The sequence below is a fragment of the Pituophis catenifer genome, unplaced genomic scaffold (genome assembly GCF_029215685.1).
Source record: "Pituophis catenifer annectens isolate HBS135680 unplaced genomic scaffold, rPitCat1.0.hap2 SCAF_2, whole genome shotgun sequence".
Lineage (NCBI taxonomy): Eukaryota > Metazoa > Chordata > Lepidosauria > Squamata > Colubridae > Pituophis > Pituophis catenifer.
The window spans coordinates 174,812,656-174,944,898 of NW_027256882.1; the positions used below are offsets into that span (position 1 = coordinate 174,812,656).

A 132,243-nucleotide genomic window follows, 5' to 3' on the forward strand; every position below is an offset into this window, starting at 1 on the left:
GTTTCTAAAATGAATGTACAAATCTTTCTGGAAGTATCTCAGCTGCAAGTTGTTTTTTTAATCATATTAATTTGGTAGTGATGATATTTGAATTCTTCTTGAACACACGTGCCAGAGCCAAATGAGTAATTTCTTTCCCTTGTTTTCAATATTGTTCCAAGAATATTTTTTCTTGCTCAGTCTTTTACTCTTAATTCTAAAAATATGTAAAGGGCATATTTTTTTAAACTTAAGGCCATCTTCTAGAACAGTGATGGTGAACCTTTTTTCCCTTGGGTGCCAAAAGCGCGTGCGTGCCGATACCTATAATGCAATGCTCCCCTGCAGGCCCCGCCCCCCGTGCATGCACACATGACCTTCCGCACTCCCCCTCCCCCCCGCACATGCACGCACAACCCCCCGCACTCCCGTACACGGCCCGTTTTGGTGCTAGCAGGCCTCCCTGAAGCCTCCTGGAACAAAAAACGGGGTGCGGGGGGTGCCGCAACTCCCCCACCCCCGCACATGCAGTGCAACCCCTCCACCCCCGCACATGTGCATGTGGCAGATGCCCTAAAATCAGCTGGCTGGCAGGAGGCGCATGGGCATAGGCGGTGGAGCTGACCTGGGTAGTCAGCTTGTATGCCCACAGATGGCTCCGCATGCCATCTGTGGCACGCATGCCATAGGTTCGCCATCATGGTTCTAGAATTTGGTACTGTATATCTTTTATTGAAGTAAAAATGATCACACATGCCTTGCCTAGCGGTTTTCCAGCTGTGTCCTGAGGAACCCTAAGAGTTCCATGAAATTAAGGGTTATAAAAGCCACTTTTCTATCACTAGAGCTTTGCCTCTTGATCAGGGTTTCAAAGAGTTTCTTTTTTAAATAAGGAATGTTTCAGAGTCTGAAAAAATTTGAAAAACCCTGGACAATACTACCTGATCTATTTCTTACTGGTTCCCTAATTCTAGTGATATTTGCTGCCATCTAGTGAATACACTTTTTCAAAAATCCCCTTTTCTTAAATGAATTAAAACGAGAGAAAAAAAGAACAAACACCTAAAAATGGAATATGCATATGCACCAAGACAAATTCCTTGTGTGTCCAATCACACTTGGCCAATAAAGAATTCTATTCTATTCTATTCTATTCTATTCTATTCTATTCTATTCTATTCTATTCTATTCTAAATTTTCTATTCTACTCTACTCTATTTCTATTCTACATCCATCTTAAGAGTGTAAATCCGTCAGCCAGATTTTCTTCCAAGAGCCTATACAGAAGATCCAGTTATTCATGGATTTGTATGAGGCATGCATATCAAAGTCACATATTGTATGTTTTTAACGTATCTGTATGCTCTATGTTTGCAAGCATTTTTATTTCAGCTTTCTTTCCCTGAAATGATATCATCCAGCTATTTGTCCTACAACCCTCATCTCAGCCACTGTGGTCATAATTATGTTGGATGTGAATTTTAGCCCCCATATCAAGAAATCAGGGAAAGCAGCTACATTTTATTTGTAGCTTCTAAATATTATAGGGATTAGGCCTGATTCACAGAACATTCAAGTATATTTAACTATGATTTATTTAATAAACCACAATTTGGCTAATCTAAAATGCTAACTAATGATTTGCTGGGTTTACACAATATATGCCAAGAGAAAATAACTGTATCATAATCTTGAACCATGATCTACAAATCAATGGATCAATACCAGATGTTATTACATCAAAGGCAGGTTGAACAATTGGATCATATAGCCTGACTCTTAAACAAAACTTAAAAATACTTTTGGTAACCTCATTACAATAATGTTCTAGGACAGGTGTGATATGCAGTTTCTTCTCTAAAATCTTTACACAGTACATAATAAACATTCTTGTAAAATGTAAATGTAATAATGCAATTGACTCTGGTTCATGTAATTCATACCTTGAACAATTAGTGTTGTTAACTAACTTCTCCATTAGGGTAAAACACTGAACCAAGGTAAGCAAAATGTTCTTTATATACACAAGTGAGATTGAACACATAGCCAATATTATATTGTATTGTGTAAACTAGAACCTAGATCATTTACTAAATGTGACTTACACAAAGTATGTTAGAGTTTGCTGAATATAATTGGTTACAATCATATCTCTCACATGCTATGTTTACAAACCATGAGTTTAATAACTCAAAATCTATTATGGTTCAGATATGTGAACCAGATTTAATATAAGCATGTTTGCACACAAACCTAATTTGAATTAATTTACATCAGGTGTTCTCCCTTTCCAGTTGTTACTATACTACTATTGGAATGCTCCCTTTCCAGTTACTATACTATTGGAATGTTGCAGGTTATAAGTACTTAACATCAATTTGTGTTGGACATCTTTCATGATTTCATTTAACAGTAAAATCTGTTTGGAGGGAAAACACCTGCAAATTGCAATTAATATTTGTCGAAGTTAATGAAAGATAATGCAAAAAGGCTAAGATTACTGTATGGCGCTTGATAAATCTGGTTAAGCAAGTTTTTCTTCCATTTCAAAAAGCTACAAAACTAGATTGGTCAACCAACAGGTTAGAGATGCACTTGTACTACCAGAAATAATAGCTTCCAAGTGCCTACAACTTGCGTTAATTAAAAAAAAAAGGAGCAGTTTCCTCCCATCTGTTACTTCAATAGACCTTACAACGTGTTCGGAATTATAATTGTAGATTATAGAAAAATATTTTATCGGCCACGAAGTTGGGACTAATAAAAAAAAATTGAAAAATACTTTAAAACTGCCCTTCTAAAAAACTTGCAATTCGTGCCTGGTACTTCCAAAGCTATCGTTTAATCTTAAATAACTTGGTAAGTTTTTTATTTAAATGAAATCGAATTCCTGGCGTCTTCCTAAACATGTGGATAAAATGTTTAGCACCAACAGGATGAGTGGACTGACTCTGTTTTCTTCAAAGGTTTATTTATTTATTTTTTTGGCAGACTTTCAGCTCTTCGCACACAGCCTGGAGGGGGGTCGTGGGGTGATTTCTTGATCTCACCAGCAGAACGAACGTTCGAGACAGCTTCGCGCGCTCACGCTGCGGAGGAAAGAACATTCCCCACGCGCTCCGAACCACGCCTGCGCACTACAAAGGAGTGAGCGCGAGGGCGAGAAGACAACCCTCCACCGCTAGAGGGCGTCAGCGGGTAACCCGGTCTGTTTGGAAACAAGTCTTTCTCGTTTCTTCCTTTCTCAAGCTTTCGCGAGAATTCCGCCGAGCGGCCGCGAAGTTATGCGAGAAGAGGGGGAAAAATCCTAATTTTCGAGGGGGTTCCCCGAGACGCCTATACCCGGCCTAGCCCACGTCGCTTTCTTTGAACCTCCCCAAAGCAAAACGCCTGCGAAATCTCGCTACAAGTTAAACGAGCAATACACTTCCGCAAGCCGTCACTAGCTCTCGCGAGATTTAGCCTCGCCGCCCCGCCTCCCCCAACGATTGTCTCAGGCACGCAAGTCTCGGCATTTCGTAGGTGCTCTACGAAGTCTCGCGGGAATTTTCTCTAGATGCTAAATTTCCTTTCTCTCTTGCCCCTTCAGTGGAAGGCTGATGAAACTTTCAGGATTTAGCCAGGTTGAGCCGCGGACAGTTTCTCACATGATATAATTTATCCAAAACTCAAATTTCTGCAATAAGCAGAAATAAAAAGATACCCGGAAAACACCATGACTGAAACTCTCGCATTGTTCCGTTGATTCTCGCGAGAAACTATCTGAATCTTGGTTCTCGCGGTACTCATCACGAGGAAGAGTAACTAATTGGATTGTTCATTCCGAGCGTGGAACTCCGGCGCGTGACTACAATGGCCCTTCCAATATTCTGCCTGTGGAAAAAAGCTCCCCGGAGATGAACGCCATTGCAGGGGCTCGCGCCGTTCTCTTCTGGTTTGTTCTTCTCGCGGGAAGTGGCTGCCTGAGACAACGTCTCGCGAGATTTTCGTTTCCTCATGACTTGCCTCCTTCCCTCCCAGCTCCTCCACTTCTCGTCTGATCTTCCCTCAATTATCGCGTCTCTTCTTCGCTCCCCTACCAGGTGGTGAGTTCTCGCGTGATTTAACTGGGGCTGAGGCTCAGGGACTGCTGTTAAGATGGCGGCGGCGGGAGGCAACGGGGTACGGCATTGACACCCCCTCCATTTCTTTCCCGGAGCAGGTATCTGTGCAAGCCGGACTGGAGGGGCGCGTGGGGCCCGCCAAGACGGGGGACCACTTGAAGCTGTAGCCGAAGGGAAGAGGGAAGCGGGGTGAGAAAAGGGATGTTTGCTGAGGCGGGACAATGGGCCCTGGCTTTCCCCTGGAGATGAAGCGGGGGGGGGGGGTGATTGAAGTCGGGAAGTGGTGGTGGTTTTGCCTTAGGTCATCCTTCGGTTGGGAATTGGTTAGCCATTTGCGAAGTGCTTCGCCTCTGTTCCTTTGGAGGTAGGACTTTCCCCTTCTATCTCACTCGCACATCACCCGCAGAAGGAGGCACGTGAGTCCCGGAGAGGGGTCTTGATAGACTTCGGCCTTTCTCTTCCCCCCCCTCCCCGCCCCACCTCTCCTTTTAGGTATAAACGCGACATACTCGACTAAGGAAGCGAGGCGGCCAACGCGTTAGCCTTTTGAGAACCCAGCCCGCGTACTTCGTTCAGGGTCCCACCTCGACCCAGGCAAATGGGTTAATCATATATTAAATATATATATAGTTGAAGTAATACCATGGATTGAAACCATTGCGCTATTTCGTGTCAGTCTATTGCGGTGGGTTCGTGAAAGATGCGGGTTGGGGGGAGACTGTTGGGAGCTATTCTTACATTAATATACAAAATATATTTGGTATGTATATATAGATATAGATATAACTATGAAGATGAAATATATATATATATATATATATATATATATATATATATATATATATATATATATATATATTTCAACCTTATAGTTTTCTTAAGAGTCTGGTTTCACAGTCCTTAGATGTGTTTCTTGATTCCCTCCCCCCCCCTTGTATTAGCTTTTCTTAAAAGGGTGTAGAATTACGTTCTCTTAGTATTTGGGGGGGGATGTATGTAGTAAAAGGATGCCTTTGTGTATAGGTATACTTTTGTAAGCCTGCTGTGAAATATCTATCTTTGTTCTAAATATGTCTCCAAATTGATTCCAAAGTGATTTTTTACAATCTGATCTTTCCTTCATAATAGATTGTGGTACACTTTGTTTATTCTAAGTAGCAAACTCAAACATTTCTTGGGTAACCCATCATCATAAATTTCTCTGACTTTTTGTAAGGTATGTTAGATAGAGAACTGTGTCTCAAATTGGTTACATATATATGCTTTTCTAACTCTTCAGTTAGAGAAAACCAAAGCTGAACAACTTTTATGCTCTGGTTGTAGCATATTAAAATGAAAAGCAAGGTGGGAAAATGCACCATTAATTTACTGACAGTTTTCTTAGCTAGATATTTTTTGTGTACACAGCTGTTTAATTACTCATTTTTGCTGGGATATTTAAGATAAATTTATTTCTCCAAAGTCTGGCTTTTTAGATTAAAGACAAGAATGGAAAAAGAGTTGATAAACTTAACTTCTTAAAAATGTTACCTTAATATTGTAGAAATAAATATTAATTCTGAAAGCTTGTTTTGGCATTTTTGTTAGGTCTCCATTGTATAAAATCTTGTTGGGTACAAGAAATGATGAAGCAATGTGCTGAGTCTAGCATTTCTTAGTCTGCCCTGTTTGTGTTGGCTAGAAGAATGTTGGATGCTTATTCTGTATTTGATGGTAAACAAAATAATTATATATGAGATGATTGCCATGATTTATGGGCTACTTAGTGAACTCAACAGGACTTGAGAGCCAGTGTTTTGTAGTGGTCAAGGTACTGGATTAGATAGAAGTGGAGAGACCCAGGCTCTACGGCACTCTAACCCATGGAGGTTCACAGTCTCATCTCAGTCTACCTTATAGGATTGTTGTGGGGGGAAATAAGAGGAAGGATTTTAGCTTCTGTACATAAAGGTAAGATGTAAGTGTATTAAATATTTTGATTATATTGTGAAACATTAGAGTTGGCATCTAAAAGGAATTTAATATCTAAGAGGGTAGGTTAAGAAAGACAAATCATTTGTAATATAGTAGCTAGAATGAAAACCTTTTTAGAAAATACATATTCTTTAAACATAATATGCATGAAGCCAGAATTTATATATCTATATTTATTGCAGGCCTTGAATAATCTGACATAAGTGGATTAGACTGACTGAGAAACCAAGAAGTATTACCTTGGTCTGGCTACGGTAAGGCAAAGGTGGCAGAGAAGTGACTTGAATATCAGAACAGGCCAAGTATGGATTGGCTGTGATTCCAGGTTAGTACAGAAATTTCTGTTCGGCAATGCTTATTTTCCTTCAAAACAATGATTCCATGAAATATCCCAAAGTTATTAATTGATTTTCAGGCAATGACTGTTGGTTAAGTGTTTTTGACCCTTACCTGTTTGTGTGCATCTGTCACTGTTTATTTCTTGTGTGTATGTGTGTGGGGAAGGGCAGAGGGGGGAGGGAAAGGGCAGAGGGGGGGAATGGCTTCCTATAGCAAGATGTTTATAACAGATGGACAATTTTCATAATTCCTGACCATTAGGATAGTCTTAGCATCTGAAGTGCTAAGACTATCTGCTGTAAATGATTTTTTCCCCTACATCAGCAAGCTCTGTACAGCGTTAGGGCTTGGATATCTGGGAGACTGTTTGTCTCCAATTGTTTCTTCCTGCCTGGTAAGTTACAACAGAATGGGTACATTCCAGGTCCCCCTCTATTAAGCATTGCCATCTCATGGGACCTAGGAAGTGTGCCTTCTCTGTTATGGCTCCCAGCCTTTGGAACAGCATCCTTCAAGAGATAAGGATGGTGCCCTCTCTCCTGGTGTTTTGGAAAGCTTTTGAAAATCTGGCTTTGGTCCCAGGCCTGAGGTTGATGCTCATTTGTTCAATGGCCCTTCTTTGACTCTCTATTGCATTATTTTAGTCTGGATAGTCTAGTTGATTCAATTCTTTAACTGCTTTTGTTTTCACTAGTTTTCTATGCCATTCAGAGTCCACTAAAGTTGGACAGTCAATACATAATAATTGAGGCTATCATCATATATCAATCTTTACATTTCTAAATTCTGTAGGATACTGGCTAGTATATAAAATTTTTCATTTCTATCTTGGCTATGGTACAAAAACCTTGACTAATACCATTAAGAAATTAGGGTTGTATTTAAATTTCAAATCCTGTATCTCTCATTTAATATTTACAATATTGAGGTGATACTGAATTTTCCCTGCCGCTCCTGTTTGGAAATATTGGGTTATAATTATATTTGATTTTTTTTAAATAAGCTACTTGAAAACAATAGTTGGATTTTTGAAGCTTTGCAGTTGGATTTTCTTGCTCTTTTTATGTAGTTAACCAATCTTATTTCTACTAAACTGATATACATATGCAGAACATTATATCCAACTAATAATGACAATTTGCTTTCCACGCTCCATTTTTCAACAGTTATATGTATTAATCTCCTTATGATACTTAAGACATCTGAGAATCAAGATATTAATAGTTTAAGAAAATAACTGCTTTGTTGAATCAGTTCAGGGCTGATTGTATATTGTGAATAGAGACGAGTCATATGCCAATGGATTGCACCATGTGAAAATCATGTCATTTTTTATATATTTGTTACATTTCCTCACTGATTTTGTTATATATAATAGTTCTTCAGCTGTCTTTCCTGAAATAAACATATTGACTTCATTAAAAGCTATCTTTTGATACTAAATACCATCCTCAAATCATATATTGTAAAATATATTTTGTTACTTTGCAGTAGTAGTCATACTGTATGCTTAAATATTAAAAGTGTTGTGCGTTTCTATATGAATGCTAATAGAGAAGCAAGGATGAAAGTTTAGACAAAGCTACTTTATTTTGTAGTTTATACAGGTGCCCATCTCACATATATGATTGGGCCATGTACAAAGCTAAAAAGATAAAAAATAATGCAAGAAAATCACCAAAACCATAATATTAAAAATAATTCAAATATATAAAAAGAATAAGAACCATTAAAAGCTATTTTAAAAAGTCATGATCTGCGGGAGAGCTCAGTTTCTATAGCAATACAGCCACTATCCATGCTCCATACCCATGTTGCTGGCCAGATGGCAGAGCCATCGTTTTTTGGCCCTTCCAGAAGGCCAGCAAGGTCAAGGGGGCAAACTCTTCTCGGGTGGAATGATCTTCCAAAGGTGGGTGCCACAGGAGAAAAGGTTCTCTTCCTGGGTCCTGTCAGATGACATTTTTGTCATGGACTAGGACCCACAACATACTCCTCTTGCTGGACCAATGTGACAGATTGATGTGATTGGACAGACAGTATCTCAAAATAGTAGTAAATTTCTGACCTCATGATAAAAGTATGATACAAATCAGACTTCTAAGTTCATAACTCAATTTTAGGTACCTTATGAAGTACAATATATATATTCATCAAAGAAGATACAGAATATTACTATTTTACTAAATGGAACATTTTTATAATTTTGTATCTTATCAGCAATCATGGGGCTAAAATTAGAACAAATTATGGCTATTGGATAATGTATCATTTTCAGAAAAAATTGCAAAGCCCCAATTTATCAAACTGAAGAGAGACAATAGTATAAAAACTAATTACTCTAACATAATATGTATGTTTTTTTTTCAGCATTTTATTCTCGTGCATAAAAGTAACAGTATCTATGTCCAGCCTTGAGGTACTCCTCATTTGAAGTGTATGAATAGGAGCTCATAATAAAAACCCTGCTCTTGCTTTGAAAGAACAAATATAATAACCTAAATTTCTGACCTGTAGCTATCAGTTCACTTAGGGCTACACACTGCATCATTTAACTTGCTGGTGTTTGTCAATTTCACCCTAGGATATGTTCAGTGGGTATAATACTATTCAAGAGTGTTTAGAAATGGTTTATTTGATCACCTGTAAGCATTAAAACAAATAAACCTATAGTGATGTCTGGCATTCAGTTTTGTATCTTGAATAATAAATTTATTAAAATGAATAGATATTTCACCACTGCAAAACAGTAACGCCTTCTGTCTCAATTTTACTCCTGTAACTAAAAAGAAAAAAGTTTTCCTTTCTGCTTATCTAACAGATGTGTAATCTGTATAGGCTCCTAATAACTGCTTACAAATCTTGAATATTTTGCCTCATACTTTTCATGCAATGTATTTGTCATATTTCAAGCTAGAAATAGGCTACATGGTGGGATACTTTATCCTGTGTTCCCAAAATAGCATGCTAACTTCCCTGAGTTCCCATCTATATTACAATGGCATTTTCTAAAAATTTCAAAGCTTAATGCTTCTTTCTTGCTTCCTATTACAAAATATTTTAATAATAGAAATAATATCCAGTGCAGGAAGCAGCATTTCTACTGTAAATATAAATATTGGCCTTTCTGTAATTTCAGTGAGGAAATTAATTTGGCTTTTGTATATTTAATGAATCCTGCATTCAAGTAAACTACATAAATGGTTATTTGGCTTGTAAATATCACTGTCAGAGGCAATCCTTACTCTGAGACTTTTAATTTGATGTGTCATAACAGTAGAGTTGCTAAAACCTGATATACTTGTTGACCAGCTTAACACATTTGGTTGTCTGAGTGACTTGCAAACTCACAAACAAATGTTCAGAGTGAGAAGATTAGCTCAGACAACTCTTTGAAGTACCCTTGTAATAAGTTCACCATTTTCCATTGTTTTGATATGATTAAATATAAATCTTCATTTATAGAAAAAAATTCAAAATCATTTGAAGCATGTAATAACATCTAGCCACTCAGAATTAACATTGCTGTTATGCTATCCTGTACAGTCATATTCAAACAGCTTGAGATTGATTTCAAAGATAATTTGTCTTTCTGTTTTGTGTGTTCCTCCAAGCATAGAAGAGTTAGGTATTTGTATTGCAATTGTATTTGCATCAAGAATCTGATGTTTGGTAGTGGTTTGATCTCTTACCTTTCAGGAATTATAATTCCACAGTAATTCTAACCTTTTGAATTAAAAAAAAGAGAGAATTAGAGATTCATCTAATTGGAACAGTGTTATTTAAAAACTCAGTTGTAGATTAATAGAGTAATCATTTTTCAAACACAGTCTGTTCTGAAAGTCCACGTGGTTTCCATAGTTCTCCTAAAAGAACACAGAAACCCCTAGAAGACAGTTTGTCTGTTTATCCATTAGTTAGTTACTCAATGTGTTTTAGGCTGCACTTGTGGGGCAGTACTAATACTCTGAAAACCTAGTTAGTCCTCAGCATAGTTGAATGTACTGCCAAGTCTTTTGCAATGTATTTAGTTTCTATTTAGGGATTCCTTGGAAGGAAGAACAAATCTAAAAAGTAACTACTGAAAATAGACATCTTTGAAATGGCAAGAGCTTTTTAATATTATAATTATATAGAATTTAAAGAATCCACAATTTGAATACACATCAGTTTGTTTGTTTGTTTGTTTGTTTGTTTGTTTGAATGAATGAATGAATAAGCAAGCTGCTTATGTTAAACATTTATACTTCTGGATGCTTCATACGATTGGACTATGTTCATGAAGAATAGTGTAGCACATGGTAAATAAATTTAGCCTCTTAGTGTTCTGCTCTGAAATCTTTATAACTCTTGCTACTATTTGCTTGCTTCTGTAACTGAGCTACTACAGTGAAGATGTTAAAGTGCTGGAAGCATACTTGTCTATCTTGCAGTTGTGACTTGGTGCCTGTCAAACAATATTTATGGGGATTTGATGTGTCATGTTGCAAAAATGAAATTTAAACACCAAATAGTTATAGTGACTAAGCAGGTCACTTCATATGTGCCTGAGAGAAAATCTGACAAGACACACTGGTCTTTTGGGATTTCCAGTGTTGGTGCTGTATCCTTATCTGACTAGCTTTGACCCTTCAAGGATGAATGTGTGCTTTTGTTTTATTTTTCATTTAGATAGATAAATGTTAAAATATAATGAAGAAAAAACTTGGAGTTTATTTCTCTTGAGCTATAAGGAGGCAATGGATGTATTCAATTTAATATGAAAGTTTGTATTTTCTCTATTCTTCCTGGAGTTATCCAATTTTATTCATTGATATAATAATATTTTTGCCTAGTTTTTCATCTTCAGTGGGTTTCCAATACTGGGAGAGAAGCCTCCATTACTAAATAGTAAAGTCTTGAAACCATGCCTGTTTGTAGATGAGGAGATGGAATTTGGTGAGCCCAAGGCAATATGTCTTGGTAAAAAAGTGACAGAATAGAATTTTGTTTAAGTTTGGAGATAAGAGCTTCTATTGAATGTACTCAGTCCTAAACTGCCTGATATGATATAATTAAGAGGGATAGATTGTGTATAGCTCCATTAACTATTTATTTTGAATGCAATTTTTTCTGGGCAGATTAAATTTACAATGTTAATTTTCTTTAAGATGTAATGTTATTTCATGAAGACAACTTTGCCTTTGAGCATGTTTGACAGCAATTATCTTTTAATATGCTGATATATACCAAAAACTATGAGTCTTTGCTTTGTCTGTCGTTATTGAATATTGGGTTGGTAATGTATTTTGCCAAAGCTCACAGTAACTGACATGAAAATTTTATTTGACATGAAAATTTAGTTTCTATTAGTTTTGATGGACACTGGCTTCTCAAAATTATTTAAGTCTTAGTATTTGCTTAAAAGAAAAAGTGTGAGATAAAGCCATTAAATGAACTACTTGACTAAACAAGCACCGTCCAACATAGTGAATTGCATCTCAGAACTACAAGTTACATTACTTCTAATCAATATAACTAATGGATTTGTTTTCTGAGAATTATGGGAATTGTAATCTAGCATATCTAGGATATTGCTAGATTGGGCAAATCAGTCTGAACTTTTACAATTACATTTTATATTTCAAACATGGAATGGAAGCCATCTTTTCCAGCATGATACTTTGGTTATGTTGGAGTTCAAGCATGGTGCCTTGAGACCAAGGTTGCTGTAACTTATCTGGAGAGGACTAATTGAGCTGCTGAAAAGCATTAATTTAATATTTCTAGCTTGTTCCAGAGTAATAAATAGCCTGCAGTTTAGAATGTTAATTGGGACAGCTTGGGAAGAGAAGGGTAATTAGATCAAAGTTCACATTAAATATGTTATGACTATCAGATATCAGGTTAATCTGTCTCAGAATTCCTGTTATCAGCAAAAGAGATTACAAATCAACAGAAACTTTTACTAAGTTATATTGAGGTAGATAATAAAACATGTGTTACAGAAACACTCTTTATCTAACCTGGATGCTTCAAATATGAAAAATATCTATTCGCCTCTTAATATAATTTGAGCAGGTTTGTTAGAAACCCACCTGTGAAAATTTTCTGGTGCAAATATATTCTAAGAATCCCTGCAAAGGGGAATCTTCACTATGCAGTTCTTGTAATTAACCTTTTTCGGTATTGTATTGCTAACTGATGAAATTACTTTATCTTTAAAAATTCAAGGGATTTGAATAAAAGGAAATATCCTCATGCATAACTTAATGTATAAAAGAATGGTACTTGGTACATATAATCACTGTTAGAATTTGGGCACACATTTAAAAAAAAAAAATTGAAATGTAATATATTTATACCCTAAAACATTTACCTATTTGTTAAATATAATCTGAATCCTAAAGCAGAGTTTTATGTTGCTTTTCCCAAACCTTTCCTGCCCTCTAGGAGTAATTCTAGCCATTTATCAAAACTATTGGAAGGTAATGTAGCCTTGTTCAGTCCCAGTAACTTCTTTTTAAAAAAATATTCTTGTTTTCAGGAGTGGGTGGGGCTGAAGAGGACGCCTTTGCTTTATGTAATGGAAGTCATACCTCCCCAAAGACTTATACAAATTCATGAGCACGGGGTAATCAGCATTTGGGATGTCTGACTGAATCACAAGGTCAACTAATATATCCTGCTTAACCTGCAGCTTATGTATATCAATCAGCACTTCTTAAATTTTTCTGAAGAGGTACATATGAAATATATAGTGGTCAGCCTTTTACTTACAGGCTGTGGTGAGGCTCTCAGCCCCCTTTTTTGGCATCTTCTAAACTAGATGAATAGTGGAACAGATTTGAGGAGCGGATCAAATAAAATAGGTGTTTTAATTCCAATAGGCTTTAGTTTTTGTTTTTCTTTAAAAAAAAGATCATCTCCCTCCAAAAAGCAACCTAAAATTGCAAACACACACTCTTAACTGTATATCATTGTAATACTTCAGTGGTCCTTAGCAATTGGAATAAATAAATTTTAGGATATACGACTACTGAAATGTGATACTGTATATATTGCAAATTTGCATTTACATTTAAATGCCTGTAACCTGAATAATGATAATAAAAACTTGCTATCACCACTGCAAATTGGATGTTGCTTATTCTGCCTGAATGAGCAAAGAAGATTGGAATCATGAATGACAAGTCTGCATATACTGCAGACCTGCAGGCTAATCCTGCCTGACCTACCTTTGGTCAGCTTGTTCATCTTTCTAGTATGACAACATGGTGTTTAAAGTCAGGAATTGAGATCTCCTTTGGAAGGTAGGCCAGAACTGTTTAGAAGGATAAGAATTTTAAATCTCCCAGTCAAGAATGAAAAGGACATACTAACTTAGATACTTGCTCCTCTTACCAGAAACGAGCCAGTTTCTTTCCTCAAATATTTATTATGGTGAGAGTTTGAGATTAATTATTTTTGAACTCCTGATACAAGTAACTGTTGGATCAGAATATAATCACTTTCTCTGCTTTTACTCCAGGATGTAATTAATAACTGTATAAGTTCACCTATCGCTGAGCACCACTTTTGCTCATAATAAGTATCCAGTTAATGAACATTGGTGTGGCATAGACGTATGTGCATATGCTGGAAAAAGATAAAAATCTGTGATATTATCTCACTGCCCAATTTTAATACTATGCTTTTGGTTTAATGTTATATACTGGACAGGGCTATTAAGCACTGTGAAGCAGTATATAAGTCTAAGTGCTATTGCTATTAATGTTATATTTTGTGAATGTAAGTTGATCTGAGTATTGAATGGCAAATATATTTAATAAACATTAATTATGCAGAAAGTATGAATTCTGCCGGGAAAGAGAAAGTAGTTAAGATGGCATTCACAATGCCATCACTTTATAACCTTGTCACAAAAATGTACATAATAAGTCTAAGTTAACCAAAATTAGCAGTACTTCCTAATGCATATAACAAACTTGATGCTAACATACTTAGGATTGTCTTATTATAATTCAATCCTTTCATCCTACATACAGATTGTATTCTGTTAAATAAGGATTAATCCCTACTAAATGCACAATGACATAGGAAATGATTTGGTCAAATGGGTCAAAGGACAAAATGCCTCCTTACTAAAGAATCCACCGTGTAATGTTACTGTGTTATAGTCCTTGCAGTAAATGGAATGAAGCAAATATGTAGCCTATTGTTTAGAGCTACATACTATTTTATGTACTACATACTACATTAAGATTTGGATTTGTCTTTTGCATTGAATTATGATGGAGCACATTTCTTTCCAAAGATGATGACATTTATGTTTCACTTTAGCTGGGGTTAGTTGCTGAAGTAGAAGTGGTAGGGTTGAGAAAATGTATAAGATGGGAATATAGAGTTATTTCTTACCATGTGGTATATGATGCAAAGAGAAAGGTAGGTTTCTGAGAATTATTTCACTGTTTGGTGAAGAGAGTGTTCCGCTGCATATTGATAGAATTGATTTCTGAAAGTGAGGACTTTCAGAAATCAGACTTCTTTCTTTCTCAAATGAAGGAAAACTTTAAAAGGTCAAAAGCAGTCAGAAAAATAAACACAGTCCAAGTGCCTAAAATATGAGGTAACTGTTTTCATGAGCTGGAATTGGCTGACAAGGCTTTAAAAGCAGTTATAAGCAGCAGGAGGCAAAGATTAGAAAGAATAAAAGGTGGAGTGTAGTAGAAGTATAAAAAAATCTTGATAATACCTGTTGCATCTTCATGTAACATTGGATATGGTACATATTGTGACTCTATATATATAAAAGCGAAAACCACTCATGCCATAATAACGAAATATCCAGAACCGTAAAGCCTACAAACTTGAAATTTGCCACGTATGTTCCTCTTGGCTTTTAGGTGCTCACTAAGAGAGGATTTTTTGAAATGACCATCAGAGCATTAGAATTTCCTATATTATAATTAACATGCTCTGATGCTAAGGAGTTCTACTCCCCCTCCCCACCTGAAAAGAAATCTGTTCCAAACGCAAAACACAAGCAGATGAGAGAAGTTTCACTTTCACTTTCAGTTTCACTTTCACAGCAGCAACCAGGGGATAGGATAGGGGAGGCTTCTGTGGGGCAAGGCTGAGGGAGAAAAGGGGGATAGGATAGGCTTCTGGGGGCAAGGCTGAGGGAGAGAAGGGGATAGGATAGGATAGGATAGGATAGGATAGGGTTCTGTGGGGCAAGGCTGAGAGGGAGAAGGGGAGAGGAGAGGCCGATCATAACTACTCATTAATTGTCAAGCTGTAAGTGTTGATTTATCAAGCCCCATCACATAGTTTCCTAGCAAAGCACGGGTATCCAGCTATTCTCCAGTATAGCTGTTTCCATTTCAGAGGTATTCCTTCTCAGCTTTGTCCTACATTGAAAGATCATGGTTGAGAAAATCAGAAACGGGAATTAATTGTGTTTATTGTCCCCACAGTTGGGTTAATTAACAGAAGTATGACATCTTAATCAGCAGTAGTGATTTTTCAAGTTGAAGATATGATAGTAAAATGGAAACATCTTTCTCCAAATTGCTGAATTTGGGAAACAGCAGACTATAACGTAAGGCTAGTTAAGATTGAAATCTCTATTTGAGGTTGGGAAAATTATAGGGGTTTGATTGTCTAGAATTTTGAATCCAGAAGATACTGGATTTTTCTTCATTGACATTTTACATTTTTATTGGCATTTTAACAATGATTTGAATTTTGCTTAGATTGTATATTTCCTTTGTATTTATGTTACGAATGAATGAGTTCTTCTCCTTATATTGTTTCAGTTTACAAACAAACTAGGCCTTTTTAATGTGATTTCTATAGTTAGAAATAAAATATGGCTGACCTAAGAACACTCAATGGTAAGAAATGTATGTAGAAGGCAGAAAAAAGTCATGATTGTTGGACATAGTAAATGAAACCGGACTAGAGGATGTATGTGTGTTGACTCCTGGTCATTGCCTGGATTTATTGGATAAACAGCCAAACCTCAGCAAGACATTGAGGACTATTGAGAGACAAGCTCTCTTTGACAGCAGAATTCCTTGCATGGTTCAGGGAAAATACATTTAGAAGGCATTCTCTATTCAAGGGCCACAGTTGTGGAATGGATAGGGTGAGAAATATGGTTTTATTTTGCCCTTTTAATGCAGTGGGGTTTTTGTTTTGTTTTTTTGCTTACTCCTCCTCTGGAGTTCTGTTTCTTTTCTAAATCTGTATATATATATATGCATATGGTAGAAAACAGATTGGGTATTGCAGAGGAAACAAGTATACAAACTTGCAAATGCTAAAAGACACTGAAATAGCAGTTACAGTATAAAGAAGAAAAGTGAAACACGTAGAAAAAATGAGATACACAAAAATTATCACCATAGAAAAATGAGATATATAAAAATTATCACGTCAGTTAATATTTAGTTGGGTAACTTTTAGCATGAATTACGGCCTTACAACGTCTTCCCATGGAGTGAACTAAGTCTTTTCTGCAGCTGTTATAATGTGAAACCAAGATTGAAGGATTGCTTCTATTAACTGAGTTTTATTGCTGGGTCGCTTCTGACTAACAAGTTTCTTTAGTCAGCTCAATAGATTTTCAACTAGGTTAAGGTCTGGGCTATTCCCTGGCCATTCCAGCAGTGGAATATGATTATCTTGAAACTCAAAAAAAAAAAAAAAAAAAAGTGTTATTAGCCATCAAACTTCAAAAATACACTTTTCCCAAAAGGTTTCCACAATTTTGGCCACTACTATAGATTTCCTCTTGTTTGAAAATAAATTATTTCTAGGTTTATTCAGTTGAGTAGATTAGAACATTTTTTAAAGTTTGATAGATTCAGTTACAATATACCAGAAGCAGGCAATCTGAGACCTCTAAGCTCCATCATCACATACCCAATGACATCAAACTTCCAACCCTGATAGTGGAGGGAGGTGGATCAACCTTGAGGTTGCCTGGAAACCCAGGAAGATAAGTAACTCTGCTCTGTTCAGCCTACTATCTTGTTTTCATATGTTTTGACTCTTTTCTTATGTTTCAGGAACATTCTTCCTAATTTCATTTGGTTTGTTATGTATAGGTTACCAAATAATAACAATTGTTAGCAATAATAGTCCCAGCATATTTTTCCCAGTTAGACCTAATATTATGACTCAGAAGGAAAACGCCTGTAGAATCAAACTGAAAATACTGAGCAGTTTGGGCTTAACTTTCATATGTTTAGATTGCTACTTTAATATGTTCAAATATACCCTTTTCCCAGCTTGCTGTGTTTACTTGTTCTTCCTAATTCTGCCTTTTAGCACTATCCCCTTATCAAAAATTTTTTTAAAATAAGTAACATCAGACTTCTGTTTATTTTAAAGTAGAAAATGTTATTGTAGAATGGAAGACTAATTGTCCAGTTCAGATTTTTGGGGGGCAAGATAAGTGCTATGAACCTGGAGCTCAGTGAATCTCCAGAACCTGGTTAGAAACTTGCCTGCAGGTTGTAGCATTGTAGGAAGATATCTGTGTTAATGTATGGTAGCCAAAAATCTGAAGGAGTCTGGTAGCACTTTTTCTCGCTGACAAATGATATTAAAAGGCATAAGTTAAAAGCCTATATTGAAATTTGTTACAATAGTTGCAAAAGATGCTACTAAACTCCGAATTTTAGCACACTAGGATGTGTCTTAGTAAAATAAGGAAAGCTGCAGAGGAAATACTACAATGCTGACTTTGGGAGTCCATGAACCCACTTTAAATTTTAAGTGTTTTTTTTTTTCCTGCGGAGTGTGGTATGTATATACATCATGAATACCATGGGATCTATACTTTGTAACAAAATGTCAATTTTTCAGATTTTCCTTCTTAAATGCCAACTTCAGGAAGGTAAATTAGCCATGTTACAGAAATATATAAGCTAAAAGTTTCAGACATAGCACACATCCATATGAAAAAAGAAAAGGGGAAGAAACACCAGATAAAATATGCATGCACCACGCCCAAATAAGTTAATGAAAATCAAGTTCACACCCCAAGTATCTGGCAAAACATTGAGGCAAGTGCACATCACATCAAAACAAGCTCATAGATCATAAATGTGAGGAGTAATATTAGATACATGCACGTGCAGGTACCCACAAAACTGTCCTTTAAACTCTCAGAGTGTGCATTATCGTATCTCTCCCTAGAATGTTTACTATCGGTTTAACTTTTTATATTCATCCTTCTTGGATTGCTGATTAATCAGCAAAAACAGGGACTAAGCTGCAATCATCTAGTATTTTTTTAAGGAGTGTCTCTAGAACTCAGGCATTCTGGGAAGTAACTATGACATTGAAGCAGGGGTGAAATCTAAAATTTTTTGCTACTGGTTCTGTGGGCGGGGCTTAATTAGTGGGCGGGGCTTGGTAAGGTGACTGGGAGGGCGTGGCTTGTTGGTCAGGTGTGCGTGGCCAAGTCAATGTCACTTCTTTGTCCTTTTTTAACCTACAAAACACAACACAACACACCCACAATATAAAAGCAGCTGTGCTGGATCCAAAATGGCCCCTGCAACAAGCAGGAACCTCACACAGCCACAAAAAGCCCAAAAAACCAACTTTCACACTTTACACACACACAACACAACACAACACAACTGGCTCACCCACAATGTAAAAGCAGCTGTGCTAAACCCAAAATGGGCCCTGCAACAAGCAGGAACCTCACACAGCCACAAAAAGCCCAAAAAACCAACTTTCACACTTTAGGCACACAAAATTCCACATACAGCTTTGTGAGATTTTGTGTGTTTGTATAGTTAGAGTGAAACACTACAGAAACACACTAAATCTCAGAAAGCTGCACTAATAATAATAATAATAATAATAATAATAATAATAATAATAATAATAATAATAATTTTATTTCTATACCGCCCTTCTCCCGAAGGACTCAGGGCGGTGTACAGCCAATTTAAAAACACAAGACAAAACAATGATTAAAAATTAAAATAATTAAATAGATTTGGCCCGGTTTAAAACCCTGAAAATTTAAAATACCCCAATTTAAAATTATTATGTTGATAGCCCGGCCTGGCGGAACAACAGGGTCTTCAATATTATTTTATTTTATTTTATTTTTATTTTTATATAAAAGCAGCTAAATTTAAAGCTTCCTAAACTTTAAATGGCTAGGTCTAAAAAAAGAACAACTAAAAAAAACCCCAATTAACTATTTTTTTAAAGCTCCCAAAGGGGGAAAAAACTTACCCAATAGAACAGGGGTCTCCAACCTTGGCAACTTTAAGACTTGTAGACTTCAACTCTCAGAATTCCTCAGCCAGCTTTGCTTTGCTGGCTGAGGAATTCTGGGAGTTGAAGTCCACAACTCCCTGCCTGCATGATTGCAAGCAGGGAGATTCAGTTGCTTGCTGATGCAATGGATTGCAGGGATTACAGCAAGGCGTTGCGACCAGCAGCTAAGGTAAGCAATTGTCAGAGCCATTTAAAAGGAAAAAAAAATTTTCTTTTACATGGCTCTGGCGATCCAAGCTGAGTTGCCTGATTAGCAGGCAACTCAGCTTGGCTCGTGAGAGCCATTTAAAAGAAAAAAAAGGCTCTGATGATCGCGCGGCTCAGCTGGGCATGGGGGGCGGGGGCAGGGATTTTTGCTACCGGTTCTCCGAACTGCCCGCCGCCATCGCTACCTACTCGCCCGAGCCAGTCTGAACCGGGAGCATTTCACCCCTGCATTGAAGGCTGCCCTTTTAGTTTGTAGCATTTGAGATTTACAGTTTTTAAAAAATCTTGAAATCTAGACACAGAAATTACAATAAATGTGAATCCTTGGCAGTTTGTTTTATCCCTTGAACTCATGCATGAATGCCTCTATGTACCAACGTTTTCCATTCTTGGCAACTTTGGCTCCCAGAATGCACAACATACGGTGGCATTGAAATACATATTTCTGGGTATTGTTAGTTTAGAAAACATTGATCTAATTCTGTAGATTTTTTTAAAAATCATTTTTGTTCTGTTATATGCCTACTGCTTTTAAACCATTTGAAATATTGTCACTGATAGTCAACTCTCTTTGGTTCACCAAGCAGGATCGGAAAGTGGAAAACTAATAAAAATGAAAGTAGACCGAACTAAGCTGAAGAAAACGCCCACCGAGGCTGTAAGTACCATCTTTTTATCATTTTGAGTTCCTCATAGAAATTGCACAGCTTGTAATATGTACATGGCATACTAGAATGAGATTAAAGGGAAAAGTTTGACTAGTAATTTGGTATGACTTTGGGTTATATACTTCTTCATTTATTAAATTTGTTTGCTGCCCATCTCATCAAGGGGTGACTGTATGCAGCTTACAGCTAATCACTTATTTATTACAAATTCCTTAGAAAACAGGTTTTTTTCCACTTGTTTCTGTGTGTTAGAAATAAATTGATTTTAAGATAAGCCTGCTTGACTTTTGACGTATGCTGCATCTATCTTGATGAAGTAATTTCAAGAGCCATGAATCTCTTTGGTCCAAAGTTATAGGAAAAGGTTTCCCCTCTTGATTGAAGTGCTTCCAGGCTGGTTGGTAGTAGGATTCCCTACAGCGTTTGTTGAAGTCACCTAGCTCGGAAGACCTAACTGTGATAGAAAAAAGCTATACCTTCCAGTGTAGCTGTCCAGCCTTGGAACCTCTTCAAGTGACCCAGAGAGACTTGGATTCACAACCTCCTGCAATGGTCCCTGGAATATCATACATGAGTTTTCAACTGAGAGAACCCCTGGTACTTTCCAAGGGGATTTGGGCTAGCCATCTTCCACATGTGTTGTAGGATTCTCCCATAATGCATTGTAGTTATAATGGTGAAAATGTTGAGAGGAGTAAGGAAATCTTAGTTTGCAAAACAGGTTTGAGGAAATGTTTCTTCTGAAGGTTCTTTGAAGCAAAGATTCCTCTGAAATGTCACACGGGTTATCATAGAGAATAATCCAGGTTAAGGATAGGAGCAAGAGTTAAAATGTATGATTTGGTTTGTTTCCCCCATCCGTAAACATGTTCTCAAGTTTTCAGTGTTAAGGCAACATTCACATAATCTGCAATGCTTAATAACCTTCTCAAGCTTTTCCTAGAGAAAGATACTGCTCAGATGCCAACTTTTTTCCCCTTCCTCTATGACCTAAATGCATGCATCCTCCTTGGTGGACTACTAATTTGCAATATTCCTTTCCATTTAAGGGGGCCAAGTATTAGTACTGCATAAGATCAGTTCTTCTCCTGTACATCTTCCTATCAGTCAGCAAAACAATATGAAACAAGCCTGGAATTCTTTCTCATTTCCCGGTTTTGGTTCCCCTTGCCCCCTCCTCATCTATACCAAATGATAATCACAAGGTCACTAATTTACATCATGTTTTTATATGGCCATCCACTTGCCAAGCAGCTCTAATGTTGGATGGCTGACAACATTAAAAAATAATCCTAAAATACTGATAATAAAAACTAAATAATAACAAATTCACCTTGGACATATAAATATACGCTGACAGCTCACAGCAGTATCCAGGCTCAGTGGCTTATGTGAAACTGTTCATTGCATGCCCAAAAGGTGAAGGGAAAAAGGACACTCAAACAATGAAGGAGCAATATTATACAATGAATCTTATCCTGTCTTTAGCCTGCAGACTGCAGAGCCTTGATAGACAAACTCAAGATTTGCAATGATGAACAGCTGTTGCTGGAACTCCAACAGATCAAAACATGGAATATTGGGAAGGTATGTGGTGATGGCAAATATATATATTATGTATGGGAATATTATAGTGTTATTATTTTGAAGATTTAAAAAAATCTTATTTACATGTGTTCATATATATCATAAGTAGTTTGTGACAGGAATTACCCTATTTTTCGGAGTATAAGACACACCGGAGTATAAGACGCACCTACCTTTTTTGGTGAGGAAAAGAAGAAAAAGAAATCTCCCTCTGCCTCTGAGCAATTTTGCCTCATTGCAGCAAACAGCAAGATTTACTATCAGTTTCGTTTTCAGCGTAGCTTGATTAGCACAAGGGGGGGGTAATCTGCTCCAGCAATTTACCTCTTTGCAGCAAGCAGCAGAGCCCTGCACAAAACAGCTGAGAGCAAATCAGCTGAGAGTCGGGAGGCATCCAATCAGCTTGTGTTAATTAGGCTGTGCTGTGCTGAAGCTGAAAGGAGCTGTTTTTTTCTTGCTGTTTGCTTGCAAGGAGGTAACTGCTGCGAGGCAGAGGCCAAAGGGTGGGGGCCAGTGGGTGGGCGGGGCTACATTCAGTGTATAAGACACACCTAAATTTTCACCCCCTTTTAGGGGGAAAAAAGGTGCGTCTTACACTCTGAAAAATATGGTAGGTTGTTTCATCTGTGAGCCAAGAAATAAATGTTACCACCTAATTCTCTATGGGATTTTTGCTATTCTATTCATAAGAAATTCATACAAGTAGTCCTTGATTTATGACTATTCGTTCAGCAATCATTTGAAGTTACAAAGGTACTGAAAAAAGTGACTTACACTTTTGACCATCACAGTGTCCCCAGGGTCATGTGATCAGAGTCTCAGTGTTTGGCAACTGAGATATATTTATGACACCTACAGTGTCCCGAGGTAACATGATTTCCCTTTGCAGTCTTCTCAGGGGCTTCTAATAAGCAAAGGTAATGGGTATAGCAAGATTTGCGTATCATCTACAATAAAAATGTTGTAAAACCAGATGCAACTCACTTAACAATTGCATTGTTTAGCAATGCGATCCCAGTTGGGATCATAATTTTTTGGTTCCCATATCTAGTGTATTTGGCTGAAGTGAATGGAGGATGCTGTGGGTTACTGGTAGTCCTTGCTTGCCAATGATAATTGGAACTGGGAAATCAATTGCTAGGCTACATGGTCATAAGGTGTGACGTCATGTGTCATATGACAACAGTTCCAGCAGTCCAGTTACCATTGTTAAGCAAATCCTTTGCAGCAACCTGCTGTCACAGGATTGCCATTTCCAATGTGCTCCCAGTTTCCCCATTGACTTTGCTTGTTGGAAGCTAGCAGCAAAGGTCACAGATGGCAATCACATTATGCAGGCATGCTATGAAAGCCACAGTTACAAGGATGTGTAAATTCCCCTCATTCAACGCCATCATAACTTCGGTATCTCAAGGAGTCGATGTTAAGGTGAGGTCTACCTGTACTGTGGGTGGGATAACCAACAATTTTTACCCAGAGACCTGTGGTAAGTGCCTGTATTCTATACAGTGTGTATAGTCTGTCTTCTGAATGCTTTTGTCTTCTTTCAGTGTGAACTTTACCACTGGGTGGACCTTCTTGACAGATTTGATGGCATCCTGGCTGATGCTGGACAGACTGTGGAGAACATGTCATGGATGCTAGTGTGTGATCGGCCAGAGAGAGAACAGCTGAAGGCCCTGCTGCTGTCAGTGCTGAACTTCACTGCTCTGCTCATAGAATACAGCTTTTCTCGTCATCTGTACAGCTCTATTGAGGTGACATGCTGCTATTGAAACAGAATAGATTTGAATAAATAGGATAGAGATAAAATTCAAATGTGAAGTCTTTAACAGGTTGTGGCTTTAATAAGGCACTTTTGTTTGGATCAGAATTCTTGATACTGTTTTCTTGAGGAAAAGAAGCTGATTGAAGAGTTTAGAAATTAAATAGTTTGCATTTATATAATTCTTTACCGTAGCCAATGTGTTTCATGTAGTGCTCTGCTAATTTTTCATTCAGAAAGTCTGTATACGGCCAGTATTCAGCCAGTTGTAACTAAATGGGAGTAGTAACTTAAAGTCACATGTTCTCTTCATAATGAAAACAATTTTAATTAGGAATTTCTCTTAATGACAATACTGCAATCATATCACAAACGAAGGACAGGAGACAATGTCACACTTAAATGGGAAAAATAAAGCTTCTGTTATTGATCATAATTTCTCTATATATTGATTATTTTGTCCTGGCTTCATCTAGCACCTAACAACGCTGTTGGCATCCTCTGACATGCAAGTGGTTCTTGCTGTGCTAAACTTACTATATGTGTTTAGCAAACGCTCCAATTACATCACACGTCTGGGCTCTGACAAGAGGATGCCTCTTCTGTCTCGGCTGCAGCATTTGGCAGAGGTAAGAGGCTACAAAAAAAGAACAAGCATGGTCTAGTACCTAATGTTAACTTTTGAAATTTTAATTATGGCTCAGTATATGAAATACCAATAACATTACTATTTTAAGGGTTGGAAGTATCAGTTATTGAGGAAAATCTTTTGAATCAGAAGGAAGGATATTGTAGGGATTTATATCATTTGTGTCATCTGACACATTTTTCCTTTTTGCTGTTATAACTGAAATGTGGATTCTTTCACATTTGGGCAAAGGAGGCAATAAAGAATTAACCCATGACAGACAGATCATAGACCAGAGTAAATACAATCTGCTAGAGTAGGGAATGGCAACCCAATCCAATATTCTGCCAAGAAAAGTAAGACATTCAGTAAGACATTCAGGACTTTGTCAGCATAATATTGGGAAATGATTCCCCTGGTCAGAAGATCTCCTGAATTTAGATTTAGAACTTTTCTTGCAGAGAATGTGTTTATTGAATAAAATGAAAATGTGTAGCTAGGCTATTTGCCTACACAAAAGTTCATAAAGAACTCAACAAGGAATCTGCCGCTTCATCTTCATCTTAAGTTTCACCCCCAAGTATCTAGTGAGCTTCTGGGGAAGATCAGAGGGCAGATATGTATAGCATTGGTGTTTGTGATGTGGCAACAATAAAGCTGAAAAGATGTTTAGCTCTTGTTATGTGCAGGGGTAAAAGAACATTTTGATGTGGAAAGATAGGCACATCATTAATATGCAGAATATCAAGGTCACAAACCAAGGCCACTTAATGTCAGAGACAAAGTGTCAGGATTTGAACATTGATATTCTGTGAACTGAAATGGACTAGATGGGGGCACTTTATGTCAAGAGAGTATCAGATCTGCAGATAAGAAAATCTTACCAGAAATAGAGTAGCCATCATTTCTAACAAAAGTGTGTCAGAATCAATGTTTGAATGCAACTGCCAAAATGACTGCATGATCTCAAGTTAAATCCTACGCAAGCTGGTCAGTATTACAGTTATCCAAGTCTGTATTCCAACCACAGAATCAGAGGAGTTGAATGTTAATAAAATTGGTTTCTATGATCAGAATGAAGCAGGAAGCAGTTCTGCCAAGAACATTATAATGTATTTAGCAGTTATCTTCCACCAACAACTTAACTCTACACAGGATAGATAACACCAAAATAAATTAACAACATGCTCTGCAAGCAATGATACAGCAGGTTTCTTTGGTCAGCAAAACAAAGTCCTGGCACCAATTGCACCTTACAAAATTACAATTTAAAGGAAGTGACTAAAATCAGGACATTGACAGGGTATAACTTGAGCCATATCCGTTATGATTATATGTTAAAGAATAGGTGTAATGGATCAGATTTGATAGAATCAGGAGTTTAAGACTTATTAACATCATTAAAAATCCAAGTCAATAAAAGAATTCCAAATCTCAAAAAGTGAAAAAGAACATGAAATAATGTTTAGCTGATACATTAAAAATAGTTGAAGAAAGAGAGAAAGCAAAAAGCAAGAGGAAAATCAGCTGAACTAAATACTGAATTCCTGAGAGCAAAAAGTGGCAGAAATTTATATCTATATAAGCAATGTAAAGAAAGTGAAGATAACAGTCAAATGTGAAGGATATTTATTTTTATATTTGTTGAAGAAAACTTGCAGGAAATGATATTTTTGTATAGAAATGATCATGGTGAAAGACAAGATAAAGATCCACAGAGGGGTGTGTGTGGGGGGAGATACCAAGGTCGGTGATACATACTGAATTTTGATCACTGAATAAAAATGCCTGACATTTTGGAAACAAGTTAAATCAGTTCTAGAAAATATTGCTAACAAATAGATGAAAAATCTATTGTGTAAAATCTTTCAAAGTGATACAGTTGAATGTCTCTGGACATTCTCAGTCATCAGAACTGAAGAAGCTTCTTGGATGAGAAGCAAAATGTCTTCAAGGAAAAACAAAGTCTGGTTGCCTTTGAAAAAATATCTTCGATACAATTAATTACAATTATGAGCAAATAGGGAAAACATAGTAGTGACAGAAGGACTAGGAACTATCGATTTATATTCTAGTAGCAGAATGGGCAGCTCTAAGAAATGTTCAGATTACTGAACAATTACACTTGTTTCACATGCGAGTTAAGGTAATGGTCAGTACATGGAACAAGTATTATCAAATGCACAAAGTGGATTCAGAAAAGGCAAAAATACCCCAAAATCACATTGCTAAACTTTAATGGATAATGAAGCAGCAAGGAAATTCCAAAAAAGATTATCATTTTTATTACATGAATGGGATATTGCATGGGATTTTTACTTTTGATCCCAACAAATTATGGATAGCTTTTAAAGACTTAACTAAGAACTTATTATATCAGGTCACCTCATTTATGTATGATGATCAGGAAGCAACTGTTAAGAGCAGAATATGGAACAAATAAATGGTTCATAATTGGAAAGTATTCCAAAGTTGTATACTGTCATTCCCCCCCCCCCATATAATTATGTGCATCAATATGATTTGAATGCCATATAATTTATTTTTCTTGGTACTTAATTAACCATGGCTACAATATCAGTGACTTGCATGTGTGTTCCAATGGGGAAATGAAAGTACATAAATTGCCTTTCTAAAGGCAGAGGCCTTGGCTTGATTGACTGAGTTCATGCATCTCTGAAAACAGTAACATGATTTGTCTTGCTTTTATGAATTTTGCCAATTGATGCTTTTTCTGCAAGCATAAATGTGTAAACCCAATCAATTGTATTTTTTAATTTTGCATTTGGGTTCACACACTGAAATTTTTTTTTTTAAATCATAGAGGATGCTGAACTGCCCATAATAAGTGAGGTCATATGAAACACTAAACAAAAAGCAAAATCACATTATAACTTACTATGATGAATGAACCAGTGATTCACCAGACTTCTAGTGCCTCTGAGGGCAAATGAACACAGATACCTTTGATTGTAGTTTGTATACAGAGCTTTTATGTTCCTGTTTCTTTATAGAGAATGTTAAATATTACTGAATAGAAATGTGGTTTGTCTAAAATGGCTTCCCTGAAATTCTGTTGCATGTGAAATTTTTTTTGCATAGTCTCTCTATATTCTCTGACAATTCTGCATTCAGTAGTAATCAATAGTCTTTTGTGTTTGACCATGTGGAAAGGTGTCTTTCCAAATTCTGGTAGTGTCTTGGTTTGGGAGCCAAGATTCATTAGTGTAGGCTTTCTGAGCATTATCCAGAACTTGTCATTTAGTTTTGACAATAAGACAATATAAAGGAAACATGAGGTTTAAATGAAAACGAACAATCATGACTTTCTTTTTATATGTAGCAGTAAATGAGCACACCAAAATACTTTTACTTAACCGTTTAATATATTAGTATATGCATTTGAGTTTTTTTTTTAGAATTTTGAATTAACTCATTTTTAATGATTCCATCCTTTTGTCCCATAGAGTTGGGGTGGCAAGGAGAATGGCTTTGGCCTTGCAGAATGTTGTAGAGATTTGCACATGCTGGTAAGTCTTGCATTTTGATCTTCCCCTTACTATTCTGCCACTACATTTGGTGGCTTGATTCATAGTTGCTGTTTTATGTACATGAGTATTTGCTATTGTGGAAAACAGAGCTGGTCTTTCTAATGGACAGAGTCCATCAGAACATACATACATACATACATACATACATACATACATACATACGAAATAAAAGTGACACAATGGGATTTATAAGGGTTTCCCCTTAAAATAATGTATAATAATAAGGGACTTTGACCCCAATGTTCACATACTGAAAGTTTGTTTGTTGGTATATGTGATATTCTTTTTTTGAGGGTGTGCAGTGCACAATATAGGAAGTTTGGACATTTTGAATATTCTTGAATAGAAATTTTTGGGTGTTCTTCCTGTTCCCTGTAGCTCTTTTAATTCCTTGAATCGGTAGAAATCCCACCTTTGCAATCTTAGGAATTTGGAAATTACTGGAGTTGCTTTTCTAATGAGGAGAATAGTGTTATGTTTTGAAATGGCTGTTCTTTGAGGTGAAGCATGTTGTTTTAGACAAAATCAGTGGGTATATTTGTGGATGAAAATCAGTCATCTGCAATAGCATGTTTAGTGTGTTGTTCCGTAGAGAAGTTATATCTTCTTCCAGGATCAGCAAAAATGGTACAGCTACTGTGGTATCAAAACAGATGATTATTTTAAGTCTCAAAATAGGAAGCAATTCATTTTTAAAGAGCATTCTAGTTTGCTGCTGTAGTAATCACTGAGAATAATAGAAGTGGATGCTCCAAGGAACTGGTTTTTTTTTTCCTGAGGGGCTTATTACCATGACATTAGATGGCATTTTTTGAACTCCTTTTTTAAAACTGGGTTCAAAAATTATTTTAGGGTTTAGGAGATTCAGGGCTCTATAGTCTTGGGCATATTGTTCTTCATATTGTTGGGGACTGCTGAAAGTCATTATTTTTGGTACATCTTTATATATGATGTTTGAGATATTGGCAGGGGTCCCTCTGCATCACCATGTCTTCATACCTAATCTTAACTTCTTACATCTTAATCCTCTTCCTCCTCCCACTTGCACATAAATATAAGGAGAATTAGTGGGTGGTGATATTAACCTGTTGGCAAGTCCATCAGTTCAGTTTCAGGGTGCATTGTCCTTTGAACCAGCAGATTTTGCTTGCCTTCCCCCAGTCCAGAGAGAAATGGATATGATTTTTGGAAAGGGTGTTTGCCATCTGGTGTATTCTGATTCCATACTGTGATCTGTACACAGAAATACCCTCCCAGTGCAACTACACTACACTTTGAATTCTATGCAGAGCCAGGGGCCGAAGTCAAAGTGGACAAAAGGGTGAGTCTCCTACAGACTTGTTCTTGAAAGGTTTTCTGGGAAATGGGTGGGAGCAAGATTCGGCAAACAAATCCACTCACATTAAAAAGGGATATAATCAATCTATAAGAGAAATGGGGAACTTTCTTGCCACTGAGTGAACACTAAGATGGAGGAAGTTAGTTTAGGTATGAGAAGGTATGTTGATTTTTTAGTCTTGAGGATAACAATAATAGTAGGGGTTCAGCGGTGTTGAAACATTGCTTATTTGTCCTCTTATTTGGGAAGAGTTTGCTTTCCTGTGCTGTTTTCATTTTTTAAATGGCCCTGTGAGTATATTTCCATAGTATCGCCAGTTGTGAAAGTATGGATAAAAACTGAACAGCTGATCGTTTTTGATATTATCCCAAATTACTGGAGTACTTCAGTGCAGAAATATGGATCTTTCATTTCCCAGGCAGTCCCTTTGCATACCTGTAAAGAAACTTATCCGTTATTACTCTTTCCTGAAAATTTCCCCCCTAGATATGGATTTATGGGTTAACATCTTTTTCAAAAAGGGCTGGCCAGCATAGTAATCCATATTGAAATATGTCTGAATACCACACAAATGCCAGGTCTGCTTGTTAACCAAAACTTCGCCTCCCGTGGTGATTTCTTAAAAAGTTCAAGACCATAGTTGCTAATTTGCCATGTCTTCCAACAAATTGACTTCCAACATCCTTTTGTTTTCAGACTACCAGCAACACACTACATTATATCCACATAGAACAACTTGATAAGGTAAATTAGCTTTCTGTATTAAAGTAGGTTTTTAAACTGTTTCATTTTTGTATTGATGGCTTCTAAGTTGCTGCTGCTTTTTCAATTCAGATTTCAGAAAGTCCCTCTGAAATTATGGAATCCCTCACCAAAATGTACAGTATCCCAAAGGATAAACAGGTACACTGAATAATTTACCAAGGTGATAATCTGAATTTATTGCAGAATGAGAATGACAATAAGAAGCTAAACGTGCCAGGGAATCTTGAGAACTGGAGAATTCTGAGTCTCCTTGTAACTGGAATTATCTTCGTGTGAAGGGGCACTTTATGAATTGCAAATCTTACATTAATTTTCCATTGCTCATTGCCCATCCTGGCCTCTGTTTTCAACATTGGAGAGAACGAGTAAACTATTCTGCCTGAGATCAAATTGAGGTCTTCGGGACCAAATATATATGTGAAACTATACGAGATCATTGAAGTAATTATATATCCTCAGTCTTGAGGATGACAATGATATTTTGGATTTCTTATTTGTCAAAATATTCTACAAAGAACAGTGAGATCACAGTTAAATAGGTTTTGTTTGTTCAGTACCTGCAATATTGGTTATTGGAGAATATTGGGAAACAGTAAGAGAGAAATCATTCCATCTCAATGCAATTGTAAAGTAAAACCTTGAGTATTCAGAGGAGGGAGTCCCTATTGGACTGAGTTTGTTATTTGCATTTATTTTTGCTGTTTATCACAGCACACAGATATTGTAAATTGGCAGGAATAATGTAAGAGGCACCAGCATATAAATTATTGAAAATAATGTGAGTTTTATCCAAATCTGAACACAATTTGGATAAAATGTACATTTGCCATTGTTTGGGGAGAGGGCAGATATCTGTATGAAAGCAGTTTTGACCATTGCATTCTAAGTCTGGTAAATGGAGGTTTGCTAAATTGAAATTTTACTTTATGTCATTTTGTTTCGTACTTTATTCACATATGTAGGTCAGATGTAGTTCTTGATGGTATGTGATGTATCTGATTATGTGTGGTGCTTATAAAATAATTGCAATTTAATTTTCTTATAGATGCTGCTGTTTACACACATTCGCTTGGCCCACGGCTTTTCCAATCATAAAAAGCGGTTGCAAGCTGTCCAAGCCAGACTGCATGCCATTTCTATATTAGGTGAGGATATTAGCAGGTGGTTTGTTTTTTTTTACTCTGAGTAATGCCAGGAGTGAAGATGCGAGTTTATGCAAAGAGAACTGTAGGTAAATTTAAAATAGTCCTTTTCTGCTTTTATGGAATGGTTCAACTTGAGAAACTTACCGTGTTTTTCGGAGTATAAGACGCACCTACCTTTTTTGTTTTTGTTTTTTTGTTTTTTATAAAAAGTTTTTTTTTTTTTTTTTTAGACAAACACACATACAAACATACAATAATGTATTTTCTTTGAACAGAGTATTTGGCCGGTTCACAAATTTAAACAGTGTTTCAATTTCAATTAAATAGTCATTTCAATTAAATTTACAATTTCTGTATTTCCTTTTTGCCTTATTTATTCCACATCTATTTTTTTTAAATAAACCAATATTACCCTTCATCCTCATCTCTAATCTTAATCAAATTCAATTTTTCCCTTCTATATTATACCCCTTTCCATTGTCATCTATTTTTATATCCATCCTCACATTGGTTAATTATGTAATATTACAATTGTTTAAAACAAATTCAACATTTTAATATAAATCAATTAGTTATATAACTATCTTTTTTATTAATCAATATGAACATGAATATTCCAATTATTTCCATGCAATCCAATTTCTTACAAATCAATTAATTATATTTACCAATAATAATAAAGCAAATAATTTTTCCCATATATTCCTCCAAAGCTCAACTTAACCATTTCTGATTTCAACACAATATACAATTAATAGTATCTCAATTATTACAATTCCCTAGTTAAATAGAGCTTTCCCCTTATGTTACTCATTTTCACATCTTAAACTCTCCCAATAACCCAAATAGTTTTGCCCATATAATCCTCCAAATCACAACTTAATCATTTCTACTTTCATCACAATATATAATTAAAAATATTTCAATCGTTACAATTTCCCTAATTAAATTTAAAAATGTTCTAGCTGTTATCCAAGCTACAACTTAATCCTTTTTTACTTTCACCACCATATACCATTAAAGGTATTTCAATTGTTACAGTTTATACTTATTCATATTTCTAAAAAAAAATAAAAAAAATAAAAACTTATCATTGTCTAAATTTTAAAAATACAAAGACAAATATTCCAGTTATTCATTTCATTTTTACAATCATGATTTCCCATGTATTTCTTACTACAGTTCATATTTCAATTCTAAATATGTATAACATCTTTCTCTTTCATTTCTTTTTCTCTCTTCACATTTTTATTTTTGCCTTTTTCTTTCTCCTTTTTTTCTTTTGTGTTTTAAAATCTTGAACTCTCCTCTTTTGCCCTAAATTTCCCATTGTTTGCACCTACCTTTTTTGGTGAGAAAAAAAAAAAGAAAAGGAAATCTACCTCTGCTTAATTTTACCTCCTTGCAGCAAAGAGCCTGCTTTATTTTCAGTTTCGTTTTCAGCATAGCTTAACACAAGGGAAAAAAAATCTGCTCCACCAATTTACCTCTTTGCAGCAAGAATTAGAGCCCTGCGCAAATCAGCTGAGAGTCTGAGAGTCGGGAGGTCCATCTAATCAACTTGTGCTAATTAGCCTGTGCTGAAGCTGAAAGGAGCTGTTTTTTCTTGCTGTTTGCTTGCAAGGAGGTAATTGCTGCGAGGCACAGGCCAAAGGGTGGGGGCCAGTGGGTGGGCGGAGCTACATTAGGTGTATAAGAGGCACCTAAATTTTCACCATGGTAATTCAGATTCTAGGCTGCTTTTTAGAAACTTACCTTGATATAGCAATTGAAAAACAATCACCACCACCCAAAGAAATACCTCAACATGGCTGGCAAAATTTGAAACAGACATTCTTTGACCCAAATGCACAGACAGATCTGAGGACTTGAATGGGAGAAGTTCCCAAGTACAGGTAGTCCTCGACTTACAGCAGTTTGTTTAGTGACTGTTCAAAGTTACAATAGCACTAATCGTGTTTCACACTTATGACTGTTGCAGCATCCCCAGGGTCATGGGATCAAAATTTGGATGCTTTTAGCAACTCCCTCATAGTTATGACGGTTGCAGTATTGCAGGGTCATATGATCCCCTTTTGCGACTTTATGACAAAGTCAAAGTAGAAGCTAGATTCACTTAACAACTATGTTACTAACTTAACAACTGCAGTAATTCACTTAACAGCTATGGTAGGAAAAGTCGCAAAATGGGGCAAAACTCGGCAACATAAATTTTGAGTTCAATTGTAGTCATAAATCAAGGACTACCTGTAATTCAAACTTTATGAGAGGAAGTATTCCAAAGTGAAGATTGGTTTCAAGATATTGTCAGAAATGTTTAATTAACAGGCAGTTTTCACTTTTCTTGGTATTGAGATCATCTATGTGGCCAGTCTGAGCTACTATTGAGCCATAATTGTAATTGGGGAAAAAAAGGGGGGGGGGAATTTGAAGCACCCGGAGGCTCCAACTGGTCCAGAACGTAGCCGCAGGGGTGATTATGGGCGCAGCTCGTTACGCCCATGTAACACCTCTCCTACGCGAGCTTCACTGGCTCCCGGTGGTCTTCCGGGTGCGATTCAAGGTGTTAGTTATCACCTTTAAAGCGCTCCATGGCTTAGGACCTAGGTACCTACGAGACCGTCTTTTGCCACCAATAGCCTCCCACCGACCAGTTCGTTCTCACAGGGAGGGACTACTCAGGGTACCGTCAGTCAAATTATGTCGACTGGCGACTCCCAGGGGGAGGGCCTTCTCTGTGGGGGCTCCAACCCTTTGGAATGAACTGCCCCCGGAGATACGGAATATCCCTGATCTCCGTGCTTTCCGCCGTGCCCTCAAGACCCTGATGTTCCAACAGGCAGGGTTAAACATACAAACATGCGAATGATTTTTTAAATATTATCTAATTCTGGGTTTTATTTAATTGACCAAACTAAGTAACAATTTTAATTAGCAATTTTATGATGTTTGTGTGTCTATATTTTTCTTGACTGTACACCGCCTTGAGTCCTACGGGAGAAAGGCGGTATAGAAATATAATAAATAAATAAATAAATAAATAAGTGGTTTATCTTGGTCTGATTTTTTTTATAACTCAAAAATTAGCATTTTGACGGTTTTTGTAGACTTTCTAGCTCATTGTAAGTATTTTAGTAGTTTAAGATAGTCTCATGGAGTATTGTATAGTATTCTCACTTGATATAGGTAGTCTGTGACTTACAAACAATTGTTTAGTGACCATTCAAAGTTATATTAGCACTGAAAAAAGTGACTTACAACAGTACTCACGCTTATAAGCATTGCAGTAATCTCACAGTCTTATATTCTTACTGGTATATCTAAGAGGAATAGTAATTTAAGAACTAAAGGCTACTAATCTGTTTCTCAAGAAAGCATGATAAGATGTTATCCCAGCCCAAGATTAGTAGAATAATATAATATGTTTTACTACAACTGGGCTCAGCTTTCTACAATTCTCTATAGTTTATTGCTAGTTCCAAACAGTTATTTAGAGGGTTTGCTAACTCACCTGAACTTGCAAAAAATAATTCCTGCCAATGAAACATCACATGGTGCCTAACATTGCCAGTGGCCTCTTGTGGAGTTGTTAGGAGAACATAGAAGAGAAAATTTGAAGAATAAAGAAATACAAAGCTTCCATGTTTCAAGGTGTATAATTCTTGCTCTTTGTTTTCGTTATACTAGGACACCCATTTTAATGGAGTTTTTAAATGTTGGTTGTTAAGATCTACTTCATATATTTGCTGCATTCCTTCATGGCTAAATCTCTGTGACAAAAATATAAAAAACATCACACTGTTTCATCTTTTTTTCCTTGCATTATCTGATAAGAATCAGCTGATATATAGCACCAAGAATAGAAGTTTCTGTTACTATAAGTAAAAAGTACTCACTCAGTTGAAGTAATAATTGGATTTGCTTTTTCTCTCCATCCTTTAACTACAGAAAATTCTTAACGGCCTACTTCTCTTTCCACAGTATACTCAAATGCTTTGCAGGAATCCGCCAATAGCATACTATACAATGGGTTGATAGAAGAGTTAGTGGATGTGCTGCAAATTACAGATAAACAATTAATGGTAAGTCTATTCAACTGAATTTTGGCAAAGAAAAATTGCTTCTCAATTGGGATTGGACTGGACTGAGCGATTATTGACTTTCTTAGATGTTTCCTGCTTTATATAATTATCCTCAGAAACCAAATACACAGATGATTTAAAGCAAATGAAAAGGGCAAGGCAAATAAAAAAGACAATTAAGGATTCATTTTTAAAATCTTCTGTACCGTGTGAACTAATCCAAAATCCAGTAGCAAGAATATTTATTGCTTAATAGTCCTTCACAGCAATTGCAATTGAACTTAGTAGTTTTGGAAATTAATAGTTGATTGCCTTTTTTTTTTTAATAAGAAAATTGTATTCTGCTTTTCCAGTCTAACCAAATGATTCACTCTTTGGAGGCATTTTTAAATCATGTTTTGAAGTTTGATAAAATGAATACTGGACTATGATTATTCTTTCCTGCATGTTAAAAGAGTTTTAGCTATCTACATATTGATACATCTATCCCTCTCCCTCTCATGCGCCCCCCGCTCCCAGTAGAGAAGATTTGAAATTCATGTTATAAAATACGGTAATCACAATCTATGTACCTGTCTTATATCTCATTATTTCCTTGATAGGATATTAAAGCTGCCTCACTGAGGACATTAACTTCCATTGTGCACTTGGAACGGACTCCAAAACTCAGCAGTATTATTGACTGCACTGGAACAGCTTCCTACCATGGATTTTTACCAGTACTAGTCCGGAACTGTATACAGGCCATGATTGGTTAGTAACTGCATTTTAGAACCAATTAACATATTTTGCTAAATTTTGGAACATGTAATGATATTCCCTCTCCCTTTCTTTAGATCCCTCTATGGAGCCGTATCCCCACCAGTTTGCCACAGCACTCTTCTCATTCTTATATCACTTGGCGAGCTATGATGCAGGAGGGGAAGCTCTTGTCTCGTGTGGCATGATGGAAGCCTTACTGAAGGTAAAATTTTCTGTTTGTGAAGTTGAGTTAGGAAAGTAAATGAAAATTCTACACCACATTTTTTCTGATATGCTGATATAAAAGAATGTGATGTGTGGGTATCAGTGTTCTGTGTGTGTATACATATATCCTTTCTCACTTCTTACAAAACTTGTAAATCTTGAACAGCAATTAGAGGCATTTTTTTCCAGGTTATGTAATTTGGGCCTCTGCAATAGAGCAGTTAGCTTATATCAGATAGTCTCTCACATAAAAAGAGCCCAAGTCTTAAGATCATTTGCTGACTTTATCTGCAACAATTAAGTTTTGGCTATTTTTTAAATAATTAAATATATAGTATTATCAACTAACCAAATAATATACCTTTAACTTTCTATTATCAAAGCTTGTATGATGAAATGCAATATAAACATACAGTTAAAATGAAGATCATAATCATTTGTTTTATTTAAGAGACTTACCGTATTTTCCGGTGTATAAGACGACTTTTTAACACATGAAAATCTTCTCAAAAGTCGGGGGTCGTCTTATATGCTGGGTGTCGTTCTCCTGTAACCAGGCAGACCAGCCCGAAAGGCTCTGACGAGCCAAGCTCTGACCATCCCAGCTGAGTTGCCTGCTAATCAGGCAACTCAGCTGGGATCGCCAGAGCCATGTAAAAGGAAAAAAGTTTTCCCCCTCCAGCTTGCTTACCTTAGCTGTTAGTCGCAACGCTTGCCTTGCTTCGCTTGCCTGCAATCCATTCCATCAGCAAGCCACTCCCTGCCTGCAATCAAGCAGGCAGGGAGTTGTGAACTTCAACTCCCAGAATTCCTCAGCCAGCAAAGCAAAGCTGGCTGAGGAATTCTGGGAGTTGAAGTCTACAAGTCTTAAAGGTGCCAAGGTTGGAGACCTCTGTTCTATTGGGTAAGTTTAAAGCTTTGGGAGCTTTAAAAAAATAGTTAATTGGGTTTTTTTTTAGTTGTTCTTTTTTAGACCTAGCCATTTAAAGTTTAGGAAGCTTTAAATTTAGCTTTCATATAAAAATAAAAATAAAATAAAATAATATTTGTGCAGCTTTCTGAGATTTAGTGTGTTTCTGTAGTGTTTCACTCTAACTACACAAACACACAAAATCTCACAAAGCTGTATGTGGAATTTTGTGTGTGTAAAGTGTGAAAGTTGGGTTTTGGGGCTTTTTGTGGCTGTGTGAGGTTCCTGCTTGTTGCAGGGGCCATTTTGGGTCTAGCAAAGCTGCTTTTACATTGTGGGTGAGCCAGTTGTGTTGTGTTGTGTGTGTGTAAAGTGTGAAAGTTGTTTTTTTTGGGCTTTTTGTGACTGTGTGAGGTTCCTGCTTGTTGCAGGGGCCATTTTGGGTCTAGCACAGCTGCTTTTATATTGTGGATGAGCCAGTTGATGTTTTTTAATTTTTATTTGGTGTGCGTTGGAAGAGGAGTAGTCTTATACAGCGAGTATAGCCCAAACCCTATATTTTAACAGGAAAAGTCAGGGGTCGTCTTATACACTCAGTCGTCTTATACGCCAGAAAATACGGTATACGGCTGCTGTTTCATGTGCCATAATTCTGGGTGGCTCACACAAACAGTGATTAAAAACATAAAAAAAGACAATAAAATCAGCAATCCAAAAACAACTCCCAGTGCTCTAAATAACTGTCCCCAGTACATAAACAATCAAAATCACTGGGCTCCAGCCTCACCCTGGCACACAAGATGGATCTGTGCAACCCCTACTCAACCCCCCCCGCCCCCACCATGGCTGCCACATACTCCTTAAGTAGGAGTTGCAAATCATTCTGCAGTATTGACTGGTTCATGGTCTTCCTAGATAACTGAGCTCAGACAAGGCTCAGGAATTCCCTAACTAGAATCCAACTCTGAGCAAAGTTGAGTGATTTTGTCCAATAGTCCAATATTTCTCGCAGTAGTTCTGCAAGTGTTCCCCTGGCCCCACTTTATCTGTAAGGGGTTTCGTCACTGAAACAGGGCTGCTGATTAGCTGTCTATTGATATAGTAAGACTGGAGAAGTGAAGGTTTTTCACTGCTCAAAACGGCTCTTCTTTGTCTTGTCAGCTTCACTCTTTATCTTTTACCTTTGACATTATAGGCATCTTGTTGTTTTGACTTGTTTGGTGCATGATTATCTTGGGAACTTCTTTGGTGCATAATTATCTTGGGGAAGATGGTATTTCTTCTAGAGCACTGAACATTTATTTATATCAAAAACTGATGTTTAAATTAATCAGTTAGTTAGTTTTAGAGGTATGTCTTCAAAACCTTGTTTTCCCTAGGTGATCAAGTTCTTGGGGGATGAACAGGACCAGATCACTTTTGTGACCAGAGCAGTCCGTGTTGTGGATTTAATCACAAACCTAGACATGGCAGCCTTCCAGTCTCACAGTGGCCTCTCTATCTTCATCTACCGACTAGAGGTAGGATATTTTTTTATTGGAGGTTTGGCCTTTTAATAAGCGTATTTTTCATTTTTTTTAGAGTGGTGAGATAATACTTATTTGTAATGCAGTTGATCTTGAAGTCTGTCATTACAATAAAAAAATTACATATGTTTCTGTTTCGGAGTATAGCAGTTTGTCAACTTTCACATTTTATTGTCTTTTTGTAACTTCTTTTCTAGCATGAAGCAGACCTATGTCGGAGGGAATGTCCTTTTGTAATAAAACCAAAGATCCAGAGACCTGCTGTTTCCACTGTTACACAGGAGGGTGAAGAGATGGAGACAGATGTAGAAGGCAAAAACCTCCTAATGATACTTATTTCTTTTATTAACATATCTAAACTGTGCTAAACAAAGAAAATTTATTGGGCAGCATCCATGAAACAGTTTTATTTATTTTAATTGTAATTCAGTATATTTCTCTTAGTGGTTTCAACTGAATACATTTTGAAATGAAACAAATCCATCTGAATTTTAAGGTAGAAGTTAAACTCCACACCTGTTTTCCATATGGAATTGTTATTTAAATGAGGCAAAAGTGAGAAATCATAACATCCTTGGTGAATAATTATACATTTAATTTATTTTAAAGGAGAATCAGTTTAGTTTTTATCCTGGCTGTCATTTTTTGGAACTGGCTACTGTATTGAAAGGTCATGTGCAGTCCTCAGTCTGAAAAGGTTTTATATAGGTATCTTAGATGGACTGATACCCCAACAGTTGGGGTAGAGCAAGGTATCCTGCCTCCTCAAAACTCCTTTTTTAAATTCAAATTGTCCTTTTAATGGGTGTTGACCAGAATTTGTGTGTGTGTGTGTGTGTGTGTGTGTGTGTGTGTACATAGTTTCTTGATGTCAGATTGTATCATAAGATTTTTTTCAAACTGGTCAATTTTTTATATCTTCAGTTTCTGATGTAGCCATGGAAAGTAGCCCTGGGCCTTCCACCTCTGGAGAGAATCGGCAGGAAGTTGTGGTTGAAACACGAGCTTCAAATGCCACCACTCCAAGTAGCAGCAGTAGCAGCAGCAGCAACAGCAGCAGCAGCAACACAAACACCATAATTTCACCCCGAAGTGGTGTGTAATGATTCTTACAGAAAATTGCTTTGTTTTCAGATTATTTTGCTATTCACTGATTTCATTTGTGGTTGACCTCCCTATTTCAGGAGTCCAGTGCATCCCTCAACGAGCAGCACTTCTGAAGTCTATGTTGAACTTCCTAAAAAAGGCCATCCAAGACCCAGCTTTCTCAGATGGCATACGTCATGGTGAGATTCCCTAATAGTTAGGGCTGTCTTTCCTTTGAGTTTTTTGACAACATGCTCTTCTCTCACTGTTGCATATAAATACTATTAGCTTACCTTAATAAAATCTGGAACAGCAAGTGGAGGCTGTGGCCATGAAGACCTTATTCCATTCCAGTTTTAAGATTGTTGCACCAATTGCCCCATTATCTAGAACAGGCATGTTCATTCATACTTTTGCTCCCTCTTAATCTACTTCTTTAGAGTTGGACATGTTCAGAATTCTGTGCTGTCAGACAGGGCGAGCAGAATCTGTAGGGAACAGACCGTCTCAAAGTTACCCATTCTTAGCCATATAGGGCTTTATAGGTGATGATCAATACCTTGAATTGCACTCAGAAACTTAACCGGTAGCCAATGCAATGCCCACAGCAATAGTGTTTCACAACATAATGAAATAAACTGCTATAGGCCACTCATTGGCAAAACTAAAGTGTCTGGATGGTCTTCAAGTGCAGCCTCACATTTTCTATGGATGCTTCCCTTCAACTTGTCCAACCGTACCGCCAGACAAAGGAAGTTTCCATTCTTATGACCATTGGAAGTTTCTAAAAACACATGGCTGTTCTGGAAGGTTTTTGAGATGACTGCTTTAGAGCTTGTGGTGCCAGGAATGTTTTTTAAAAAACCTATTTTATTGTGTATTGATGTGTTTTTTTAAAATCATTATTGCATTGGCTGTGTCTAGCTTTTGTATACCACTTAGAGTTGTCTTCAGTTATATAAATTTATAAGTAAAACAAAAATTTAGCCATTTCCTGTAGTGGGGGGGAATGTTTCCATCCATTGATTATAGTTTGGCACCACTTTGAGAACATGAATTCTTGAGTTTTATTCTGTAGTATCAATTTTGAAGCTTTTATCATGGAAAACTGTAGAAGTGATCAATTCTTTAATCTAAAGAACTTGCTGAATGATATTCCATATAATTGGAAAGAAAGCTTACTTTTTAATAAGCAAAATATATAATTGGTTCTCAGTTTTAATTGTGGACTAAAACATATTTTGCACTAAGATGTTTTAGGTGATAAAATTGTACTTTTCTGGTGTAGAATTTTGAATGAAGTATATACAATTCTGAGTGTGTATGCTGTATATGATTTCTAAACTGTATGGCTGGCCTGTTATTTTCCTCTTCTTGCAGTGATGGATGGCTCTTTGCCTACCTCTCTGAAACATATTATCAGCAATGCAGAATATTATGGACCCTCACTCTTTTTACTCGGTAGGTATGATTATATTTAATAAAGAATTTGTGTCTTGCATGTTTCATCAGTCTACACTCCTCTTGATTTCTCTCCTTGGGCTGTGCTAAATTAAGACGATGCCTTACAGCCTTACAGCCTGGCTGCCAAGATTCCCTTTCTGCCTAGAAAATCTGAACTGTGAATGACTTGCATCATTCTGTGCTTTTTCTTGACAGCCACTGAGGTGGTAACAGTCTTTGTATTCCAAGAGCCTTCGCTGCTGTCCTCCCTACAGGACAATGGCCTAACAGACGTCATGCTGCATGCTCTCCTTATTAAAGATGTAAGTGTCTTTTGGATTATATCTGGTTTTCTGTAAAATCATTTCAGTTGCTTTCTTTTATATTTGAAATGTTGGGAAATTCTAAGAAATATTAGAGTAACACTTATTTCTGGAACTTCAAAAGAGCTCACTGAATGTGGATAATAGGATTTTATATAATTGGATGGTGCTGTTGTACTAGTATTTAGAAGGTACTCTGGTTTTACATAATATGGATAAGCTCATATTTTCAAATACATCATTTTTTAAAACATATTTCCTTTGTTCCCAAACTGAAGAAGAAAGATGAGAGGGAAAAAACAATCTGGATAATTTCCCATTTTACCTCACTCAGTGTTGAGAAACATCCGGCCAGGCAGAAGAGAGACCTAAGCATAGTCCTTGCACAGCTGCAAGAGATTGCAGAATTGACCTCCATTAAGTTCTATAGAACCTTATCTGTTTGTTCCCAGGTTGAGGCTGGCAGTTTGGGGAAGATTCCTGTATAATAGGCGGAATATAATAAAGTACACTTTCTTATACTTTTTTTGAACCCTACATGTATGGGTTTGGTGTCTGGCATTCAGCCTCTTCGTTCTTACCTTTACTTCCCAATTTCCACCTTTGAATCTGTATTCATACTTAAGTAGGCAGCTAGGTAGCCAGATATAACTTTAGGGGGTCTCATAAAGCTGCTGCTTTTCAAATTCTTGCTGTTTCCTGTTTGCATATAAATGTGTTTCCTTCTCCACAACAGAAGTACTTCCCTTTCATTTTTCTTTTGTCATGCCACTTTTCAGGATACTTTGTAAAGATAGACTGCATTAGAAATGGAATTAGTCTTGTGTATTTATATTAATCATAACCTCAAATATAGAGCTCACTGAAAATGTACTTTGTGTAGCATGACTGTAAGATGATGACCCTTTTGGTCCTGTTTGTGTCTGTTTCTCCTGACAGGTCCCTGCCACTAGGGAAGTTCTGGGTTCTCTCCCCAATGTCTTCAGTGCTCTGTGCCTGAATGCCCGGGGACTTCAATCCTTTGTTCAGTGTCAACCTTTTGAGCGTCTCTTCAAGGTCTTGCTCTCTCCAGACTATCTCCCTGCAATGAGGAGGCGGCGTAGTTCAGATCCACTTGGTAAGTTAAATTGAAGAGTGATTATACTAGGAATTTTGCTTGTTTTTCACTGCCTAGAGAGCTTGATGTTGGATGTTGTGATCTCCAGGTTAATTCTAGATAAAAGAAAGAGGAAGTTTGAGGGTATATCCCACTTCTGCCCTATAGTGTGCTGGAGATGCGTTAAATTACGACCATAATGCTGTAGCTTGAAATGGTATAAATTGGGAATTATAATTCATTACAGTCACAATTTGTCTTACCCTGGCAGTTGGCTGGAATGATTAAATTGAGCAGTGGTTCACCTAATGGAGGGCTAGAGGGCCTTAATGGGTAGGGTCTCACTGGTGAAATCTAGTGGGTTCTTCCCCCCCCCTGCGCTTGGAGTTTTCTTTTAATGTAGAATTTTATACGGAAGTATACTTTTCACATGTTTTCTGGACCAGAATGGCAGAAAACTATTGTAATTGAAGTTGAAGGAAGATTTGGAAATTGGAAAAAAAGGTCTGGGGCCTTGGGGACTTGAGCCTGCCATTTCAAGTGGCTGTATTCACTCAACTCACTAAACCAAAATCAAAGAAATAATATTATTGCCTAGTACAATATATGAGCCCAGCCATGAATCTAGCTGTTAAGCTTTTTAGCTTATATACAGACTGTTTTGTGTTGAAGCACCAGCCATCTTTAGGGAGTTTCATAGAAGGCTGAAGATGCTATTTCTAATGCGCAAAGATAACTGGAATTATATTTATTTTTATAATTTGTAAGGCTGCCCAACTGTATAATGATTCTGGGCTCATATCATAAGATTTATGATGCAGCGAAAAACAAAAATTACCATTCTAATACTAAAAAGAAAGCAACCATTAAAAGCCAACCTTACATACAGAATCACCCAGTCTAACCCAAGGCCTGGAGAAAGAAATGGGTTTTTAGAGTTCTTTTAAAAATATGGTTAAGTTAGACTAGGCATGAAGATACATGATGCCATAGTTGTGAATATGTATTATTGCTGCACTTGTGATAATGAGTCCCCATGAAATTTAGCTAAAATACTTATATTTGGCTTTTCTGTGAATAATCCATAGAATTACAAAAAGACCCAACATTAAAAATATTAAGGGAATAAAAAAAAATTACAACTCAGTCTACTTATTCAAACCTAGGAATTTTTAAATGTTTAGCTGTTCACCTAGAAAAAAGCAAGAAATAGGTTTTCCATTTTTATTTTTCAAAGATGGCAATTTTAATACTTCAGGCAGACCGCCTTCTGCCATCGACAGCCTCCCACCGGCCAATACGCTCCCACAGAGAGGGGCTCCTCAGGGTGCCATCGGCCAAACAATGTCGACTGGCGATGCCCAGGGGGAGAGCCTTCTCTGTGGGGGCACCAGCCCTCTGGAATGAGCTGCCCCTAGATGTGCGTATGATCCCCGACCTGCGCACCTTTCGCTGCGCCCTGAAGACCCTCTTGTTTCAACAAGCCGGGCTGGCCTAATATGAATATGAATTTTAATGGTTGTATGTTAGTTTTTAATTTGTGGGCCAAATTTTTGTATATTTGATTTTAATGGTTTTTAAATTTTGTAAATTTTATGTGTTTTAATATGGCTGTACACCGCCCTGAGTCCTCCGGGAGAAGGGCGGTATAGAAGTCTAATAAAAGTAAAGTAAAGTAAGGCAAGACAGACATTTTTGAATTTCCACACATGTTGCTTTCCTGGGTCCTCACTTCTGTAGCATGCAGGTTGCTACAATTGAAATTTGTGAATAGTTTTCGAGGATAGTTCCAAAAAGAGCATGTTGCAGTAATCCATCTTAGAATACTGTGGTCATATTGGACTGTTGGTAAGCCTCCTGCTTTAGAGCTATTGAGTTATACATTTTGGCTATTCAAACTATTGCCTTTTGATTGGGCTGATTCATGCCAAGTGTAATAATGCCCTCATGTAGTGACTCCAGTTCTTTAAAAATGCTTATATATCTTGCATCCCCCATTCCGACTCCCATGTTTATTCTAGGAGATACTGCTTCCAATCTTGGAAGTGCTGTTGATGAGCTTATGAGACATCAGCCCACACTCAAGACAGATGCTACCACAGCCATAATTAAGGTAAGAAGCCAGGAAAATGTCCCTTGCAATACAGCACTATGTCAATCCAATGAGCTTCTCGGGGTACGCATTTATCTGTTACTTGATTATTTTTTAAAAAATCTAACTTGAAATACAATACTATTATTCTAGTAGAAAGAGTGCCAACATGTTTATATACACATTTTTGCAGTTGCTGGAAGAGATTTGTAATCTGGGCCGAGATCCCAAGTATATTTGCCAAAAGCCCTCAATTCAGAAGGCTGATGGAACAACTACTGCTCCTCCGCCTCGTTCTACTCATGCTGCTGAGGAGGCTTCCAGTGAGGATGAAGAAGAGGAAGAAGTACAAGCCATGCAAAGCTTCAATGCCACACAGCAGAGTGAGGCAGAATCTAGTCAACAGTGAGTAAATGAGGCTAAAAGGAACTGTATGTGATGGCTTGTTTTGCCAAAATGGCCAAATATAGCCTACTCTGCTCTTTCAGGCTACCAACTTGGATGGAAGTTAGGTTTCTCCAACAAGAAATTGGGCAGTAATTTTTGTGTATGACAATTCTGATGAGGTTCCAGAAAATGTCCGAGCAATTTAGCCCAGCAATTTAAGGGGCTTCAGAATTTTTTTCCCCTCCAAGAAAATCCTCATACCAAATGGCAAATGCTTTTGAAATGAGGAATGTCAAAATTATTGGGATATTACAAGGTAGGACGGGAATAAGCTGTTTATACTAAGTCTCATGTTTTTCTCAGGTTATCTATTATTATAGTTGCTGTTTATGGCCAAAAAAGTTTGTGCATAAATTTGGCTGTCCCAGTCCAGTATGCAAAACTATGCGCAAGATCACTCCTGTGTTAGCAGTATGTGCATTTTACTGTGGGTAATCTCTGAATAGGGCATAGAACATTAGAAGTAATACCTATAATTTCATTTAATGCTGCATTCCAAATGAATTAAGGAGCTCCTGAGAGTCACAGTTAAACAAGTGATGAAATATGAGTGTTTGTCTGCTTTTATTGTGTCCACAGATTCCCAACCAGCAGCTTTATTTTAGTCACTCCTGGGTAGGGAAGCACCTATAAGGCTGCAATGAAGATTATTGTAGGCATCTGTTAGATGAACTTGCTCAGATCCTGTGAACTTGACTGAGGAATGGTGTAACTCTGTTACCTGTTATCCGAGCTTGTTAGTTCTGAGGAAGCGGAACAGGGTTTTTAGGGCTATAAGTGTAATATCTGTGTTCTAGATCCATGTTTTTTCTGGTTGGTAAAGGATCCTGGAAGGAGAAATGAGATTGGATCCTTGTGGTGAGTGCATCCCTAAGAGAGAGGATGGTTCCACCAATTCTGAAAGAGGTATTGGTTTAGTTTCTTATCAAGAAATCATTGTTAGATCCAATGGAGCTGGATAGTTTTTGCCCCATCTCTAACCTTTTTAGACAGGGTTATTGAGAAGGTGGTTGCATTGTGTTTTGAAAGGTCACTGTACGAAAAGGATTATCTGAAGCTCTTTCAGTCTGGTCTCAAACTGGAGTATAGTGCTGAGGCTGCACTGTGGTTGTACATTTTGATGACCAGTGATGGTCTTTGGATTGGGGAGCTGTACTGGTTTTCAGATCATGGCACAGGACTAGGCTATTTGTAGGACCACTTATCTGATTATTTCTGTCTATATCACTCAGTCATACAGAGTAAACATGCTCCTAGTTCCCATCTCTGAGACAGTGTCATTTAATAAGATCTCGACAATATGCCTTCTCTGTTGCTATGGTTGCCTTTTGAAATGAGGACACACACACAGTTTGAGTGAGAGCTTGTTATTCAATATAAGATAGGCAGCTTATAAATGTTTTAAATGTTCAGATATGTCTATGATTGTTTATTGGTTTTATTTTGGTTCTATGAACCACGATGGCACAGTGGTTAGAGTGCAGTACTGCAAGATACTTCTGCTGCCTGCTGGCTGCCCGCAATTTGGTAGTTCAAATCTCACCAGGCTCAAGGTTGACTCAGCCTTCCATCCTTCCGAGGTGGGTAAAATGAGGACCCAGATTATTGAGGGCCATATGCTGACTCTGTAAACCGCTTAGAGAGGGCTGTAAAGCACTGTAAGTGCTATTGCTATTGCTATTTTCCTTTTTGGTTTAATTCTGGTTGTTTTTTTAAATTTTATTTGTGTATGCTACCCATACTCATATAAATTACGTGTAGGGTAGCCTTTATGCATTTTTTATTTCTTAAAACAAACACACAAATTAAAACAGCTGCAGTAGATCTCCAAATTTTGTGGCTGCAATATTTCATCCCATTTCCAGAAGAGGGTATATTTTTACTTGGAAAAAAGTCATTATTGGTGAATTTGCTATAAATATCTCTTGCTTTCTCAGTACTATCTATATTAAAAGAGCAAAGATATGCATTTCATCTTTTAGAGACAAAGTAGAATCTGACTTTCTTTTAGAAATCTGGTAGGTGCTTTTGGGCTTCCATGTCTGAACTGATTTTGGAAAGCACAGCTTCTGTATAGAGTTGATACATATTTTCTGACTTATTTTTCTATTTTACTTTAAATTTGGCTACATAGATGCCTTTGCCTGCTCAGGTTTTATAACCCTCAAATGTTTTTGAAATGATAAAAAAGGACAAAAAGCAAATATACTGACAGTGAATTTGTCCTTTATTTCTTTTTCTTCTTTGAGGAGGAAATGTAAAAATCACTTGGGCAAAACAAAGCCTAATGGTGGGATGATAATTTAATTAGATTTCAAAACTGACTAGGTTTTTACTCATCTGTATCACAATCTTTCATATGCATATTAGGAAATAAATTTCTCTTTTTCCAGTGGATCCCTGTTTGCAAATAAATGTGAATTATCCCCTCCTTCTCCATGTATCTGTAGTATATTACAGGTTTTCATAAGAAGATGCATTTCCTCCCCTCTCCAGGAAGAATCTGTAACAATTTTTATTTTAAAATTTTATCTAAAAAAATATACAATGTTTGTAATAAAGGATCACTTGCTGTTATGAGGTGTGAGCAAGGCTAGCACATTGATCAAGTGTTACTGTTAATTGGTTGTATATGGTTCAAGTGCAGTCAGATAGTATTTATGGATTATGTGCCATCAAGTCAGTATTGATTCCACTGGACAACAATTTTTTTCCAAAAATTGTACTTCTTGAAAAATTTCTGGTGATTATAATAGATGTTTTCAAATTCAAGACAAATATTTCAGATTCATTGTATCACTTAGAAATCTTGAGAAATATCAAATTAACTTTCAATGACTATGATGTATTTAATGACATAATATTTCTGACACTGCATGAGTTCAACAGGCCTAAAAGTGTTTTGCTGCTGATTTTCATTTGTACTCAGTGTTTGATATATCTCACTGCAATGTCCAACAATAGTTAACCAGCATTGATGGATTACCTGATACCATTTTTCCATTGTGGCAATGTCCTAGTTTAACGTTTCACCATATTCATCATTTACTGCACCTAGATTTTTGTGAAAGAAGTCCAAGGGTGATTGCAGAAAATGAATCTTCAGTGGCATGTTGTACTTCATGATCTTGTTTGCTGTAAAAAAATTGTGAACCAGCTGAATGTAGTTTGGTTTTCTGTAGTTCCCAAGAAAATTCTGAACAACATCCTTGAATGCTTTCCAGGCTGTTTTCTCTGGCCCCACTAACAGGTCCTTCAACGCTTGTTGATGATATATCTGATCTGTAGACCAACAAAAATTCCTTCCTTAATCTTGGCATCAGTTATTCTTGAAAGTATCTGTCTCAAATAACAAAAAGCTTTCACCTTCCTTATTCATCGCTTTCACAAAATTCTTCATCAGTCTGAGTTTTATGTGAAATAGAGGCAAACATATCTTTGTCGGGCCAACAAGTGGTTCAAGTGCTACATTTTTCTGTCCTCGAAATAAATTCAGAGTGGTCTTTTCTTTTTAATGTAATGCTATTGTCTTGCACAGCTGTCCCTCTGTCCGACTGTCTGTCTGTGGCCAGCCAGCTAGCACCACATTTAGTAATCACCCATTGGTTTACCGAGGAGCTGAGGGAGATGAAGCGCCGGAAAAGACGCCTGGAGAGCGGTTGGAGGGCCAGTCTCGCTGAATCTGACCGAACACTGGTAAGGTCGCATATTAAGACCTACCTAGTGGCGATAAAAGCGGCAAAGTTTAATTACTTTTCCTCTCTTATTGCGTCATCAGAGAATCGTCCAGCCGCCCTGTTTAGGGTGACCCGCTCCCTGCTACATCCGGGAGCGCAGGAGGACCCCCTGGGGCAGGGGGCAGCTGGGCAGGGCTGAGGATTTCGGACAATATCTGTATGACAAAATCGCTCAGATCCGGGGGGAGTTGGACTCTGACTGGGTAGATTCGGGCAGGGTGACGAGGAGTAGTCTTGAGAATGTTATCTGGGAAGAATTTGACTCTGTGACCCCTGATGACGTGGACAGGATTCTGGGGAGACTTAGTGCGGCCACATGTTTACTGGACCCATGTCCCTCCTGGTTAGTACTAGCTTCCCGGGAGGTTACACGAGGCTGGCTCCAGGGAATTATCAACGCTTAGTTGAGTGAGGGTTACTTCCCCACAGCCTTGAAAGAGGCGGTGGTGAGGCCTCTCCTCAAGAAGCCTTCCCTGGATCCGGTATTAGCCAACTATCGTCCTGATTCCAACCTTCGCTTTGTGGCGAAGGTTGTTGAGAGTGTGGTCGCACGACAGTTTCCACAGTACCTGGAGGAAATGTCTTATCTAGATCCGTTCCAGTCGGGTTTCAGGCCCGGGCACAGCACGGAAATGGCATTGGTCGCGTTGGTAGATGATCTCTGGAGGGCTCAGGACAGAGGTTGCTCCTCTATTCTGGCCCTGTTAGACCTCTCAGCGGCTTTTGATACCATCGACCATGGTATCATGTTGCACCGGTTGGAAGAGTTGGGGAGCGGGGGCACCGTGCTATGGTGGTTCTCCTCCTTTCTCTCCGACCGGTCGCAGTTCATGTTGGCAGGGGGGCAGAGGTCGACCTCGAGGCCTCTCATATGTGGAGTGCCTCAGGGGTCGGTTCTCTCACCCCTTCTGTTCAACATTTATGTGAAGCCGCTGGGTGAGATCATCCGTGGCTTTGGGGTGAAGTACCACCAGTACGCTGATGACACCCAGCTGTACATCTCCACCCCTGGCCATCCCAATGATGCCCTTGAAGTAATGTCCCAGTGCCTGGAGGCTGTGCGGATATGGATGGGGAGAAACCGGCTCAAACTCAACCCTTCCAAGACTGAGTGGCTGTGGTTCCCGGCATCCCGATATAGTCAGATGATTCCATCTCTGACTATTGGGGGCGAGTCTTTGGCCCCCTCAGAGAGGGCTTGCAATCTGGGAGTCCTTCTGGATACGGAGCTGTCCTTGGAGGAACATCTGACGGCTGTGGCCAGGGGGACTTTTTGTCAGGTTCGCCTGATACGCCAGTTGCGGCCCTTTCTTGATTGGGATTCCCTGCGCACAGTCACTCATGCCCTCGTCACCTCTCGCCTGGACTACTGCAACACTCTCTACATGGGGCTCCCCTTGAGGGGCACCCGGAGGCTCCAACTGGTCCAGAATGCGGCTGTGCGGGTAGTTATGGGAGCTGCATGGTGCTCCCATACAACACCTCTCCTGCATGAGCTGCACTGGCTCCCAGTGGTCTTCCGGGTGCGCTTCAAGGTGTTGGTTATCACCTTTAAAGCGCTCCATGGCATAGGACCTAGATATCTTCGAGACCGCCTGTTGCTACTGACGACCTCCCATCGACGCGTGCGCTCCCACAGAGAGGGCCTCCTCGGGATGCCATCAGCCAAACAATGTAGGCTGGTGACCCCCAGGGGGAGGGTCTTCTCTGTGGGGGCACCTACCCTCTGGAACCAGCTGCCCCCAGAGATAAGGAGAATCCAAGACCTCGGTGCCTTCCGCCGTGCCCTTAAAACTTTCTTTTTTCAGCAAGCCGGGCTGGCTTAATACTTTTAAATGTTTTTAATTGGTTTGTCATTGTTTTTTAATTACGGGGCCAAATTTATATATATCTTTTTAATAGTATTTTAATTTTTGTAGTTTATGTTTTTATTTGGCTGTACACCGCCCTGAGTCCTCAGGGAGAAGGGCGGTATATAAATTTGATATAAAATAAAATAAATAAAATAAAATCTCCCTCACAGAGGGACTCTAGGCAGTGTACAAGTAAAATATTAACATAAAAATCAAACTTAAAATTTAAAACAGAGGCAAGGGTAATTAAAGTTGACATTAAAAGTTAATTAAAAGATGGGAGGGGGCTTTCAGGATGCTAATCAGACCCAAGGCTGCATGTTCATCTGTGAATGTGAATGGTAGTTAAGTATACCATGACAAGTTTTAATTCAGGCTGGTCTTGGAGAAATAAGTTCACTGAATTATTAATGTTCACAGAATACCTCCTTTCAAATTCTCTTTTAAGCAAAACTAATTACATTAATTTCCAAATAATTTTTGTTTTATTAGTATAATAAGTATCAAGTCTTTTTTACTCTTTAAAGTATTAGCTCTAACCAGAAAAATCAATTTTGGAATGATTAAAGTAGCCTTTTCCCCTAGGCTCATTTGACTGCTCCAGAAGCTATTCCTAGTTGTTTCCATATGCTATTTTGACAGTTTAGAAGAAATGCTCATAGGCATTCCTGTACATTAATATGGACCTCTTTTGAAAGATTTCAGCAGCTCTTTGAATCAGAGGCTGAAGCTTCATAATACTTCTTGTAGAGAAAAAAAACTAGAGTTATTTGAACTGATAGAACTTCAGGGACCTATAACACAGTCAATGTGAAATTTCTGAGGACAAAAAGTTTCCAGAGCCAACAAATGGAGTGGGATGTAATGTCACTTTAAGCATTTTTAGCAGTGTGCGCCTGCTCTCTGGCACCCTGATTTCAGCTTGTGAGAACCTTGCTGAGAGGCTGTCTTGGCTCACTGTTTGTTTGGCAAAGTCTCCCACAGCTCCTGAGCGCCTGCCAGCTGTTTCTTTGTAAACTTCTGAACTCTGAAATTTTCTGTCTATGGGACAATTTAACCCCATCAATTCCTCATTTATAGGAGTTGTGCTGGGTGATGCTGGGGAAAATGCAAAATTGGTATTCAGCATTTGGTATCAGCTAATTCAGGAACATCATGATGCTTTGCAAGGAAAAGAAAGCAGAATAAGGGGGGGGGGGGGGCTTCCCTCCCAGTTTTATTTTTTTTTTAAATATAACTAGTTCATTACCTTAAAGGCAGCCTGGATTCAACACTTTTCTGGCTTCCCCATTAATACAAAAATTAGTTTTGAATTAAGATTCTGCAATCCTTATGTTGCCCTTGTTGAAAGTAGAAGTAAGATCTTTATATTTTTAGGGTCTAGAAACAGTTAAACTTCTTCTAGCTTCAGGGAGGAGGCCATGTTTCTTCTGGCTAAAGTAGCAGGGCCGGATTTCCTTTTGGCTTGTCTGCTGCCATGTGGCAGGTGCCTGGTGGGACTGGAGTCGCCCCAATATCCTCCCCTCACCCACCTCCCCGCCCTGCATTTTGCTTGATCCCTCCTTGCTTACATCAGACATTTTCTTCTTTTCCCGACCAAATTCTGTACGGAGCATGCTCTTTACGTCACTCTCCGATTCTTCCTCTTCTCTCTCTCCTGCCTGGCTCCATTTTGCTGCAGAACTCCATGGCGCCTGGCAGTCGACCGTTCATGGATCTTGCCACATTCCCATTTTTAATCCAGTTCAAGGCCTCCGGCCAAAATGGACAGTATTGCTTCATTCCTCCCCTTGCCATTTCTTTTTTTCTTTTTCCCCTTCAGTCCTGGTTCCTTTTGTCATTTTGTTGCCGCTTTTGGCACAGTACTACCGGAGTCCATATGCAGAGCTGCCCTATGGATATTTTGGGTTAAAAGAGGCTGGATGAGTAATAGTTCCGCCCTTTTTTCACTGTTATCTCTTTGGAAAACCTTAATGGAAGAAGGCTTTGCATAAAATCTAAAATGTGAGTGTAGGAGATTACACGTGTCCATTGTACAAAAAAAAAAAAATGGAAGATTTGCAGTGATCGTAATTTTCCCTCTTTCTAGGGTCGTTGGGACAGAAGAACGGATACCAATTCCTCTCATGGATTACATCCTTAATGTGGTAAGTTCTTGAATAGCAGGTGGACCTTAACATACACTTTTCCAAAGTGTTTATGAAAAAATTTAATATTTTCTGCTTTAACATTGCTATACTTGATAAGATTTTCAAACTATAACAGGGCAGGAGTTCAAAAATTTAATAGCTACCTCAAATACTTGTTAAAATAATACTGCTGTGCTGGTTCTGCTGTTGAGTTGGATGGTATCCTTAAATTACCGTAGTCTCAGATGTTGAAATAGAAGAGGTTTCTATTTTGATTTTGATACTTGTGTTCTGGGAATGTTATAAAATTACCCAAAACCTTATTTTTGGCTTTAATGTTCTTGCTATTTAAAAAGTTGGGTGGATTTGATCTTGACAGTATATATTCTAGAATATGTTAAGGAACTACTGAATTAAGAAGTTGTTATATTTTCCATACCCCTTGATGTAGAATTTCAGCAGTTTCTAGAACTGTAAAAAGCCTAATTCTTTTCTTCCCTCTTTTCCTGTCATTTTTCTTTCTCCCCAGATGAAATTTGTGGAGTCGATCCTCAGCAATAATACTACAGATGACCATTGCCAGGAATTTGTGAATCAGAAGGGTCTGCTGCCCCTTGTGACCATCTTGGGCCTGCCCAACTTGCCCATAGACTTCCCCACTTCAGCAGCCTGCCAAGCTGTGGCTGGAGTCTGCAAATCCATATTGGTAAGGAGGAGAATACAACATTTCCCTTTCCAGAAGGTAATTATCACTGCCATTGAGTTGGAAGTATACTCAGACTTCTGGAAATCCTACTCTTAATTCCCCCATGCACCTGTTACAGGCTCGTGTTGATTGCATCACTGTAGCTGACAGTGCTTGTTAGGTTTGCAAAATTTACCAGAGGATCATGGTTGCTTTTTTTCTAGCAATCTTAGATTCTGAATTGTTCTATCTACCGTGTTTCCCCGAAAATAAGACCCTGTCTTATATTTTTTGGAACCCTGAAATAAGCGCTTGGCCTTATTGCCATGCACTCAAAAGCCCAGTTGGGCTTATTATCAGGGGATGTCTTATTTGGGGGGGAAACGGTAGTATATTACCATAAAATGTCTAGTATAGGAAGAATCCATTAATGGGATGAAGCCATAGAGCTTGTCCAATTAGGATGAATTTAAAGGAGAAAAGCAAAGAGAAAGAAACGAAGTCTCTGAACATGGAGATCTATATTACCAAGAATATGGTATTTTTGATTCACAAAATGGGTGAAATAGTCTCATTTTGTTGGTATGTTATAGTTAATATTCAGGTTTACACCCTTGTACTTGCACATACACACCTGCAAGTCTAGGAGTCTTTTAAATTTTGGTTTGGGAATGAATATATTATCAAGGACAAGAAATCTGTATTCTCCCAGATGTTGCTGAACTGCAACTCTGTATTGTTTAGTATATTGGCTGGCATTTGAAGATTTTGTAGTACAATTGACACCCTCCCCTCAATTTTTAGGGGATAGGGTAGCAATGAGCTGTTACAGTTTTTGCCTGTTCAGTATGAATTTTGGGAACAAAGTAAGGTTCACATAACTGCAAGAATGAATGTAGGAAGTGTGCAAAGTATGAATGAAGTAAGTCATATCCATTTCTCTGATTTGCATAATTTATACCAATTGTAATATTCCTCTTTTGGAATTGTGCAATTTGGAAAATATTAGTCCAGAATTTTAAAACTGACTAATAGTTGGCTTTTCTGATGAAACTCTTTTCATGGGAGGAAACTGCCATTTTTAATCAACACGGCTTTAGCAAGCATAAGGATTGATTCAAGCAACATGACTGCTAAGTGGAGTACAATGGGAATCCATCTGTACATTACTAGTAATGTCATACTTAAGGATCTGCATAATATTTACAAGTGATCCTCGATTTACAACCATTCATTTAGTGACTGTTTTTAAAGTTAACGGCACTGAAAAAAGTGACTTATGACCATGTTTCACACTTAACTGTTGCAGCATCCCATGGTCACATGATCAAAATTAAACGCTTGATATCTGGCATGTATTTATGATGGTTGCAGGGTCCCAGGGTCATGTGTTCATCTTTTGGGCTTTCTGGCAAACAAAGTCAATAGGAAAGCTAGATTCACTTAACAACCATTCACAACAACTGCAGGGATTCACTTAACAACTGTGGTAAGAAATGTCATAAAATGAGGCTAACCTTACTTAACAACTCTCTTGTTTAGGAACAGAAACTTTGGGTCCATTGTGGTTGTAACTATAGAACTACCTGTACAAGCGAACCATCATGGAGCTCTCACTTGTCTATGCCAAAACGTTATTTGCCAGAGCTCAAATTAAGTGTTAGAATCAGGGCTTAATCCTGTAATGTTTGAATAAAAGTATATGCAATTTCTTCTGAAGATGTTTAGAGCTCTCTACTCTCCACAGATCATGTTTGTGTGGAAATGTCCTGACCATAGACCAAATGTGGTTTCTAGGCAGGTTTGAGGTTGATCAAATTCCCCACCACTACTAACTAAGCATTAATACTGTAAAATGGAAAACGGTGTTTACCCAATCATTGAACCAGCAGGTTCACCATTTTTATGCTGGACATAATATTGCCTCTTCAGAAATCCCTTACAATTGAATAAAAATAGGTCAGAAAAATTAACACAATATAGCAATCTATTAAACACCATCATGAATAATCCTCCTTTCACTAAAAAAAAACCCCCACATTTTTAATATTTACCCTAGACTAAATTTCATTTAGCACAGATTTTTCAAATAATGTTGATTAGCAACTGTAGGGCTAGCAGTCTAGGTGTGCTGTGTTAATAGCATCCCAATAAGATGGCAAGGAGTCTACAGTAATAATAATAATAATAATAATAATAATAATAATAATAATAATAATAATAATAATAATAATAATAATAATAATTTTATTTATATACTGCCCATTCTCCCGAAGGACTCAGGGCGGTGTACAGCCAGAATTAAAATACAAATATACAAATATACAATATCTAGTTAAAATTAATTAAAATCATTAAATAGTTTTGGCCGAATTTTAAAACCCAAAATTAAAACCCAATTTAAAATCATTCAATTTGACAGCCCCGCCTGTTGGAACAGTAGGGTCTTGAGGGCACAGCGAAAAACCCGGAGGTCAGAAATGTTACGAATATCCGGGGGCAATTCATTCCAGAGGCCAGGAGCTCCCACAGAGAAGGCTCTCCTCCTGGGTGTCGCCAGCCGACATAACTTGGCTGACGGCACCCTGAGGAGTCCCTCTCTGTGGGAGCGAACTGGTCGGTGGGAGGCTGTTGGTGGCAGAAGGTGGTCCCATAGATATCCTGGTCCTATGCCATGGAGCGCTTTAAAGGTGGTGACCAACACCTTGAATTGCACTCGGAAGACCACTGGGAGCCAGTGCAGCTCGCGCAGGAGAGGTGTTACATGGGCGTAACGAGCTGCGCCCATAACCACCCCGCAGCCGCATTCTGGACCAGTTGGAGCCTCCGAATGCTCTTCAAGGGGAACCCCATGTAGAGAGCATTACAATAGTCCAGACGGGAGGTGACGAGGGCGTGAGTGACCGTGCGCAAGGCGTCCCGGTCCAGAAAGGGACGCAACTGGCGGATCAGGCGAACCTGATAAAAAGCCCCCCTGGCTACGGCCATCATATGCTCTTCTAAAGACAGCCGTGAGTCCAGGAGGACACCCAGATTGCGAGCCCTCTCTGTGGGGAGCAGAGATTCACCCCCAATAGTCAGCAATGCACCAGCTGACTATACCGGGACGCCGGGAGCCATAGCCACTCAGTCTTGGAAGGGTTGAGCTTGAGCCTATTTTTCCCCATCCAGACCCGCACGGCCTCCAGGCAGCGGGACATCACATCAAGGGCATCATTGGGGTGGTTTGGGGTGGAGATGTACAGCTGAGTGTCATCAGCGTACTGGTGGATTCTCACCCCAAAACCACGGATGATCTCACCCAGCGGCTTCACATAAATGTTGAACAGAAGGGGCGAGAGGACTGACCCCTGCGGCACTCCCCAAGCGAGGCGCCTCGAGGTCGACCTCTGCCCCCCTGCCAACACAAACTGCAAGCGGTCAGAGAGGTAGGAGGAGAACCACCGTAACACGGTGCCTCCAATTCCTAACCCCCTCAACCGCTGCAGCATGATACCATGGTCGATGGTATCAAAAGCTGCTGAGAGATCTAATAGGACCAGGACAGAGGAGCAACCCCTGTCCCGAGCCCTCCAGAGATCATCCACCAACGCGACCAATGCCGTTTCTGTGCTGTACCCCTGCCTGAAGCCCGACTGGTACGGGTCCAGATAGACAGCTTACTCCAGGTACTGGGGTAGCTGTCGTGTCACCACACTCTCGACAACCTTTGCCACAAAACGAAGGTTGGAGACCGGACAGTAATTTGCTAATAGAGCCGGGTCCAGGGATGGCTTCTTGAGGAGGGGCCTTACCACCGCCTCTTTCAAGACGGGAAAGGCACCCTCACTCAAAGAAGCATTTATAATCCCCTGGAGCCAGCCTCGTGTAACCTCCCGGGAGGCCAGTACCAACCAGGAGGGACACGGTCCAATAAACATGTGGCAACACTAAGCCTACCCAGAATCCTGTCCACGTCCTCGGGAGCCACGGGGTCAAACTCTTCCCAGATAGAATTCTCCAGACTCACCTCCACCTCCCTCCCGGACTCACCCAGTCGGAGTCCAAGCCTTCCCGAATCTGAGCGACTTTATCATGCAGGAATTGCACAAAATCCTCAGCTCAACCCTGCCCCTGTAGGGGCAGGTTCAGTGTTATCTTATATTATTGGCAAGACTAATCTGTTCCCTCCCTTTGAACTATAGGCAGTAAGGATAGCAAAAACAACCCACTATCTTGTGAGATGATCAGGCTTGACACTGAGATTCTGTGACCAAGCCTTGTAAGCATTCCGTATGAAATGCATGCCTAGCTGAACACCTGTGTCTGTTGGGATCAAGGCAAGGAAAAAAGCTAAAGCGATACAGTTGCTACAGTGAATACAGTTGGATGCATAAATTTAGCTCCCCCCCCACCCGGCCAAAATTATATAGTTCAGTGCATCCCTAGATGAGCAGCTGATGCTACCCTTACATGGTACAAAGTAAAACCCAACATCTTTCTACAAATTAGAATGCATATTTTCTATCCATGGACAATTATTTACAAATTCAGAATAAAAAGAAAGTAAATTACCGCCCAGAGCCCCCTCTGTGAGAGAGATGGGCGATTAATAAGTCCAAACATTTCTTATGCCCAGCTAAGAGTCTATTCTTGTTTTTGGAATATTTTTTTTTTACTCTTCCTATAAAAATAGTCTAGTTCAGAATTATTCACAGTTCCCTTTGCATATCCCATGCGCTTGATATTTTCATATAGCTTTCATCCCGAAGAGATTTTGAAATTCATTCCAAAACTTTCCTTCTATGTAGAGCCAAAAGAGCTTTGCAAGAAAGAGAGGGAAATAAATCCGAAAGCAAGTACATAAATGTGATCAAGAATGCCTGTATAAAACACTATTCAGGCAGTCTTTACTTAGCAACTACAATTGAGTCTGGCAACTCCAGTCTCTAAGCGGAAAATCATGTGACCATGATGGGCTTACAACCACACGTCTCCTTCGGCCGTTAGTGAAACACCACGGTCACTAAAGGAAACGTGACTGTGTCTTAAGATGTTATACGCCAGTTGCGAAGCATACAAATGGTGAGCATGTGATTGCAGAAGACTATTTTTCTGCACGGTTGTAACTTTGAATAGTCACTAAATAAGGTGGTTGGTAAGCAAGGACTACCTGAATTCATAATTATTGCATGTTGTTCTGAAAGGAATAGTGATATAACACCTGGACCTTTTGTCATTCTCCAGTTTGGGTTTATAATGGCTGGTCAGTAATACATCATGTATCCTATTGCTTATCTAAGGTATGTGCTTTCATTTGTGCTAAGCAAAGATGCTGTGAATTTTAATAAGTAAAAAAAGTTGAATTTTTGCTTCCTAGGGCAGTGTAAATGTCCCAGGAATTTTGTGTTCAGCCACCCATAGCTGCTGTATTTTCTTCAGGTTTCTTGGAAAAAAGGCTTATTTGGCTTTTAAATAACAGATTGACACTTGTGGATCAAGAAAACATGCATTACAGTAGCAGTCTATGGATCTGCATGTTCACCTCTATGGTCATAACTTTCCACAAATTTTTGATATGGGCAGTGATATGATTACTGTATTTCACTGGAAAGGATATTTTTAGGAATGCAGTTTGGCTTCAGAGCTTAACTGTCTCTCTCAGCATGTACAACATTTTCTTTTCAGGAAGGCCATATTTTAGTGGGCAATTTTGGAATGATAGTAATTAAATTTGGTAATAGACTCTTAGGGCAGTGAACTGTGGCATTGTTTCCTTTTTCTTCATTCGGTGGTTCATCATCTTGGATCTGAATTTGGCTTTTATATATGATTGTTTATCTTAAGTGGGCTGTTTCTTTACAGATCAATTCATGTACAGGTAGCCTTTGATTTACAACTGTTCATTCAGTTGTTGAACAAACTGAAGAAGCTTCTTAAATGAGAAATGAAACATCTTAAAGAAAAATTGGAAAGTCCAGTTTGCCTTTTTTTAAAAAGCCACCTTTGGGTCAGGGACAACCTGTACAATAACACAATCAGAAGAGATTCAGTATATAATCAATCAAAGATTCTATCCTACCACAGACAGGGTTTATGCATTATGTTGGTTGGAAGACATAATTTATCTTCTTTCCTTGCTGGGGGAGCTACAGAAAATATCAGCACTAGGACAAGAAGACTTGACTATAGTTAACTCGTGCCCTCATCACTACTTGATTAGACTACAGTAACATGCTCTACTTGGGAATGCCTTTAAAGAGTATTTGGAAACTACAGTTGGTCCAGAATGCAGTAATGCACATATTTTGGGGCTCCCTGTCATGAGTGTATAACACTGGTTTCAAGGATCCTGCAGTAGTAGCCAATTAGTTTGTGGGACCAATTTGGATCTGTTTTGGTTGGCCCAAACCTATCAGATCTATTAGGAAGAAGCTGCTAAAATCCCACACTTTGGGGACTGAAGTGAGAATATGCTGTTTTTTGTAGTAGCACTGATACTGACATTCTTCTTGTTGAGATCAGATTAACTCCCTCTTCATAAGATTTTTTTCTTTTTTGAAAACTAATGAAGATCAGTGTTTTCAAAGAGACTTTTCCTAATTCGATGGTGACAGCTTTATTTTTTCCCCCTGGTTTTACTATTCTATTGTGTTTTTATTTTTGTAACTGATACTTTAAACTACTTTTTTCTGTGTAAGCCACCAACATTCTGAAAAATGTCAGATAGATAGATAGATGATAGATAGATAGATAGATAGATAGATAGATAGATAGATAGATAGATAGATAGATAGATGATAGATAGATAGATAGATAGATAGATAGATAGATATTCTAGTTTTCTGGAGTCCCAAATGGGATATTGGGTCATGACACCTGAGAAGTATAGGCTGTTCATCCCTGCTATAGTGGATGAGTTGGGGTGTGGATCCCCATATAGCTGTTGTTTTTGCATGTGGCATAAGTTGGTTCAATGTTGTTGTGAGCCAGATGGCGAGCAAATATGGAGAAGTGTTAATGTGGTTAGCAAGAGAACTTTTTTTTTTTTAAATCACTTATTCTGAATGTCAACTTGTTCAGTCTATGAATACAGTATCTACAAAGGCTAGACAGTATTTTTCTGAGAAAGAGCACTCATGGATGTTTAGTAAACCATAAGTCATGAGCTTAAACTGAACATCATGGAATAGAGTTTGGTACAGTGTGTGGTTTTGAGGCAAAGACTTACATATTATTCAGGTGATTTGATGGATTGCACTATTCTGTTTTCTGTATCCTAGACACTGTCTCATGAGCCAAAAGTGCTGCAAGAAGGGTTGCTTCAACTGGATTCCATCCTCTCTTCCTTGGAGCCTTTGCACCGGCCCATCGAGGAACCTGGTGGTTCAGTCCTGCTGCGGGAATTGGCATGTGCTGGCAATGTAGCTGATGCTACTCTCTCTGCCCAGGCCACACCCTTACTCCATGCCCTGACAGCAGCCCATGCTTACATCATGATGTTTGTGCACACTTGCCGTGTAGGACAAGTAAGAATTGCTTTTTTGCCTTGCTCATTAATTTTTTGGCCTTAATGCTCCTTGATATCACCAATGCCTAATTCAGCTGTTCAGCAACGTACTTTTCTCTTCCATTTACAGAGTGAAATTAGAGCCATCTCAGTAAACCAGTGGGGTTCACAGTTGGGTCTGAGTGTGCTGAGCAAGCTGAGCCAGCTGTACTGTTCACTGGTATGGGAAAGCACTGTGCTGCTGTCGTTATGCACGCCAAACAGGTATGGGCATGTGGTAGATGTGAAACCTACTTTGCTGGTGGTATAAATTTGCTGGGCTGGAAATGGATAGAGAAACACTGCTTATTTATAAGTGGGCATTTGGGTCACAAGACCACTAGAACAAAGCCCATAGGTTTAGTGAATCGATTCAAGTGTGTCAGCGGTTCCCTTGGTAAAAAGTGTCAGAAGTTGGGGTACCGTGCACGCAAGGGTGTGTTGTAGAATGTGGCAAACGAGCAAAGGCAGCACAAACTTTCTCTCCCATATCCATCGCACCATCTTGGAGCCAGTTGGTCAAGGAAGAATTCACCCATAGCTGCAGCCATTTCATGGCTCCTTTTAGCACCTCTAAGAATGATAAGAGGCCAAATAGAAACTGAAGTGGCCTAAAGTAGCTTTTGAGCCTTCAGTGGTTCAGTACTAACTGGGATATTGCCTAGGATCCTTGGTCCCTGTGCCACTGTTCTACTTCGTTCCATTGCTCGTTCTATATATCTAAATATTTTCCTGTTGTGAAAGAAACCAGGGCATCTGCTCAATGTATGCTACTTGTAGCAGTATCTGACCTTTCTATGCTTGCAGTTTACCTTCAGGTTGTGAATTTGGCCAGGCTGACATGCAGAAATTGGTGCCAAAGGAAGAGAAAACTGTACCAAGTGCTACCCAGGGAGCCAAAAAAGCTGGTATGGTTGGAAGATAGATGCTCTTACCTGTTGAGTTGAGATTTGATACAAAATTCAGATTTCCTATCCCATAAAAACTGTATTGGGGAGGGGAGGCTATTTGGCAGAAGAAGCATTTTGCGCTGCATGCCTGATGGCAAAATACAGTAGCCAGCTTTCTTACCAATCTTAGGCTGTTCCCGTACAGCAGTGAAATTATTGTTATATTTTATGCTTTATTGAAGCAACTTCCAACACTAATAAATCAATTTCTTATCAGACAAGAAGTATTGACTTAACAAAAGAGACTACATTTGCACACAACCAATTTTTTTTTTTTTCAAATGGAAAATTATCTGTTGATGGGAAACTATCATTTAGTGAGGTGTTCTGGGGGAGTTTAACAGTTCTTTTGAAATTAACACTCCCACCTTGCTCTATTGGTCTCCTATACAGTTTTGCTTTTCTGCTCTCTCAAACACCACAATTAGCCTGCCTTCATGGTACGGGGTTACCGTTTTCCAGCTTCTAAAGATTTTCTATGCTTGTACTGGCGATTCCATTAGGTTCTATTGAAATCTGAATTAATGAACAGTTTAGGTCCTTCTAAGTGAAATTGTGGGAAATGGGCTGGCAGAAAGAACGTTGAATGGATAATTTATCAGCATTGATTTTTGCAGATGGTGAACCAGAAGCAGTAGGAGCTGGAACCATGGAGGCTTCTGCCCAAGGGCTGCTAGAAGGAATTGGCCTAGATGGTGACACTCTGGCACCAATGGAAACTGATGAGCCTAGTTCTTCTGATCCAAAGGGGAAGTCAAAAATAACCCCAGCCATGGCAGCTCGAATCAAGCAGATCAAGCCCCTTCTATCAGGTGAGGGGAGGAGAAAACTCTATTGAAACTGATTCAGAAAAAAGACGGGAGCTTTTGAATGGAATGTAATACCTATGATTAGAGAACAGTTCTATTTTGTGACTTGCCTTCGCTTACTACCTTTGCTAGTATAGCTATATCAAAATGCTGGAATAATTTTTATGACAGAAGTAGACAACTTTTCTGGAGCAATGAGCACATTTTGAATATTGGGAGCATATTGTGAGTTCTTTTACTGGTGGTCCTGACTGGGAGGCTTCTGCATTATCAACGTGATCCTAGCCAATCACAGCACAATTTATGAGAAAATAAAATAATGAGTTGCTGCTTATTGTACTCTCTAGTCTTCTAGAACGTGCCTTTACTGTTTTCTTCCAAGCAGGTCAGTGTACAGTATTTCCAAGTGTTGAACTACAGCCATGCATCATTTTGATTTTCTAAGAACACCTGTGAGCCTTTTGTGAAGCCAAATTCTTAATCTTAACAAATAAAGAGACTTGAGACTGAGACTCTGCTTTGGAGCGTATCACTTTTCATCTTCATTTTTAATAACATAAAATTGAATTTATTCTCTCTTTCACTCTCAGCATCGTCTAGGTTAGGACGTGCTTTGGCAGAATTATTTGGGTTGCTGGTCAAACTGTGTGTTGGTTCCCCGGTAAGACAACGTAGGAGCCATCATGCTGCTAGCACCACTACTGCTCCCACTCCTGCTGCTCGCTCAACAGCTTCAGCACTCACCAAACTACTCACCAAGGGGCTTTCCTGGCAACCCCCACCATATACACCTACCCCTCGCTTCCGGTAAGACCTGCTTACCAGTAATTCGGGTTCATCCCACAATGTTTGCGGGAAAGGGAAAGCTTATCCTAGACTTCATAGACAATAATACTTTGCTACATTTTGCAAAGATTTGAGAAATTAGCAGCACTGTTTTGAGTTTGCTCGATTAACAGAATTCTTTTTGCTTTTAGTTTGACTTTTTTCATCTGTTCTGTCGGTTTCACCTCACCAATGCTGTTTGATGAGAGAAAATATCCCTACCACCTAATGCTGCAAAAATTCTTATGCTCTGGAGGCCATAATGCTCTTTTTGAGTAAGTTGCATGCTGGTTTATTTGGACTCTTGAAATATTTCATTAGCTAATCATGATCTTTGAAATTCAAACATGGGTGATTAGTTACTGCACCTGGAATGAAACAGGGAGTAAAGAGAATGCAGAAGTTGTTGCATCTAGAATGAGTCCAGTACATTTTTGTTTAATCAGCTTAAAAGGTAGCAATCTATTGCAGCCTGGCAGATTTTAGATAAGAATATGCCTCTCAGAAAAGCTGCTGAAAGTTCCACTGTCCTTGTAGAGTTTCTCAAACTGGAACAAGTACGGCTTATGAGCCAATTGATAACAAAGTTTGATGGAGACAAGCGTTGAGTCAACCTTTGAAAACATCATGGTAGTAGATATAGTTTTTCTGGATCAAAAAATACTATCCAAATAAAAGAAAACAGCTGTCAAATATCAAATGAATGCAATATTTATGCTAATCAGGTTCCAGGTTTGGAAAGAATATTGGAAAAAGCATCTCTTCTTAAGACAGGGAAAGAATTTAGAGAGGAAAGAAAGATCTTTGTGTAGAATGATTTTATCTAAAAGACCAAATAAAACTCATCACAGTGTGATGATCAGAATTCTCTGGAACAACTTAACATAGACCATGGCAACAACTGCAGAAGATTTCATTATTGCAAACGATGCATTGCCATCAGCTTGAATTATTTGGAAGCTAACTGCACCCAGAGATGAATTCCATGAAAGGATATGAGATTGGGCAATTAAATATTGAAAAATAGTTAAGAAAATGTTTAGCCACTGAGTGAAGAAACACAACATTTCATCAAAATATGAAAGGCTGAAGTTACCTTTTAAATGAACTTTAAAGGACAACTGAAAAAAACACCAATAAGGAGAGCAGAAAGTCTAAAACCTGCATTAAACTTAGATATTTTATGCCTGTTGGCTTGAGAATGGAAGACTTTTAAGACGCAGCTAAAATCCCAATTGTTTCTTCTGAGAATCCACTATCCAGTTGATCTTCCAATGAGCTTGAGGCTTTGGATATTTGAGTAATCTTTGACTTTTTCATCATCAGTGAGATCTACAGTAGAATAATTGTAAGATGAAGAAATTGATGAAAATAGCAGGAATATATACTGTTCTAGCTGAAATGGAAGAACGATATCAACAATGTCTACTTCCATAATAAGTCCACAGAAATATGGTTTAGTATGACAGCGTAACCAGACCACAAGTACTGAAGAGCATTAACAAGCCTGAAGAGCATTAACATTGAGATGGAGAACACAAATGAGATCTATCCTAAGTGCTCTGATCCAAGAGAGTTTTGTCATATATTTCTTGACTTTGAAATGGTTCCCAAACCTGTACTAGCACAGTCAGAACAGTATTGGAGAGCCTAGCATAGGCAGAAGGTCTGATTGTCATGAGCTGGGTATACAATTTCAGAAGAAAGAAAGAAAGGGTGGCATTCAGCTCTGGAGCAGCCACAGAATTAACTGCATTGTTTGCTTGTTCCACAAAGACATTCTCATGTCTTTGTGGAACAAGAGTAAATAAGAACTGGCCATCTATTAATGGGAATTTATTGCAACAATTCGTGTCCTAGTTAAGATCCACAGAGTTATTATACATGAACTAGAAAAGGGAAATCACTTGAAAGAGGTGGAATACTTTAGAAAAATGTATGACGTTACCATTGTAATGATTGGAATAAATTTTTATCTTTAAAAGCACTTTGTATTGTTACTGCCTTGATCCAAATCCTTATATTTCAACCACACAGTGTTACAGGGAATTAAAGCCAACTCCATTATTGGCTCCTGAATGTGGCAACGAGATTTATCAGTAATGATGTATGATTATCAGTAATGATTATGATCTAGAAAAGCTTCCTTCAAGTCAGATATAACCTTAGTGGGATTGTGTAGGGAAAAAAAAAAAAGAACTGAATGCTTAACGGGTATAATCACTTCATGTCTCACCCTACCCAGGACTTTCAACTGGGCCCTTTCTATGGGAGGTAAAGTTCCAGTTGCTGAAGGATTGGAACACCCAGATTTGCCTGATGGCACAGGCGAGTTTCTGGATGCCTGGCTCATGTTGGTGGAGAAAATGGTGAATCCTACCACAGTGCTGGAATCTCCCCATTCCTTGCCTGTGAAGCTCCCAGGTGGGCAGAACTACCTGCAATTCAGTGCTTTGCGTTTCCTTGTGGTAACACAGAAGGTGAGTAGTTGCAGTTTCTTTCTCCCTTTTTTTCTTTTTCAGATAAAGCAAAGGTTATATGGAAGTGAAATATATAGAACTATATATGCTGTTACGCCAGCTGCTGCTGTGATGTGATTTTACTATAAGAAAAACTCTTTGTGATCAGTATAAATAAGAATCTGTTATCTTGTGGCCTATGACAGCTGATCTGTCTTCTTTTGTTGTTTGAAACGTTACTGAAATCCTAACTTATTAGCATTTAATGTTCATACATAACCCTTGTATAATCAATCATATTTTATTCTTTACTTATATGTGTAGAATGCACTATGTGATGCATTCTATCCTCTCCCTCTTTATAAGTGACTTTTATGTCTAAAAACTGCAAAATCATTTCTGACTTTCCAAGGAGGAGACCCCATGTAGAGCTACCTTTGCTAGCTTGTCTCCTCTGTTGTGCAGGCAGCCTTCACTTGCATCAAAAACCTATGGAACCGTAAGCCATTGAAAGTATATGGAGGACGCATGGCAGAGTCCATGTTGGCTATCTTGTGTCACATCCTGCGTGGAGAACCAGTTATCCGTGAGCGTCTTGGCAAGGAGAAAGAGGGAGCACGCAGTGAGGAAGAGGCGGGGCAAGAAGAGGGTGGTGCCCGAAGGGAGCCACAAGTGAACCAGCAGCAGCTTCAGCAGGTAGAAATCATTCCATTATTATTTTTGTGCTTTGCATTCTTGGTTGAAGCCCTTCTTTTTGGGGGATGTAGTTGGCTTTTAAACTGAGTCTTCTGGTTGTCTTCTGCTTGCATATCCAATCCCTTTATGAAGTTTTCTGCCTCTGCCTATTTTCAGCTGATGGACATGGGCTTTACACGAGAGCATGCTATGGAAGCTCTGTTGAACACCAGTACCATGGAACAAGCCACAGAGTATCTTCTGACACATCCTCCACCCCTTATGGGTGGGGTTGTAAGGGTGAGGCAATCTAGCAGTTTAAGATTATTTGACTTTTAGAAATTTCTTGGCTTCCTTTATTCTAGATTGTTCATTCCCAATCTTTGTTCTTTTGAAAACTGCATTGCTTTGGAATTGGGGGGTCCACATGTTAGTGATGAATGGGCCTTAAGCCAGCTGCAAGCAGAGCCAAAAAGGGTGGGAAAGATCATATTTTCTCCTTTTGATGTATCTTGTTTTGCTTTATTTTATTTTTTCATTTTTATCACAACAGTTAATCCAGATTGCTCTTCTCAGAGTCTGAATTGATTGTGTAGACATCAGGGTAGTGGCATGAATTGCTCCAGTCCCATTCTAGATACTGTTGAAATATTGGACACCTTCACTCCCCAATCCTAAAAGATGAAATATGCCATCGTCACTTAATTAATTACTGTGATTCTGATGCTCTTAGTTTAGAAAATCTTTTTTGATGAATGTATACAAAAGAGAGCTCTACTCCCACTTGAATGTTACAATGTTAGTTAATACATGAAATTGTAACTACAAATTTAGTTACAAATTCAGTTAATACAACCATCTAGTTTCCTTTAGGCTGCAGATTAAGTTGGATTCCAGTAGCCAATCACTAATATTCCAGATCTGTTTGTGGGTTGTCTGGCAGGATCTCAGCATGTCTGAAGAAGATCAGATGATGAGGGCCATTGCTATGTCCCTGGGACAAGACATCCCCATGGACCAAAGGGCTGAATCCCCAGAGGTAAAAAAAAATAAATAAAATACCCTTCATATTGTGATTCAGAGTGCTGGATTGAAAAATAATATTGTTCATGTTTAGAAGAAAAATCAAGCTATTACAATGTTTCTGAGAGTTTTGGAGGCATCTACACTGCCATTTTCCCTACCGAAAGGCTTTCCACCAACATCTTTTAATGATCTGCCATGTAGGAGAGATAAAGGGGGCAAGGTGGTTTTTATGCTGTAAAATGCCTCCCCCCCTTTTAAACCAGAGGTATATAAGCAGATAAAGTAAGTATAAAGTAGCTTTTCTTTCTTTCTTTTCTTTCTAGGAAGCTGCTTGTCGGAAAGAAGAAGAAGAACGGAAAGCTCGAGAGAAACAGGAGGAAGAAGAAGCCAAGTGTCTGGAGAAGTTCCAGGATGCAGAACCTCTTGAGCAAGAAGAGTTGCACAATTTCACTGACACTATGCTACCTGGCTGCTTTCACCTGCTGGATGAGCTCCCAGATACAGTTTATCGTGTCTGTGACCTCATTATGACTGCCATCAAACGTAATGGAGCTGATTATAGAGATATGATCCTCAAACAAGTTGTGAATCAGGTAGATTAAATTTTTATGCTAAGAAAGCATCGCCTCTAAATTTTTTAAAGATGCTTTAGGAGGAAAAAAAAGATATATTTCCAGGAGCTTTTGATTCTAGTTGGTTACATGTTTAGCCAAAACCATACCTCCTTGGGCCTAATAAGGATTGTATCCCATAACATCTTGAGAATCTGGATCAGACTATTTTAATTTCTCTGCATACTAGATCAAAGAAATACAATAAGCTATAAACGTTGAATTTAGTTGGAGTTTATATTTGAGATCTTACACGGCAAGTGATCCAGGTGCCGTCTTTATTTGCAGTTTTATTGCCCGTGTTTTCACATGCCCATGTTTGTGAAAGATGATGTGGGGGTGTTCTCTGTGTATGTTTATATATTTTACTTATTTATTGGTAAAGTATTTTTTTTCAAGGCCTAATGATTCATAGTTATTAAGCTAAACAAACATCCACCACTTTTATATGATTTTTGGAGCAATATGAGTGTAAAGATTTATATTCAGGAAAAGTTAATTCAATGATAAGTAGCACAAATGTTTCACATATATGTAGTTGATGACAAACCAAAATGCATGTTAAATGCAATGGTTTTAAGCATGATATTCATAAGATATTTAAAAGATATAAGATATTTATAAGAAAGGTATTTATCTTTCACAAATAGCAAAAAAATTATCTAGTTCTATCTTGGGAAACATGTTTAAAATAATGCTCAGACTGAAATAAAAACACTAGAAGATCCAAGGTGAAATATCTAGTAAGCATGGCATTCTTTTCTGGGTAGTATGTAAATTGAAAATTAATTTCATTAATAAAACAGGAACATATCTTATAAAGGATCCAGGTATGATCCTGCTGGTTGGCTTCTTAGTGCCACTGATAACATACTTTTCCTTTGGCAGGTGTGGGAAGCTGCTGATGTGCTCATCAAGGCAGCTCTGCCCCTCACTACAAGTGATACAAAGACTGTCTCTGAATGGATTAGCCAGATGGCTACCCTACCTCAGGCCTCCAATCTGGCCACGCGTATCCTGCTATTAACTTTACTATTTGAGGTGAGACTGATGTCTGTGGTTTGAGCTCAGGAAACGAGCTTTAAGGAGGTGCCAGCATTACAGCAAGAGCATGCCATACAGCAGAGCCAAGACATTTTTCCACTTTGGATCCAGTAGCTGTCTTTCACTTGGAAAGATTGGGTGGGAAGCGGTAGGGTGAGCAAGACACAACATTTAACAGTTTACATGTTCTATTATAGACAGTAGCTTGAGATATGTGTATGTGCATATGGGTAATTGTCTTTTTGCTGTTTCATTATTCTACATTTCATTCCAAAATTAAAAGTATAGATGGGATTAGAGCCACCACTTAATTCAGTATTTTTTTATTTATTAGCTGTTTTATTCACCCATAGCCATCTTTTTCAATATATTGTCACAGTGAAGAATCATGTAATACCAGCTCTTCAGCATCTTGTGGATAGAATATGGAGTTTACTCTAAACTTCTGCAATAACTATTAAGTTAATTCCTCTGCAAAGAAAATGTCAATTTTGGAGCCAGGATGCCTTTAATTTATTTAAGATTATATCTAGAAGTCTATTTATTATAACAGAGATAGGCAGCTTGTACCCTTCAGGTATTTTGGCTTGCAGCAATCATTGGTTTATCATTGGCCATGGTAACAAGGATTGGTGGTAGTTGAATTCCAAAATACCTGATGACATCACTTGCCCAGTTAATGCATATGTAAGCAATTCCTTTTGAATTCAGATAGATGGCAGCATTCTCTATAGAAGAGTAATTGCTTGGCAGCGTGAAAGTTCCATTTCTTATTTAACTGTTCAGGTTACTATATTTAGTATTTTACTGAACATTTTCAGAAGAAAAAAAAATGCAAAGGGAGAGAAAAAAGAGATGTAGAGCTCTGCATTCCATGTCAACTTAATTCAATGAGTGTCTATGGAGATTCTCAGTCATCCAAGTCATGGTTGTCCCAAAGGTGCTTTTTCGAGAGGCAACTGGACTTTCAGTTTTTCTTTGAAGACATTTCGCTTCTCAGCTGAAGAAGCTTCTTGGATGAGAAGCAAAATGTCTTCAAAGAAAAACCAAAAAGTCCAGTTGCCTCTTGAAAAAGCACATTTGGATTAATTCGATGAGTTTATCTTTTTTTCCCCTCACATATGAAATAAAGGCCTGTGCAGTAAAGTGGATGTTAAGTTTTAGGCTACAAATCTTGAATTCCCTTTTTTGTTGTCTATATCATAGTTAGAAACATTTTTTTTAATTCAGTGGTGAACACCTTATCTAGACTACTTCCTTTCAACTGCATGGGTGCTGATCTTTTTCCTTTTAACTGCCAATAGGAGTTGAAGTTGCCATGTGCTCGTGTCGTAGAATCAAGTGGTATTCTCAATGTTTTGATAAAACTGTTGGAAGTGGTACAACCTTGCTTACAAGCTGCCAAGGAACAGAAGGAAGTGCAGACACCAAAGTAAGTAACAAGTAATAGACTAAAGTTGGAAACTCCTAAGTTTCAGCTTTCCAAATTTATGCTGTACTGAGACTTGGCTTCAGACTTTTTTGTTTATGCTTTGAAAGTGAATTTCAGCTTGATAATTGTATTTCTGATGAATTTAGTTACATATGATGCATTTACTAACTAGGACTGGGTGGGGTTTCTGCCTGCTGTCAGGTCTTTGGAGTTCCATGTTTTTCAGCCTAGCTGGACTAAAAGGAAAGGCCAAAGGCCTTGGCAATATTGTTATCTTGGCAGGGTTACAATCTTAAATGGGCTATAGCGTCTTAAGTCTGAATCAGATATACTAAATAAGATTGTTTTTGAATGCACTTGCACAGAAAGTCAGAATATAAATTAAAAAAATAATTTGCTGCCTTTCCTGGCCTTATCAAATTTCTCCTATAGGTGGATCACCCCAGTATTGCTGTTAATTGACTTCTATGAGAAAACAGCTATCTCCTCCAAGAGAAGAGCCCAAATGAACAAGGTATGAGCCCAGAGAGAAGATGCAAGTTCTTGTTGGAAAGAAAAATTCTGACTGTTGAAGTGGTTAAACACATTTAGACTACATAAACATTTATGCTAATTTCCACCAAAGTACTGATAGAAGAGAATATTTGTAGCTCAGAGTTGAACTGTGGGGTTTTCCCAAAGTAAATGCTATCATACGGTTGATCCAGGCTGTACTAATATTTCAGCAGATAAAATATAGTTTTAAGCCTCCTCACTAAAATTTAATACATATGTATCATTCTAGATCCACTATCTTTAAAAACCAAATTTCTCTGTATGTATCAACTCTGCAATTTGCCACTTGTTATTCATGCATTCACAATGAATTCTCCCAGATAACAAAAAAAATTGTCTTAAGATGTAACATTTATTCAGTTGGCAGCCTGTCCTTCCAATTCAAGATAGAATTAGTAAGACTGATCACACCCCACCCCTTGCTCCTTATATCTTCTTGATTATTGTAGAGTCAAAAAATAAAACTTGAGAGTCTCTTTAGTGGCAGGTGTGCATACATAGCTTAATTCTTTTCTTTATGTCTCTTCTACTGCTTTAAGTGAAATTTATAACTGGACACAGTTTTTAATAGAGAAGAATAAAGGACACAAAAAACATTTACGTCATACTTTTGATTATAGAGGTGGTTGAAGAAGGTATTTAGAAAAAGGTTGGTGGAGGCTACTTCCAAAACCATGCAAAATAAGGCACAGACACAATTGCCACATGGAGGGATGTGTGAATGTGGGTTATAAAATTGGAAGGACACCTTTGTCATATTGATGACAGCTTCCATGTTTGTGTTGTGTGAAGTGATGTGAAAAGGCAGAGTGCCTCTGAACATACACCACATACTTTTAATTGGTACTAAATGGGTGTAGCCATTGTGTGTATGTGATTAAAAAACCTACAGGCTGCATCTCTTGTAGTACTTGCATTAGAGATCTAAGAAGTTAATTGGCTTTCTTAAATTAACATATTGACAAGCATTTTCCCCTAGTTTTATGTTAGATACATTTTATTTTGGTCAGTGACCACAGTGACAGTACCTAGTTTTGCAAATAAAGGCAGAGTTGTTTTCTTCTGTGTTGGTTCCGTTTGTTTTACATCATCCAACGTTTTCCATCATATTTTCAATCTGAAACACTGCCTCGCCTTATGTCCTCTCTGCACCTCACATTCAGTCCAAAGTCCTTATCATTAAGTTAGAATTGGCTTTCTTTGCTGGGGGAAGGCTGAATAGTGTGTAGTTTTAGAGATACACTTCACGTAGAAATCTGGAGTAAGCTGCCTGGCATACAATGCACGATAAAGACACAGTATCCAACTTCAGATTTGAAACATGTTCCTAACAATATCTGCATTCCATTGCCACTCCAATTATTAAATTAAAACTTGCATGAAATTAATTGTCTCTTGCTTCATAGAAGGCTTACTCTTTCAGGCATACAACCACTGTTGTAATCTTCTAGGACTTGTTTTTGAGTAGGTATGCCTAGAATTATAGTGTAGGGGTACATCTAATAGCCATTTTTTTCTCTCCAGTACCTTCAGGCTAATGGCAACAATTGGCGATGGTTTGATGATCGTTCGGGCCGATGGTGTAGCTATAGTGCAAGTAATAATAGCACTATTGACACAGCTTGGAAAGCGGGAGAGACTAGTGTTCGTTTCACTGCTGGGCGGCGGCGCTACACAGTGCAGTTCACCACAATGGTGCAGGTATAAACTTCCCATTCTCTGCTCAGATGTTTGGTTTGGGATAAACGCGTGGGGTGATTCTAACCTTCCGGTGTGTTTCCTGGATGCAAAGGTGAATGAAGAAACTGGAAACAGGAGGCCAGTAATGCTAACCTTGCTCAGAGTTCCCCGACTTAGCAAGATTGTGAAAGAAAGTAACGGACAAGAACTGGAGAGAACTTTGGAGGAAGGGAAAGAAATGGAAAGCAAGGTTAAGGAGGAGAAGGCAAACGGTACTACATGCATATTCTTAGGACTGGTTTTTACCCCAAACCACAGATTGAACTTTTTCACTCACCTCTATTTTTTCCCCTGACCCTATCAGATAGCCCTGTGCCTACTGATAGCCTAGCCCTGGAGAAAGAAGCACCACCAGAAGAGGTGAAACCCTCAGAGATCCTAATCCAAGGCCTGACAGAGGAGATGGTGACAGTCTTGATCCGGGCCTGTGTGAGCATGTTGGGTGTGCCTGTGGAGCCAGACACTCTGCACGCCACCCTGCGCCTCTGTCTGCGTCTCACCCGCCACCACAAATATGCCATGATGTTTGCTGAACTCAAGAGCACACGCATGATCCTGGGCTTGACACAGAGCTCTGGTTTCAACGGCTTCACCCCTCTGGTCACCCTGCTTTTCCGACACATCATAGAGGATCCCTGCACACTGCATCACACTATGGAAAAGGTACAGTTGGCCTTGTGCTACCTACTCAAGGGAAGAAGTGGAGTCATAATTGATTGCTTTCCTGGATAATTTGTATATAGGTAGTTTTCCACTTACAACCATTCATTCAGTTACCATTCAAAATTATGACAGTGTTGGAGTTACAACCCCTGGCCAAAGTGATGTCCATTGCAGTAGTCACATGATCAAACTTTAGACGCTTGGCAGCCCACCAGCACTTCCCACCACAGGGGTATTCCTGCCCCTCCTATTCTCTTTCTCTCCCCACCCCCCACCCCTACAATCTCTGCTTTTTTAGCCACCCTGCAGCAGACTTGGGAGGCAGCAAGCAGTCCCAGAACTGTGCAGCTTGCCCAACTCCCAGGTCTCTGCAACAATCTTTTGCCATTTGCACCCAGTATTGAAGCAGAAGTGCCTTGCTGCTTTTGCTACCTTCTTTTCAGACCCTTTTCACTGCCTTTACTGGGGCCTTTTAAGACACAAGAAATCACATACCTTGCCTTTACTATTGCAGCAATTTACGACAGAAATTCCAGTCCAATTGTGGTCATTAGTCAAGGACTACCTGTACGGAGGAAAGGGCCAGCTCTGCTCAACACTGAGAATGTTAGTTCCCGAATACACATAGTCCTCCACTTGTGACCACAATTGAACCCAAAATTTTTGTTAAGTGAGACATTTAAGTGACTTTTGCCCCGTTTTACAACCTTTCTTGCCACGGTTGTTAAGTGAATCACCACAGTTGATAAGATAGTAACCCAGTTGCTAAGTGAATCTGGCTTTCCCTTTGAGTTTGCTTGTGAGAAGGTCACAAAAGGTGATCACATGACCTTGGGGCACAGCAAAGATCATAAATATGAACCAGTTGTCAAGCGTTTGAATTTTGATCACATACATGGGGATGCTGCCGAGGTCATAACTGTAAAAAACCGTCATAAGGCAAGTTTTTCAGTGCCATTGTAACTTTGAACGGTCACTAAACAAACTCTTGTTAGTCGAGGACTACCTGTATTCATAGAATCATCATGTTGGAAAGAAATAAGGGAATACTTTAGGCTGATGCCCTGTTCCACATAATACAGAATATGCAGCGCAAGAAGGCACGGCAGGAAGGGAAGATATCTGGCAAAGAGATTATCAAGTGCCCAAGGCAATCTACAGTACAAATATATATTCTCAGAATAATATAGAATTCCAGATGCAGCTTGACCAGATAGTATAGAGTGATTTCAAACCTGTCTTTCAACAGATTCAACCTTGGAATTCATTAGCTTTTTTTTTTTTTTTTTTTTTTTTGTAACATCCCATTGCCAGTTGAAAATCAGGTGTCCCTAATTCATATATTCGTAGTTTTTTATTCTCTCTGTATTTCTAAATCAATGCAGATCTCGTATAAAATGATTGTGAATCTTAACTCTAATTTCTCTTAGTTCCCCTGCCTCTTATTTTGAACTTTGCCTCTGTAATTCCAGCAGACTGGTCTAATGGTATTGATTTTTTTCAGATCCCTTCACTCACCTGCCTCTTCCTTCTGTCATTCTAGGTGGTGCGCTCAGCAGCCACTAGTGGAGCAGGCAGCACCACTTCAGGTGTTGTGTCAGGCAGCTTGGGCTCCCGAGAAATCAACTATATCTTGCGAGTGCTGGGCCCAGCCGCTTGCCGAAATCCTGAGATCTTCACTGAGGTAGCCAACGGTTGTATTCGTATTGCCTTGCCCGCTCCCCGTGGCTCCGGAACTGGTAAGTACATCATAACTCTGCTGGTTCTCCTGCAGTAACAAGACAAGTGTGTGTGCAGGCATGCCAGAACCTGGATTTTGACTGTTCATTTTGAGAAGATGATCTGGATCAGGGGCAAGGAGGAGAAATGCTTTCCGTAGTAGACCTTTTGTGTAAAAATCCCCCCAAAGCAGATACAAGCATGCTGAACTCTATTCCCCTTTCCAACCTCTTTTTCCAGGTCCTGTTTGTAGTGTTGGCGGCTCTAGTTCTTTTTATTCTTTCTCCTTTTGCTCCCCAAGCCTCTGACGACGAGTTCGAGAACTTGCGGATTAAGGGCCCCAATGCTGTGCAGCTAGTGAAAACTACTCCAGTTAAACCTTCACCACTACCTGTCATACCTGATACGATCAAGGAGGTGATCTATGACATGCTGAATGCGTTGGCTGCCTACCATGCCCCTGATGAAGGTACATTATACCCTAGGACATAATAGAACTCTATATGGGTGGCATCGTAGTTTTTGACTGCTGAGAAGCATTCATGCCTTTTGATTGGGAACCCTATTCTAAATAGTTCTGCCTTTTTCCTCCAAATACACACACATTGTTGAAACCAGCACTAATATTAACTATTCCCTTGCCCCTAGAAAGAGTTGGGCCTCTTAGGTGATTTTTTTTTAAGCAAGTCACTCAGTAAGATAAGTATCTATGGTATCAATATTTTATCTTTCTGGAAGAGGTAACTCTCTTTTGGCCAGATATGCAGGCTTACCACTGAAAGTACTATCTATATATAGACCTGCTTTTGTTTCTCTGTTTTCAGCAGATAAATCTGAACCCAAAGTGAATACTACTAATCAGGAAGTGAGCCAGATTCTACAAGACATGGGAGATGATGTGTATCAGCAGTACCGCTCTTTGACTCGCCAGAGTAGTGATTTCGATTCTCAGACTGGCTTTGGCATCAATGTGAGTCCCTTGGATCTCTCTCTGCAGCAACAACCCAAGCAATTCTGTTAATTCTAGCATAAGAAGCGGCATAAAAATGTATCTGCTTGTCATGTATAACACTCTTGTCCCATTTGATGAAGTTTAAATAATTCATTATATCTTCCCTTTCTTTCACTCTAGGCTCAAGTCTTTGCTGCTGATAGTGCAGCCTCTGAGATTCCTCAGTCTGGAACTCCCCAAGGTGACGGTAAGCACCAGTTTTATTGACGATGCAATCCCAAGCTAAATGCAATGTTTAATACTTCTGCCGGTATGTTCTCTGATGTTAGGCATTTGGAAGTTTATTTGACTAAACTGTTTAGCTTCTAAATGTCACTCTGTTGTAGGGGGAATTTCTTGTCTTAGTAGTAAAAATGCAACTTCTCTGTCTTTTTTCCCCCTGCTCTTCCAGCATGAGATCAAATTGTTATCTTAATTGGGTGTAGTCTAGTGTTCTCTAACCTACAGCTTCCAAGTATGTTGGAACTATAATTTTCAGTATTCCATATCAGTATATATAATCACAATATATCTGGAAGGTACCAAAAATGGGCAAGCTGATCTGGTTTCAGATGTTCTGAGATTAGATTTCTTGGGATAGCAGCTTTTCCAAAGGATCCTTTCCTTTCTAACCTATAGCTTCTACGCCTGAAGAATCTAGAGAAAATAAGAAGGATAAGGATGGTGATAAAGCTGCAGAGGAGAACAAGCAAAAGGCTAAGGGGAGCAAGCCACTTATGCCTACCTCTACTATTCTGCGGCTCCTGGCAGAGCTTGTGCGCTCATATGTGGGCATTGCTACATTAATTGCAAACTACAGTTACACTGTGGGCCAGTCTGAACTTATAAAAGAGGTAAGAAAGTCTAAATGCACTGGTTGACCAGTGCCAGACAACCATGGGCTTGAAAACAAGGTACAAGCAAGGAAAGATGTTGAGGGCCGGTACCCTAAATTAATCCAGCGAACAATGGAAAGCATAAATTTGCAGAGAGTTGTAAATTGTGTGGCAATTTGTCAGTAAGGGAAAAAGTTGGGAATTCTGGTTTTTCTTTTCCCACTGATATCTTACTGGAACTTTTCAGGACTGCAGTGTTTTGGCTTTTGTCCTGGACCATCTCCTGCCCCACACCCAGAATGCTGAAGACAAAGATACACCAGCCCTGGCTCGCCTCTTTCTAGCCAGCTTGGCTGCAGCAGGTAGTGGCACTGATGCCCAGGTGGCCTTGGTGAATGAGGTGAAGGCAGCCCTGGGCCGGGCATTGGCCATGGCAGAAAGCACCGAGAAACATGCCAGGTGAGGAATGTGGGAAATATTTATGCTTCCAGGTGGATCAGTACCTGAGGAAAGCTATAGCACTGTAATTCTTAAGTTCTTGCACCTAGAGGTTCAGACATTTTTTAGCCTTTGATAAGATTTCAAGTGAAGGATACTTGAAACTACATTTCTTCACCATATTATAAAAACATAGGCACCATACTTGTAACATTAATGATACCTTTGGAAGGTGCCTTCCCATGCAGGGAGAGGCTACCCAAAAGCATGCCTTTTTGTCAGTAGCCAGAATTTAGAATGCTATTCCCTGTAAAGTTTGTAACAAATAAAACGAGGATGTTTACTATGGGAAAGCGAAAAAAAATGCCGTTCCACAGACTTGGGACATGCCATGGTTGGGTGTCCATGATATTGTCCCGATAAGCACAGAAAGATTGCTTTCATGTTATGTTCGTGGTATCCTGTCTTACTTTAGGCTACAGGCAGTAATGTGCATCATCAGCACCATCATGGAATCCTGCCCATCCACTTCCAGCTTCTACAGCAGCGCCACAGCCAAGACACAGCACAATGGCATGAACAATATCATCCGCCTATTCCTCAAGAAAGGGCTGGTCAATGACTTGGCCAGAGTGCCCCACAGCCTTGATCTGTCCAGGTAATTTGCTCAAGAAATGAAGTGGAATTAATTCATGGCTATGGTGGTATTAAACAATTTGGTTGGAATTAAGAAATAAATTTTCCCTTGGTTTCCACTAAGATTTGTCTTTGGGAAAAGTCTGGTTATTTTAGAATAGAATTAGCTGTTTTATTGAGATAACTAAAATTCTGACCCTGTCCCTTTTTATTAAAGATTTCTATTTATAGCTACATCAACTAAGGCAGCGATGGCTAACCTTTCAAGTCACTGTGTGCTGACCTGCGTGCTGGAAATGGCACACAAAACCATCCCACCTGAACCGTGTGGCCTCGCTGGCCTTCGCGTGCGGGAGTGCCGAAACCTGGAAGAGCAGCGTTCCATTGCGCATGCACATGCCGGGACCCAAACTTCTGGTTTCTGGCACAGAGATGTGCCTGACAAACAGTTCAGATGCCAGCGTGCGCATGTGTGACGGAATGCTGCTCTTCCGGGTTTCAGCACTCCCACGCGCGTGAAGGCCAGCTGACTGGCACACGTGTGTGCACAGGAATGTGGAAGAGGAGCCAGCGAGGCCACACGTCCCACGCAGGATGGTTCTGCGTGCTGCTTCCGGCACACGTTCCATAGGTTCACCAACACGGAACTAAGGTTTATTTGTTGATATGTGACTTCGCTCTAACTCAGACTACTCTCTGTCTGTACTTTTCTCTAAAGTCCCAACATGGCCAACACGGTTAATGCTGCCTTGAAACCCCTGGAGACGTTGTCACGTATTGTCAATCAGCCCAGCAGTCTCTTCGGTAGCAAAAGTGCCTCAAGCAAGAGCAAGGCAGAGCAGGATGCTCAGGGAGTAGCACGAGATGCCAGCAGCGGTCAACAAGATGCAGGTAACATGCCTCATCTCTTCTAAGGATTCTTCTTTAAAATGGCTGTGCACTTTTACCTCTTCCCTGCCAGTTTCCTTATCTCTTGCTATACTTGATTTGTGAGGAGGGAGCAAACCTGGCTAGATTTCCTTTTGTCAAAAGGAATATATGTATCTCCAGTGATTTGTGCTTGAGTAAAGTCAGTTCAAGAGAGGATAGGCCTCACTTTTATTTGATTCTTAGGAGAAAGTGGAGAAACAGAAGCCCCCGAGGAGGACCACGATGTTGCACAAGCAGAAGTAGCAGATGGTGACATCATGGATGGGGAAGCAGAGACTGACGCAGTGGTGATTGCGGGGCAGCCTGAAGTCCTGAGCACACAAGAGATGCAGGTATGAATGCTAGAGGTTGTAAGGGTGTTCCCTCTTTTTTTTTTTTTTTTTTTACAAAATATGACTGCAACTTTTAAGACAGAAATATAATGCAATGGGGGGTATCATTTGAATTCCTGCTTATGTTGATTTAGGTGAAGTTTGTCTTAAATTGCATACAGAAGATAAAAGTGAAGATTTGCAATCACCAAATTCTTTTGTAAAACAGCATTTTCGGCCAACGTAGCACTTCCAAAATTCCCAAGCCAAGTGGCCAACAGCCATGGGAATTGAGAAGTGAAATCCCATCATATTTGAATGTTTGCAGATTGGGGAAGAGAGCTTTAAATGACTGAATAAAACCTGGACTGATATGCTTAACTTTGTACCAATTTCCATAGTCTTTCCTTGTTTTATTCAGATTGTGATATCTGAAGCCAGGGGTGGGCTGCTTATTAGTTTCTACCTGTGATGGAACAACAAGTAGAGAGGTACTAACACAGGATAGTGCAGCTTCTCTAGAGTTCAAGGCTTATTAAGGTATGTGGAACTGGATCTCAGTGATGTTCCCGTCTCTGTTTTTCTAGGTCGAAAATGAACTGGAGGATCTGATTGATGAATTACTGGAGCAAGACGGTGGCTCAGGAAATAGTACTATAATAGGTGAGAGCAAACACATAATTTAATGTTAGGGTCATCAGTCAGGATCTCAGGGTTTAATGTGTCTTGTTTTATTTTCCTCGTGTGTAATCTAAAGGAATAATTTAAATTCCACATTATATTATAGAGAATTCGATCTTATATGAGTGGCCATTCCTCCAGATAGACAAAAATTGCTGCTCATGCCATTTCTTGGCTGCTATTCATTCATGCAAAGCATGGAAAAAGCTGTACTAATAGTTGGCAGATGCCAGTGCTATCTGTTCTCTCTTTAGAAACATTTCATTTCTTTCTCAGGGTGCTAGGCAGAGGCAAATGCATTCATGACATTGTCATCAGTGTATTTGTTTTTAGTTACCGCATCACATCAGAATCATAATGGGTATTTATAGATAAAACGGACAGCTCTGGCATTCCTCAACAGAAAAAAAGCTGTTCAGTCATGATTCTGCTAAATCCTGTGCTCTACCTTTGTGTCCTTCAGTGGGACGAAGTGGAGAGGATGAGTCTCAGGAGGATGTGTTGATGGATGAGGCACCTTCCAATCTGAGCCAGGCTTCCACACTACAGGCCAACAGGGAAGGTGAGGCATTGCCTAAACATTTGTCTCTAGTCATAAAAATGCCGATAGACATCCTTCCGGTGGGGTTGGTGCAGTGCTGGAGAAAAGAAACTTGACACTACTATATTTTCAAGATGTTCATAGGCTTAAGATCTCTTTTTAGAAAGCAGAAAGATAAATATTTATGTAATCTTGCTTCATAAGACTTTTCCAAATTTGGAAAAAAGAGTTTGGAGAATCTCATTAGAGAAATAACTGGAAATGTTTTCATTTAATTAGCACAAGCCACCTCATTTATCTGCACTCTCAATTCTGTTCTAGATTCTATGAATATCTTGGATCCTGAAGATGAGGAAGAACACACACAGGAAGAAGACAGCAGTGGTAGCAATGAGGATGAAGATGACAGTCAAGATGAGGAAGAAGAGGAGGAGGAGGAAGATGAAGACGATCAGGTAAAGGCACTGGAGAAGAGCCAGCACAAAAGCCTCCTGCCAACTTACTTTGTAATCTTCACATTACTGTCTTGTCATGGAATAACAAGGAAGAACAATTAAAAGTTGCTAGTTTTTAGTAGTCTCAAGAACTATTAATAATGCCTAGAATTTGTAGTCTGCTTTATGTACAATTAAATTAAGAGTTTTGCTGATTTAGAGTTTTCCTTGGTTCAAAGTACTGAGCATGATTATGGAGAAATGCAAAGGGATGGATTTCAGAATCCTGGATACCAGTTGTTGATTTTGATGTTTGCTGCTCATGTAGGATGATGAAGAAGGTGAAGAAGGTGAAGAAGAGGAGGATGATGATGATGGCTCAGAGATGGAGTTAGATGAAGACTATCCTGATATGAATGCCTCCCCGCTGGTGCGTTTTGAACGCTTTGACCGTGAAGATGACCTCATCATAGAATTTGACAACATGTTCTCCAGCGCCAGTAAGAATTCTGAAACTCACGAGCCATAGGATATTGATGATATTCTAGAACCTGTGAGAATTGGGGAGCAAAATGTTGATGGCTACGAAACTACTTTTCTTAGTTTGGAATGAAGTATTCTTCCTGTGTTTTGTCCAGGCTGATGATGAATTTGAATTTATAAAAACACCAAGAGTCCTTTAGAAACCTGTTTGCTAAACCTCAGGGTCTGGCCAATTTTGTAATTTTAGGAAATCTCTCTACTTAAATCTTCATAGTCCCATCTTGATCTGCTAACTCTCCTATTTTTATTCCTAGCGGATATTCCTCCATCACCTGGCAATATTCCTGCCACTCACCCACTTATGGTACGGCATGCAGACCATAGCTCTTTGACTTTGGGTAGCGGTTCCTCTACTACTCGATTGGCACAAGGCATCGGTCGCAGTCAGAGGACATTACGACAGCTGACAGCCAATACGGGCCATACAATTCATGTGCATTATCCAGGCACCCGGCAGCCCAATCCACCTCTCATTTTGCAGAGGTAAGTTGAGGAGAAAGAGAGGAGCCTAATGGGAAGAATGCTGAATGTTAACAATACTGGCCATATCTCTGTTGCTCAGTTTCCAGTAATTTGATTTAGAAGAGAACGTCTGATTTGCAATTTGTTCAAACATTGGATCATCCTTATCCTAAAATGTTGCAACATCTGCTTCCTAACCCTTTTTAATTACTGCATGTCATCTTTAGATTGTTGGGTCCTTCAGCAGCCGCAGACATCCTGCAGCTAAGCAGTAGCCTTCCACTGCAGAGTCGAGGTCGTGCTCGCCTCCTGGTAGGCAATGATGATGTACACATAATTGCTCGCTCGGATGATGAGTTGCTGGATGAGTTCTTTCATGACCAGAGCACAGCTACCAGCCAGGCAGGCAAGTCTTTAGGGAACTAATTGCTAAGGCTTGGAACACTGAAATAATGGTTTCTTAACCAAAGTTTTGAATAACACCAAAGCTTTCTATAACCTAGAAAACCAGCATTTGTAAGCTGGGGGGCGGATTATCATTATTTTAAGGAAGCATTCTGGTACATTGATGTATCTCAAGGACTTCCAGTTCTTGAAAACTATTCTCTAGCTTTGATTCTACCAATGTTAGCCATAACCAAGTCACAGTGAAACAACATTGGTGCTTAGGGAAAGTTTGCTCCAAAGAGTTTTTGACTTTAATTTGATTGTGTTAATTCCTCAGAAAATGCTTTTTAGAAAAATGCATTTAAAATTTAGGAAATAGTCCTATGCATATTCACATATATGCAAACTAATTTAAGTTAATGGGATTTACTTGGCCCACATTCATAGGTATGCATTATTCAAGGAATGCCAAGCCTGCCTTCAGTCTCTATGGAGCCTGCTCATCCAAAATGTTATTTCTTGATACATCAATTACTGAAAAGAGCAAGGGCTGCTGTTTGAATTCTTTCAAAACCATCGTCCCTTTCATTCATTTCTTTAGGAACTTTGTCAAGCATCCCAACTGCCTTGACACGCTGGACGGAAGAATGCAAAGTACTTGATGCGGAAAGCATGCATGATTGTGTTTCAGGTGAGCTAATGAGTAGTTCCTTCCTTCAGATAGCATCCTCCTCCCTTAAATTGACTGTGCTTGACTGGAAGCCTTTCCTCCATTCAGTGGTCAAAGTTCCCATTATCAACCACCTGGAAGCCTTGAGGGATGAAGAGCTAGAGGAAAGAAGAGAGAAAAGACGCAAGCAATTGGCGGAGGAAGAGGCCAAAGTGTCAGATAAGGCCAAAGATTCAGAAGACAAGGAGCAGAATCCTCAGGTTGGCAGTCAAACTTGACTATTTGTGGATTTTCTTTAAGGTGCCCCTAAAAACCAGGCTTTAGACTTTCAAGGCCTTTTCTAGCTGGCATGGCTCCTTAAGTTAGTTGAAGAAGGATCAGCAGCTGGAAATATGTTTAGTTAAGTTAGCACTTTATATTGCAGAATACAAACAACCTCTGTTTCTGAAAGGAAAGGAGACTTGGCCCTAACCATTTATTGTTTCTAAGTGACTTTATCCCAGAATCATCACATTTTTCTCCTAAACACAGCCCAATTCCTACAGATCTTTTTTCTTCTTTATTTAATAAGGCTTATGTTCCAATTCAGTAACAAAATAAAGGAGACTGGTTTATTAAATATGATTAATAATGACATACTGTAGATTACTACTTGCAGAAGTTCCTGACAGCAGAAAAACAAATGAAGAATTTAATTGAACAAAATAGGAAAAATGAAATACTCAAACATAAAATAGAAATGACTTCTGTTATCTTTCTATAAATTGGTTGAATAATATTCATGCAATTTTTCAAGAAAATATTTAGGATGCTTACTAAGTATTAGCTTAACTTCAATAGATTTAGAACAGTATACAGTGCCTTCCAGCATATGGCAGTTTGGGGTTTTTTTCTTACTATGAATAATAAAATACTAATATTTGTAAAACAGTTTAACAAGAATAATGGTTAATTAAAGGGGATAAATAGCCTTATATTATCTCCATTTCTTTTTATATGCATTGTATTTTTGGATTTTAGGGCAGAGCTAGCAACTATATCTTTTGATGTGTTTAATAGCAATGTATAAAATATGTTTACCAGCTTTTATGTGGAATTGTAATTAAGTTTGCTTTACAGGACTAGAAAAAACACAGAGGAGACTCTGAGTGGGAGTAACACATAATCTCCTTCCTGTCCTAAAAAGGAGTTGTAGATTAGCATTTTCCTACCTACATTGGTCTTCAGAACCTGAGATGGATTGATTGAATTCTGCATCACTTTGATTTTGTATGTTTGTTGCCTCTGTAGGGACCAGTGCCACAGTCAAACAATTCAGCTGAGCAAAATCTTCCAGGTAATTTATTTTCTTCTGGATGTTTGATTGGTGTCTTATTTTCCTCCCCAAGCTTAGCTCAAGCAGATGCTGTTCCTGGGCCCCCTGGGATGAGGTAGTAGATTGTATAGTTTTAGGGTCATACCCGGTCTTGGAGATAACTATACAATCTACTGTCTTTCCTATGAGGATTCCTAATTCCATCATGCCACCATTACCTACTCTGAAGACGAAGAAAGATGCTACTGAAATATTACACCTAACTCCAGTAAGGAACTGGGAATCCAAGCCCCGAAGTCTGGATGCAGTATGGGAGATTTTTTGTTGTTCCATTGCTGGGTTTGGCTGGGATGTTTGCAGTAGGCTATTGTATCTTACAAACCACAGTTGTGTGCTTTGAGTAGAGAAATTCCAATGAGGGTGTTGTCTTCAATCTATAAGAATCAGTACAGGGATAAGGGGAGGATCTTCTGTAGCGTAAACAATAGAAATAATACTTTCCCTTCATACTATATGCCTTTGTGTTTCTTGCTCCTACCAGGGTGAGGTAGTAAGTTGTATTGTTGTGGGGTAGGGATTTGTGCCCCAAATCAGAGATAACTATACAACTTACTACTTTCCCTGTGTGGGGTAAAGTACCCAATATTGTGTTTTGGTTTTTTTCAATCCACTCAGTTTTAAGTGAACTCAGAGCTTTGTTTTACTAAAATGGGGGGAAGCCAAGGCCCCATTTGAAATCCTCCTGCTGCTCAGCAGGTTGTGTTTTAAGCCAGCCTCCCTCCCTTTCTTGGCTCCCAGATGGTGCCACCCATCCCGACGGCTACCCCGCAGTCTCAGCTGCCGCCAAAGACACCTCGGCTGGCCCTAAGCAGACTCTGGTCACATTGGAGAGCCCCCAGCAGCAACAGCAACAAGCAACAGGGGCAGGAGAGCTCCCTTCGGAGCTGGTGGGGCAGTCCACTGCTCAGGCTTCTGGGCAACTGCTGATGCCAGTGGAGCAGGAGGACTCGGGCCCCGGGAGGCTGAGCACAGACGCTGAGGCCACGCAGATGGAGCTTTCACCTGCCCCCACCATCAGTAAGTGGCCTTAGGCTTCATCCTGCAGCCACTGTTGCCCCTTTCTGTCCCTTGTACATACCTGTGCAGTCATGTTTCTTACCTTTGTCCAAACATTCAGCATATTTTTTCAAGGGTTTATGTTTATATATGGGTATGTTCATACAAAATTTTAACATTAATGCCTGTGTAATAATCCCCACTGTGATATAGTCTTGGTTATATCAATCGTTTTAAAAAAATAAACGTTCTTTATTTTAAAAACTCAGTCTTTTTATGGAGGAGTAATTTCAAATTTTGACACTCAAATAATGAAATGTTGGGGCAATTTATTTGGGTTACTCTTCTGCTTTGATAGTTTTTCCAGGAAAGTTCTTCAGTCTGCCACTCCAAAGTCTTTTAGTACATTACAGCCAAAATATGGCATTGTTTTGTTGAATGGAAAGAATACCTTCTTTCAATTCAACCTGGTGCTAGGAATCTTGATTAACAACAGATTTTCAGTCCACTATTTCAAGCAATATATTTTGTCCTAATTTCTTGGAGAGGACTTCACATCCCAGAGAGCTGTGTTCTTCTGTGAATCTCCATTAGAGAATTTGAGTTCCTTGCCATAAACCTTTGTCTTGCTTTTCCCACCAGCTTCACTCTCTCCAGAGAGAGCTGAAGACTCAGATGCCTTGACTGCTGTCAGCAGCCAGTTGGAGGGCTCACCCATGGACACCAGCAGCCTGGCTTCATGCAATCTGGAAGAAGGCGTGGCGGAGAGTGGTGGAGCTAGCACCGTGGAACAGGCAGCCACAGATGCTGTGGTGGCAGCAACCGATGCAACCCAACAAGGGCCAAACGCCCATACTGCTAGGGAGGGACAGCCTGATCCCAGCCAGCAGGTGGATGATGGGTAAGGGCCAGAAATCAAATATAAGATGGTGACCTGTTTTATTTGTGTCAGCCCTGCACTAATTATTACCACTCTTCCCTGCTATGCAGCTCCCCACCTGCCTCCTCCTCTGAGAGCTCCTCCACCAGAGATTCAGCTGTAGCCATTTCTGGTGCTGATTCTCGGGGCATCTTGGAAGAGCCACTGCCTTCCACCAGCAGTGAAGAGGAAGATCCTTTGGCAGGTAAACGTTACAGAAGCGAAAAAGATAACAGTTTTACAATAGTTAACTTTTCTCTGTAGCACAAACAATTGTATACCTAACGTCCCTATCCAACAGGAATAAATCTTCCTGAAGGTGTCGACCCATCTTTTTTGGCTGCCCTGCCTGATGACATTCGACGTGAAGTGCTGCAGAATCAGTTGGGTATCCGGCCTCCTGCCCGTTCAGCCCCTACCACCACGGCCACAACTCCTACCCCTCCTGTAGTGGGCAATCCTGGTGTGACAGAAGTCAGTCCTGAGTTCTTAGCTGCTTTGCCCCCAGCTATCCAGGAAGAGGTATTATTATATATTACTTTAAGGAGGTATCACAGAATCAAAGCAATTCGTAGAAATAAGAAATTGAAGCTATCCTTGTGATCCACTGTATTGCATTTCATAAAATAGGATTGTGTTTAATTATATCACTCTCTAGTCATATTTAGAAATATAGAAAATTAATGGCAGAAAAAGACCTGGTGGTCCATTGAATCTGCCCTTCAAGTTTTTTCTTTTCTTTTAATTTATTATTTATTTATTTATTTATTTATTTATTTATTTTTACTTTGTTTTTTAATTTTTGTTGGATGATGGACTATTCTAAGCATGTTTAAACTCAGTTACTGATGACTGACCTTGCTGGAAGCTGGTTCCAAGCTTCCAGTATTCTTTCTGTGAACTTACTTGCCTAATTCTCTTCTGCCAAGTCTCCAAGGAAAGGAATTGCATGCTTATCCAAGTTTGTGGTGTCTGTTTATGAAATAGACATCCACAATTGGCCTTTCTATGTAAATATTTTTTTGTTTTTAATCAAAATACTAATGCAATGATATCAGAATCAAGCTAAAGTGCTTCTGAGAAACTCATACAGATATTCCAATTGTTAGTTATTTCATGAATATTTCTTTTATAAGGTCTTTCTTAGTTAACTTTTCAAACATTGTAGGAAGAAAACCGTGTTAGTCTATGATGGCACAAAAACAGGAGTTCTGATAGTACCTTTTCTGACAACTAAATTTTATTTAAAAAGCATTTTGTGACCTGCAAGTCATTTCATTGGCTGAATCAGCTGGTGCAGTGGATCAGCTTCCTCATTCTTCCCTTAAAGCTTAATATTATATCAGCCTTTCTTTCATTTATTCATACTAGATAATTGGCATTTTAAACTTAGCTGTTTTAGAGGACATGTGATTGAAGAAGTGCTTTGCTTGTAGAAACTAACTCTGTACTTGGTCAGCATATAAGGTTTCATTGTGATGAGAAAATAGTTGGTTTCTGTATTTTGATCCTGACCATGCCCAAACTTTCAAAATCTTTTTTTCTATCCCAGGTGTTGGCACAGCAGCGGGCAGAACAGCAAAGGCGTGAGCTTGCCCAAAGCACAAGTTCAGACACACCCATGGATCCAGTGACTTTCATTCAAACACTGCCATCAGATCTGCGGCGCAGTGTGCTGGAAGACATGGAGGATAGTGTATTGGCAGTCATGCCTCCTGATATTGCTGCTGAGGCACAGGCTCTGAGGCGAGAACAAGAAGCACGCCAGCGTCAACTAATGCATGAGCGTCTGTTTGGCCACTCTAGCACTTCTGCCTTGTCTGCTATTTTGCGTAGCCCAGGTAAGGCAAACCTTTCCTGTTTTGTCATTGTATGTTCTTTGGTTTATTGGGTCTCAGCTCTTGATTTAATTATTTTGCTCCCCTTTTCACTCTACCCAGCCTTCACAAGCCGATTGAGTGGAAACAGAGGTGTCCAGTATACACGCTTAGCTGTACAAAGAGGAGGTACTTTCCAGATGGGTGGTAGCAGCAGCCACAGCAGGTACTAGATATTGAGTGGGACAGGATTTTTCTGGAGGAGGGATACCCTATGTGATAAACTGGATTTGTTTGGAATCTCAAAACTAAAATTGTAATAATTGCTCCAAACTAGTTATGCTATTAACTTGGAGGTGGGCTTAATTTGAAATCTAAAAATTGGACTGGTCATGATCTTGCCTCTAGAAATAAGAAAATACGTGTACTTAAACATTCCAAAAAGTCCTGCCTTTTGATCTGCTTCAACTATGTAAGCAGTTGACTCGATTGGTTTGAAAATAAAGAGCCAAGCTACAGTTTTAAGAACCAGCAGCCTTGAGGATAAGCATTTGATTCAATATCTGATTCAAACTTTAATGGATTCAAACTCATTCTGGTTAACAGATAGAATTAGCATTGACAAGAAAAGAGAACTTTCCAACTCATTGATGTTATGGCATAAGCAAACCTGCCTCTACTAAATGAGTCTTTCTTTGCTAGAAAGGGTTTCTGTGGGATGCCTTAAAGAATTATCTTGTATTTTTGGAGTATGGTATAACTTCTCTGATATTTCTATTGTTGCTTCTTAGACCATCAGGCAGCAATGTAGACAGTCTGCTGCGTTTGCGTGGACGCCTTCTACTGGACCATGAGGCCTTGTCCTGTCTGTTGGTCCTGCTTTTTGTTGACGAGCCAAAGCTGAACACAAGCCGGCTTCATCGGGTGTTGCGGAATCTTTGTTATCATGCACAGACACGAAACTGGGTGATTCGAAGCCTACTTTCCATCCTGCAGCGCAGCAGTGAGAGCGAACTGTGTGTGGAGACACCCAAGGGGACTGTTGCACCAGATGATAAAGGCAAAAGGGCAGCCAAAGGCTGTGGTCCGGACAGCCGGCCACTTGACCTGCTGCATAAAATGGAATCCAAAAGCTCAGGGCAACTTTCTTGGCTCTCAGTTTCCATGGATGCAGCTCTGGGTTGTAGAACCAACATCTTCCAGATCCAACGAGCTGGAGGCCGCAAGCACACGGAGAAGCATGCTGCTGCTGGTTCCACAGTTCACATACATCCACAGGCTGCCCCAGTGGTCTGCCGCCATGTACTTGATACTCTTATCCAACTTGCCAAGGTGAAGGCAAGAGATTTTTAATGTACTACTCTTGATACGATGAGGAAAAGCTGCTTCTTTTTTTTTTTTTTGTTTCATTTTAAGGAATACTCGAAGAAGTAGGCCAGTTTGTCGAAGAGAAAAGGTTGAAATATTGCAGTTAAAAAAACAAAATTAATTCCATGTGTAAATCAAGATCATAAGGCTGATTATCATAAGGAGATAGATGCAGGAAAAAAATGCAAGTTCCTAAACAGGAAACACTGAGCTATAGAACTATACATATGTATAATAGTATATCTTATTTACAAGATTTAAATCCATTTTGTCCATTGGTGTGCTAAAAACCACAAAGAGAACCAGCATAAACACTTAAAAAAAACCATATAGAAGCACAACTAATTTTAATGGGGAAGAGTGAAATTGTAGTTTTCATTTCAGTATTTCCAAGCTGCTTTTTTAATTCTTAGGCTTGAAAAATGAAATACGAGTAAATTTACTTCTCCCTTATGCTTGTTATGAAGACATTGACCCAGTGATTGTCTGCCAGAATTGTTGTCCTCATTGTGAGTTGACGTGGCCAGAATTCCGTTGCAGTCGGCTGCAGTGCATTAACTCTGTTCCTCAAAGTCCATGTGCCACACTAGAAATACAAAAATACTGTAGTCTTTTCTGATCCCGCTTCCTTTATGCCAGAGTTGTGTGAATTTAAAGGTAAAATACGTGTAATGTATAACTTTTTCCCTTCAGTGGTAGAAATTACCCTGGAGTGGTTTCTCCACCTACCCGCTGCAGTTTCAGGATATCGATGCTTTAAGTCTTCCCAGTAGGAAGGCTCACCCCAATTCCAGACCTGTCCATTAAAAAACATTGTGGTTCCAAAGAGCACCATTTTTATGAATCTTCCTTATATTACCAGTTGTATTCAGCATTTATTTAAAATGAATGAAGGTTTGTTGTATATTTACTTTATGTCTATCCAAAAGGAGCTGCAATTAATCAGTATTCTTCCGGGTTACCACAGGGTAAGAAATACTACCGCTATTCTAGGCAAGGAGCAAGAATGCTTATTAATATTAATGCTAGCATTCGAAAATTAGTCTTTAGAAGTGGGTAGGCTGAGTTTGTTCTCTACTTGGAGAGGGATCTGTTCAGTGTTAGTGCTGTCCATACCTTTTTATTAGCTACCATTGAGACTAAGCTGTAAACGGATATTGTGTATACATTTTCTAGAGGTATATTTTGTGTTCTGTGCTGCTAGTTATATACACAGATACTTCTGCTACAAACTCAAGATATTTATTACTCATAAATCTTCAGTTGAAATAACACAAAAGGGTGTGAGAGATGTAAAACTCTCTACTTTAAGTGTGTTTAAAAAAAAAAAAGCAAATCACAGATTTAGAGGATCCAAGAGTAGATACAATCATACTTCGGCACTTGACTGCTTCAAAGCGCAATCAAATTTGATATGTGACACATTTTGAAGCAGAAATCTTGTCCTGCCGCTTATCTTTCTCCCAGTAGTCGATGTGCAGGGAAGAACTTGATGATGTCAGCTACCTTGTGATTCGCTATTTCTTCTGGCCAAAATAGCAGTCATGTGGCAAGTCACATGGTTTTCTCGGTACCCATCAGTTTTAGTATTCGGCATGTCTTCCAGAACAAATTTACTGACAAGGACCGAGGTACCACTGTATCATCTAGCACACGGATTAGCCAGATAAACCCCAAACCCCATATGGGTAAAGTTTCAAGAAAGAAGACAGGACATAGTGAGCCAGATAAGTAGTTGTCCTCTGATACCACTTTGACTAATTTACTAGGTCAGGCTTCTTTCTTTCAACTAGTTGGCTTGGTTTTCTTTGGTCTACCCTTCATAATATGTAACCTGCGGTTGACTCAGGAGCTTATTTAACTCAGGCTCTGGGTCAGCCAGATCGCCCTGCAATTGCATCTCCTCCACGGCATCTTCTCTTCTGTTAATTCCTGCAACACAGGCTAAGGGTCTGCCTGGTTCTGAATCTGAAGAATCCAACTGATCTTTAACATCAAGGCAGTTAATTGCTTATTTATTTTATTTTATTATTTATTACATTTATAGGACCTCAAGGTGTATTTTCATTTATTTGTTCATTTATTAAGTAATTACATTTATAGGACCTTAAGGTAACTCGATTCATTCACATACACACACACACACACACCTGAACCTAGAGAATCTAGTCCTAGAAGACGGCATATGCATGTGGGGACTTGGGGGGAGGTTAGTTAAATTGAAAAAGTGCCATTGTTACATTGTAAAACCAGAGAGGGACAACTAGTAAACTTTTAAAATTGAATGTGGGCTGCCAGCATGAATTCAGACAGCCTAGAAAGAGATGTAATTCCCCTCCTTTCCTTTCCCCTACCTTTCCAGGTGTTTCCCAGTCACTTCACACAGCAGCGGACCAAAGAGACCAACTGTGAAAATGAGCGGGAGCGTGGTAATAAGCAGTCAAGCAGTCCTTGCCCAGGTCAAATGGGCACAAGTGGCATCTCCACGGACTTCTGGGACTTGTTGGTCAAACTGGATAACATGAATGTAAGCCGCAAGGGCAAGAACTCCATCAAATCTGTGCCTGTGAGCTCTGGCTCAGAAGGGGAGAGCTCCCCCTACAGCTTGGAAGCCTCTCCACTGGGCCAGCTGATGAACATGCTGTCCCACCCAGTTATCAGACGGAGCTCTCTGCTGACTGAAAAGCTGCTGCGCCTGCTGTCTCTCATCTCCATTGCTCTTCCTGAGAACAAGAATGCAGCTGAGGGGGCAACCAGTTACATTGTTCCTAATGCAGCCAGCACCCCAGCCCCTGCCTCTACCCCTGCTCCCACTCCTGCCCCTGCTCCTGCCCCTCTCCCAGTCCCAGTCCCTGTTCCTGCTTCTGCATTGGCAGCGGCAGCTGTAGCTGCAACTGCTGCTTCAATCGCCGCTTCTGGGGCTACTGCCACAGTAACTACCACGTCAACGGTTCCAGCTGCTGTGTCCAGTAAGTCCTCTCATTTGGGATGGGGGAGAGGGGAGAAAGGGAAACCTAATCTAGTTTTGCAGGGAATATAAGAGATACTTAAGCCTCACTCCCAGCTACTAGGAATCTTCCACACTGAATCATGTGACCGTGATATTTAGAATACAATGGAGCAATATGTATATTGCCTTGTGCTTCAAAATGAAAAGCGGAATATAAATCAAATAGAATAAATGAAACATGCTAACTCAAAGTAAAACAGAACTGAAAACATTTGAGTTTTTAAGCATAGGAGAGAATGGAAAAGAACCACCCTAAAATACACTTTTTGTCTGGTAGAGAAAAAGAAACATTCAGAGCCCAGGAAAGAGGCTTCATTCTGGGAAACACACATAAAAAAATTGCTCCTTGCCTGGTTATTAGTATTTACATCCTAAGTATCAATTATGGTTATATCCTAAATATATAAAAAAACTAATCATGAGTCATGTACACACCTTTGCTCAGTATAGTAACACTTATTTTTACATTTGACCTGCTTAAAGAACAGAATAACTGCAGCTACTAAGTTAAACTAGCAAGTCCACCATTCCTCTGTAGCAAAATGCGACAATATACCCAAGAGTGCAGTGTACAAAATCCCCACCCCGCAGGAAAAAAAAAAGCTTAGCGGACCAACTAGCACAGAATCTCTTCTTACTGCACTCTGAAGTCTCCACAGACTTCACAAAAACTGCAATACACTGTGTAATGATATCAAAAATATCAAATTATATCAAAAATACCAAAAACACGGCAAACAAGACAACAAAACCCATCAATATAGATGTCATTTTGCAGAAAAATGATACTGTTGATACCTTGCTAACAATTTTTTGCTTTAATACTTTTGGAAAAGAATATAACTGCCCCTTGGGAAAAGTTAAGAAGTTTTGGTCCTTGGTTTTTCTGGGATGTTATTTGAGGGTATTATCTTTCCAAAAGAGGATTGTATTCAAGCTACATAACTGCTAATCTTTGGCAGGATTCAAGGTTTCTGGCATCTTTTGAAAGGAGCCTTTACAATCTCCAGGCTGTTTTTGTCTGATGAAGATCATGGTCAGGATGAACTGGAGTTTCTTAAGTTTGATAAATGAGCATAGAATGAGGATAACCATTATTTTTGCAAGACTGAATTGATCCAAAGTTGGACTGTGAAGAATGCTGTATATTCTAATCCAGCCCTGTTATAGGCACCCATCTTGAAAATAGTATCAGTTAGCAATGAAATGGTCCTGAGCTTCTCATGCCTAATTTACAGTGCATCTGTCTTAACCATAGCAGACAATGTTTTAGCTAGATATTGCTGAGACCAATAAATATTTTACTTGGAGATAAGCATAAGGTTGCCTCAGTTATAACCAAAGTGTTCTGGATGCATCTACTTTTGAAACATGTTCTCTAAATTGCTGAACTTTCTATTTCATTGGATTTAGGGGATTGGTGTTTCAGTTAATCCATTATCTCTCCTTCAATAGCAGTGTATCTCTTCTGTCTTATCCTCCTTTAACAGAGGTGGCATGTCAGCTGTTACTTTGATTAAGATGAGGCTGAAATATCTTTTATATTAAAACTTGGTCACAAGTTTGCTATTTTCTGGATGGTAGGAGAGATTATTTTAACTTTGCCTCACATCCTATATTGTGTTGTTTATTCAGTCAATCTCTGTTTTCTAAAGCTTTGCTAGACATAACCATTGGTTTCAAATATATCACTATAAACATAAAAGTTAATATTTTAAGAGAATAGAAGGCTGAAGTTTTTCAAGCTGAAAGCTGTAATAGAAGTACTCTTTTACATCTACTGTGCTCTCACATAATTACTATTAATATGATTATGTCCCACTTTTCCCCTAAATTCAAGAAGTTGAATTCTTCTTGAAGAATTCTTGGTAAGCAAGAAATGGGGGGGGGGGGTGACCTCTCATGTGATCCACATAACTATTGTGTGAGGCAAGTAATTAACTAAGAATTAATGACTTGTCCAAAGTCCCTGTGAACTTCACAGTTGAATAGAGACTGGAACTGGGGCCTTTCCACTCTCCATCTGCTACCTTAACTTACTTGAATCTATTATCAAACAGGGCTTGACTGGGAGAAATATGGATTGTGGAAGGGATCTCTATTGGTTTCTGCAATGTGTTGAGGGCTCCTAAAGTAGAATTGTCAGAAAAAAGTTCAGGAGAGGCTTGCATATAAAGTAGAGAAGATTTCAATTCATCGGTTGTCGGGTCATTCAAATACTGAAGTTAAAATCCAAGATGACATGGATTTTGCATGTGGTCTCTCTCTCTTTGCAGCTATCGCAAAACCAAGCAAATCTCCAGCCAAGGTGGGCGAAGGAGGAGGTGGTGGAGGTGGGACTGATAGCAAAATGGCAGCTTCAGGCTTAACGGAGAACCAGCTTCAGCTGTCCGTGGAGGTGAGTGACAATAGAGTTATGGGAGTGGCCACATAACATATCAAAGAGGTGGGGGTAGAGGCCGAAACGTCTAGCACTACAGCAAAACTCTCTATTCCTCTTCCAGGTGTTGACATCTCACTCTTGCTCTGAAGAAGGCCTGGAAGATGCTGCCAATGTTCTCTTGCAACTGTCGCGAGGTGACCCAACCACACGTGATACTGTGCTGAAGCTCCTGCTTAACGGGGCCCGGCAACTGGGTTACACCCTTTGCAAACAAATAGGTAAATACCTCTGTTGGAAGCACTGTAGATTAAATGCCCAAGTCTTGTCTTTTCAAGCCAGAGATGAAGTCAGAAAAAGGGGCTTCTTTAAAAGAAACAGTGGGGTACTCCTGATCTGCAATTTTAAAGTCACATTTGAGAATACATTGTAGCCAATATTTAAAGCAATCTCTCCTTGCAGCCAGGATAGTTTCAAAAGCCTTTTTCTTTTTGCTACAAATTGAAATAATCCTCTTAGAACATCCATGAGTTCTAATTTTGCCTTAAGCTCGGTTATTTTTGACATGTGAAAGAAACATTTTTAAGAGATGCACCCCAGTTGTGGAATTGTCTGTCCTGGGAAGGTTGGTGAATCCTTTTCACTATTAACTTTCTGTTCCCTGATGCAAGGGTTCTCTGTTCAGGCAGGGTTATTGTTGTCTTGGTTTTTACGTTGGTATAATTGTCTGCTGATCTTTTAATCCTGTCAGATACAGTTCACAGTCTTGTGTACTTTTTTTATAACAGTAAGGGATATTCTCCTGAGGCAGCATGATCAGTTTCAGCCCCGAATTCTCTCTTTCCAGGTACACTGTTGGCAGAGCTGCGAGAATACAATTTAGAGCAGCAGCGCCGAGCGCAGTGTGAGTCTCTGTCACCAGATGGGCTCCCAGAGGAGCAGCCTCAGACCACCAAATTGAAAGGCAAGATGCAGAGTCGGTGAGTCTCCTCTCAGCTGGTCCTTCTCGCCTCGTGTTGAGTATACTTCGCTGACCTTTGCCCTTTCCAACCCTGTGCCCTCTCACAGGTTTGACATTGCTGAAAACGTGGTGATTGTGGCCTCACAGAAACGTCCCCTGGGTGGTCGGGAGCTCCAGCTACCCTCAATGTCTATGCTGACCTCTAAAACCTCCACGCAGAAGTTCTTCTTAAGGGTGCTGCAGGTCATCATCCAATTGCGGGATGACACACGCCGTGCCAACAAAAAGGCAAAACAGACAGGCAGGCTAGGTATGTTGGGCAGGGGATCAATCCAGGCAGATCCTGAGGTTGCATCTGCCATTTAGAGTCCCCAGCCCAAAGTTGAAATTGGGCTGAATCCCAGTAGACGGGGCTAGTTCTTCATTCTTTTTCTCTCTTTTGTGTGTGTGTAGGTACTTCCGGTCTGGGCTCAGTTAGCAGCATCCAGGCCGCTGTTCGGCAGCTGGAGGCTGAGGCTGACGCCATTATACAAATGGTACGTGAGGGTCAGAGGGCCCGGAGGCAGCAGCAAGCAACAACGGTTAGCATGGTGCCTGTGGCGCTTGTAGGCCACTCATTTTGTTTATTTGAAACTCCTTTTTTTCATTCTTTTTTTCTCATTGCTGCTTCTTTATGGTTATCTGCTCTTGTCATCAGAGCCTCTTTGTGCAGGAGAGAGCTTCATCACGTAACCACAGAGATCTCAGAGAGAAGGCTTGCAGCAACAGGCTAGTTTAGGAGCAGGTTAATTTAGAAGCATTGCTCTTTGTAGCTGGCTGAATCTCTCTCTCTTTAGAGTTGACAGTTCTTGCTTCAAAACTATTTCCAGAATGTCTTAACAAATTGTATCCTTAGGGTTTTTCATTAATGTAGAATTGTTTTGTTTAACTGTCTCGACATGTATTTCGTGTTCTTCTTTCTAAGTGGGCAGGTCTCTAGCCTTTTGGTGGCTTTAGACATATTTTTTGCTAACTGTAACTTATTTACCTTTTCTTGAGTGCTGAGAGATCTGTAGTGCAGTGGAGAAAAGTGACAATACAAATAAATGCCAGATCCTCTCTTTCTCAAGTCACTCCAGTATGATAGAGCTTGTTCTTTCTTGCTGTGAATAAATTAATCATACTCTGTTATTTCTAAACCAGATTGAAACTTGAGAATGTACAGTAAGGAAGGTTGGACTATTTGCCAAAGCAATATAAGGGAGCTCTACAACTCAGGTGGCAAATAGCTTTGGCAGGATTAGAAGAAAATAATGATTTTGAAATTCCAGCAATTTTCTTAATACCTAAGAATATTGGCTGAAAATTAGAAATACAGCACTTATGAACGAGATCAGTTTGGAACATTTGCCATTTTTGCTTTTTTGATTATTGAATTTATTAAATCTCAAAAAAAAAAGGTAGAGTTATTAGTTGAATATATGATCGATAACCATGGTTATGGCTTACCTTTCCCTACTCTTCAACCTTACTCTCTTTTCCAAACTTCATAGCACTCAGATTGAAGTGCTTGGCTGTGAATGAGCTGACATCTGTGGTAGTGTTAATTCAGTTTAGATCCAGCATCTATTTTGTACCATCCACAATGGAGATTGTGGAGTAAAGTTGAGTTTTTACTTGCAGTTGTACAGCCTAGGTTAGAACATCACATTTGTTGAGTTACAAAGTCCAAACTCTGAAGGCTTATGCATCAACTCCTTATTGCGGTCTTTTGCTGCCTTTCAGAGATACAACACTGCATTTACTTCTGAGTTTTAGCAGCTAAAGTTTAAAGGTAAAGATTCCTCTTGCACATATGTGCTAGTTGTTCCTGACTCTAGGGGGCGGTGCTCATCTCCATTTCAAAGCCGAAGAGACAGCGCTGTCCGAAGATGTCTCCGTGGTCATGTGGCCGGCATGACTAAACTCCAAAGGCACACGGAACGCTGTTACCTTCCCACCAAAGGCGGTCCCTATTTTTCTTCTTGCATTCTGCATTTACGTGCTTTTGAACTGCTAGGTTGGCAGAAGCTGGGACAAGTAATGGGCGCTCACCCTGTTACGCGGCACTAGGGATTCGAACCGCTGAACTGCTGACCTTTCGATCGACAAGCTCAGCATCTTAGACACAGCCACTGTGTCCCTTTTAGCAGCTAGAAATAATTTATTACATACCAGGCATAAGGCATGACCTACATCGGTTTAATACATTCTTTACTTGTGTACAGAATAATAGCTGATGATACAAAGTATATGAAATCCTTGGCCCATTCTTTCCAGATAGTTCACTGATAATCGTTTGCATCTTTGAGACCCTAATTGTCCAGCTTCACAGGAGGTTCTCCAGCCAGCTACATTATAAATGCTATTGTAGAGAGATGAGCCTCACACACTGGATTTTTCTCAGTATAACCAGGTCTACTAATCAAGCCATGATTGGTAAAGATTATTGTTTATGTCTCTTGTTAGATAAACAGTAGATAGAGTCACCAATGTATTGAAGTCAAGCTGCTTTAGTACAGTGTGTAACTTCAATTTATAAGTGTTCTCCTGCAGGAAAGGCCCCGATGACGACACCCCCCCTTTTTTCCACTGTTGTTCTTTGCTTTTATAGAATTTCTCATTCAAGTGCATGCAAAACCTTTGCTCCAGGCTATAAATGATCAGCCTTCATACATCTCATACTTCTTGCTTTTTTCTATCCTCTACTTTTGTAGCAATGCCTTTTTGTTTAATTTTCTTCCTGCAAATTTTAGCTTGTGTCAGTAGCATGTTTAACCTCTTTTGGTCTTTGTGGTGGGTGAGTGGGTGGGAAAATTGGTAGTGCTACCATGTACAGTTCAATGTGATTCCATTTTCTACCCTTTCTTGGGAAAGTGATTGGGCTAATCTCCCAGCACTTATATTCCCAGTACTTTTAGAAGACTGCAGCATTTACTGGTGTGTTTCTCTTCTCTTCAGTCGGAGTCAAACCAAGCAGAGGGATCTGCAAGGAGAGATGAATCCCCAATGGATGTGGATCAGCCATCACCCACCACACAAGACACCCAGTCAGTTGGTTAGTATCATCAGCTTGGGAGGTTAATCAGTGGCTGCCATTAATATGGGAAAGCAATTATATCTTAGAATGCCAGCAATGGACAATCCGTGCATGAGCCTTATTTGCACTGCCCTGAATTCTCTGCAGTCAGCAGCCCACTGCTGAAATATTGACAAATGATGACCTTCTGATATTGGCAGAAAACGCTTCCCATTTTCCATACTGTTTTGCTGCAATGGCCTCCTGTGACACCATTGCTTTTCCTTAGCCACAGAAAATGTAATTATTTTTTCCGCATCAGGACTAGGTAATAAGCAATAATTTAATTGCCATTTGCCCCTGACATACCCATTGTTTGGTGTTCTCATATTTTTGGACAAACATACTGCATGTCACAAATCTACGAGTATCTGAGGTAGGGTGGGGAGATTGCTTTTAAAGGCACAGTCTCTCTGGACTCAACTTCCTTGTTTCCACAGTGTTGGAAGGGGCCCAGCAGGGTGAGAAGGAGAAAGAAGAGCGCCCTCCAGATCTTCCTTTGCTCAGTGAGCAGCTTAGTCTGGATGAATTGTGGGACATGTTGGGCGAGTGTCTGAAAGAGCTGGAAGAATCCCATGACCAACACGCTGTGCTTGGTAAGGTTCCGGGGTTGCTTGTATATGTCCAACTAGTTTAGCCCTCATTTCCTCTTGGGACTTATTTTTTTCTTCTTTCTCTTACAGTGCTACAGCCTGCAGTGGAGGCCTTCTTTTTGGTGCATGCGACAGAGCGAGAAAGCAAGCCACCAGTACGCGACACTCGGGAAAGTCAGCTGGCTCATATCAAGGATGAACCCCCGCCACTTTCACCTGCCCCACTGACACCAGCAACACCCTCTTCCCTTGACCCCTTTTTCTCCCGTGAGCCTTCATCCATGCATATCTCCTCCAGCCTTCCCCCAGACACCCAGAAATTCCTCCGTTTTGCAGGTAAGCTCAAACTAAGGCACACCAGACTTAAGTCAACAGAACTGAAAGGAACTCTTTTATGAGAATACCAGAAATATTATCATAAGAGAATTCACAAGGGATGGAATGTAAATGATAAATCACTTATATACTATATGGCACTATATGGTTAATTGGGCTCAACTTTGGGGCAGAAGATATTCTGGTAGCTGAAAAATCAGTTGCTGGTTGGGAAAACTATGGATTTATCATTACTCTCTCAACTTGCAGAGACACATCGGACCGTGCTGAACCAGATCCTGCGCCAGTCTACTACCCACCTGGCTGACGGTCCCTTTGCGGTCCTTGTTGATTACATACGAGTGCTGGACTTTGATGTCAAACGGAAGTAGGTTTCAAAGTGGGATAACACTTGGGGTTCCTTCTTTAAAAACAAGGCAGCAGCAGGGAGTGGAAGTATGGCTCCATCTTTGAGCACTAGGACAGATTGTTCCACATTGGAACACATTAATCTCCTATTGCATTTGAATATTCTTGATGTTTTTAATTATCCTAGTCATTGGGATGAATGCAAAACAAGTAATAGGAGCTTGTTAGAGTTTGATTTTGTTGTCGGAGAAATATGCGACTATTCTTCTGCTTCCCAGATGTGATAAGCAAAATCCTCTGGCAGACCGCTGATTTTTTTTCTGTAGCTAAGAAAAATATGCTTTAGTTTCAGTTTTCTGTGGTCATTGTCATGAAGACCACCCAGTGGCACAGTAATGCTGCATTCTCAATCTTCCTTTGCAGGTATTTCCGGCAAGAATTGGAAAGGTTGGATGAGGGGCTGAGGAAAGAAGATATGGCTGTGCATGTGCGTCGAGATCACGTCTTTGAAGATTCTTATCGGGAATTGCATCGCAAATCACCTGAAGAAATGAAAAACAGGCTGTAAGCAATATTCTTGTCCAGTGGCTGAAATTTGCTGAAATTCACCACAGCCTGTGGTGAAATTGGTGTCATGGCATACAAATTATTATTAGTTGTTATTCTTTGGGGTTTTTGAATCCTGATATCCAGAAAAAAAGTCATATAAAATATATGTGTAGTTTAAATTTTTCCTTAAACTAAAGACATAAGATTGAGTTTGGCAGCTTTAACATCTAGCTGCCTTTGACAGTTGCTATATTATGTATGTATACTATCTTTCTTCTGCTAGGTACATAGTATTTGAAGGAGAAGAAGGCCAGGATGCTGGAGGCTTGCTACGTGAGTGGTACATGATAATCTCACGGGAGATGTTTAACCCGATGTATGCGCTTTTCCGCACGTCGCCCGGTGATCGGGTTACCTACACCATCAATCCTTCTTCCCACTGTAACCCCAACCACCTGAGTTACTTCAAGTTTGTCGGGCGCATTGTGGCAAAGGCAGTATATGACAATCGGTTACTAGAATGCTACTTCACCCGTTCCTTCTACAAGCATATCCTGGGCAAATCAGTCAGGTAAGCAGTGCATTTGTTTTAAGACTGTTAAATGAATGGATTCATCTCCTGAGCTTTCCTATCTGGGAGCCACTTCTAATCCAACCAGTTGCCTGCAGGTACACAGATATGGAGAGTGAGGATTACCATTTCTACCAGGGACTTGTCTATCTCTTGGAGAATGATGTCTCCACACTGGGCTATGATCTCACCTTCAGCACTGAGGTAACCCCATGTTAAAATGGTAGCCTTGTCCTATTCTCTGGTTCAAACTTTTTAGCACTCTTTTGATGCCCTTTCCTCCCCCCCCCCCTCGCCCTGCCAAATAGGTTCAAGAATTTGGTGTATGTGAGGTACGTGACCTCAAGCCCAATGGGGCCAACATTCTTGTGACTGAAGAAAACAAGAAGGAATACGTGCACTTGGTGTGTCAGATGAGAATGACAGGTGCGTCGGGACACAATGGGTCTGGGATGGGGCAGGGTCCAACCCATTTATCCATTCTTAGGCTTTTTGAAACTTCTGTGCCCAACTAACTGAATGACAGATGATAAACTTTATATAGAAAATTGCACACAGAATCAATATGGAAAATAATTCATTTATAGATTGTATTCTAAGGAGAATTAGGGATTAATTAAAGAAGAATTTTTCCAACAAAGTATCCCATTTCCTTCCGGCAGGGGCAATCCGCAAGCAGCTGGCTGCCTTTTTGGAGGGCTTCTATGAGATTATCCCCAAGCGCCTCATCTCCATCTTCACTGAACAGGAGCTGGAGCTTCTAATTTCGGGGCTACCTACCATTGATATTGATGACCTGAAATCCAATACAGAGTATCACAAGTATCAGGCAAACTCCATCCAGGTTAGGCTTTCCGTTCTGGGCAGGTGCCTGCTTATCTTTCATCTAGAGGCAATATTAAGATCTAATGGGGGGGGTGGGAATGTTGAAATATTCCAGAATTCATCATATTGCTACAAAACCCTCACTGAAACGAGTCCCTTTCTGGGATTAAATTGTCCTTACGTTTATTTTTTTTTTGGATAGCCTCCATTTTTTTTCTGGAGGATCTAAATTTTTCATCATTTTTGAAGAAAAACAAAACTCCTGACATTGCACTCCACTCCTTCCTTCGTAACCCATAGATCCAGTGGTTCTGGCGAGCACTGCGTTCCTTTGATCAGGCTGACAGAGCGAAGTTCCTGCAGTTCGTCACTGGCACATCCAAGGTGCCCTTGCAGGGCTTTGCTGCCCTAGAGGGCATGAATGGTATCCAGAAATTTCAGATCCACAGAGATGACCGCTCAACAGACAGACTGCCTTCTGCTCACACGTGGTAAGTATTCTTATTTCTCAGAATACTCCTAGGTCTTTTTTTTTTTTTTTTAAGTGCTTCCCTCTGCAATAACTCCATCTAAAAGGAATAGCACTGTGTCAGTATCCAAGCCATTAATCAACTTCCGCAAGATCTGGGGGAAAAAATTTGCTGCCCTTTTGTGTGTTTATACTTATCCCATGACACACAGCTACTGAAGCAACTATTTTCCTGCAATACCTGGGGGAGGTTTTAATTATTTTGTGGAGGATTTTTATACCACTTCAGTTAATCTCCCACTTAGGTCTGCTGTGAGAGTGAAGGAGAAAAAAAAAAACAAATGAAGGAAGAATTGGTGATATATGTATATAATTTGAATTGGTAGTGATTAATTTTCAAAAGGGGGAGTGCAGATCCCTGGTGGGAGTTATTGCCGAAAACATTGCCAGCAAACAGTCTAGCTGATTGCGTGTTCCTTGCCTTCCCTGATTTAATTACTGTTTTCTTCCACCAGTTTCAACCAGCTGGACCTCCCTGCCTATGAAAGCTATGAGAAACTGCGTCACATGCTGCTACTGGCCATCCAGGAATGCTCAGAAGGCTTTGGCCTGGCATAAGGGTGGCTCCAGCTGCCATATTTTTCTACTGTCAGACTTGGGGAGCAACGGGAGGGAGTGGAACCAAGCGATGCTCCTCCTCCTTTTCCAACCACCTGTGTGTGTGTGCGTGCCCTGCTGCCCCCTTACTGAAGAGAGCCACAGAACCCCAGCCGTCATTGGAGGCGGAGCAGGTGCAACCCGGAGAGAGAAAGACAAATTATATATACAAATATATATATATTTTTTGGTTTAGTTTGCATTTCTTAATTTGTGCTTGGAATGTGTTGATTAGGCGGCGGGAGGGAGCATTTGGATTCTTTTGTTGGTCTCTTTCCTTGGCACCCATTTGCTGCTGGAAGGGAACCTAAGGTTTAAAAAAATTCCAAAAAAGGAAAAAAAATAAAAGCCCACTCTTGATAAGATCGTTTGTGCCTGTATTCATTCAGGAGGAGGGATGAAAACTGAAAAAACAGTGGACCTTGCTGGGGGGAAAAAGTCTTTGGATATAGTTACCACAACAAATGTGCAGTTTTTTGATTTTTATGTGAAGGTAAGGTTATATAATAAAAAGTTGAAAGTCCTTAATAGGGGGAAAAGCAGATTGTGTACGGTGAGCCATATGGCCTTCTGAGTAATCAGTGATGCTTTAATTTGCAGTACACATAAGGGAGAAAGAAATTGACTTAGAAAAATCCAGGTTGGCAAGACTGCCATCTACTATATTATACCTAAAATTCTCTGCTTGCTCGCTCTCACACATTTATTAATCAACCCGTGCCATTTTTTTTGTCATTGATTTATCTACTGCTGCAGTGGAAATTACAACTTCTCAAAATTTCATCCAGGCCACTGAATTTGAAGGTCTTTCTATTGTGAAAGAAGGGGGTGGGGGGAGATTTTAAACCTTCCTCGGAATTCCTGCACCATTTGCACTATATGATTATTAATTTAGAACTAAAAGGAACTGCTAAGCATGAGGAGGCAAATGTTCAAACATCTGGATATTAAAATCCTGAAGTAAGTTTTCATGATCCATGCCTGCTATTGATTCATTGACAAGAAGATCCTCAGAATTTGAAAACTTGATGGTTGTAGTGAGAGGCCAGGAGAGTCCAAGACTGAAGATAACAATGTATACCCCGTTTCTGTCACTTCCTCCTAAGCAGCGACATTCTAAATTGGGGTGGGGGTGGGGGTGGGTGGGTTTACATCGTTTTTTCCTGAAAGAATAAATTAGAAAATAGGAGTGTTTTTCTGCACAACATGAAAATTTCGATATGAGTTTGCACAGGTTTATAAGATAACGTACACTTGAGTTTAAAGAAATATATTTAGCAATACTCAACTCATTAAATACAGCCTTTGATTTGTGCTTACTCTTTTTATATAGAATTGCCAATATTCAGTTTGGAATTTTCTGCATAATTAATGTGTGATCTGGTCACTGTTTATAACTACCTCCAAGTCTTATGAAGGATTTTGAATGTTTCTAATTGTGCCCCTGCTCCCTTTAGACTGTTGGCTTCTTAGTCCCTTGTGTCTGTCTTTCACTATTTAAGTATGCACTGATCTCTCAAACAGATGGATTAACCCAAATCTATCTTTAAATTCAGTTCTCTATGACTATAAGAGGTGCTTTGCCCTTCCTTCCTTGTTCTTTGCAAGAATTCCAGCAATCAGCTGGCATCAAATAGTCACCTGAAATTGACCAGTGGGTCAGAGTGCTTCTTGCCCACTCCAGTTTCATAGCTATTTTAAGCATGCTGGCCTATTGCAGCCGGACTCTCTCCCTTCGCTGGGAGAATAGGGTAGTGCCAATATATAGTTAGTGGGAAGAAGAGCTTGAGTGCCACACTTATCTTAGTAACAGGAGGAGAAAATGGTTTTGTGTGCATTTGTATGAGGGGGCTTGTGTGTGAGAATATATGTGTATGCATTCGGAAGTCAATTTACAGACATGGTCTTTATTTAAAAGATAATTTTATTCAGTGCTTTGTTTTCTGAAATTTGCCCTTACTGATCCTTCTTGATGTTAGCCAGCAACAAAGCTGGGCATTCCAGCTCTATTGTGTATAGAAAGGAGTGCACAATTGAAGCCCCCAGGCTACATGAACTTACAAAAGCCTTGAATGCAGCCCCATGGGTCTTCCAAAAATTGTCAACAATTTATGTTCAAGATGACTGAAACTTGGAAGTAACATAGTATGTCTTCTCTCTGAATTACCATATAGATCATTCTTCCTTTCTTCTGAGCAGTGATTGGCTCAAGGTCACCATTTTGTATCTTGTTAAGACATTTTTTAAATCTTGGTTTCTCTGGTCCTAGTATCACAGTAACCACTATATCTCCCACATAAGATGGGTTTTATGTGGCTTAATAGCAGAAGGAATACAGGCACAATGCTAAGCCCAAAACAAAGCCTTGTATGGCCAATGAGATTTCAAATAAGTCCTACCTTAGTAACAGAGTACAGACAGCACTAGATCCAAGGAAGAGGACATGCTCTAAACAAAATGTATAGAATAGAATAGAATTCTTTATTGGCCAAGTGTGATTGGACACACAAGGAATTTGTCTTATAATGTATAAGATATTTCAAATGTTTTGTCAGTTGGAGAGCTGACATTCCGGGTTCAAGACCCAAGCTCAACGCAACAGAGTGAGCTCCTGTTACTTGCCCTGGCTCCTGACTACCTAACAGTCCAAAAGCATGCAAATGCAAGTAGATTAATAGGTACCACTTTGGTGGGAAGGTAACAGCACTCTATGCGTATTTGGCCATATAGCCACATGACAATGGAAATTGTCTTCAGACAACAGTGGCTCTCTCGGTCAAATGGAGATGAGCACTGTGCCTTAGAATCGGATACAAGGGACAGAGAAAGCTTTATCTTTTTACCTTACAACAACAACTCCTTTGTAATGTTGAAGAGCCAATATGGCCCAATACAACACCCACTTTCAGAGATGTGATGTCAGCATATAGTAGATTCCTTCTGAATAAATATCTATAGGACTGACCACAAGTTGTATACAGCACAAAGAGGTCTGCACCTTTCTCTTCCATTGCAATGAAAAGAAAAGCTACATTCCATTGTATGTTCTCATTTCTATTGCTGGGTCTAAATTGTACTACAGCTCTACGTTGTTTCCATGATTTTTTGCTAACAAGAACAGTAATTCTGAGTGGAAGTGAGCTTTTCTAACCATTCCTAGTGAAAAAATTCCTAAGACTGCTTTGGTGAAAGGTTAACAAAATAAAACAAAAAAGATATAGGCACATTTAATTGGGTGTTGGTGCTATTGAACTTTGGAGTAGATACTTATGGGAAGATGCTTATTGATAGCTACATTCTGGGGTCAGTGCAGTCTCTCTGAAGAACGAAGCATTCATAACTGAAATAAAGCAGCTTTAGAAGTTTCATTTCTGCTCTTCTACATTAAACCTTGTGAGCAAATGAAAAAAAGGAAACAGATTTACATCTACTCAGTAAAGAGCAGCGTTAGAACTTCCTGCCTTGGGCCAATTTTTTTTTTCATGAAGTATACTGAAGAACTTCAATTGTTACCTGGATGGACCAGGCTGACTGGGAATTACAGAACCTACTTTGAGAAGATTGATCTAGCTTAATCTTTTGAAAAAGCTGACCTAGGAGAGATGGCATGCTTTCCTTTCATTAAGTGGTGCTCTCGGATGGGACTACTGCTCCTATCATTCCTATGATTGATGGCTGAGCATTGTGCGGGGGAGGGGATGTCATAATCCAAGCAGAAGGCATTGGGTTAAGAAAATGTTCACCTCTTGGCCAAGCTGTCACTCCTGTCATCTCAACCATTTCTGCTGAAGAGGGCTAAAACAAGCCATTCTTGATCGACCCCGAGAGGCTGACCAGGCAGAATGAAGTGGGTTTCCTAACCCACTATCCTGATTGTAGCAGTGCGTCATCACAAAAACCATTTCACAGGATTCATTCATTCAAGCCAATAATATTGCAAAGGAAAATTTGGGGTGGTCCTTAAGGGAATTAATCCTTGCTACAGGTAGTCCTCGACAGTTCATTTACTGACCATTCAAAGTTACAACGGAACTGAAAAAATGTTACTTATGACCATTTTTCATACTTAACAACTGTTGCAGCATCCCCATGGTCACATCAAAATTCAGATGCTTGGAAGTGGTTCATATTTACAACGGTTGCAGTGTCCCGGGGTCATGTGATCAGATTTTGCGACAAGCAAAATCAATGGGGAAGCCAGATTCACTTAACAATCGTGTTACTAACTTAACAAATGCAATGATTCACTTAACAACTCTGGGGAGAAAAGTCATAAAAAAACTCACTTAAAGAGTTTACCTTAGCAACATAAATTTTGGGCTCAATTGTGGTCGTAACTCAAGGACTACCTGTATTTCCTTGCATTTTCTAAGTGGAGTCAGGCCTTGAGATTTTCTGCCATTCTGACATCAAGTTAATGCGCAAGTCTGGCTCCTCACTCCACTCCTACATTCCATACAATATAGCGACAGTACAGAGATGCTCTAGAAAACATCTCTAAACCATAGACAGATATGCCTCCTTGAAACTGAGAAATAGAATATGCAGCTTTGGATAGGCCTTGGCTGTAATAGCGCGAAGGCCTGAAAATATATACACCATGCATATTCTGATTTTTAGAGCTGTGATGGTGCAATGGTTAGAATGCAGTACTGCAGGGCTAACTCATTGCTCACTTCTGGAGTTCAATTCTGAGCGGCTCAAAGTTGACTCAGCCTTCCATCCTTCCAAGGTAGGTAAAATGAGGACCCAGATTGTTGGGGGCAATAGGTTGACTCTGTAAACCACTTAGAGAGGGCTGTAAAACATTGTAAAGTGGTATATAAGTGCTATTGCTATTTAGAGGGGGAGTGTCTCTGTGTGTCTTTGAGGGCTGCTGTTTTTAATAAGTAATCTAATAAGTAATCAAACTAATAACCACAAAGTGTGAGGCTATGTTTATACATAGCTTTTTCTGTCCATATTGAAGGACCATCCAGTTGACTTGAATTTCTGACATGGTTAATACTCCTCCGCACAGCTAACTTCACTGTTCCATATTTACATTGTAAAGAACTGGTGTGAACATTCGAACAAAACATTTGATAACTCAAGATTATCCCAGGACTATTTTTCAAACAGAACAACACAATTCTTTTAAAAGCAGGGGAGAAAATTCATGTCAAGAAGTATCCTGAGAGATATGGTATAACCAAAGAACTACTTAAAGCGGAAAGGAAATGAGGACATAGCTTTCCATTGGTGACATTTCTTATTTGCCTTTTTATAAAGGTGTATTGATATACAGTATACTGCATGTACGTATATGCAAGAGAGTTGCCAAATGGCCAGAAAAGCAATGACTATCATTTTGCGGCTACAAAAAGGTTGAAATACCTACATTTCCAGAGACCAAGAAGCTGTTTCAGACACTGATTGAGAGTCTGGCTGAAAGATGGCAACCCTGGATGATTGTTAACAACACCGTAGTCCTCCAAACAAGCAAGCATCCAAACAATGTACCAAGAGGCTGCAAAATATGGAACTTAGAAGTTGACATTCCAACATACATTACTTCACTAATGCATTTGGAAAATGTATCGTGCGTTATAAAATGCAGCTGACTCTGAAACAGCTTGTATCTTGGAGCAAATGTGGTCTGAGAAAATAAGTAGAACTTTGGCCTAACCGATAACACTACAAGAATACAATCTGTCACAATTAACAACGTGTCTTGGGAAAAACCCACATACCCTCATGTATTCCTAGCCAATGAAAACATTGGGTCAAAATCTGGAGAAGATTGTCAGTGAACAGATACAAATCCAGCAACAGCACACTTATTCAATTCTACTCTATTTCATGTGTTAACAATGAGCCAGATGAGTCTTCTTTTAAATTAGCAATGTCCCTTGCTTGGCATCACAGCAAAACCATATATCACATAATTAATCCCTAATTTTACAACACTGTAAAATATAAAGTCTTAGATATAGACACCAATATAGACATAGACATATATGGTAATGGGGATGGTGTAGGCCAGATGTGTCAAACACGTGGCCCACGGACCAGATTCAGCCCACAATAGGCCCAGAGTTACCTACAGGGCCGTCCCGGAGATGGAGAAGGCCCGGCCCAGGCAGCCCAGGCCCACCCCAGCCACACCCACCCAGTCAGCCATGATGACCAGGCCATGCCCCCCCAGGGCAAATAAAATTTTGATACGGCCCACAATGGGATCGAGTTTGACATCCCTGGTGTAGGCAGAAGAATGAATTATATAGTAATATATATATTAGTTATATATATATATATAGTTATATGTAGCTCTTTGGTTATTCGGGTCTTCTCCCACGTAAAATTGGAAGTGTCTTGGCGACGTTTCGACGAAGTCTCATTCGTCATCTTCAGGCTGGTGTTCTCGGCTTCGTGCTTCCAGGAGCAATTGGAAGACACTTCCAATTTTACGTGGGAGAAGACCCGAATAACCAAAGAGCTACATACAAACACCCGCGAAAACCTGAGAAAACAAATATAGTTATATATATATATATATATATATATATATATATATATATATATATATATATATATATATATGTATGTATATGTATATATGTATATGTATATATATATATATATATATATATATATAGTAATAGGAACACCCTTGAAATAAAAATATAGATAAAGAAATGCTATTTAGGATTAGAGGTTACCAGAAGAATGGCGCTGGCAGAAGGACAAAATGATGTTAAAGCTCCCCATAGCTGAGGTCACAAATTAATCATTTGTGAGCTCAAAGGTTCCATCCCGGAGTTCTCAGCTTTTCCCACACCATCTTCTGTCACAGAAAGAAAGGATGGACCATCTCCTTGGGCTGTGTACACTCTTCCCACTGTTTCTATCCACCTTCTCCAACTGTAAGCAACAATATTCTTGAGTCTTGTTGCCCAAGACTAGGAAGAGAGGAAGGTTTTGTGGGAAAAAACTCAGAACATGTTGGGATGAACTGGTATATTTGAAAAGGAAGATACAAGCATGGGCACTAAGATGAGGGCAATAAACTCTTGCTTAGAAATCAATATTCCATTAAAAGCAGAATTTTAAAACTATACCAAACGGGAGTTGGTACCAGCAATAGCAGGCGGTATGGAGGCACTACCAACACGTTACTGTGACTTACCTGCACATTATTCAAAGAGGAAGTGTAGCATTTATTTATTCATTTTATATAGCCACCCATCTCACATATATGACTCTGAGTGGCTCGCACATTTAAAGACAGCATTGCTTTATATGAGATTTTAGCTCATGGTTTGGAGTTTTGAAGAATGACTGAAGGGCTGTTACCCAGTTCACTTCTTGTCAACTGAGTAATCAGCACATTGACAAGACCTGAAGCATCTATTTACCCTGTAGCATGGAAGTCTAGATGGGGGCTTATTGCTCTGTCTACTCACTGTATCTTGAGTGTTAAAGAGTATGCATCTCCCAGTTGATTGGATTTGGGTAAGGCAGCCTCTGGGTTAAAAGTTTTATCTGGCATAGATCAAGGTAAATAGGCTGAGATCAAATTAGGCTTTGGTTGCATTTGTGGCATATTGCCCATGATGTCCCCAAACTAACCAATACTGTTTTTCCTATAAGGGAACATTATGTGCACAATAGATAGGAAAATCCTGGTAACCTAGCTTATCTCTTCTATGTCTTACTAAAAAAAACCGAAGCATGAAAGCCTTAATTGACCAAAGCCATGACAAGCAAGTGGGAATCCTTTCTCTGATGCCTTTTTTCCACCTTATTTGTTGTCTCTCATTTCCTTTGTACTACTTACATTTCCGCTCTTTTGAGTAAAGTTGCGTACCCAAAAGGGAATAATGCGTTGGGTCTGTATACTTGTATGCATTTCGTCGACAGTTTGTGGCCTTCAGTACCCAGATCCCAAGTTGGATAAAGCTAATGTGATCTCCGAATACAGTGGAGCCACAGAAGCCCCATGGCTCGTGAACATCTATGGAAATGGCCAGAGATGCCAAGGAGTTATCCTGAGCAGCTTGTGGGTCCTGACAGCAGCCAACTGCTTCTTGTTGATGTGAGTATTGACAGAATTGGAAGCCATTTTTTTTTCTCCAGCTCTGTCCTTGGAATGGGTGACTCTACTGGAGAAGATAATACTCAACATCTTCCAATCTAATCAGAAGGTCCTGGGGTTGAGGATTACAGAACTAAATCCCTGGGTTGAATTAAAACAAGCCACTATGTTTGCCTTGCAGGAATCCGAGCCAAGTAGAGTTGACCGGGTCTCCTGGACATTTATCCACCATGGCAGTGAGTCAGTTTCTGCTACATCGGGGCTTCAGTTCTCGGAATACAGCACCCAATAATGACCTGGGTCTCATCTTGCTTGCCCAGCCAGTTGATTTAACAGCAAAAGACATGTGGCCGGCTTGTATTCCTCAAGAAAAAAAACCATACAACACCCAGGAGGAATGTCGGATTTTTGAACGAGGCCAAGAGGGTGAGTTTAGATGTGTTGTATACCATGGTTTAGAATACTATTTATTTAGCAAACTAATCTAGGGCTATGGTCAAAGGTATCAGCCTAAAGGTAATGTTTGTTTTTCTTAGCATAGCCTAGCAGACTATAGATGGATTTAGCATGACACATCTGTGAGAAATGCTATAAAAGCAGAGAAGCTGGTATTACAGCCAGAATATGGCATACTGAAAAGGGACACGGTGGCTCAGTGGCTAAGACGCTGAGCTTGTCGATCGAAAGGTCGGCAGTTCAGCGGTTCGAATCCCTAGTGCCGCGTAATGGGGTGAGCTCCTGTTACTTGTCCCAGCTTCTGCCAACCTAGCAGTTCGAAAGCACGTAAAAAATGCAAGTAGAAAAATAGGGACCACCTTTGGTGGGAAGGTAACAGTGTTCCGTGCGCCTTTGGCGTTTAGTCATGCCGGCCACATGACCAGGGAGATGTCTTCGGACAGCGCTGGCTCTTCAGCTTTGAAACGGAGATGAGCACCGCCCTCTAGAGTCGGGAACAACTAGCACATATGTGTGAGGGGAACCTTTACCTTTACCTTTTTATGGCATTCTGAGAGAATTAATGTTTACTGCCCTTATGGCTATGGGAATATTTTAAAACATACTGAGAAGCTGGAGGAGAGAACAAGCAGTTCTTTCAGTATTCAAGAATGCGAGATTTCAAAACTTGTTTGCATATCCTAAATCCACATTCCTGCGTACAGATGGAGACGAAAGAAGCCTCTTGCTGAATGCTAGGAATTAGACTGGTTGGGAACCTTCTCTCCTTCTCCACAGGATCGATGAAATGGTTCCTAAAGGAGACAATGGTGGAGGCCTTGAGCATATCTGACTGTTCCAAGCATTGGCCTAACGCTACAGAAGGCAGGAACTTGTGCGTGGCACAAAAACACTCCCACAATCTCACAACTTGCAAGGTAACCCAAACGAATGGATTCCTTTGGACTGTCAATGGGGAAAATGTTTCCTCTTTGCTTTCCAGCACATTTTACTCCTTTTTGGATTTTCCACTGTTCTATCTTCTATGGCATGAGGAAACTCATCACTATTATTTCAAAGGGTAAGGGAGGTTCGCTTCAACCACCTCCAGCACTAATTCTACTTTTCTAGCTACAGAGCCATTCTGAATCACTGCATCTACTATCTACACTTACAGAGGCAGATAGGGTTTGAAAAGCAAATAATCCTCTATGTGATATCAGGAGAAACACACAGAATGTAACAAAAGTTCTGTAATGTTGCAGAATACAGAGCCACTATGACATTCACTGGCAGAATTACTTATTTAACTTATTTAAATAACTTATTTGGCCACTCAATTCATTGCCAACAACTCTGGATGATGTACAGGAATTAAAACTAACAATAGTTACATCAGTAATCCAAGTAATAAATGTCCAAGGTCTCTCAATTTCAATTTCAACTTTCAGTAGAAAAAAAAAAACCAATGAAGACCAATCAATCAGTAGGAGCTTGCTTAACCTCCAGCCCAAATGCCTGGAGGAACATTACTCTTATGAAAGGCTAGCAAAGTTGGAGCATCCATATGATCAGATATGCAGAATATCTCAGATGTTCTACCAGCAGAGATATTCTAATATTTTGTATTTGTAGTATCCAAATTTTAGGCTCTGACTCCATGGTCATCTTGATTGTTTGATTCTCATACCCTCTCCTCTTTTCAGGTGCCAGTGGGCAGTCCCGTCATCTGTCATGATCCAGTTACTTGGGAATGGGAGGTGATGGGCCTTGTAAGCCAGAGCTTGCACAACTGCACAATCCCTATCCTGGCTTCTCAGCTTTTATCCCATACAAAGTGGCTGAAGCAAGAGGGAGCCTTAGAGAATCCTCTCCAGACACAAGACAAATTACCTTCAGCAGCTGGACAGCAGCAACCGGTAACATCATTGGAACCAACTACAGTTCAAACACCATCTGCAACTCTCCAAGTGCCTGTAATACTTCCAGCTGCAAAACAAATAGTTAAACTGCCATCATCAGAAGCCTCACTGCCTCCAGAGCAAGCAATCACAGCAGCCACCCCTAAATTGTCATCAATCAATCTGCCATCACTGGAAGCAACTGTGGCAGCCATCCTTGCATCTTCACCAACTAAACCTCCAACACTGGAAACAATTGCCATAACAGAAGCAACCAAGCTACCGCCAGTAGAAGCAATTACAGCCACTGTTATTGAATTGCCACCAACCAATCTGCCATTACTGGAAGCAATTATTGCAGCCACTGCTGCATCTCCATTGATCAAACCTCCAGCCCTGGAAACAATCACGGTAACTGAAGCAACTAAACTGCCATCAATGGAAACAACTACAGCCACTGCTACTGAATTGCCATCAACCAGCAATCCATTAGAAGCAACAATGGCAGCCACCACTACATCTCCATTGACCAAACCTCCAGTGCCAGGAACCATCACAATAACTGAAACAACTAAACTACCATCAATGGAAACAACTACAACCACCATCACTAAACTGCCAACAACCAGTCTGCCATCACTAGGAGCAACTACAGCAGCCACCACTGCATCTCCACCATCCAGTCCTCCAGCACTGAAAACAATTACAACAACTGAAGCACCACCAGTAGAAAAAAACATGACAACAAGGATCTCATTAACAAACCAAACTGCAAAGCAACTTGGTGCAGTGTCTTCAACTACTAAGAATTCTACTTTGCGTTCTTCAAAAGCAGAAAATCCTGCCCAGGAGACCAATGATGTAAAACTTACAACAGCCCATGAATCATCACCTACAACATCTGCATCCTTCTCCTCAACCACAAAACCACAGCATGGGGCACCAACAAGTTCTGGGCGTCTGCTACAGGAAACACCTTCCATCCCAGGACAGCCTACTACCACTCAGATGGCATCAACCAAATCCTCCTTCACACCTACACAGCAGTCATCTGTAACTTCCATGACATCACCTCAGTTGTCATCTGTTGTCTCTCCATTGAACAAAAGGAGCTCTGTAACAATGGGAACAACAAAATCCTTTTCTCAAACCCCAAAGCAGCAGAACGAAAAACTTGACTTGTCACCACAGGCAACATCTTCAATCACCAGTAAACCATCAGCCAGGGCCACACAAACTTTGGTAACATCCACCACCGGGCAATCACTCCAAACTTCATTAATTAACAACCATCACCATATAGTAATAATACCACCTACCTATTTGAGGCAGTCTAAACCTTTGTCATCTCCGGGCACAAGGTAGGGCTTCTTCCACAGCTCTACTAACCATACTTGAACGTTCTGTCTGCTGGTTTTATGGGACTAAGCCACAGGAGAAACCAGGAAGAAGGCCTTTCTCTTGGTCCTATTCTGGCATGCTTTCTCAACTCATTAAAGTAATTCCCATCTTGCAATCCTTTGAGCAGATAACATGAATGCCCAGATATAAATGGCACGAATCAGCAGCTCCCATGCCTATGAGCAAGATGGCAATTCTCATGGATCACAAAATTGATGAATAATGTGGCCAAAAACTTCTATATTCCTTTTCCTCTCAAAATCTGGGGCCTGCCTGTGATCAATCTTTCCTGACTCCAATCTGCCAGCCCTTCGGAGTAGAATAAGGTTACAGTAAATTGACTCATTCCAGATCATTGACAGAGAATCTGAAATCTGAAGATTGGCTGATTTTTCCCCCCCTAATATGTTGTCTTTTCCCTTCGATATGTGGACTGAAGCCTCATTTTAATTTCTTATAATCTATTTGTTTTCAAAATTATTAAAAAACGCTTAAGCCTTACCTGTTGCATTAAAAAGTAATTCTTGTTCAATTGTACATGCCTCATTACTATTTCAGCAAACAATACTTTGGACTATTTTTGTCTGATTCCAAAGGAACTCAATCACTTACCTAGGGATAATGCAAAAATCCTTTGTTGCATAGTTCTGCTGCTATCAATAAGTTAATTTATTAATAATTTTTAGTTTTGCCATTTTTCAGCTGCATTGAAAAAAGCAACAGAGAGAACACCTCCAAATTAAAAAAAACAACAATTTCAATGATTAATAGTTATAGAAAAGCTGCCCTGCACATATGAAAAAGATGTAGAAGCAGATATTTATTTTCTCAGTGTTTAAATACTGTAACAAATTATCTGAAAATAATAAAATTATGGTATTTCCTTGACTGGCAGATTTGGCCTTGATTTACATATTGTACAATTGGCTACTTATTTATATTAATTACCAATTCCCAAAAAGACTCTGAGTAGCTTACAATAAAATGAAATTAAAATGGAATTTTAAAAGATCTCTAATCTCCAAACCCAGTGTCAATTTTCTAACCATACTGAGATAAATATTCCTTAGCAACAATCGGCTATTGCCAGATAGGAACCCGTGATACCATCTAAAGGTTTTTGGAAGAGCCAGGTTCATGGTAGCTTCCCTGAGTGACAAGAAGTTTGGAGGTGACCTGGAGCAAAGGAAAGGAGCTGCTACAGAAGCGACACACTTGTGGTTTCTAATGACAGAGGTCTCAAGGAGAGGACCTACACTATTTCAGAAAGCCCTTGGGAATTAATGGTATGGCGAGTCTCTGCCCAGTAGCAGTGATTGTTGGAGTTAGGCTTGTTTTCCTTTCTAGTTAGAAGAAATAAATGATCATTGATTTAGATCTAGATGGTCTTATCTATAAGAAATGCAGTCAGTGACAAGCCTCACGTAACACATAATGCGACTATAAAAGACTATAACTCCCCAATGCTTCAAGAGATGGATCAATAAACAGGAGTTGGTGGGAGGAGATTATATATGCAATTTTCCAAGAGTTCCTATTTTATATCCAGAGGTTGGTACTGCTTTGAAAAAGAAGAAGATGAATTTTGCAAGATTGTCTCTTTACCTTCTCCATCTTACCCTCTTGTGCTAGTTCTCTAACTCCAGGTAAAGTTTGCATAGAGAGTGCTCTGTCCTCATTTTTTTTTTTGGCTAATTTAGGATGGGTAGTTTGTTTCAATATTTTAGAATACCCATGATGTTGGGGATCTGTCTTCCTGCTCCAAAAGATCCTGGGGTCGAACAGTTCAATGTCTGAGGCTTTGGTTTTTCCTCTCTATTCTGTAAAATATGGATGGGATTTAGAGTTATATAGGGAAAATTTGTGCACACAGTTTTTCCTCAAAGATGACAGAACACACAAAATCAGCAGAATCCAGATGCTGTGGAAGCTGTGCAAGAACTGTCACAATTCCTGGCCTCTAGAAACCGATTCTAGCAAATGAAGGTGACTCAGAATGAGAACTGATGATGTAAAAGTAGAGAAGAGCCAATTTGCAAGAAGAGTCAGTGAAATATTAAGTAGTTGATTCCTCATCACGAGTCACTGTGTAAACTAAGATTGAGTCTGGGTTGTAGGATAGAAACAGAGGCCCTAAACTTGTGGTTTACAATTGAACCATTATATCCTGGCACCCCACTTTTTTCTCTTGACCATATAATAAAGTTATCCTGGTAACCCTAGTCCAAAGCCAACAACAGTAATTTAAATAGTCCTATAGCATCATTTCTTGTGCTGCAAGAGTAGCTTCCCCCATTAAATCTCCAATGATCCCACCACAGTGTGTATAAATTCTACAAAGTTTCATCCTCAGTACAGGCAAACCTCCTCCCTCTGATCACTAGTTCAGGTCCCAGAGTTCCTCAGCCAGCAAAGCAAAGCTGGCTGAGGAATTCTGGGAGTTGAAATCCACAAGTCTTAAAGTTGCCAAAGTTGGAGACCCCTGATCTAGACTACAGGGGTTAGGAATAACTTTCTAACCAATAACTTTCTGAACCAATTTTTCCATCAACATTCTAGGCAACGTTCATTTTGGAGAATAATTCTGTTGTTAATGCTTCATGACTCTCATCAAGCGCAGATATAAGCTGGGACATGTACCCTTCATTGCTGCATTCACTGATGGTAATTGCTGCTATTATCTAAACAGGAAAACATTGCTAATCCCTTCCTAGCAATGCAGCGCTTTGGCTAAGGCAACAAGTCTATTTCTCTTTGCTGAAAGGCTCCTTTCCTGCTTCCTTCATGCTGGAGGAACCTTAGAATCAGCTCTGACAGCAAGTGGAAGGGGACAAATGGGCTGGGAAGAAACAAAAGCATGAGTTGGAGGAACTATTCCCAGCATCTGCTGAATAGTTAGAAACCGCCATAGCAAATTGTACTTAAAGGTTGGCAGGTGATGACCATCCTGAATGCCATTTAGGGTTATTTTTTCCAGAGGGCTGGCAAAAAGTGAAGGATAGAAAGGGGAGAGATCAGAGAGGAAAGACTTGAAGAGAGACAAATCTTCAGATCTGGTAGGGAGGGGAAAAGGAATACCTGACATGCCACCGAAAGGCCCCTAAGGCTGCAACCCTTTCTCTGTCATTTATCTTCTCTCCCTTCTGAACTGCTCTATCTTCTCCATACCTTGGCCACTTCTAGTTCAGCTCTGTGCTCTTGTGTCAGGAAGACACTTCCAGCTTATCTCTTCTTTCTCATTTTGTTAAAGAAGCCAACGCACACCAGTTTCTGGGGTCTAAAGTGTGCAGCCCTGCAACTCAGGAGTTCTGGCTTTAAGGCTTGGACTCAGCTAACCTGACCAAATGCACTGCATCTGAGTTGGAGTTGGCATCTTTTCTGGGACTGAGGGCTACAGCAAGAGATTTAGAGGGTCCTGGACAAAAAATTGTTGTGGGAGAACCTTTTTTTTTTCTTGTTGTGGAAGAAGTGCAGGTAGTCCTCCACTTAAAACCATTTGTTTAATGGCCAAAGTTACAATGGTACTGGAAACAATGGCTTATGACTGAATGTCTATGGAGATTGTCCCGGTTGTCCCAAAGGTGCTTTTTAGAAAGTCCAGTTGCCTTTCAAAAAAGCACTTTTGGGACAAGGACTTATGACAGTGGTGAAATCTAAAATTTGTTAATATCGGTTTTGTGGGCGTGGCTTGGTGTGTGGGGGTGGCGGTAATGTGACTGGGTGGGCGTGGGCAATTTTTTTTTTTAACTTTTAAAACCATTTTTTCTACAACCCCTTCGGCGAACAGGTTGTAAAAAAAATGCTTTTAAAAGCCTCTGACGATCCAAGCTGAGTTGCCTGATCGGCAGAGGCTTTTTTTCTTTTAAAAGCCTTTGACGATCCCAGCTGAGCCACGCGATCATCAGAGGTTTTTTGGCCGAAGAGGTTGTAGAAAAAATGCTTTTAAAAGTAAAAAAAAAAAAAGCCTCTGATGATTGTGCAGCTCAGTTGGGCATGGGGGGAGGGGCAAGGATTTTTGCTACCGGTTCTCCGAACCACCCACCACCATCGCTACCAGATCAGGCAATCTGGTCTGAACCGGGAGCATTTCACCCCTGGTTTATGACCTTTTTTCACACTTACGATCATTGCAGTACCCCCAGGGTTACATGATCAAAATTTGGATGCTTGCCAACTGGCATGTATTTATGAAGGTCGCCATGTCCAGGAGTCACGTGATCCCCTTTTGGGACCTTCTGACAAGCAAAGTCAATGGGGGAAGCCAGATTCACTGAACAACTTTTACTAAGAACAACTGCAGTGATTCACTGAACAAGTGGGGCAAGAAAAGTTGTAAAACGGGGACGCTTAACAACTGTCCCGGTTAGCAACGGAAAGTTTGGGCTCAATTGTGGTGGAGGACTACCTGTAATGGATTTTCTTTGTTATGCTTGCTTTCAGGGCTTACATTATGGTTTTTTAGTATCCTGCAGCAGAATAGCCCTGCATCAAAATAGTAAGAAACTGAGTATCAATTCGGACAAGTATAGTCGAGAGAGATTCATCTAGAATCTGATTTCCTCCCTTGAGACTTTAAATTACTTAGCTAGGCAGTAGAGTTAAAAGGCTGATGGGGGAAAAATAGATTCTCTACAATATTTGGTCAATATAAACTGTTTCGGATTTCCTGTCTCCTCCCCACCAACCCACCCGTGTCTTGGTATGTGGAGAAGGCCTTGAAACGGGCATGGAGCAGTTAGCCTTGATGCAATGAAGATGGCAAAGCAATGTCCCTCTGCCTATAACAGGTAGAACCATCCTGCAAAGCTACCTGATGTCAGGAAATAATTGGCAGGTAAACAAGCGTTTTCTTCCTAGGGAATTTTCCCTCTTAGGAGATTGAGGGACATTTCCCAATTCTAGGAATGCGATCCGGATCCTATGTTCTCTTGGGGAGATACGGATCCCCCATGCCTGGTTTATTTTCATGTCCCATCTGCTTCTGCCCTGTTTGCGCTCCACAGCATGTTGCTAAGCACTCAGATCCCCAAGGAATGCCTTCCACGGGCACCTGCTGGCAGTGGGGATAATCACAGCCCCCTCCCTTAATCAGGAGTTCACTGCTCTCTCCTCCCCACCACTGTAGCCCCTTTCCCCTCCCCTTAATAATGCTCCCCAGCCCCCCTTGCAGGGGATTGGGGGACCCTGGAGCCGTGGGAACTCTTCCTGCTGTGGGTGGCATGCAAACAGGATAGCGAGCGGGAGACAGGACTAGCTTTTGCTTAGAAAATGATTCCTAACAATAAGACCATAGGATGAAAAGAAGCATTTGCACTAGTCTGGGAAATGTGGGCAAGAGGCAGAGGGGGAGGAGGACTCAGAAAGTGGAGGGCAAAAAGATTTTCCCACTGTGCACTGCTACTTTTTTGTTTCCAGCAGGAGCATTGTACTTGAGAGTTCCCATCGGTCTGTGCATTTCCCACGTGTTCAGATTCGGGGGAGTATGGTGGGATATTTAATCATGCAAGCTTTCTTAAGTAAGAAAAAATGGGAGATAAGGAAGGGTGGGGTGAGAATGGTCGTTCGGAAAGCCATGCACACACAGGACAGGAAATTACCCCCGATATAAAATGCACAAATTTATTTTCAGTTTGTGCAATATAACTTTTTGACATTGTTAGAAACTGGATCTAGCCCAATAACTCAAAGACATAGCCCAATTCTTTTCAGTAGTTTTATTGTTGATCTGTTGGTACTGGAGGTCACTGACCTTGTACCTTTCTCTTTCAGGTATACATCTGGAATCAACTGTGGAACATGTGGTTGGCCCTTTTGTACCCAGGAGGAGGGGTCAAGAGGTAAGGAGTGGTTACAGGGATTATGGGATATGTGGTTAGTTAACCCTTGAAGGACCGGGTGGTCAGGGAGAAGTAATAGTTAGGCATTTATCATGACAAAACCCCCTCTAAATGCCTAACTGGATACCAGGGGTAATGTATGCGCACATACAGGAAATACACAAGTACAGACATGAATTACAAGCAAACACGCATTTTTGACATTAGGTAAGCATGTTGTTTATGTGGTAGGGGTTTAGTGAGAATATCTGCTGTTTGCTCCTCTGTGTCACAGTGTACTGCTCTAATGAATCCTATCTCTGAAAACTGCCTGACGTGTTTGTATTTAATGTCAATGTGTCTAGAACGCTGACCTATGGCATCGGCCCTAGAGATCTCTATTGCTGCTTTGTTGTCTTCGTGGATAACTATTGGATATGAGGGTTCAGCCCAGATGTCGCAGAGCAGGTCATCGAACCATACTAGATTGTTTGCGGCCTTTGATAGGCAAACAAATTCTGCTTCCGTGGTTGATGTGGCCACCAGTTTTTGCTTTCCAGTGTACCAATGGATGGGGCAATTGTTGAGTAGTAGCACGTAGCCAGAGGTGCTTTTTCTGCATCCTATGTCCCCAGCCCAGTCAGCGTCAGCATAGCAGGTTAGCTTTGGTTTCTCGGATGTTTCTGGTTCTAGGCAGAGTAGGGCATCCGCGCTGAATTTTAAGTATCTGAGTAGTCTTTTGATGGCGTTCCAGTGTATTAACGTGGGCTTGCTTACATGCCTGGACAGTAGATTGACGGCTAAGGCGATGTCGGGCCTGGTCCAGTTGGATATGTATAGCAGTGACCCTATCGTTGATCTATACAGTTTGTTGTCTGTGAAGGGTTCAGATTCCTCATACATGGTCTTCAGGAACTCAGGCTGCATGGGGGTCTCGCTGGGTTTTGCTTCGGACATGTTGCATTTGGACAGCAGCTCGATGATCTTTTCTCTCTGGGAGAGGCGGAAGCCCTTGTTGGTTTTTATCACTTGGACCCCTAGGTACCTGTCAATCTTCCCGAGTGACTTTAGGGAGAAGTGGCTACCCAGGTCGGTGGCGAACTTGTCACATCTGTCCTTGTGTTTGCTGATGTACAAGATGTCGTCCACGTAAACGAGCACACCCTCGAATGTGTTGTTTTCTCTCCTCGTAAAGAAGCATTTGTCGGCTGAGGTGGCCTCGAAGCCCATGGATCTGAGGGCCTTGGCCAGGCAGTCATACCACCTTTTGCCTGACTGCTTGAGCCCGTACAGGCTTTTGTTCAGCAGCCAGGTTTGGTCCTCGCCTTTGTTGTACCCAGGCGGCGCCTTGACGTATATTTCTTTGTCCAACTCGGCGTGCAGGTACGCTGTTTGCACGTCGAACTGGAAGACCTCCAAGCCTAGGATGGTGGCTATCACCAGGGCGCTTTTGACGCTCTCCGCCCTGACGGTTGGCGAGTAGGTGTCTGTATAGTCTTCGGGGTATCTTTGGGCGAAACCCTGCGCGACTAATCTTGCCTTGTATAGGACCTTGTTGTCCTCTAATGTCTTGACCCTGAACACCCATTTGGTTCCTATTGGTTTTTTGTCCCCTGGAACTTGGGCAGGTGAGTATACCTGGAGGTTCCTTAGGCTTTCCATCTCCTTCTCCATGGCAGACATCCATTTTTCTTTTTCTTCCTGGGGGAGCCCGAGGATGTCCTCATATGAGCTGGGCGTGAAATGGGTGTTGTGGATGGTCATAACGTAGTCCTCTAACTTCTTTGGTAGCTTGTTTCTGGTTCCTCTGATTGGCCTGCTGGGGGTTGGTTCGGTTTCCTGCATGTTGTCTGCCTCATTATCCGTTAGGTCATCTATCTTCAGTGAGGGGTGCCCTTCTTTCCAACCTTTGACGCTTGCCTTGCGATGGTTGGCTTTGTGCCCTGTGACCTCTCTGACCTCCCTTTCCCCTTGGTCATGCTCGAACGTGACCCTATTGGTTGGGATGTCATTGGAGTGTACCCTCGACCAGTTTGCGTTTTCGTGGAAACTGGCTGATCTGGAAACCACAAAACGGTTATTGTTGTCGACAAATCTGTAGCCCTTTGTGCCCGGTTCGTAACCCACGAACCTTAACCTTTTTGATAATTTTTCCCCCTTTCTTCTTAGCTGCCTGGGAATGTGGACATCAGCTGGGGCGCCGAATATGTGTAAGTGAGCAATGTTGGGCTTTCTGTTGTATAGCATCTCGTATGGTGTCTTATTGATAGAGCTTGACCACAGTCTATTCAGGGTGTAATTGGCGTAGTGTAATGCCTCTGACCAGAAATGCTGCCCCATCCCAGCATCCTCCAGGGCGCATCTCATCATGGTTTGCAACACCCCGTTTTTTCTCTCTGAGACTCCATTTTGGAAGGGGGAGAAAGGTGAAGAGGTGTAATGCGCTATGCCCTGCTCCCTCAGCCACCTTGTGAACTCTTTGGCCATGAACTCTGAGCCCCTATCGGTCATTATCTGCCTTATTCTCATGTTGTGTTGCATGTCTACTCTCCTGTGGAATTCTTTAAACCTTTGGAACACTTCATTTTTGTGTCTCAGGGAGTAGACATACCCGTACCTGGTGTAGTCATCTACAATCGTGAGGAAGAACCGCTTCCTATGTCCTACAGAGGGTTTCATTGGCCCTACCAAGTCCATATGCACCAATTGGAAGGGGTATTCCGTGGTTCGTTTGGATCCCCTGGGGATGGCCTTAACCTTGATCTTAGAACGCTTACAAACTGAACACTCCAAGTAGTTTTCGCAGTTCTTTACTTTGAGACCCTCGGTACATTCCGTCATTTTCTTTACAATGGGGAAGCTTATGTGTCCCAGTCTCCTGTGGAGGAGATGGGCGCAGTTATCATGCAGTGGCTTGCCGATAGATACGGACTTGCTTGTCTTCTCATGGCTACTTCCTGCCTCCTGCTGCACCCCCTCTGTTTCTGGATACTTATCTATCCTGTGGTTTGTGCTGGTATCAATGCCTTCTTCCTCTCTTGCATTGGGTGTGAAGTAGGGGAGTCCCTCGTGTATGGTTACCTTTCCTATCTCTTTCCCCTGCTTGATCAAGTGTGCCTTTCCATCTTTAAACTTTATTTCTATATTTGTGTCTCGTGTTAGCCTCGTGATGGCTAGCACATTGTGGGGAATCTCTGGTATGTACAGTACCTCCTTTAAGTCCCCTAGCTGTGTGATGTGTACGTTTCCTTTCCCCACTACTCTGACCTTGCTTTGGTTTGCCACCTTTATCTCTGAGTCTATTTTTGTGAGTGAGTCTAGCAGCTCTGGGTTACAGGTAGTGTGACTTGTGGCCCCTGAATCTAGAAGCCATGAGTTTCTCTCTATCTTGTGTTTGTCATCTGGGTCATCGTGCCTGATCCCGTACATGGAGCCAGAGCTACTCTCCCTGGAGTGGTCTCTGCGCTCGTGGTGTTTCTTGGGGTTGGGTGACCATCCTCGCCCCCTTTCCTTTGGGTACCTGCGTTCAGGTGACCTTCCCCCTCTACTGTCGTGCTGCCCCCTATCCCTATGGTTCCTGGGGCAATCCTTCTTTAAGTGGTTCCTCGATCCACAAGAATAACATTCTGAGGTATCCCTGGCCCTATCCTGGAAATCCACCCTCTTTGTGGGTCTGGGGTCCCCTTTGGCTAGTTGGCGTTCCCTCCTCAGGGTGTCCTCTGCAACAAGCTGACTGGTCAGTGAGCCTAGTGTGAGGTATTGCATGTTGAGGCTATTTAGTTGGGTCATGAATATGTCCCAGCTGCTATCAAGAGAGTTTATGATTATGCTTATCATGCTCTCTTCAGTGATGATTTCCCCCCTCTGCATGAGTTCTGTCCTTGCAGCATCCATCTTTAAGATGTGCTCACTCATGGGGACCCCTGCCTTATGCTTGGTGGAGTGGAACTCCCTGGATAGTCTAGTGGTGGTGGCTCTGCTTTGGCTATAAAACAGGTTACATAATTTTTGCATAATATCATAAACAGTTAGATTGTCCTCAATAGATGGATACATAGCGGATGGAATGGAGGTTAACATGATGCAAAATGCCCTGTGATGAATGCAGTCAATTTCCAGTGACCAGGGCTTTTGGGGAGGTCTGTTAGCTAGGAACAGTGCATTCTCTCTCATGAGAGCAACTCTTAATTGTTGGCTCCATTCTATAATATTACCCCCATCTAACTGCAGTTTTGGCAAATTGGCATAATTTGCCCCAGAAATGTTAGTAAGGTTACTTACTGGGGGGAGCTGTCCATGGTCCAAGTTGTGATTAAACTCACAATAAGGCTTTGGGATGTCTGTGGCCATTCTGTACTTGCTTGGATCTATGTAACTTGCTTCTCTTATTACAGGCAGGTACTGGGCATGCGCGAAGCTCATTCCGCGCTGGAGTCCATCGGGTGAGGTTCCTGTTGCTGGAGCTCCCAGGCCTAGGCCTAGGCCCGTCGGTGGGAGGCTGGACCCGCCTCCGGTGGGTCCGAAGATCCCTCCCTGAGGTGGACACCACTGCTGGATGGCCGGATCCCCGGCGAAGAAGGGCAGAAGGTGAGGGGGCGACGCGGTCGTAAGTCGAGGACTTTCGCGGGTCGGCGGCGCGGCAGCAGCGGAGGTCGTAGGTTGAGGACTTCCTGCTCCCGGCGGCTCGGCGGCAATGGCGGCGGCGGCGGCTGATCCTCCCTCGTGGTCGCTGGTCCCTGGTCGCGTGGACTGGCCTGATGGGTGTCGTGGCGTTGGTGAGTAGCCGGTTCTTCTCTTCTGCCTCGGGCCTCGCGTTGTCGGTGTAGCGGGTGGTGAGTTCGAGTCCTGCGGTTGACTTTTCCTGCAGGCGGGCGGTCTTTTGTGCCGGTTGCTGGTGCGCGCGGAGTTTTTTGTGGGCTGTGCCTCGGTTGCCTGGTCTCTGTTGGTTGTCCTGGCCTTCTTGTGCCCCCCGGGATTTTTCTTCGATTTATTGAGTGCCGCGGGAGGCTCGAAAGCAGAGCCTAGGGCAGCGGTGATGGTCTCGATTGCCTTTTGCAACTCGAGATCGGTGGGCGTTTTTCTTTTTGTTATTGCGATCTCTTCGTGGTCGCTTTCAGAGTTGGGCTCTTCGTAGTCACTTTCTGAGTCCCCCTCGTCTGTTTCGGGGTTCGGGCATTTTCGCGCCAAGGGATTCAAATCCTGGCTTCCCATTGGCTGGTGCTCGTCCCAAGATGGCCGCCGGGAAGGGGGCGCGGAGATGGATTCTGCCGGCTCAGGGTCATCGGGTTGGGGTGGCTTACCCTTTTTTGCTGGCTTTTCTTTCTCTGTGGTCTTTGGGGCCTCGATCGCTGCTTCTTGTTGCTCGAAGAGGCTTTGAAGGTCCGCGATGAGGTTTTCTTTGTTGCTGTTTCCCTCCATCAGTTTCAGGATGGAGAGTTTGAATTTATTCATTTTCTGTGCTGTTTCTTCTTCCGGGGCGATGATTTCCTTGGATGGCCCCTCTTCATCTGATTGTGAGTCCAGGCTGGAGTCCTGTTCGCTTCCAGCTTCTGTCTCCTCCATGGCTGTGGCTTCGGTTGCAAGCTTCTCAGCCATCTTCTTGGTAAGAGCTCTGGTCTGTGCTCTGTTTGCTTCTTCAGGATAGGTGTTGGGTTCAGTCATTGTCTGGAGTTATGGGCAACCGACCTCTGCTACCATTTTGTTAGAAACTGGATCTAGCCCAATAACTCAAAGACATAGCCCAATTCTTTTCAGTAGTTTTATTGTTGATCTGTTGGTACTGGAGGTCACTGACCTTGTACCTTTCTCTTTCAGGTATACATCTGGAATCAACTGTGGAACATGTGGTTGGCCCTTTTGTACCCAGGAGGAGGGGTCAAGAGGTAAGGAGTGGTTACAGGGATTATGGGATATGTGGTTAGTTAACCCTTGAAGGACCGGGTGGTCAGGGAGAAGTAATAGTTAGGCATTTATCATGACAGACATGCTGTTTTAAAAACGTGAATACAAAAAGGTTGTTGGCTTGCTATACTTAAAAATAGGTGTTTCAGGAGACAGCTTACACTGACTCTTCTTAGGAAAAGTCCATATAAAGAACTTTAAAAACGACTTATACTACTACCAATCTATTTACTCCTTGGCTATACTAGCAGTATTTCTGATGAAGGCTTTTTCCCAGCCTGATTGAAAATGCTGACGTTGAATTTAAGGCTTTTTGTTTAACTGAGCCGTAGTATTTTAATTCCCAAAACTAAGTCTCTCCAGCACAATGCAGTATGCATCATTCTGCCCAACTGTCTTCCAGGATATCAGGTATACAGTGGTCTTTTCCATCACTTATTGCATCATTTTAACTAGTGACAGAACCAGGGACCATCTGTATCCAAACATACCCTAAGTTTTAAGTTGTGGCTGCTCCCCATGCAATCTATATTTAATTCAGCCACCAGAAAAACCTCAATTTTCCTTAAGCTCCAGAAAAAAAAAAATCTTGCTGGTTGACTATTTCTGATCCTAATTGGGTATTTTAACACCTCTCTGTTAGCATTACTTTCCCCAAACAGGTACCCTTAAAATCAGTGTTTTTCAAACTTGACTTAGGATGTGTAGTCTTCAAATGCCAGAATTCCCCAGCCAGCATGCTGGCTGGAAAATTCTGAGAATTGGAATTTATACATCTTAAAGTTGCCAAGTTTACAAAACACTGCTCTTCAGCATGTGTTGGCCTTCCGCTCCTTTGCATCTGCAGGATACTTTAAGTAAACACCCATGAATCAGGACCTTCCCATTTTGTTCAGCTTGACTCTCCAGGAAAAGGAGTATCAAATCAGTTGGGTTGTTTTGATCAACTGGATCGTCTCTGCTTTCCTCTGAACCCTTGCAGCAAGGTGAACGGCAAACAAATTTAATAATAATAATGATGATGATGATGATGATGATGATGATGAAAATAATAAATAAATAAATTTGAATAATGGGCATGGCAGTAGCTGAAAACAGCAGAATAGACAAGAAAGAACCAGAGAAGATAACAAAATACAAAGACTTGCAAATGGAAATAGAATTACTGTAGCAAAAGAAAGCAAAGTTAAGTACCAATAGTAACAGATCCCTTAGGGGCAATGCAATCCCAAAACAGCTGGAGCACTACTTGAACACCAGCAGTATTGACAAATTCACCACCAATCAATTGCAAAAGGCAGCTTTATTCAGAACAGCTTACATTCTGCAGCAATACCTCTAATACCATCAAACATCCATGTCTGCCTATTCCTATTCTTGGGAAGGACTCGACGGGAAGACAAAAGTGCCAAATCCAGGCTGAACATCTGACTGACTATGCAATGAAGCATAAATAAAACCCTCAGATCAGTCCAGAAAGCTCTTACCCACTGATGTATTATCAGGAAATCAACTTCAGCTGTATTTTCTAGAAAATATTAGATTGGAATGTGGTAAATTTCAAATACACTTTTGCGGATAAGTGAATGAAAAAAAAATGGGTAATTTACTAACACCCCTTTTGATCTTCCATAAACCATGCCCTAGTTAGATGCACTCTGTTCAGCTTCCATGAATCATACTTTCTTCTATTTATCTTTTCTATATCTAATTGTTTCCTTTGTACCGGAGTGTGTCTGTACTGCTATGTTGGCAGTGCTTTCTTTAGCATTACAATACATTAATCCCTCTGGCCAGAAGTTTAAGGAAGAGCCTCACACTAGACCAGGCTGGAAGCCTGGTCTTCCCCTGATATGTATGCGGGATATAATCCCAACTCCAGGAAATAAATTCCAAGCCTGAAAACAAAGACATTTATTTTCTCCTTCTTCAGGGTATGTAACCTCTGAAAGAGCAGCAGAAGCTTTTGAGCAATACCCGCAGGTTGGAAGTTTCAGATGTAGCTCTAGCCTTGTCTGAACTGAGTTAGGAAAGCATTCCTACCAGGGGTGAAATCCAGCAGGTTCTGGAGAACTGGTAGCGGAAATTTTGAGTAGTTCGGAGAACTGGTAGCAGAAGTTTTGAGTAGTTCGGAGAACTGGCAAATGCCACCCCTGGATGGGCCCAGAGTGGGGTGGGAATGGAGATTTTGCAATATCCTTCTCCCAGGAGTGGGGAGGGAATGGAGATTTTGCAGTATCCTTTCCCTGGAGTGGCGAGGGAATGGAGATTTTGCAGTATCCTTCCCCTGGAGTGGGGAGGGAATGGAGATTTTGCAGTATGGGAACGGAAATTTTGCAATATCCTTCCTCTGCCACGCCCACCAAGCAGCACCACGCCCACAGAACCGGTAGTAAAAAAAATTGGATTTCACCACTGATTCCTACCTTTATAAGGGGGCAAGCCATTGCTGCTGCATTTGGGGATGCCCGTGGCTCACCCGTGCTGCTGAGGGAGAGCAAAGCCCTGAGGCAGGCAGGGCAGGCTCCGGCCTAGTTTTCTAGCCAGAAACGATTCAGACTAAACCGCAGCAAAGCGCTGCGGAAGGAAGTCTCTGCTGCCCGCCCCCTAGCGGTGCTCCAGGGTTTTGCATTCCCCGATCTAGTCCTAATTCCTTCCAATCCGGCATACATCCAGAATACTGGATTGCTGCTCCCTGTTTCGTTTCGTTTTTCTCCAGGAAGGACTTTGGAGGCCATTGAGAACAAGACCCAATTATAAACCCAGTACGGGGAAGGAAAAGATGGAGGCCCTGCCTTGCCCCTAAAAGTCACCTCCCTGCTGCCTTCCAGGATCTGCCAAAGCGCCTTTCCTTGCGATCCACCAGCACCTGATCTCCCCTCCCGCTTCTCAAGCTCCTTGCCAGGCTCGCCCCTGTTTCTGGCCCCCTCCCCTCCTTGCTGCGGAGAGTCAACGGTGCGGCTAACCGCTTGCATACACACACAGCTCCAGAGAGGAACGGGCCTCTGGGCTTTCCTGGATAGAAACTACGCCTCAGGTGAAAGGCGCCCGGCCCAGCTCTATGAGTTGGCTATAGCAGCCACAAGCAACAACGGGAGGCGTGGAAGCGCCCCGTAGATCGCAATCAGATCTCTGCGATCTGATGGAGTAGGACTGGCTCAATCTCCTCAGCAACGTCCCCATTCGCATCCTGATCCCGGTTTCCCCGGAATCCAGTCCCCCCCCCCCACCCTTTGGTTCTGGTGGGAGAGAGAGGGGCTCGCCCAGCACCACCACTACCTACAGCCCGGCTTCCCTCCTGGCTTTAGGAGGAGCCGCCCCGCGAGGGGGTTAAGCCGTCCCAGCCCGTCTCGGAGGAGGCAGGGTGTTGCTTATCTGCTCCAGGGAAGCCCGGAGCTGCAAGCCTGCCCTGTGGGAAACCCTGCGCCATGGGTCCTTTCGCCGAGGTATAAAATCCGGATTTTTTGGGGGAGGGGGGCGGTGTGTGTGTGTGTGTGTGAGTGAGTGAGTGAGGTAGACACGTCCCTCTTCAAAGCCGCTGGGTTAGAAGTCCATCCCGGAGAAACTTTTTTCCCGGGCACAGAAGAGCTGACAGGAACTAAACCCGGGGAGTTGATCTCGGACCGGAGAGGTACCGCGGGGTAAGGGACCTCTTTACTCCCGTCCTCTTCAGCCGTCGGACTTCAGCTCCGGACCCTCGTTCTCTCCCCGGTGATTTTGCTACCTTATTCTGTCCCTTTCCCCTCATTTTTTTTCCCCTGTGGACTCAGCCTATCCTCGATTTGCTCGGGCGCTTTCTTGCAACCGCCTGCAGTGCCACCGTGGAAGCCGCTTGGGCTTCCCTTTGAATCCGGCTTTCTTCGCGGCCAGCCGGCAAGACGCCTGGCGAGACTTCAGGGAAGCTCTTCTCTCCGGAGGGGCGGGGGAGGAGGGGAAGTGGTGGTGGAGGTGGGGGGGAGAAACCTGCCTCCGGGATGGCCGACAACTTTTGGCGGGGATGCAGCCAGCTGCGGAGCGGAGTCCCGGCTCCCTTGAAGTCTCGCCAGGCATCTTAGCCGCCTGGGATGGAACAAGGCGAGCAAAGCCGTCGCAGTCGCCCTGAAGGCGCGGAGCTCGGCTTTGTGCTCTCCTGCCAAACTGGGAAAAGCGCCCGAGCGCGCGAGTCTGGCGAACGGGGCAGGCGGACGCGTCTTTCAGCGCCTGAGGATGGAGGGCAACGGACGGGGGCCAGTTGGGAACTCCAAATCCCAGCCTGCGTTGCTTCCTCCGCTGCACCTGGCTCAGGTATGGGAGAGGCAGGTCGCAGCACGTCGCGGACAGGACAGGACGGAGCGCGCAGAAACTCACACATTACGCACGCAGCCGCCCGCTTCGGGGCGGGGAGGGGGGGGAGAGGGGAAGAAGAAAAAAAAAAGCGGGGTTGGCAGACGGATCAAAGCCCCCTGTTGGCACCGAATCCCGGAGCTGCGCTGATGCAGGATGGACTTGCTGCTGGCATTGTCCCCGGGCACCTGTTCTGTGGCATGGGGAAGATTATAGCCCGGCTGGGGTGCGGGGAAGGATTGCTGCCGTTCCTGCGTCCCTTGTACTGAGAGTGATGGCGTCAGGAGGCCATCGCGAAGCCCAAGCCTGCGTCCAGAGTGGCAGCTCGAACCTCGGTGCCCTCTCCAGAATGAAGGGGGCCGTCCCAAGATGAAAGGATCCTCCCCGCTCGGCTTCTCTACCTATATGGGAGCGCCTGCGTGTCGGACCCCAGCAGGGGTCGCTCTTTCCAAGGGAGTGGGGGGCTCTTAGCCAGGCAGGCGGAGCCCGGTAAGGTAG

The 132,243-nt window shown here is 40.5% G+C and overlaps 1 protein-coding gene across 1 annotated transcript; it reads left to right on the forward strand.

The window, feature by feature from the left end:
* Positions 1 to 4,093: 4,093 nt before the first annotated feature.
* Positions 4,094 to 103,950, forward strand: HUWE1 (HECT, UBA and WWE domain containing E3 ubiquitin protein ligase 1). The gene is made up of 84 exons (XM_070938117.1): positions 4,094 to 4,180; positions 6,239 to 6,381; positions 20,489 to 20,559; positions 22,058 to 22,156; positions 23,707 to 23,913; positions 24,398 to 24,550; positions 28,017 to 28,079; positions 29,344 to 29,421; positions 30,136 to 30,183; positions 30,274 to 30,342; positions 31,250 to 31,349; positions 35,331 to 35,431; positions 36,034 to 36,184; positions 36,268 to 36,395; positions 38,687 to 38,827; positions 39,031 to 39,145; positions 39,758 to 39,928; positions 40,018 to 40,119; positions 41,300 to 41,380; positions 41,579 to 41,685; positions 42,625 to 42,802; positions 44,803 to 44,894; positions 45,067 to 45,278; positions 53,000 to 53,057; positions 53,569 to 53,745; positions 60,987 to 61,232; positions 61,344 to 61,477; positions 62,060 to 62,160; positions 62,820 to 63,014; positions 63,602 to 63,818; positions 63,989 to 64,111; positions 66,082 to 66,316; positions 66,761 to 66,991; positions 67,148 to 67,270; positions 67,914 to 68,009; positions 68,320 to 68,589; positions 69,496 to 69,648; positions 70,956 to 71,083; positions 71,516 to 71,597; positions 73,163 to 73,339; positions 73,431 to 73,590; positions 73,683 to 74,041; positions 75,585 to 75,780; positions 76,062 to 76,229; positions 76,585 to 76,730; positions 76,893 to 76,959; positions 77,391 to 77,605; positions 77,835 to 78,046; positions 78,501 to 78,683; positions 79,380 to 79,552; positions 79,775 to 79,923; positions 80,490 to 80,565; positions 81,047 to 81,145; positions 81,446 to 81,579; positions 81,887 to 82,058; positions 82,356 to 82,584; positions 82,791 to 82,969; positions 83,552 to 83,641; positions 83,729 to 83,880; positions 84,911 to 84,956; positions 85,734 to 86,012; positions 86,634 to 86,892; positions 86,982 to 87,115; positions 87,212 to 87,432; positions 88,463 to 88,751; positions 88,851 to 88,953; positions 89,519 to 90,059; positions 92,458 to 93,064; positions 95,382 to 95,503; positions 95,610 to 95,766; positions 96,333 to 96,465; positions 96,554 to 96,756; positions 96,900 to 97,027; positions 99,426 to 99,522; positions 99,984 to 100,139; positions 100,227 to 100,472; positions 100,722 to 100,839; positions 101,244 to 101,384; positions 101,653 to 101,940; positions 102,039 to 102,144; positions 102,249 to 102,366; positions 102,603 to 102,784; positions 103,066 to 103,256; positions 103,750 to 103,950. The coding sequence occupies exons 3-84, from the start codon at positions 20,515 to 20,517 to the stop codon at positions 103,850 to 103,852; spliced, it is 13,314 nt and encodes a 4,437-aa protein (XP_070794218.1). The 5' UTR covers positions 4,094 to 4,180; positions 6,239 to 6,381; positions 20,489 to 20,514; the 3' UTR covers positions 103,853 to 103,950.
* The last annotated feature ends 28,293 nt before the right edge of the window (positions 103,951 to 132,243 follow it).

Excerpts from the sequence above, each read along its gene's own strand:
- HUWE1 (XM_070938117.1), top strand. The coding sequence starts at position 20,515 with ATGAAAGTAGACCGAACTAAGCTGAAGAAAACGCCCACCGAGGCT. Across the intron at positions 78,684-79,379 it reads CACAGCCTTGATCTGTCCAG|TCCCAACATGGCCAACACGG; the intron begins GTAATTTGCTCA and ends TTTTCTCTAAAG. Across the intron at positions 102,785-103,065 it reads ATCAGGCAAACTCCATCCAG|ATCCAGTGGTTCTGGCGAGC; the intron begins GTTAGGCTTTCC and ends CGTAACCCATAG.